Genomic DNA, 116,985 nt, shown 5'->3' with positions numbered 1-116,985 from the left:
ACTCTTCCCTGATTCAGCTGCACAGGGAGAATATTGTTCTTTGGCTGCTGAAGTCTTGTCATTGCCTTTAGTGGTGTTTGATTATCAACAGCAGTTTTCAGCTTAGGAGAGCCATTGTTAGACAGGTGGTATTGGATACACAATGGAGTCTCTGTAGTAATACATACACACACATGTAATTATTGTTTAAGGAGTATCTGCCACCATCCTGCCTTGCATTGATAGGAACCCTGACTGCCAAGTAAAAGAAGCAAGGTTCACACCTGCTCCTTTTTGTGAAGGCTACAAGAAAATTGTACAGATACCATCATTTAGGAATCAGCAAGCAAATTATCCCTCTCTGGAAACGGACATATGGCTTGGGCTCTAGAAATGGTGAAGGTCTGGAGCACAAGCCCTATGAGGAACAGCTAAGGGAGCTGTGGTTGTTCAGCATGCAGAAGAGGAAGCTCAGGGGAGACCTTATTGCTCTCTACAACTACCTGAAAGGAGACTGTAGCCAGTTGGGGGTCAGCCTCTTCTCCCAGGCAACCAGTGACAGGAAGAGAGGACATAATGTTAAGCTGCACCAGAGGAGGTTCAAATCGGACATTAGGAGGAATTTCTTCACAGACAGGGTGACAAGATATTGCAATGGGCTGCCCAGGGAGGTGGTGGAGTCACTGTCCCTGGAAGTCTTTTAAGGAAAGACCGGACCTGGTGCTTAGTGCCATGGTCTAGTTGAGAGGATGATGTTCGGTCATAGGATAGACACGATGATCTCAGAGGTCTTTTCCAACATAACTGATTCTGTAATGGGTATAATTTGATACAAAGGCAAGGAGCTGGCCCGGCTTCGGAGGGCCAAAAGCCAGCCCTCCTCCCCCGACCGCCTCCTTGCTTGCCAGGACTGCCACCGGCACCGCCGTGAGCGAGGATGGCCTTGGCCTTGCTCCCGCCCCGGGGCCCGGGCGCTCCCACCAGCGGCTGAGAAGGCGCGGGCAGGGCGGGCCTGCCGAGCCCCTGTGCAGCTGTGGGGCCGGGGCGGGGATGACCGGGGCCGCCCCCGTTGCCCCGCGGCGCCTTAATAGCGGCCCCGGCGACCCCCGCGCTGCCCGCCGCGATGCTGCCCGCCCACCGCCGAGGCCGCCCGGGGCCCGCGGGCCGCGCCCTGCGGGGCGGCCTCGCCTTCTACGTGCTGTGGGCTCTGCGGGAGCCGCCGCGGCGCCTCGGCAGGTACGGCCCGGCTGCGGGGTCTGCGCGGCAGCGGTGGGGCCAACGCGGCCCAGTCCCTGCCAGGGTTGGGCTCCCCCGAGGCCGGGGGCACCCGCACGCCTGGCCTTGGTCCTGGTCTCTGGAGCCACTGCCCGCACGGCTGCACTGCCCCAGCTCGTGGCGGCGCTCCCTGCCCAGTCTACCTGTTATTTTCATCATCACACCCTTGCATAGTTTCATCTTCAAATGACACAAGCCCTCTCCTTTCACCGTTTCCTGGCATGTGTGATTTTAGGCCTGTTAATGTATTTTTATTATTTTTTTTTAACATTCATTTTGCTCCTTGATGATTATATGTGGTGTTTTTCTTTCCTCGCAGCCAGTCCAGCAAGATGGGTTTCCAGGCTTGGCTGCCCCTGCCTTTGCCAAAGCAGCTGGTGGTGTTCAGCCTGGGAGACTGGAGCTGTTACTCTCCAGACACGAGCATCGCAGTGGAAGTGCTGGTGTCCCCAGGCGTCGCACCACAGCGCATTGGCACGCTGGAGCCCACACGCAGGTTATGGCAGGAGCTGCTAGGATGTCAGGAAGGGCATACTGGAAAAGCTTTCTGATCTCTGGTGCTGCCTGCTTCTACTGGTGTAGTCCCAAAGCTGTTCAGGCCTGCTGGTCCTCCACCGTAGTATTTCTCTCTAATGATGCTTTCAGCTTCCTTTTGGCTGCTTTCAGGGCTGGATCTTTTTTGGCTTTGGGCTCTTACTGTCTAGGGTAGGAGCAGGAATTATGCCCTGGTCAGTGTCAGTTGTGGTCTGAAAACCCATGGCGGTCCCTTGGGCAGGTCTCTGGTGTGGGAAGATGACTGGAGAATGGATATTTTCATGGCCTCATTGAAAGAGATGGACAAAGGCAACCCTGTGAGGCTTGTCCTGACTGTCAATGGACAGGTAAAACAACTGACATTCTCCTCTCCTTCTGCCTGGGATCCCAAATGTTATAGTTTTTGAGCCACAGAATTTCCTCTCCTATCCTCTCCTTTTCCTTTTCTTTGCTACTCCAAGGTAGAGCTGACAAATGTGGATCTGAGCGCAAGCCCTCTGTGATGCTCCAGGTGTACCCTCTAAACACAGCTTTGTCAGAACACCTATGCTGCAGGAAGACTGGCAGCAGAGAGCAGTTCACTTCCAGTTCCACTCTCTTCTGAGTCTTACAGAGTTGTTTTACCTTGTACTGAAGCCCTTGGATTTAACATATTGCAGTGCCTGGCTTTCCTTTTCCTTGTTTATTCTGTTGGTGCGGGAGATGAAATGTGGGCTATACCACTGCAGGGAATCTGTCCCTTGCAAGACATCTTTTTGCCCACCCTTTGTGGCTGGGGGCTGGCACAGTTGCTATGTCCTTTTATTTTGTCACTTTTTCTGCCACAGCTGCTCCGAGGGGTCTCCAGCAGTACACCTGCCCACCCCTTCCTTGTCCCAGAGACTACTCACTCACCAGTGTTTCCAGCAGATGATAGACCTGTTGGCCAGGATCTGGAGGATCCTATTGAGGTATGTGTATCCTGGAACCTTCCTCTTGTTATTTCACCCTCTCCTTAGTAACTTTCCCCCTCGCCAGTGGCCATTCACTTGATGTCTAGCAGAGACATTTGTTGCCACTCTTTTGATTAGACATTGCTAAGAAAGTTTTGGAGCCAAAGATTTTCTTGTGCTAGAGAAAGATGTATTCTTCGTTGAAATGCCTTTGGAAAGGTTGAATTTAACGGTGCTTGGTGGGATGATTGTACAAACTGTTTACTACTGGCACAGAGGGCCTTTTTGCCCTTCCAGTTGCCTTGTTCAGCTGTGCCCAGCAGCCAGAAGTGGACTGCAGCAGACAGCAGCAGTTAGCTGCATTGCTCAGCATCTCTTTGGCAGCTGATACTGTTGGCATGCTGGCCCTTAGGACTCAATGGGAAGATGAGCCTGAAAACAAGCACCATGTGAAACTAATCTCTGGCCCAGTAACAGACAATTCACAGTAGCCTCAGGTCTTCAGAGCTGATTTCATTGGGACTCTTGTCACAGGTTAAGAGCCAGAGCTCAGAGGTGGCTGCTAGAGGATCCAGGCCTGGGAGGAAGGATGTCCATGCACCACTGAGGGCCCTGGTAGTACCCTATGCCCTGAAGCCACCATCTGGCAAGGTGAAATCCAATGAGACCTGGAGGAATAGTCCTGTCCAAGGACCACCAAGAGTCCACTCCAAGAAGCCCAGGAAAGTTTTATTTGAACCCACAGCATCTGAGAGAGGTCTTGATGAAGAAGGTAATTCTGGTAGCTTCCAGCTTTATTTTACAGGTCTTGTCTGAATGATCAGTCAATGCTGCTGGGCTGCAACTTCCCACTCCATTTCTCTTTATACCTCCAAGGCATGAGGAGCTTGTCTGTGTTGGCTTGCAAATGCTGAAAATGCTTTTTATTCCTGGATCAACTGCTTGATGAATTTTTGCCTGTCAGGAAAAGGCCAGAAATAAAACATGGGATATTCCTAGCATCAGCACTTTGTACCATGACACAATATGCCTATCGCTTCATACAAGTAAAAAAGTTTTATAAATGAAGGCGAATATCATTAGCCTTGTGTTACAAAAGAGTAAATTGAGGCACAGGAAAGTTACCTGATATGACATCCTGTAACATCTCCATTAGTCTGTTTGTTCCCCTACTAACAGCATGCCACTTGGTCCATAGAAGACATTGCTTATTACTACAGTATAGAGAATATGAAAAGGAATATATATATAATTAGCATAAGTGTACTGACTTTTCCGTAGTGAGCAGGTAACTGCCAAAGGATTTGGAAAAAAACCCTTAGGCTTCTGGAGTGTGAATTCCAAGTCAGCTCTAGGGTGTGACCAAGTTTACATGTAAAAATTGGACAATTACTCAGTGGTACCTGTGTGAAATGACTTACTGGGACTTGGCTTGCTTCTCACAAAAGCAAATATAGCTCCATCCTTATGCTGCAGGCAGTATGAGAAGGGGGAAATGAGTTTCCATCAGAGGGATAAAATGCAATGGTGACAGCATGATGGCAGTTGAAGGAAGTGTGCCCTACTGTTACCTGTTTTGGGGATTTCTTCTGATGAGACTTTCTTCATGATTCTTGATTTTGCACATTGTTGCAGTGAGGTAGTTTTGTGCTGGGGGTTGGAGAAAGGAAGATCAAAGGGCTCTTGAACTGTGAAGATTTTATGATATGTCTACTGTCTGCTTTCTTTATGAGGCCATCTCTGTGTTCCCTCTGCAGATCTGGCTGTGAAGGAGTTGCAAGGTGAGGATTTGGTTCCTGTTGCAGCTTGTCTCAGTCACTCGGTGATGCTAGTCCTTCCCTTTAACGTCAAAAGCCTCTCATGCTTTGCCCTGTATCTCCCCAGTGATCAAGGGCAATAAGTACATTGTGTGTATATACTGTTCCTCTCTGTGCAGCTGCCATCAGTATAGGTGCTTCCAGTACTGTCAGGCTCTCCAATATGCTTCTGTAGCCCCTCTGAATCTCAGGAACACCTCTGGGTGCATAGCCCTTTGAGGAAAAGGGTAAGATGTGGAATAGACTTTGATTTAGCTTGCTCAGCCAACTGCAGGAGCCTGGGAGAGCAAAGGAGGACGAACAGAGCAGGACGAGGAATATCTCTGGAAGCAGCTCCAGGCTTCTGATTGTTCTATCTTGGGCACTAACAAGCTGTCCCTGGGTAGCCTTCCATCGCTAGGAGTAACACAAAGGATAGCACAACTGGGATATCACTTCTGGGGATGGATAATCAATGGACATCCAAGCCTGTCTGAAGTGGAAGCCTTGTATGCATCCTACATCCAGCTACTCTGCTCACAACGTCTCTCTTAGTACAGCAGTTATTCCCCTGAGCCAACTGAAAAGGTTCCTCAGGGAGCTATGTCTTTTGCCATTGCAGATGAAGGGACTGGGGCCCTTGCCTTCCCACTTCTTCCCTCTAAGCATTCAGCTGTCTTGTTCTCTCCAGCAGGGAAGGCAGCTGAGGGTGTCTTATGTCACTCTGCTCACAGCCCTGTGCTCTCCTCTCCTCAGGCAGTCCCAGCCCTCGGTGGTGCCATGCCATGTGCCTCAGTGACCTGGGGACAGCTGTTCTGATTGGTGGAGAAGGTGTCGATCAGCAGTCCTGCAAGGATGTGCTCTGGAAGCTGGAAATTGGTGGGGACTTGAGGGCTGTCAAAGTCAATGAGGGCAGTGGGGCTCAAGGACAACTCATGAAAATGGGAGGGGGCACTTGGGGGTCTGTGCATATGGAGGGGACAGCAAAGGTGTTACATCTTCTAGTGTGGTCACCAGGCTGAGCTGACAGCATGGAGTGCCATGTGAGGCTCTGGGGTTGTATGTGAGAGACCTCTAGGAGCTAAGGTATAAGTTCCAGAAAGAGTTAGGGGAATTTTAAAGGGTAAAAGCAGTTTGCAGTCTGTGCGTGGTAACTAGTGAAGTTGAGATACGACTCCAGTGCGTTGTGTCTTTCTGCACCTCACTGGTCCTCTCTTTCACCTTGCTATTCCCCTTCATTCCTTATACAGGAGGAATTCTGTAAGAGTTCCCTCTAGCCCTGAATCAAAGGAGAGGAGGAGACAAAGGGAGCAAAGGTTTTGAGTAAAGATTTTAGAGCATATTTTTAAAATCTAGATAAATCAAGAGCATCACTGAACTCCCACACCATCTCTCTGATGTTGCTCCCACAGACAGCGATTTGTGGCTTCCAGTGGGTTTCCAGCTACAAAACACCATGCCATCATGCTTGCATGGTCACACAGCTACCTATGACCCTGACACCAAGCGTATCTACATCTTTGGGGGCATAAGGGAGGACAAAGACTACAGCAGCATTTACATTCTGGACACGGTCACCTGGAAATGGCTCCTCGTGGCTGTGAGTACTGCATCTCTTCCCAGACAAAAGCACGGGAAGGGTGGCAGGTTCTGCCTGAATGTGGCAATCAATGTGCCTGTGTCCTTATTCCAGTAGCCTTGGTCCACTGTTGTTGCAGGTTATCTGAGATGCTTAGTTGGGTTTGACAGATAAAAGAAGGCTATGTTGAAAAGCCGCAAGCTTGACAGAAATCAGGAGCTGTGCCTACAATGAGTGAAGCAAGGTGAAAAAATGGTTCTTGCAGGGAGCTGTGTCTGGCCAGGCTCACGGGTGGGAGGTACAAGCAGTAGAGGGAAATGGCCTCTCGTTTTATATGGTGCCATTGAGAGCAGCACCAGATGCTGAGGTGAAGAGCTGGTCTTCTCAAACCAGGGACTGCTCTGAGCACAGCAGAACTCTGAGAAGAACCTGTTGGCAAGGGACTATCTGTCCTTTTCTGGGCTAAGGTACAAGATGGCTTTTACAGAGTAAGCCTGGATGAGATCTTTCTGTTCCATGTCATCTTCTGAGGAAGGTGGTGTGGGAGATTGACTTGCTTCTCTTATCAGAGCATTCTGGTGGTGCAGAGTATGCAAAGAATGTACTGTCTACTTGTGCAGCAAAGATCTGGCTGGGGAGCCAACAAAGTGGAAGCTGAGACTTGTCAAACTCACTGCATGATGTGGGCCCCTTTCCTATGGGTCATGCAGCAGATAATGTGCTTCTTGTAATAAGCATATGTTGAACTTTTTCCAGGCTAAAGGGAGGATACCAGTGCTTACCTACCACAGTGCAACTATCTACCAAAAGGAGCTCTTTGTTTTTGGAGGAACTTTCCCCAAAAAGGCATCACTGGCAGTTGGACCCTGCAGCAATGTACTCTATGTCTTCAATCCAGAGCATGAAATTTGGTATCAGCCCATCTCAGAAGGGGAGAAGCCTCTGCCTAGGTTTGGGTGAGAGTGCTCTAATTCTAGCCCTCAGAAAAAGAGCAGGAAACCTCTGCTCACTTTTCCTCCCCCATCAGTGTTATTCCCTAAATATTAGGTGATTGTTCTCCATCATTTAGTCCTTAAAATAGGGCTATGTTTTGAGCAATGTGACTCTCAGTACCATCTGTCATAAATCCTGATGAGATTTTGTCCTTGGGCTGCAGTGGCTATGGGTAGAGGCAAGTGTAGACTGAAGCTATGGCACCTCAATAGAAGAAGCCAAGGCTAAAATGGAAGTTTTGGGAACTTGCTAAATATGTTTTATTCACTTGCTTCCCCTCTGCCCAGGCATTCAGCTACTCTACTGAAAAACAAGCTGCTGATTTTTGGGGGTCGGAGGACTTCTCTTTACCTCAGTGACATGCACATTCTGGATCTGGGTAAGAAAGTCTTGGCTGCCTTGGGAAGGTCTGTCCTAAGACAGGGACTGGGGGGGTGAGGCATGCTCAGTAGGAAGGTAGCAATAACAGTATAAAAACTCCTGACTAGACAATGGAGATGGAAGAACTATGGTGTTAAAAAAAAGAAGGGGGGAAAAAACCCACAACAACACCCCCCCCCCCTGCAAACAACAACAAACCAAAAAAACCTCCCACCAAAACAAACCCCCACCTTTCTGGGGTAATAGAGGAGGGAGTAGAGAAAAACAAGACTGCTTTTTTTGAAGCAGCTGGGTAATAGAGAAAGCAGGTTGCTGATGTGGCAAAGCATTGAAGTTTTTGTCTAGTTATGAGGCTGAGCTTTTTGGACATTTCACCTGCCTTTTCCCTGGCTGTCAGGTTTCATGGAGTACACACCAGTCCCCCTACTCGCAGGACAGCCTTCTGCACGTTGGTAAGATCCTATTGCAGACCAGAATCTATCTTCTTACTCTGTCCTTTCTCCTTGAAGCCAGGTTTAAACAGTGCTGGTGATCAGACTCAGTTGCATATCTCTGTCCCAGTAGTCAAAATACAGTGGCTCCTCTGCTGTGGGACTAGGAATTCCTATCCTTGTTGGTGCCCCTATGGTGCTGGGGTGTACAGACCCCTTAGTCTCCCTGGAAATTTGCCTTTCAGGCTAGGGTAACCTTTCTGCTGTGTGCTAGTGCACTGTATTGTTTGGTCTCCTCAGTACTTGGAGAGGTATCGTGGCACACAGAGAGGAAGAACCTCCTGTACCAGGACTATGCTGGACCTAATGGGACACAATTGCCCATTAGAACAATTTCCTAAATCAGGGCAAAGCCCGTCTAGCCTGCTATCTCCGCCCACTAGAGCAAAACACAGGACTTTTGATAGGTCCTTCTGAAAGAATGAGGTGTTCTTCAGGCCTGATCATGGCCTGATCTGCAGAGGCAGCTCTTTTAGGGTTATTCAGCAAGTCAGGGTAGAAGAGAAGCAGAATTTAACTTTCTTTCTGCAGCTTAAGCCCCCAGCCTTCTACTGAAGTCTGCCCATCTCTGCCCATTGCTCTGACTGAGGCTACCCCTGCAGGTGCTGCTGTAGTCACCTTTGCTTTGCTTTGGTTGCAGTTTCCATGCAGCTCTGGCTGTGTCAGACCAGAAGGTTCTGATCAGTGGAGGCTGCAATGCCATGGGAGCCCTGCATGATGCCTTTGTCTTCCACCTAGGTAAGTGACTCTCCTGCCCTGTTTCCATAGCTGAAGGTGACTGTGGGGCTGCAGTGGCATTTCAGAACACCTAGTCTGGTCCATTTGTTTCATCCCTTGCACTAGGAGTGGGTTTGTCAGTACTGATAGCCCCTTTCTACTTCAGATACTCTTTCATGGAGCACAGTGATCCACCATGACCTCTGTTCTGTGCCTCGAGCTGGCCACACATTGCTTGACCTGACTCCCACCCACCTGATAGATGTGGACAAGGAGAAGACAGAGGAGCACAGCCTGCACACGGTGTTGGTCTTTGGGGGCTCCAACTGTGCAGGAACCTTCTACAACAGCACAGTCAAGATCAAGCTGGACCTAGGATAATGCAGAATACTCAGAATGAGCCTGACAGCAAGGGCTTTTCACCAGCCTAAATGCAGACATGGATGGCAATAAATGAGCCCAAGCAATGTTGTGGTCCAAGTATCTGTATGTAGGTGAATGCCACATTGGCACAAGAGACTGGAGGTTTGTAACATCTTTCGGAAGGCTGTAGGTATTGTTATCTTAGGGTAGCTGATATACAGTATCAGACTGGCAGAAATTCCATCCCCTATGGATGTCTTGGTACTTGGGCTCAAGTGCCAAAACATTCAGTGAGATCTGATCTAAGCCTCCACAGGAACACAGACACAAAGATCTGGTTTTCCCTTCTTGCCCTACAGGTTTTTGGGCTGGAGTTCCTGGAGTGCTTTCAACTCTGAAGGTGACTGAGGTGTTTTGTTTCATTTGGGATGAGTGGAATGGGATTTACTCCTGCCACTTGGAAAGTCCTCATAGTGAAAGTATGATTCTGGTTTTGAGGGAACCTGAATGGGATTCCCTTAGGAAATAGTCTGCAGCTGAAAACTAGGAAAACACCTGGAACAGTGTTTGAGGGAAAAGGAATGTAATTTTCAGTGTATGGGAGAAAGTTGTTTGTGCCTTGCTGACTATGGCACAATCATTTAGTGTTGCTCTAGACAGACCTTTATGATAAATTCTGTGTGACTGCTGCTACATAAGGAATAGGTACAAGTCCTCTGTCCCAGGTAGTAATTCTCTTATTTGCAAGGGGTGGCAGAGTTGCTGACTTAGCTCTTTCAAGATCCATGAGACCAAACAAAGGTTAGAATTAAGCTGTCTTCCCTCAGAGACTAACTCTTACTGTTTATATCCATGGCACTGATGACTATGCCATAGGTCTGAGGCAGCTCCAAGGACAAGCACAGTGTATACACTGATTCCTTGATGCTCTTTCTGTAGATGGTAGAAAGAAGCTGCACCCATGGGGAGTCCAGAATTGGCTCAATGCCTCACAGTTGTTTGTGGCCAAGTTCCCCAACCCAAAGCCATACAAAGGGAACTTATGATAATTACGGATGCTTCTGCTTTAATCTGCTTCATGGAGATAGATTAGATAGAACAAACTAGTAGCTGTAAGCATTCCAGCACAGGCATACTCCTCTTAGTTATCCAGGCTCCTTGGAGGTCCTCTCCTTCTTCCCACCCAGATGAATGGGAGACAATAGTACTAGGGCTTCCCGCTGGCACTGAAGTCCTACTCAGACTGTAGGTGTTGTCTTCTTTGTCACTCCAGCTGACTAGATTTAATGAGTAGAAGGGCTTCAAGCTCGCAGCTCTGCAGGAGTATCTGGCTGCTGGCATGGATGGCTTACTTTGAAGGCCTCTAACTCCAAGAGAGCTTTATTTATTCTGGTTATTGTGGGATATGGACCCATGTCCACTTTGAATCTGCAAAAGGAAAAGAACTGATGAAGTACTAAGAGTTGGACAGCCAGTACAGCAGTGAGCAGGAGAACAGAGCAGTATGCTATGCCTGCCCAGTATGGGAGAATCTCACAGTCATTTACAATAACAAAAAAATATTTGTCCTCGTAGGTTTAAAATGCTAGAAAGGTTAATTAGTTCCTGGAGAGGCTGTGAAGTCTCCTTCTCTAGAGATAGTCAAAACCTACCTGGATGCAATCTTGTGCCACTTGCTCTAGGTGAACTTGCTTTAGCAGGTGAGTTGTTGGACTAGATGACCTCCAGAATTCCCTTCCAACCTCACCGATTCTGTGATTCTGTGATCTTTACCAGGCTTTTATATAATGTGCAGCACAGGTAAGGAGGCACTCTGCTTTTCCTGGGAATCATGCAGCCATTACTTGTATGTGTTTAATGCTTTAAATAAATATAGATGAATCTTTTCCTCCTCTGTGCTGTCTAAATATAAGGCAAACAGGGAGAGAGAACGTGGAGTGTGGGCAACCTGAGCTTTTCTAAGGTCATAGATCAGGTTTCCCCCCAGGATCCTCTGAGAAGAGAGCACTGCTCCTTATTTCTAAGAGCTTCAAAAAGAGACAATATTTATTACATAGGATAATTCATGGAGAGAAGAACCAAAACTGGATAGGGCAGGCAGAATGGATACTTTCTAACAGACAAAAGGAGCAGCAGAAGGCAAGGTTTGACAGCCCAGCACAAAGAGTAGGTGCCTTTGAAGAACGCCTCAAATTTATCCTTAATTACCTTTCAGCATTGGCAACTTGAGGCACCAAGCACAGATCAGCCATGGAAACCTACAAATGTAGCAGAAAAAAGGGGTTACAGTAACTCAGAGCCTGTTCCATCACACTTCACAGTGGTGGCAGGCTTCAAGAGCAGGATAGACATTATTTTATCAGCCAGTACAGAGGAGTTGTCATGGCAATCTAATTATTTAATCCAGCATTAAATAATGCAACAACAGTACAAGGAAAAGAACTTCATAGCAGTCACTAGTAGAAGAAGCCATCAGCCTTTAGGGGTTTTTGGTGGTTTTTGTTTGTTTGTTTGTTTTTGTTTGTTTGTTTGTTTTAATTACCAGCCGATCATGCTAGCCTGAAGGACACTGCTTCTATGGCAACTGCCTCTGAGCAAACAGGTCTGCTGGCAAGCTGCAGAGGGACGTGATGGAGGGAGAGTGGCATTTGCACGGCTGGGAAAAGATGAGTAAATATATCTTGTTTGCACTGCAGGAGTATCAAGCAGCTCCTGCCAATGTCAAGACTTGATATGTGATAGGGCCTCTGCACACAGGCTCAGAGACTTGCAACCTGAAAAGAAGACTCAAGGACAAGACTGCCTGCTGCTTACCTGCAGAGGCAGCTTCCCCCACCCCACTTCTCAGGTCACAAGGTCCTGGGTCCTTCTCAGAGAATACATTATTCTCCAAGATTAGATCTCCTAAGTAGCCTTTGCCCTCCAAGGGCTCCATAAGGCTGCTACTAGACAATTCTCTGCATCACAGGATATTGCAGGAGCCTTCCTTTTTCCCTCAGCTTTTATAGGAAAGATCCATTTGCCTGCCAAGCAGAACTACTAAATGGAAGAAGCCTGAGCTGCCTCTAGTTTGGTAAGGGTCAGAACAACTTGTATGTGAGCTCTGTGAAATCTGTCAATGTCAAAACTGGAGAATCAGAGCAGAAAAATACAAGTTGCTTAAAGATTTCACAGAACAGAGGTAAGAACTGAACCCATGTTTCTTAAGCCAAGATTTGCCCCTGTAAATACACTTTTAACTGCAGATCTCTTAAAGATGAAATATATATCATCTGTTTCCACATTGTCTACTAACAGCCTGATCCTAGATACAGCTGCAGAATCTGGCCATCAGCAGGTTATAGGCAGGGACAAGTAAATATCTCCATAACTCTTTGTCACTCAGTAATGGCCTAAGTAGGATCCATGCAGCTGTTTTTTCTTATGGTGAAGGCACTGCATGTAACTTCAGGCACAGGATGGGGTTGTGCTCTGTCTCCTCAACTAATTTTCTTTCCTATTTTAGGGAAGATACTGGCATTTTCAATTCTGTAATGGTACACAACACTCTCTCAGATACTTACTTCATCCCCCACACAGTAGCGTCCAGCAGTGTGCTGTAGAATCTGCTCCAGTGCTGTCAAGAGAGGTGGTACACTGGAGTGAGGCATTGGAAATTCACTTGAAGAGGACACCAAAGACATTTTAGACTGATAATTATGAACGAGGGCATTTTGACCATGAACAGAGTATGAAAAAGGATCAATTTGGGACAGAAACTAGAAGGAACAGGAATCTTACAACAGCTTAGTTATGGGAGTCTTTAGGGTCCTTCAGGTTTTTTGGACCCAGGGTGATTTCAGTTGCTTCAGACAAGGCAGCTGAAATACTAAGAGGATAATGTAGAAATATGTGAAAGGAGAGGGGAGAAATGCAAAGGTTCAGTCAGTCTGTGTCTGTCCAGAAGTGAAGATGGGCCTGTCATTGCAGCACATGGGGGAAATGGTTTTGAAGAAACAAAAAGCACCTTACCTCTAAAGAGGTAAAAAAATACTCTGCTACTTGCTAGATATTGTCGGAGTTTGCCATCAGATATCTGTTGTCTGATTACAAAAGCAAATACATATCTATATATATGTATAGATAGATAGATAGATAGAACTTTAAAGCAAAAGGCACTAGTTTGGGAGCAGCTGGATGGAAAGAATTGCTGTGAGCCCTCATGCTTCAGAGTGAATCAACTGCTGCAGTGTGCAGGATGGCCCCAGACTTCCCTTCTTCCATGTGCAGCAGTGGTAGTGCCCTATGGGCAGCATCTTTCCTCTGAGACCCTGGAAAACTACCAGTCCTGGGCAAGGGACTCTGGGCAGGAAGAGCACTGTCTCTGTGGCAGGGCAGGACCACAGCACACCAACCTAGAAGCTTCTGTTGTTCTGCTTGAAAAATCAAGTAGGATGCCAGTGGTGCAGCAGTTTGTAAGGTCAGTCAAAATGCTGATAATTTTAGATGTGGGATGTACCTTGAAAGCCAGACGCAATACAATTCTGAGCCCATTCCATTTTTCTTTCCCCTATTTGTTTCAGGATACCCAGGTTCTGCAAAGGCAAAGCAACCTCTAGGTTAGATGACTGCTGCTGGATGGATCTTGCCCACTGTGTCATCTGGGGGAGGAGAGGGAAGAGTTGCCAAGCCTGAACCCCTAGCCTGAGTTCAGTGGATTGGGTCAGCCCTGACCTCACCGTCATTGAATCATGCACCTCGCTGTATCTTTTTCTTGGCACTGTCCTTCCGTAACAGATCCCAGGGAATCCCTTTGCCTCTGCCTTTGGATTGCTCAGTTCTCTTCTTCTTCTAATGTCCTAGACCCAGCAGTAAAACCACATGGGTTCAGCTGTTTCTGGAAAGAGCCCTGGGGTGTTATAGGATTTTCTGTGTTGGAAATACTGTACTGTTGTTGCCACTGGCAGATCAGGCACGGGCTAAGCACAGATATCATCTGCTAACTCAGAAGTCTGAAGTTCTGCCACCTTGTTGGCTGGCAACAATTTAAACAGACTGAGAATTTCAGAGATGGAAATCCTTTCTGATTTTTTCATTTGCATAGATCTGACAAGGCAGTACCTGGAGTGGTTGAATGCCTGAGGCAATGTGATCAGCAATCATTCTGACTTGGGCTCTCTTCTTTGGATCTTGGGGCAGGAGTCTGGGGTTAGGCCGTGTCTCTTCGAGGTAATGAATTACAGCTAGCTGTAGTGAACAAAGAGATAATGGGAGGTTATTGGAGAGCCAAGGAAAAGTTCACCTGAACACCTGGAAAGAGGAGCTGATCCAAGAGGATACAACAGTTTTTGAATGAAATTTGTAACCAGCACAGGGAACAGAATATCCCCTCTGATGTCTGCTTGTGACCTGTTGTCATTTAGTCTAGCTGTAATTTCCGGTAAATCCTGGCACAGCCATCTAAGTCAGACTACAAATTGCTCAGTGAAAGGTAGAGTTATGAACCAAACCGTAACTGAACTCAAATCCTTGACAGCAGCTTCCCAGCAAAGACTATGTGCTACTTCTGTTCCCAAGTGGGATTGTTTATCATAAATGCCATCTCTTTTTCAATGCGCAGATGAGAGCTTTGGGGGAAAAGATAAGGCAAAGCCATCCCCTCCACATGGGGCAGCAGGCAGGAGTGAATGGTTAACAGGGATGGGGCTGGTAACTCACCGACTGAGAAAGGGTGATGCCATCAATTTTCAAGACTGGAACTTGCTTCATTGGATTCAGTGCCTTGAATTCAGTGGAAAACTGTGGAAACAAACCTGAACTTACTTTACAGCAATAAGAAATCCTTTTTCTTTTTTCTTGCCCTAGAACTCAGTTACTAAACATTTTTTTACCTGTTTTTTCTCTCTACGGCAATATTAATATTTTCAGTAAGTTATGCTGTACTATTAGCCTCTCTGGGGCTCAGGGATAACTGCATCCAGGGCCAGACTGCCTTATCGCTTGATAAGCCATCACTGCAATGCCCAGGATGGGTGGTCCTGCATCAGTGTTGGCATTACTGTTCTAGTTCTCCAACTCCACCATAGCCCATACTGGCACACTGAGCTGGTGGTATTACTAGGGCACAACTCCCTCCTACGGACCCCCAAGCAAGTTCTCAGTGAAGAGTTCTTCTACCAACCCACCCCTTCCTTTGGCAGGCCCTTTGCAGCCTCCTGCAATATCATTTAGCATCTTTTGGACACATGCACCCTGACACACCACACACCGCTTTCTGGTGCTAACTGAATGAGGTTGTGTCTGTGTTTAAAGTGCAGTGCAGCTTCTCAGAAGTCTATGCACCAGATATGTTCAGTCATATCGTAAGCAAGAGCAAAAGATCGTCAGCATTCTGAATTCAGTCACAGATGTTTAAGAGAGGAAAAAGCCTCTATCTAATCCCAAGCCTCCTCAGGATCCCCAAGTTCAGTACCCTTGCAGACAGCAATGGTATCTCTATCCTTACCTGCTGTCCTCCATCCTTCACGAGGTTCACTGGCACCAGGTCATAGGAAATCCCTTTCAGAGCCAGTGCTAGGGAGAGCAGAGTGTACAGCTTCAGACAGGTAGAGTGGGGACTATTTCACTGGTAATGGATTCAGGGAAATGTTACTGTGGAAGGCGCAAAGGAGAAAGCCAGATCCACAACTTCGTGGGTGAAAAGGCTAGAAGGCTTTATTGAAGAGGAACTGAACTGAACAGGCAAGGATTGTAAGCAAAAAAGCTCCAACATAAAATGGCTTCCGCCTTATATACGGTAGGGTAGGGAAGGTTCTGGAACAAAAGGTGGAGTTAAGGTGGGGCGTGTAAATTATGACTATAAAGGAAAACATAACCATACATGGTAATAGCACCGAAATCAACCAGTAAGAACACAGGTTTTACATACATCACAAATAAGGCATAATACATGAAAAGATAATATAATACATTATAAACAAGACACAAATTCACAATTTCCCAATCCCACATATCTTCCTTTTTGTTTTTTAATAAAGATAGAACTGATTATATAAATTATTTGTAATTTAGAGGGATTTCAGCAATAAAGAGCTTCAAGCTAAACATGGGATAAAATGTTAATTTGTAATAAGGAAGGAGATAAAAGAATTTTTGTTGAACTTTTAAGAGAGAATAAGTAACTTTGAAATAGATGATATTAATCAAATAATATGTTAAGCTCTATATAAAAATTATAAAAAGAGAAACCTCTAAAATAAAGTTTACCTGAGCTTTTTGGGTAGCTCAACCCAAAGGCATAAGGGTTGCCTTCGCCCCGAGGACCAGCGTCTCCCGCTCTACCCAGCTAAGCTAGTCCTAACCAGGTCACGAGACCGTTCACTTGCTTGTCCACTCCAGCTTACGGTTGTATGGTGGGTAATGCACTGTTGGAGGACTTTTCAGTACCTTGCCTAGCCCTTACCTCACCTCTCTCTCAACTTGGGCTAGGGAACTGTTATGGGGGGGTTCAAGCCCTGAGCCTTCCCCTTGAGCTCTCTGGCCAAAGAATACTTGCCCTGAACTTCTCATTATACTAACCACGAAGTTCAGTACAGTGCAAAACTAAGTTTGTGGAGATTTCCAACTTAATGATAAAGGCACAAAATGTAAATTTGTTAACTTTTAACCTTAGCCCGAGCTTATAAATGGATAAGAAAGAACTTTATCATTTTGAGGTTTTTTCAAGTTTCCACACATTCATTCTCTCACACAACATTCACGGAGGCCTCCTTCATTCACACAAACACACTCTTGCATTCACCTCAAGATGTTATTATTTGTGGAGTTTAACCAACTATAAACATTTGTATAAACTGAAAAATAAACCATATGTTTAAACCATATAATTAGTTTCAGTGTATAAGTTCAAGTATGTACGTAATTATTCCTGTAAGTTGACATTTTTTCTATATTTCAAAGTAAATATATACTTATAATAAAAAAGTAATTAATATATGAAACCAAAAATCGTCAGGAATGAAAAAACATTTTTTGTTATAAAACTATTACTCAGGTGTCATTTATCTTTATTATCTCTATTCCCCCTTTTTTCTTTTTACTGACAAGGTATACATTATCAACTACTACATTAATGTTAAACCTTGTAAAAGTCAGATCCGTGGACTACTTTCAGTTCCGTGGACTATGTTTTTTGTCAGACTTCTTACAAGGGATTTTGATGTGCATGACCTGTTTCTTTTGTGTTTCTTACTTCTTGTATTTTTTGTATGTTGTTTGTTTCAATTGCTGTAGAAACTTGAATAATAAACTTAATAAAGGTGTTAACAATAACATTTCAGTATAAATCAGGTAATCAATTATCAAAATATTAAAACAATATATAAAATTATATAAGAAATATCCATTAAAATGCATGAGAACACAGTCATTCTTAAGGTTAAATGGTTGTTTTCAGTTACGTAACTTGTTCTAGTTGTTACAGAAATTTGTAGGCAGTCCTTGTTTTCTTAAGTTGTTATATTCTTCGTTATGATGTTGTTCTTTTTTCTTTAATAATAAAACTCAATACATATATTAATAATAAAGTAAATCATTATTAAACATAAAAATAACACATGAAGGTACATAAGAAATACTTACTAAAATATATGAGAACATATTCATTTTCAAAATCAAACTAAAAAAGCAGCTGCTACACTCAGACTTCATTCATAAATGTTTTTGTTTGATTCGTTTGTAGAGATTTCCATAATCATCATGATATGACATTTCTTCTACATATAACAGTCCTTGATTGTCGGGGACTGTGCTTGTAATTATAACAATTTGTTCAGTCTTTTGGTTTTTGGGTCTTTGAGATCTTGCGTAAGGGGAACGCTGTGGATTTTTAAAGCTTTTAGAGGGAGAAGGAGCATTTGCCTTTGGAGGAGTTCTCTTGCATGTTCTTCCCTTTTGACAGGCAACTGGTTTGGCAATGTCTTTGGCGGTGTCATCTATGATGGCTTTGAGGATAACAGTGCCATTCTTATAAGAATAAACTTGGACAACTTCAGGCATGTGTGTCACCAGCTCTAGGGTGGACTGGAAGCCTAGGTCTTCGAGGGGCAGTGGTTTGTGGATCATGGTTATGTACTGCTCTTCCAGCTCTGCTGGCGTTAAGCCCTCCTTGGCAGTTATCAGTATGGCTCTCACCTCCTTCTTCAATACTTCTATGAGTTGTGCTTGCTTCACTGTGTCTGTGGATGTTATTGTTTCCTTTGGTTGGAGGTTTGAGTCTTGTATGCCCTGTGTATTGTATGTTGTTGTTACTATACCTTGATTCTTTTCTTTTGTATCAGATTCATTTTTTCCCAGTGCATATGTTTTAAACTCTGACTTGAAGATGGTTGCTATTTCCTGATTATAAAATTCACTACTTTCTACTAGTGAACATACATTAGAAATATAAAACATTTTATCTTCTAACACACTGGTAGATGTATTTTCTGATTCTATAATAGTTTGTTTATCTTCACGATGTTTTACACTTTTTTTGAAGAACTGATGAGAAGAATTGCTGATGGCTAGGTTGGATTCTGCATGCTGCTTATTGGTTTTTATCATAGGGGTTAAAGTAGTAATATGATTTTCATGGACGCTGCTATCTTGGTGGGTGTTTATTTTTAGCAGGCCGGAAGTGCCATGGGTGTTGCCACCTTGACTGATGTTTATGTCAGTCACCCCAGAAGATGATGTCACCGGAGGGTGGCCAAAAATGGGCGTCGTTAGGGTGTTACTAGGGACAGGCGTTGCCATGGTGTTAGGTGATGTTTGTGTAGTTAAAATGCCATCTTGGGAGTTAGCAGGGGTGCCATTTTGCGAAGGGTTACATGCAGTAGTGATCTTAATGCTATTTTGAGAACTAGTGTCAAGCTCGTCATCTTGTGTGTCTGTAAAAAGCCCGCCTTTTCGTGAGGGGCTAAAGATGACTCCATTTTGATTTTTACTTTGTGAGTCATCTGGGAAAGCATTACATGGACTTGGATTTTTATTTTCCATTATTTCAAATTGCGATTCTTGTTTTTCTTCCTGGTTTTTTAGTTGTAATATGTTAAGGATTAATGTCTATATTATCAGAGATTTTGAAGCTTTCTTATCTCCATTATTACTTGCCATCCACAAAATTTTGCCAATTTTGTCCCACTCTTGACAGTTTAATGTTTCTGGGACTGGGTCTATATTTTTACTAATCCATTTCGTCAGCGCTTTTAAGGATTTTTTGATTTGAGAATGTCCATGATTCTTGATTAAATTTTTAGATAATAATATAACTCCGATTCGTCTTTAGAAAGCTGGGATTCCATTTTGATATTAATTTTCTAGGATGAGTAAAAGGGGGTACTTAAGGTAAAAGATAATTTCGTTGTTGCTCACCTCTCCGAGTTAGGTGTTCTGATCTGATTTGCTGTTCAGCTGTGGCGAGTGTTGGAGTTCACAGTCTCGTTGCAGTTTTTCTTCAAGGGGAGCAGGCGAGTTCTCTGAATTTCAGAGACCTTCTAGTTGTGCCCTGTGCTTGAGCGCCATTTGTGGAAGGCACAAAGGAGAAAGCCAGATCCACAACTTCATGGGTGAAAAGGCTAGAAGGCTTTATTGAAGAGGAACTGAACTGAACAGGCAAGGATTGTAAGCAAAAAAGCTCCAACATAAAATGGCTTCCGCCTTATATACGGTAGGGTAGGGAAGGTTCTGGAACAAAAGGTGGAGTTAAGGTGGGGCGTGTAAATTATGACTATAAAGGAAAACAACCATACATGGTAATGCACCGAAAATCAACCAGTAAGAACACAGGTTTTACATACATCACAAATAAGGCATAATACATGAAAAGATAATATAACACACTATAAACAAGACATAAAATTCATGATTTCCCACTCCCAACATGTTACCATCTCCATTTTAAAAAAAGACCACATCCCTCAAGGAGGGTGGTCTGAGTCCACTGAGAAGACAGTGCTCTTGCAAGTGATGGATCAAAGCACTAAAGATCAGCCCTGGCAAAACCACTGCATTTTTCAAAACAAGTTTTGCCACTCTTTGCAGCACAGCCCTTCCTGACTTGTCTTACAGAGGGCAAGGGACCATGTGCTCACCTGCAAAACATTGCTGTCTCAGTACAAGTAGGGGCTGTTCCCAGCCCTGCTTAGCTCTCAAGACCTGGGCATACCAGAGTTTGAGGCAATATCATGAAGGCCTCTTATCTGTTCCCCTCCATCCCACTTGCTCCAGGTAAGCTGTGGTATTCCCTTCCCTCCCCCTGGGAAAATGCCTCACTGTTCCAGTTCACGTTTGCTGACCTCTCACTTAATAAGTGATTGATTGATCGAGTTGGTGAAGGGGAGGATACTGCAATACCACTGAGAGGAAAAAAAAAAAAGAGATCTCAGCACTGAATCTTACCAATTCGCACTCTCCAAGAGCAGGAACTTCGGAAATAGCTATAAAGTATCGGCTGAGAAGAGAAGAACAGATAAAATGGTTATATGCTCGGAACACCAGAGTACTGTAAGGAGAAGAATGCATGAGCAGAAGGTATTTCAGGAACTGTAAGACAGGGAAGAACAATGTTTGGGGAAGAGAGGACTCCTTTCTGAAAGTGGTTATTCCTGATTTGGGCATCACTGTCTTTCATGACAAATACATGAAAAAGACATGATAAAGACTCTAATAATTTAGTTGCACCTGATATTTCCAGCAATGCACAAGTGACCTTAAAATTATTCCCTTTGAAGTTTCCCTCTTTGATGTCCCTATCCGATGTTGGTAACTTCTATACCATCTTAGATTTCTGAAACCAATTCCACTGATTGTGCCAACCACCTGCACTGGATATTTGCATGGCATGAAACAGCTTTTTCAGCCTCACGGGGAAGGGCATGGCCTCTTTCCAAACAAGAAGAGCTTCTGCTGTTTGAGATAAAGGCCATGAGGACAGACAATTCATCTCTACCTGAACTATAGCACCAAGGCACCCTGCCCGAATGCTTCCACCCTGTTCAAGCTCTCACCTTTTCAGATGCCATGGTCAGTGTGTGCAGTCTACTCCAGGAAATAAAAAAAAAACCCTTTGTTTTCCCTTTTAACTCAGCTGGGATGGGGGAAGGCTTTTCTGCTAAAATCAATGAGGAAAGGACTATGCCCCCAAGTCTGTGCCAAGGACACAAAAAGCAGCCAGTCAGATTTCATTCTGAGTCACTGCACTCACCTCCTCCCAGCCCCGATACCAGAACTATTAACCAGATTTAAGCTTGGAAGCACATTTAGGAACTATCCTTATTTCCCTAGCATTTCATCCAGACATAAATAAGATATCTAGAGAGCCTCTCAGGCTGTCAGCAGCTGCCAATGCAGAAATATGTCTCTGGGGAACAGAACAAGGAAAGAAAAGCCACATGCAGAATTTCCATTTCATTAGGGAATGACTGCAAGCTCTGGGAACACTGCAAGCTCTGGGAACAGGGGCTGCCTTTGTGGGGAGGTCCCTTAGGATGCTCCTGGAGCCCTCCTGCTGTCAGTGCCAGCCAGTGCAGAGGGTTTTCTACATTGCAGGACTAGGAGAAGCTGCTATTCTGCTCCCAGATCAACTCTGTGCGAAATACAAAGATTGCTTTTTTGTGTAATGGTCTTTTCTTTCCACACAGGAAAGTGGTACTCATGTAGGTCTCTAAATAAACCTGTAATCATGTCTCTCCTTCCTTCCATAGATCTCATGGCATTCCAGGAATCTCTCTGCATCTCTACTCTCCCAGAATGCATAGAAATTATTCCAGAGACTGGTAGTAAGGCAGAAGAAAGCAGGGATTTGCCCAATGACAGTCTGTCAACAGACAACCAGAGAGACACTGAAGATCCAGTCCTCTTTGTAACCCTGATGCTTCGCTTACAGTTTAGATTGGTTCAAATAAGTTTAAATGAGGTATGCCATTGATTAAATTACTCTAGCCAAATTTACTGGAAAATGGTTTATAAGTGAGGAGGGAAATGATGGCAGTATTGGCAACATTTTAGTGGACAGAGTATTTCCTGATTTTCTTAAATTCTCTGCTTCTGGGATTAGGGTATTAGAAATCTCAGCTATGCTTTTTTTTTTCCCCCCAAATGTCTAGCCTGCTGGGTTGCAGGGAAAGAAACAGAAACTGTGGCTTCAGAAGAGAAACATACAGCATTCATGACATAGTATTTTTAGTTGTTTTTCCTGAGGACCTTGCAAATGATTTTTTGGCTCAGAAATTTATGTCCTTCATCACATCTATTTTGGACTCTGGCCTCTCAGCTGGTAGAGACATTTCTCCTGATCCTCTCTACAGTTCTTTTTTGTTTTTGCAGCCTGTGCTATCATTTGGAATAAAGTGTACTAGCCTAATTGCCTTGCTTTATAATTTCAAGGCTCTTGGGGGATTTCACCAAAAGGAAGGTGGAAAACAACCTGTCATTCAGCTAATAACTGTGTGTCCAGAGGCTGGGGTCTGGACTGGTCTCTTGAGTTCATGCTGCTTTGCTCTCAGCAGCAGGGCAGATCACAGGCAAAAACAATCATCTAAGTAAAGATCAGAGACAGCAGGAGTGTTTTGTCCTCAGTGGACAGGTCCCACAGTGACACTGTATCGTTCTCAGAGGAAAAGCTGAGCACAGGCCAGGGAAGTATCAAAAAAGAAGTGCCTGGGGTACCCCATGGGGTACAAGCCCCATAAGCTGCACATTAGACTGGCTGGAACTGGGATGGTAGAAGGAGAACAGCATTTGCTTGATGTCTACTGAGATTTCTGTTTTGGTTCTGTTTTCATTTCCAGCATCGGTGAGGAAAGTTTGGGCTTAAATACCCATTGAGAGTTAAAGTTTGGGAAATGCATTTCACTGTTGTGGAAGTTGGAAGAAACACCCCAAACTGTGTGTGAGTTCTCAGGTTTCCATGCCTGTCTACTTCAGCATGGTCTGCTCTGGATACCACCTCTTTCTAGGCTATATTCGGGGTGCACTTGGGAAGGAAAAGTCTTTCACCTCTTTCCTGAGACCCATGACAACAAGCAGGCTGCACACATACACTGCTCCTCGGGGGCTGGTGTAGGGAAACCTCGGTATCTGAAAGGCACCCCTTGTATTCTGCTGGGTTCAAATGTAAAGGTACAAGCAGAAACAACAGCTTTGCTCCTAAACTCTCAGTATCTCTGCGGCAGGCCTTGGTGTTAACAGCGCACGTGGATAAACTACGATAAGTAAACACCAATACTGCTTTGAGAAGCATTAGTTTTATTCAGCATAGGGGCAAATTCCTTGCTCTCCACTGAGACAGAGACACCGGGGCAGCAGTCCTCCCGGGAATCGCCATGGCGGCCTTTCCGGGGAGCCAGGGCACCAGAAGCCGATCGCGGCCGCGATCCCTGCCAGCGAACCAAGCCCCAAGCCCCGCTCCCTCCAGCTCTGGCGCCGCCATCGCCCCCGCTCCCCTCCCGCCCGGCGGGGACGCTCCGCTCAGCAGGGAAAGCGCGGAGCCAGAGCCGCGTACCTTGGCGACGGCGCTCATTCCCGTCCCGGCCTCAGCTCAGAGCTCGGCGACAGCCTGGGACTGCATTCCCGGGACTACATCCCCCGGCGTGCCCCACGGATGCCCCGCCCTGCAGTCCGTGCCCAGGATGCGCCGCTCCCGGCGCGGTGCCGCGCGCGGCGGATCCCTGTGGATGCCGCCGCGCCAGAGGGAGCCCCGCCGGGGGCCGGGCGTGCCGGGCCGCCCCACCGCTCCGTCGCCCGCCGCCCGCCCGGCCGCGCTGGCTCTCGTCACCCTCCTCAGCTTCGCCTCCCGCTTCCACCGCCTGCCGGAGCCGCCGCACGTGTGGTACGGGCCGGACGGGGCGTGCGCCCCTCCGTTCGGGCAGTGCCCGAGCCCCGGGGTGCGGGGGTGCGTGTCCGTGTCTGCCTCCTCCCGGGAGCAGCCGGCGGATTGCGGGCGGGTTGCTCCCTGACGCCCAGCCTGCGCCCCGGCCTTGCCCGGCTTGGGAGGGCCCCGTGTTTATCCCAGACAGATGGAGGGACGGGACCCTGGCAGGGAGGGCCCCAGGGAAGCACTGCTCTCTCTGGCCAGCCCGCTCCTCGCCGCCGCTCTCGGGACGTGCTGCAGAGGGTCCTGGAGAGGCGGTTTTGTGGGACTGTGGGCGTCAGACTGACTTCTTAACATCTCTGAGGTCAGCCTGGAGTCAGAAGGGCAGACTAGAGATTTTGGAGTGCTGATATCAAACTTTAAAAAAAGGGCCCATCCTAGAATGACTGAAGTATTTCCCAGTAGATGTAATGCGTCATCTATATTGAATGTGTGGCAGTAACCCTCTATATGATGAAAAGATGAAAAGACTTTCCTGGTTTTTTTTTTTTACTGTCTTCAGCATTATAGAATATTGGTTATTGTTAAGTTTTGTTTTGTTTGTGTTTTGTTGTTTTTTTTTTTTTTCCAGTTGGGATGAAACTCATTTTGGGAAAATGGGAAGTTACTACATTAATCGGACTTTCTTCTTTGATGTCCACCCTCCTTTGGGGAAGGTAAACTGCTTTTCTGTTACATATTTTAGAAGCCACAGGAGTGGGCCAATAAAAGTCTATTCTTGCCTTCTGGACAAAGGTTGTGATAAACTCCATTATCTTTCCTGTTGTTGGGCATCATGATAATTTGCATTCTCTATCCACAATCTCAACTTGCAACTTTTTGTCTTTACAAAAATACTTCAAATAAGGGAAAACTACGGTATTGCACGTTGGGTATTTGAAAGGCTTGAAATTAAAAAAATCAGTGTAGTACTTATGGATTGGAGGGGTTATGTCATAACAGCCTACATTTGAAAGGAAACAAACAATTTGTGATAACCTGTGTGCAAGTGAGATGCCTACCACAAAGGACCCTGAGAGCACTGATTTTCTATTCTGACTTGTTTTAGCAACAGTGTGTAGTGCTGATGAAGATGCACTCCTACTGCCTCGACAAGGTTATCTTCCTTTCAGACTGAGTCTTCTGAACCTAAAGGGATAGGGAGCTATGGGAAATTCTAGAGAGACAGAATTGTCCCTGCTCAATCCCACACCTGCTATTTCTCTTTAGCTTGCAGTCATAGTCCATAGCCAAAATTGTCCTGATTTTGCCTTTAGACAAAGAGCAATGTGTTTGCACATGTTATCTATACATAAACTCTTGTTTGGATGATATATCTGAATGAAGTAGTTGTCCTCTGGATCAGTCTTGGCTTCTATAAAAATTTTACCTGCTGCTGGCTTTGGTGCTTTTTCCTATAGTGCAAATTCCCTGACCAGTTTTTTTTTTTACCTTTCCTCTTCAGATGCTGATTGGACTTGCTGGCTACCTTAGTGGATATGATGGTACGTTTCCTTTTCAAAAGCCAGGGGACCGATATGAGCAGCACAACTACATGGGAATGAGAGGGGTAAGGTTCTGCAGGCTAGTATTGAGCTGGTTAGCTTTCCTGTGCTTTTCAATACAGAGGTTTATGTCATAAGAACAGCTCTCCTGGATCGAGTCAGAAGTCTCTTTAGCCTGGAGACCTGTCTTTAAGCTCCTTAGAAAAGTGTCAGTGGTTCTTTTGTGAATAAGTCTTAATGCCTGGCTGTGAGAGTTCGGGTAAGAAATTAAGGTGATTATTGAGGCCAACTCTTGCTGCTAGTTAGTGAGACTACACTTCTGTGTGGGACAGATATCTTGCCTGTTCTGCCAAGCAAATGTTGCTGAACTTGGGGTTCTGTCACTTCATTGTGCCTGGCTGCTCTGCTGGGGAGCCAAGGATGTCAAAAAGCCAGGATCATCCACTGTCACCTGCAGTTTGGCACCACCAGGGAGCTGAGTAAACCAATGGAGCCTGCAGCAGGGGAGCAGAATTTAGACTTGTATTCATCTGAAACCCTGGCTGTACTGCTATCTAGGAAGACCAAGAGCCATATAACTGACAGCAGATAAGACAAGCCAAAAGAAGAAACAGCGTTCAATTGTTAGTACCTAGAAAGAAGAGTAAATCTTGGTTTCGTTTCCAGCAATTTGTGCTGCTTGCTTTTCTTTTGATTTCTGTTCATTCTCCTTCAACTATCCTTGGTCTCATTTGTGTAAGGGAGGTGAATCTGGTCTGGTAAACACATAAGGTGCAGGTGTATTTTGTTCTTAGATTTCATATTCTAGTATCTTTTTAAAATAAGTGGAGTATGGTTGAATGTGTAGTACATCTACTTGACCAATCTTTTTATGAATATCTAACGTAGTCTAGCAAGAGAGTGACTGACTGTTGTTCCTGACACCTCAACAAGCAGAGTAAGTGTCTGTCCTCTGAACAGTGTCTTTGTTCAGTTGGCTTTTGTCCAATGTTCTTAGTGACTCAGTTCAGTGACTGTGACATCTCCTGTTGTTGGTAGGTGTGGAAGATGAAGGAAAGGAAGGGGTGTGAGCACTTGTTCATCTTATGGAGGGTTATAACTTCTCCCATGATCTTCTTTTCCTGCAGTTTTGTGCATTCCTTGGCTCCTGCCTGGTTCCCTTTGCCTACCTCACAGTGTTGGAACTGTCAAAGTCACTGCCAGCAGCCTTACTCACAGCTTTCATCCTTATTTTTGGTAGGTGTTTCTGCTACAGGAAAATTGAGTAACCTGACTGTTCAGATAACTTAATTTCTGGATTATCATGTGTTACCTAACCAGTGGATATTTGGGTTAATGAGAGACCTTCTCAAAGGCAAAGTAATTTCACTTTATATATGCATATATGAGGCTTTTTAATTGGTGATCCTCTTGAGAATATTACAGTCTTGTTTAGTTCATAGCTACTTCTGTTATTTGCATGACCACAGCATTAGACTACATTTCACTTTGATTTTAAGAATTTTTGTAAGATGTATGGTCAGGAATGATTTTGCGCACTAGTGATGTCTCCCATATGAATTATATGAATTATATTATATTTAACAGCCTCTGCATTACTACAGAAGAGTTCACAGTAAGAAATGGATAAAGTTCCTTGTTGAATTGACCCAAATGGAGAAATTAACATTGCAAACAGAGTTACCTAAATTGGGGGTTTGTGGGGGCACACAGATATTAAGGCATGGAGACTTAAAATACCCAAGTTATACTCATTTCTTATAGGTACAATTTGAAAGATGACTTCTCCTGTAGCATGCTCTGGCACAATGCTGGTGCCCTCGGTAGATCGTTGCTGTCTGTAATGGTCTCCATTTGAATATGTTATCAGCACTTTCCAAATGGTGTTTCACAGATATTGTTGTACTGCCTGTTTTTTGGTTCTGTTGGGTTTTTTTCTATTTTTTTCACAAGTAAAAGTTGAATTTTTCTTATCTCCTTCTGTTTCTAGAATTTCTCTCCTTCTCCTTGTCTTGACTACGCTCAGGAAACTCACTTCCCACAATCTTAGATTCGCTTTGGAACTACAAGCCTTTTTGACATTGTTGTGTGTCTCTCTGCAGATACAGGCTGTATTACTTTGTCACAATATATTCTGCTGGATCCCATTCTGATGTTCTTCCTCATGGGAGCTGTTCTGAGTATGGTAAAATGTAACAGCTGTGCAGATAGGTAAGATAAAGATGATAATTTTGTAAAACTATAGGTATTCAACTTTCACACAGATAAAGTACTAGAACATGTCCACCATTGGTAGTCCGGGTGAATGGCTGAAATTTGATTATTTCAGGAAATTTGGAGGTGAAAATGGCTGTTGGTAGAGGAGAGAAATTTTTAGTATAAGTTTTTTTTGTAACTAGGGAGAAAGTATTGTGACTGGGGTACACCAAGAGAGAGGCTTAACCAGATTAAGGGACCTGGGAGTTTGGATTGACAAGAAGCTGAGCATGAGCCAGCAGTGTGCCCAGGTGGCCAAGAAGGCCAATGACATCCTGGCCTGGATCAGGAAGAGTGTGGCCAGCAGGTCCAGAGAAGTGATTCTTCCCCTGTACTCAGCGCTGGTGAGGCCTTACCTGGAGTACTGTGTCCAGTTCTGGGCCCCTCAGTTCAGGAAGGATATTGAGGTGCTGGAGCAGGTCCAGAGAAGAGCAACAAGGCTGGTGAAGGGACTCGAGCGCAAGTCCTATGAGGAGAGGCTGAGGGAGCTGGGGTTGTTCAGCCTGGAGAAGAGGAGGCTCAAGGGAGACCTCATCACTCTCTACAACTACCTGTGAGGAGGTTGTAGCCAGGTGGGGGTTGGTCTCTTCTCCCAGGCAGCTATCAGCAAGACAAGAGGGCATGCTCTTAAGCTGTGCCAGGGGAGGTTTAGGTTAGATATTAGGAAGAAATTCTTTACAGAGAGGGTAGTCAGGCATTGGAATGGGCTGCCCAGGGAGGTGGTGGATTCTCCGTCCCTGGAGGTTTTTAAGATGAGACTGGATGTGGCACTTAGTGCCATGGTCTAGTAACCACAGTGGTAGTGGATTAAGGGTTGGACTTGATGATCTCGGAGGTCCCTTCCAACCCGGTTGATTCTATTATTCTGTGATTTCAACAAAAATAGTTTATGTAGTTTTTGGAACTGCAAATCTTGAACATGAAGGTTAAACATTTTAAAACTTACAGGAAAGAAAGCTAATAAAAGATGCTGTAGGTCAGAAAAGGATGGTTGTAGCTTATTCAAGGTTTTGGTCCTTAATGGAAAAAATATTGTTATTTTGAACCAATTACTTTGATTCCAGGCTAGAGAAACACAGTTTATCTGTGACTGTAGTCCTGTAAACACTTATAAAAATCCTACTGTCTGAGGTAAATAGTATAATTTGTTTAGTTTAGAGAAATTGTTATAAAAACTTTGAGGGAAATAGAGCCAGGATGTTTCTGAATAAAGTAGTCAAGTTGCTGAGGATATTTGCCATAGACCCATCCAGAGGGGGATGGTGATTTCTAGGTATTGGTATATACCAAAAGGCTTCTTCATGGCTGGGCTACACAGAGTAGTTTCCCCACAATGCATCCAGAATTCAAAGAAACAAAACCTCAGAATACTCTGTTATATGTGAGCAATTTTTATTTCATGAAGCATTCCAAGAACTGATCATATCAATCTTAGTGTGACTACAGTACACATGGCTAAAATGCAGCCCCTAGCGTCATGTAGGCCAAGGCCATCCTCATCTACAATACATACCCCAGGGAGTGCAAGCACTAAGTTACAGGGTAGCCCTTGATCAGCTCTGTGGGCTTTGACCTGAACTTATTTTTCATATGTTACAGCTAATCCTCTTGTCGAAGTAGTTGATATCATGCAAATTAAACGCCGGCTCTAGCTATTGTTTTGCTTAGCAGGTCATGGGGATTCAAAATGCAAACATCAAGGCATTAGGAGCTGGTAGGAAAAAAAGGTTTTAAATTCTGCTGTCATCCCTTCTCATCTCTTCTCAGTGGTTCAATTTTATTTCAGTTTCTAATTTGTTTGCTTTTTGCTGCAGCTTTTGTTTGTGCTTCAGATAGATGTTTTCTACTATGGCCTTCCTGCTTTAGTAATGGTACTCTTTTTCTCCTGTTCTCCCCTGTGTCCCTAGCTTTTTGTCAGAAGTAAGTTTATGGAGCAAAAGTCTTGTTTCTTTTTTCATAACTTCCGTGTTGTCAGACTTTCTTCACACTAGCATTTTAGTTTATACCTGGTGTCTATGTTTCCGTCCTCAAAGGGGAGATCTAGGAATGTCCCAGTTTAAGTGTTGGACCCTTCTGAAGCCTGTATAAAGGTTTCACAAGCCTGTATCTGAAGACAGTATCCTTGCATGATTCTAGAATTAATGAAAAACTGTTTTTTCTATTCCTCCTGAGAAGATGGAGTGTAATTTTGCAGGATAATTTATTTGCTGTTTGTTTTCGTAATCGCAGATGCCCGTTCCTGTAGCCGTCATTTTGTTTACTGACTTTCTGCACTGGTCCTGCAGGCCGTTTTCTGCCTCCTGGTGGTTCTGGCTGAGTCTGACTGGCGTGAACCTTGCTGGAGCTATGGGGGTAAAGTTTGTTGGCCTTTTTGTAGTCCTCTTGGTAGGCCTGAACACAATCTATGACCTATGGGACTTACTGGGGAACCTTAGTCTGTCACTGGTGAGTTTCAAAGGCTTTTCTATACTTTAAGTGTTTCTTTGTTTTGTTTGCTTTGTAATTCTCCCAGTCTTTGACAACCCTGTAACTACTCAGACAGTGATGCTCTGTGCAGCAAAAAGGGGCTTCTGATGTGGATGATGATAAATAAAGATTAAGGTTATAATGAAAAAACTATTGACAGACTTCTGAAAACAAACAAACAAACAAACTTACATTAGCGGGATGTAGTGTCATAAGAGCACAGCAAAAAGAATGTTCCTTTTTCCTTAGAGAAACTGTTACCTTTCCAGTTGGATGATTTTTCAGTCTAAGCTAAAAATGCTCATTGGGAATGGCTTTAAAATGGCCCAAAGCAAGATGTTGTCCAACACTGTTACATGAGCTTCTGAGGAGTATGTGCTACCTGGCAGACAGGCATGTCTTGCAGCACTTGGTTTGCATAAGCAGCGTGAGCTCAAGTTCTGCTTTGTGAGAGTTAAGGGGGCATAGGCTGCAGAGCAGGAGCATGCTATCCCATCAGGAGTCATAGAAATGCTCTGCAACTTACAATATCCATAGCCAGTCCAGAGGATGAAGGCAGCCATACCCTCCTTGATTTCACACACATTCAGTTCCTAGAAGCTTTAAAAATTTGCTAGTGAGTTTGAGCGCCTTGTCCTAATATATTGTATTTTACATTTGTGGACTGTGAAATCTGCTTTTTTGGAGAAATACCTTGATGTACCATTTGCTGTCTTGCAATCAGCAGGAAAACAAATTGTTCAGTCACGTCTTTTAAAAGGTGTTCAGTTCTCCTCTTGTCTCAGCCTCTTCTGAAGCTTGAAAATTCTACTTTTTTCACTTACTGTTTTTGTCTTGTTTGTCTCATGCAGTGAGGGTTTTGAGGGACTTTTTCTATTCCCACTGTGTGATTTGTTTTTCTTTGATTAGTGTGAATCAATATGGGCTGCAAAGATGCAATGTTCCAACTCTGGAGAAGCACTTCTTGAGCAAAGTCACTTAATTGCATTTGAAACGGAACAAATCCATCATGTCTATGCCTTCTGCCAGCAGACGGCTGCACAGTGATTTCATTTGTGTTGCTGGAAGCAAAGGCAGCAAACCCCTGAGTGTTACAATATATAAAGAAATTTACTCCAAAAGGTAGATGCTTTCTGAATAGCTATTTGTCAACCTTGGTGCTTGATGAGAGAGGAAAAAAAAAAGTGAGGATTAAACTCCTGAAAGGCTGGATAACTTAATCTCTGCATTTGTTAGGAAGCTACTCATAATTATTTACAAGCAATGTTTTTGGGACTAATTTGATTTCTAGAATTCTCAGCTTTTCTTGGTCTACTCTTCTGGTTTGCTCAATGCTGTCTTGCACGTGCATTTTCTTTTTGACTTTACATTGAAGTCTATAGTTAAAGAAAACTACAGACTTCAGTGCAAAGTCAAAAAAGAAAAATGCAATGTCAGAAAATTTTCATGAAGACTGAAGCGTATTGAGGCTGTTTTAAGCAGGCAATTGCAGATGAGTTCATGTGCCTCTCCAGTACATAAACGTGGCTATGTACCATCAGTCAGCATTTTTGGAAGCGTCCAGTGGTTATTAAGTGTTCTACTGGAGTACATGAGCTTAAGAACTCTTTCCTTTGTTGACTTCAGTGAGTTTTTAGTTTTGTAATATGTTTAGTGCCTTTTCCATTACTTCTGAATTTGTTGGATCTGGTATTGAGGGATGGAGAATGAATAGCTTAATGATTGGTTGTGTGATAGCTATCATGTAAAAAAATATGGAGAATAGCAAGTATATCTGCTTTCATCCACTTTGAAGTTAGTGTGGACATTTAGCAAGCAATTTTTGCTATTTTACTTGTTTTTTTTCTCCTGCAGCTATTTATTAGCCACCCTGTGTTTTATGTTATTTACTCTACTACAGGTAGTGTTAGTGGGATGTGAATAAATAATGCTTGGGCATCTGTGTAAAAACCATCTTTTTAAATGATTAAAATAAAATACTCTGCTTTTGTGTTGAGGCAGCTGAAACAGATTTTGCTGATGACTTTTCTGTAGCTTCTGGCTAAGCAGCAACAGAAGTTGCAGTGTGAGAACATCCTTGCTAAGCGAGGTGATTTCTGTGACTGAAGCATATCTAAGTCCCCAAGAAGTCCTGTTTACATTCACATTTGCATAGAGAAACTTTCTTGGAGAACAAGTTTTCATTTTCCCTTTTGCTTAGCTTTGACAATTACTATTTTGGAAGCCATCTCTTTCCTGTGATTTTGTGTCAAGATGTGTACCACTGATAAACAAGTTAAGGTCCTTGTTTTCAAAGTATTTTCAATGAGAGCTGCCCAAGCTCATTTGCCAAAGTTAGGGATGCTCAGCACTTTGCGACGTTAAACTCTCCTATTGCCTGTTTTTGTCTTTTTTCCCAAGACCCTGAAATTTCAAGGTACCATAAGTCCAGCTTTGGGAGATATATAGCAAGGTCTGCCTCAGCTTTTACTTCTCTCTAGGCCTTGTTGAGGTAATTCTGCAGCCTCCTGAGCTTGCTTGCATGTCAAGCTCCAGCTTTAGGACCACTACTCAGAGTCCTGTGAAGTAAGGAGAGGAATTGTTCCTGCAGTTGCACTGTTTGATCCAAGTTGTGTTTGTTACAGGTGATGTTTGGAAAACATTTACTGGCTCGAGTACTTTGCCTCATCGTGCTCCCACTTGCTCTCTACACGGCTATGTTTGCTGTTCATTTTGCAGTATTAAATAAAAGGTATTTCACAATGTTTTCTGCAGAAGAAGAGTCACTTGTTTTTGCTTTTAATTAAAGGCTATTGATTATATATTTCTCCACTTTCAGTGTCAGAAGCACGACCACAAGCTGTGTCTTTGTTTAATTCCCTTCCCAGACTTCTGCATTGTTCTTACAGAAAGGCTCTGGCCAAGCTGGCAGTGAAACTGAATTTTAATTTGACACTTTCTGAAATGCCAAGCAAGTAACCTAACCAAACTCTCTGTCTTCTTTTTTTTCCCCTTCTCTTTCCTGGACCTGAAAATGTCTCAGCTTCATTCTTTGTCACTTTGTAATTAAAAAAAAGTCATTGCATTCCTGAAAAATGCTTTGGCTGTGATGACAAAAGTAAGGCTGAGTGTGCCCAAAGGGAAGGCTCTTCTCTGAGTGCCTGCAACCAAGGGATGCTTTTTATATGCAAAGAGCACAACAGCTAGTAAAATGGCCAAGTTATGTTTTCCATATGCCAGCATTAAGAAATGAGGTGAATATGCATTTCACTATAAAAAAATAATTTAAAATTAAATCTGTTATTTTTCAGTTAAAGTCAACTGATCTTACCATTAACCTCTTAGCAGAAATAAGACTAAAAGAGCTACAGAGAGAGGCTTTGTTTTATGTATCCTGGCAGTTGGTCAGTTTATTTGTTGTAAGAACACTCAAAGATCGGTATCGTGCTTTTATGCAGTGCCAGCAGCTACATTTTTGTGACCTCAAGTCCTTGCAGCTCTGGACAATTTCCTGCAGGGCTGTCTCTCTGCTATGATTCACAACATTAGAGGTGCATCTAAGAGAACTGCATTCATTCTTCTTCTGATGTCCTGTCTGCTTTTGTTGTTTTTCCTCTATAAAAACAATTTCGTAATGCATGACAGATTTGTGTGCTTGTTTATCTGCATTCTAAATTGTCACATTCTTTGCTATCTTTTGTAGTGGCCCTGGGGATGGTTTCTTCAGTTCAGCATTTCAGTCCCAGCTGATCGGGAACAATCTTCATAATGTCTCCATTCCAGAGCGTGAGTGTCCAAACGAATAAACCAGTCTGAATGTTGTCAATATACATGGGGGTTTAAATAAAATGGCATCTCCTGTGACTCAGTGCAGGACAGTGCAGATTATGCCTTCATGGTTGTGCTTAGATCTATGCTGTTCCTCTGGGCAGTTTTACGTATTGACAGAAAAGAAGAAGGCTGTGTCCAGTGCATGGTCACTAGCTGTTTCATCGTATTCCTTCAAGAGGGAAAGATGACATTTTGAGGGATTTGACTGTTTTGTGTGCATGCATCTTGTTATTTTTTGGCCTTAATATTGCTTGAGACAACAAAAATATATTTGTCCTATTCACCATAAGTTTGTAAGGTATTCAGATGTGGGATTTGTTTTCAAAACATGTGCAAATGAAAACTATCAGGTTCTTTGTGACCCAGTGTGCCCCTGGTCCGGTTGTGTTCTATTCAGCATGCATGTGAACTTATGGGAAAGATGGCTCTGTGATTGTTCCCTAATCCTCAGCTTGCCTAGGGACTACTGAGCCTTTAATCTGGTTTAACTGTTTGACATTTTGTCTTTTCTCTGGCTGTTCCCTGCTCCAGAACTGCTACTGGGAGAGCATCAGGTCCGCTCTCCAAGGCAAGAGTTCTCTCACTTGTGTTGGGAGGCTATGAAGGAAGGTGTCTTAAGCCAGGGTATCAACTCTGCTATCTGATAGCTCAGCTTGCCTTCCTTCCCTCTTGTATTGCTGTAGGGGTCAGCGATGGAGTGCTTCGAAGTAGTCATGTGCTTTTCAAACTTGATCATGTTTTAATTTCATCATATACTCTTGGAAAGCCATCTCAAGCCTCCCATTATTGAAATTACATACAAAAGAACTAGCACGTCTGCTTATGTTAAAACTCAGTGGGAGAGTTTTAAGTGTTTAAGCCAATTGTTATATAACAGCTTCACTGAACTGTGGTTGGGATGGAAGGTAAGCTTGCAATGAGCCCTTTGGAGTAACGCGTCAAACAGGAAACGAGCTTCATCAAAGCAGACAGGACAATGTACGTCTGATTGGAGCACTGTAGACTAGCTCGGGGAGATGCTTAGAGGAGAGCTGCCTTATGCCTTTTTTCCTCCTTCCTTCTCGTGCAGACTTGGCATATGGGTCTGTGGTCACAATGAAGAACCTTCGGATGGCAGGGGGATACCTTCACTCTCACTGGCACCTCTACCCAGAGGGCATTGGGGCCCGCCAGCAGCAGGTCAGTGTGCTGTGTTCGTATTGCCTGTGACTGCAACCATTGGCTCACTCCCTTTGCATTTAGCATTAGGGGCCAGTGTGACAGGAGCTGTGTGTTTATTTAGCATGTTACCCCCTCAGTGCCACAGCTGTGTGCTTGGCCTGGAAGTCTGACTAAAAAGGAGGCTTGAAGAGAGCCTACCACATTGCACCAGAGAGGTGACTTATAGTAATAAGGCCTTGCTGTAATGCAAGACCACCGTCCATAAATGGAGGCCAAGAGGACTTCAGAATAGTCTTCCATATGAAAGTTACCTCAAGGAAGGCTGTAAAACTTATGTTTAAAACAAATACATTATGTTATAGATTTTGTTGCTTTATATTAAAAACAAGGGACTAGAACTGTTGTGTATTGACTTTCTAGGGGGCACAATCATAAAAGTAATCCCAGGATTTCTGTGTTATTGGTCCATTCATTTGGGCCTTCAATTTGCTGGTGAATGTGTGTCTGCTATCACCAGCTTTTTTCTTGTTTCGTAAAATAATGATTGCTGTCCTTTCAGGTCACTGCCTACTTACATAAAGATTTGAATAACCTGTGGATTATAAAGAAACATGATTCAGATACAGGTAACAAATACCAGTGAAGTGCCTTTTATAACTACTGCTTCAGTTTTTCGCATAAATATTCTGAGTTCCCTCCAGGACAGAGTATCCTTCATGGATGTGAGAGGGAGAGGAGGAAGAACAGGGGGAAGCTGGCTCCATCTTGATTTATGTTGCGTGTGTCTACTGTGTTTTTGGTTCTTCTCTAGATTGTACAGTTGAAATAAATAAGCTTTTCTCAGCTTAAGGTTGCATTGACAATTTTTCAGCTGGGTAGGGCCGCAAATAACAGCAGAGAGGAAATTAGTCTGAACTCAGTATTTTTTGCAATCTGTTATTGTGGCAGAGAGTCCTGTGGAAGTTGGGTCCTGGTACATTCTCGTACACTGTACTTAACAGATTTTTGGGAATGATTGCTTGGGACAAGATAAGAGTACTGAACGTGACAATCTATGGTTTGTACATACATCTGTTTTAGAATATTACCTAGTGTAGCTAAGGCATGTTTTCCCTGTCAGTTTCCTTTTTTTTTACCCACCGCCAGTGTATCCACACAAAGTTGTTTGCTTGTATTGTCTGCTTCAGGCATGAGCATTAACAAGAAACTTTCTAAGACCCTGATATGTTTGTCAGTACATTGATATAATTAGTTTGCCTTCCTTCAGCAGATCTGTCAGACCCCTTGAGCCCTGTGGAGTTTGTGAGGCACGGAGATATTATTCGTCTGGAACATAAAGAGTAAGGATGATTTCTGGGATTCAGAAATTACATGATTGAATAGAATTGGTGGGAGATTTGTCCTGCTGGAGACAATGTGTTTAGACCAGCACAAGCAGGCTGTGTGACAGAGGTATCTGTATATCTGCATTTCCAGTGTGAAGTTTGTAGAGGTTTTTTTCTATGGTTAATGTTTGAAGGTGTTTTAAATAGGAAACTTTTAACGGAACAACACAACTTTATTAGAAATACCTGTGTAAGCAGCAGAGAGATTTGTTCTGCTCTGTGAGGTGTGATACTCAGGGGTAACTTTTGCAGAGAAGCAATTTTGAAACCCTCATTGGATGTGGGCTTGTGCCCACTCTCTGAGTTTTCTAGGCAAATAAAGAGTGAGGTGGTTTTTTTTTTTTTTGGTGTACTGCAAGTGTCCTGTTCCTACATGCATAGGCAGTATCCACCCGATGAAGTTCTGAGATCACAGCAGTGAAACACTGAATGAAAATGTCAGCTTGGTGCCTTCTCTCTCTGCAAGGAATACCTAAGAGGAACCAAGTCACCCTAGTGACTTGATATATGGTTTTTGTCTAGTCTAACATCACTGTGCCAAAATATCTTGTGCTTTCACAGCTTTGATTTCATAACAGGACCTCAAAACTTGTGAGCCAGGAAATCACGTCATGTTGTATTCAGTATGGCATCTGCACAAATAATTGCTTAGGTTTCCGAAATTATTATAAGACCATTTTTTTAAATTCCTTGAATTTGGGCGTTTACTATCAAGTATACGATAATGAGTATGATAAAAATCGATTAGGCAAAATTGGTTAAGTCGTGGTGAGGTCTCCAGAGCAGGAGGTGAAGCAGCAGTGCTGCGGAAGAGATGCAGCAGGTGGCGCTCGTGTTTAGGACTGACCGGGATATGGCCAGGTTTCTCTGGTTGCCTCAGTCACCAGTCTGCCGGGGGGGGAGGCTGGCTACCTGCACCGTGCTGGTGCTAATGGTGGCCACTGATTCCCCCTAAATGGTACAGTCTTTCTCCTCAAAAGCAAAACTGATCACAGAAGGTCAGGATCTTGCTTTTCTTCTTACAAGAGCAAGTCTGTTTGTCCCACCTTTACTGTTAAAAAAAAAAAATCCACAGCAAAACAAAATCCCAACAATGTCTTCTCCACTTGGAGGTGATAGATTGTAGCTTGAAGGTTCTATTTATTCATGCTGTCATCCTTTTCCACACTGCCTAGTGTGGCATAAGCTCAGAGTTACATGGTGGGAAGTGTCCCCCATCCTGTTTAGGCTGAATCCTGCCTGCCCTCAGCTGGAATTCGGTGGTTAGAGCACCGATCTCTGAATGACTCAGACCAATGTTCTAATTACAAACTGACAAGGTTCAAAAGTTTTAATTTCATTTCAGAACTTCTAGAAATCTGCACAGTCACCAGCATGAAGCTCCCCTGACGAGGAAGCATTTTCAGGTCACTGGCTATGGAATAGTAAGTGAAGGCAAGATAGAGGAAAAGCTCCTTTTAGGGAGAGTTCGTATCATGCCAAGGGGATTTATTGTTGGTTTTTTTAGTTTGTTAGCCAAGGTGATAGATGGGCATCTGCCATCCTGAAGGAAAAACTGATTTAGTGTGAAATGGCTTATCTCATATTTAAGGTCTATTTAATGTGAACACAGATAAAAAAATAATTTAAACTTTTACTGGCAGTCTAGCTTTGGCAGCATTCAACTCCAGAAATGACAAACTGAGCAACCTTGAAGTTGCTCTGACAAGTATTATTTTATGTATTTGGCCTTGTCACATAGACAAGTGCCTTTTTGAAAGAATGATGACAGAATTTTGAATCATGAAAATGAAATCTGCTTTGCGGGTTGAATTTCTAAATGCAAGGATCTGTTGGCTAAACCCCTTTTATGAAGCAGCCAGGTTACCCCTGTTTATGCTGTAGTTCTGAGCCACAGTCAAGCATGAATTGGAAGAAAAAAAATTAAAGTTGGCAAGATAAAGATGTATTTGTGAATGCTTGCTCATGTCTAGAATGATGTCCTCCTGATGGGGAATCTCTTCTGTGAAGTCTTGAGTGAGAGTAGTCTGGGCTCATTTGTTTAACTTTGCCACCATTACAGTTTCTGAATTTCTTATTTGCAGTGCTTCAATTCTGTATGTTTTCTAGTTTGGGGGGGTAGTTGTTTGGTTTTCTGTTTTTGTGATTTTTTTTTTATGCAATGCTATGTTTGCATGATAGAATGGAACAGGAGACTCCAATGATTTCTGGCGGATTGAAGTGGTGGGCAGAAAGACTGGGAAGCTCATCAAAGTCCTACGGAGTCAGATCCGGTTAATCCATGTGGCCACAGGGTGTATATTGGGCTCTTCTGGAAAGACTCTGCCAAAATGGTAAATAGTTTGTAATCCCCCTCCACCCCTGCAAGGCCTTGAGCTGACATGTTCCTTTACTCAATAATAATTTTAAACTAAGCAATAACTGCATTTCCTCCATTTTTTTTAAAAGAATAAAAATGGAACTAGCAGGTACTAAAAATATAATCAGAGGGGAAGATCTGGGTTAGGGTTATGCAGTCTGTTACAGTGAAAGTATCATCATGGCTTGGCTTCACGAATGAAGATTTGGGAAGGACTCTATCCACATTTGCTGCAAGTGTGCTGGTGGCTAAAGAGGCCAATGCGAGACAGACAAGTCCGGTTGCAAAAGGCACAGCAGAAAGACTCCTTGGATGGTATTGGCAAGACACGATTCTTTCTGCGTTGTCTTTTCTCCTCAAGAGTGATCCTGCATGTGTTCTCAAAAGAAGCAGCAGTGTTATGGGCAGTGTGTCTCCAGACCTCCCGACTGGAGGCCAGAGTAGACCAGTTATGTTGATCAATGTGGCCAAGGCTGAGATGTTTCAGGGAGTCCTTGTATCTTCTCTTCGGGGCTCCTCTCTTGGGGCAGCCAGTGGCAAGTTCACCATAAAGCAGGATCTTAGGGAGGTGATGGTCCTTCATCCTTGAGATGTGCCCTGCCCAACGCAGCTGTGTCCTCAGCAACATGGCCTCAATACTTGTGACTGCTCCTTGTTCTAGAACAGATGTATTGGTCACATAATCTGACCAGTGGATGTTTAGGATTGTACGGAGACAGTGTTGATGGAAGCGTTCTAGGAGTCGCAGGTGGTGGCGGTAGATGACCCATGATTCAGATCCATATAAGAGAGTAGACAGCACAATGGCTCTGTAAACACTGATCTTTGTACTTTTCTTCAGGTGTTTATTTCGCCAAACTCTTTTATGAAGCTTTCCGAAAGCACTCTGTACCTTTGCTAATCTGTTGTCTGTCTCTCCGTCAATCTTACCATCCGAGGAGATGAGGCTACCTAGGTAATTAAACTGCTGGACTGATTTGAGCTCTGATTGGCCAATGGTGATATGGGGATGATAGAAGACTTCCTGAGGTGCAGGTTGATAGAGAACTTCTGTCTTCTTCAAGCTGACTTCCAGCCCAAAGAGCTCAGCCCCTTTAGCAAAGCAGGATGTTAAACACTGCAGAGCTGCTTCTGTGTGGGCGACAAGGGTGACATTGTCAGCATAAAGCAGCTCCTGGACAAGATGGTTTAAGGTCTTGGTGTGGGCCTTCAGTCGCCTGAGGTTGAAAAGGCTTCCATCGGTACAGTATCGAATGTAGATACCATCTTCTTCATTGAGGTCTGCCGTGGCCCTTTGGAGCATCATGCTGAAAAAGATTGTGAATAGGATTGGTGCAAGAACACAACCTTGTTTCACACCATTGGTTATTAGAAAGGGCTCAGAAAGTGCATTGCCATATCTGACTTGGCTGTGCTGATCCTCATGAAGTAAGATGATCATTTTAAGGAACTTGGGGGGACAACCTAAATGTTCCAAAATCTGCCATAGACCTTTTCTGCTCACAGTATTGAAAGCCTTGGTGAGGTCAACAAAGGTTACATAGAGACCTTTGTTCTGTTCCCTACACTTCTCTTGCAGTTGCCTGGGAACAAATACCATGTCTGTGGTGCTCCTGTTGGCTCTGAAACCACACTGGCTTTCAGGTAGAAGTTCTTCTTCTATAGCGGGTATTAGTCTGTTCAAAAGTATTCTTGCCAGGATTTTGCCAGCAATGGAAAGCAGAGTAATACCATGGTAATTTGAGCAGTCTGATTTAGTACCTTTCTTCTTATACAAGGTGATGATGACTGCATCACGAAGGCCTGATGGTAGTTCACCTTGTTCCCAACAACGCACCACAAACTCGTGAAATTTAACCTGGAGTGCAAGGCCCCCATGTTTCCAGACTTCGTGTGGAATTCCATCGACCCCAGCTGCTTTGCCAATTTTCACCTGCTGTATGGCCTTAAGAGTTTCTTCCATAGTAGGGGCAATGTCCAATTCATTCTTCACCGGTTGCTGTGTGATGGACTGAATTGCTGAGTCTTGCACTACACGGTTGGTACTGAAAAGAGTCTGAAAGTGTTCAGACCAAAGATTCAGAATGGAGATTTTATCTGTGAGAAGCACCTGACCATATGTGCTGAGTAGAGGGCTTTGGACCTGGTATGTAGGCCCACATACCAGGGGCCTCGTAGAATCCTCTGTAATCACCCGTATCTGCGCATAATTGAGTTTTTCCTGCTAGATTGATCCACCACTTGTTCTGGATGTCACAAAGTTTCTGTTGGAGCTTGCTGCATGCAAGACGAAAGGCTGCTTTTCTTACATGGCAAGATGGCTGAGCAAGGTGTGTTGGCGAGCAGTTCTCTTCTTCCTGAACAATTCCTGGATCTCTTGATTGTTTTCATCAAACCAGTCCTTGTTCTTCTTGAAGGAGAACCCTAAGGACTCTTCAGAGGACTGCAGGATGCTATTTTTAATATGTTGCCAAAGTGTTTCAGGAGAGGGATCTATGGAATGATTTTCGAGCCTAGTTTGAAGGTTTGCCTGAAAGCTGTCTCTCACTTTAGCTGATTGAAGATCGTTAACTTGGAGTCTCCTCCTTGGAATACTGCCCCTTTTAGGTTTGAACTTAAGGTTGAAGTTTACAGTTCACAGTCAATGGTCTGTTTGGCATTCTGCACTGGGCATCACACGGGTATGGTGAACATCGCGAACATCTCTCTGTCGCACCAAGACATAATCAATGAGGTGCCAATGCTTGGATCTAGCATGCATCCAGGTTGTCTCTAAAAAATAATATGCCTTACTAAGAGATCCAGGAATGGCATGGACATAGATCTTGTCATCTGATAAGTCCAGGAGGGGATGACAGACCTGTTCTTTAAGTCCCATTTTATCCTTAGGGTTCACAAAAATTGCTAGAAACTGGGGTAGTTCATGCTGTTCCATACCATAATCATCAAAATTTTATTGGTATTAATTTGTGTTGTCTTTGGAAGACCTTATACCATTTTTGCATGCAGCATCTGAAGGAAGGGCAATGGTTACAAGTTGCTATTAGCAGGAGTCAGGATTTTCTGTCCTAGAATTATATATCTTCATCATTAAAATAACATGTATGCAGAGACACCAAGACTAATGACAAGCAAGCTGCCGTATCTGCAAAGCTGTTCTGTGTGGGATGCTACCATGAATCTGGAAGCAGCAGGCTGTGTAGTCATGTTGCTACTGTTTCCAGAGCTGCCTCTGTTTCTGCTAGCTCGGATTTCCCTTCACTGTGTTATGGTTAAACCAGATTATAAGGAATCCTGTGGATGCTGAATCCTAGTGAGTGCAGGCAGGTACCTACGGTGACTGCCTGGTCAGGAATGCAAGTGCCAGTTAGACTTCACCATAAAACTGGGCTCATATGTAAATAATGTGTTTGGTTAAAAAGAAAAAAAAGACAGTCTCTGTCAAGAGCATTCAAAAAAGATTGTGATTTGGGGTTTTTTCCAACAAAAACTTACTCTGTGAGTGGAAGTTACTGCTACAAAATATTGATGATACTAAGAGCTAAGGGGAAAAAAATACTTTTTAACTGCAAATAGGGATGATTCAGAGTATGTTGGGTTTTTATATTTCTTTTTAATTTAAAGGGTAGTAATCACTGTTCTTCCAGGTAAGGTAATTAATTAATGGATTAATTAATTAGTGGTGGTTGATAGAAAATTCCTTATTAATCTGTCACATTAGTGGTAGGGTTTGATGCACTTCCTCCCAAAGTCTTTGATGTGACCTGCTAGAAATAGGGTGACAGACTAAAGAACACTTATTGGTATCTCCTAAGGTAATTCTTTTATTTCTGTAATACAGTTGTTGTAGGCATGGATCCATTTAAATTAATGATGGTGATTTTCTTCTGGAGGGACTATAAAGGTTGAACTGACGTAGTTGCTAGTTGTGAATGTGCATCATTTTCAAAAATCCCACCTATGGACCTAGGCTTTTTTAGATGTCCAAAGTTAGAAATGTGGTTCAAATACTCAGTAGAATTTTGATTTGCCTTGCAAATCTGCTTTGGTTTCTACATGGTTCTTAGAGCATGTAAGAATGCAACTGCTGAGGTTACATGATATGATAGGTGTTGTGGAGAAGTATAAAGCTAAATGGGGAAAAATCAGACATGAACTGGAAATATTGAGTGTTCTTGTGGGGTGGTGGTTAACTGTTCTGCTGTTCCTCAGGGGTTGGGAACAAGTGGAAGTCACCTGCACACCATACCTGAAGGAGACTCCCAATTCTCTCTGGAACTTTGAAGATCATATTAACCCTAAGTGTAAGTAATTTATTTTCTTTCAGTTTGAGAGTGCATCTTGGCTTGCTGTTAAAGGAAGGGATGAGGTATCAGATGGCAATAACTGGCATTCAGCATTTGGAATATCTGTGTTCTTTCCCAGTTTAAGTGCAAACTTGCTGAACTTGGGCCATTGCAGAGTTGCGGAGCCTTTTTCTGTTTCACTGTTTGTACTGCAAGCTGGTGATAATGCTTGAAGTGTAGTGGAAGTATAAAGACTTTTTTAAGGATTTTGAGATCTTCACGGGCAGCACTGCAGTACAGCCTGTTACTTTTAACGTTTTTTGTTTAATTGGGAATTATTGTCATTGATGTACGTCATACATATTGCAATGATTTTTAAAAAAATCTAGGATCCACCTATTCTGGTGTATTTTTTTCCCCTCACTTACTGGGGGCATGCTAAATAATCACTTTGCAGTACCATCAAGAAATTAATAGTGTGTGACAGAGATATGAATTTGCCAATAATGACAGATGGGCCTTGCAGCCTCATCCAGGAGTTACATGTTTCACAGCCTCATCTGACCCGAGTTATTCAACACAATTTTCATCCCATGAATTGCAGGTGACTTGGGCTGAGTTCTGAGTTATTAAAATACTTACTGTTCTTCATCCTTTGAGAGCAGCTGTATGCAAACCAAAGGAGAGAAATCCTGGGCTCTTGACTCGGTAGAATTTCTTGTTCTGTTGTAATGCACTCCCACACGTATGGCTCATTTACAGGTAAACAGCAGCCTGTGAAGAGCATGTCTCTAATTTTAGCCAGAAATACAAATCTGTTAATTTCATGGAGTTCTGTCTCTTTCTCTTGCTCCTGAAAGTAAAGGAGGAAATCTAGGAGTACATCAGTTGTAAAATTCACTGGGGGATACTTTTAACTGCAAGCCTCTGTGTTTAGAATATGAATGAATTGCGTAGAGAATTCAAAGAGATTCTGGAAGCAGGTTTGTTGCAGAAGGAGAGAATGTAGTTTTTTATGAAAGATGCAAATAAATGTAAACCATACAGACGTCTAATCTGTTTTTCTCTCTTTTTCCCGCAGTGCCCAATATCAGCCTGGATGTTTTGAAGCCTTCTTTTGCAGAAATTCTGCTAGAATCCCACATGGTTATGATCCGGGTAGGATATCATTAATTCTAAATTATCATTTTCTTTCTCCTCTCTCTTGCATCAAAAAGAAATAGCACTTTCTGAGAGATCTGGGTGATGGCTGCAAGCTAGGGCAGAATTTACATACCTGAGCAACCTACTTGAATTTATACTTAGAAAAAGGAATGGAGCTAATTCATCCAAGTTTGGAAGCCTTGGACGTAGTGCCTGGCTCTGCTGTTGGTGTGATCTGGCTACAGCCTAGTTATGTCATACTTTACTTACCTTCCTTGAAGGTTTTAAAGTTAAATTAGTATTTGTTAGGGAAGAGGATGTTACTGTGGTCAAAGTCAAGAAAATAAGCTAAACAGACATTTAGGAGAACAGTAAGTGTTTGGATTGAAAATGGAAAACTTCTGATTTTTTTTTAAGTTCATCAAGGTGCTGTGATTTCTGGTTTCTTCTTTATCTCTGAATATAAAAAAAAATAGAGCAGATTAAATATTTTCAAGGTGAACTGCTCTTGCAGTCTTTTCTCCATGATTGTTTTTTGTACTCTTGGCCACAGCCCTTCTGCTTCCAGCTCCTCAATCCTTCAGCTGAAGAATGAGAAGTTAGTATTTTGAGAATGGAGTCCAAGGTTTTCTTTGCTATTGTTTGTAAAGGTCTTCTCAGATTTTTAAGAGAAAGAAAGTAGTCAAGGAAATTATTGTTAATGCTTTTAAAGTGTTATTGTAAAGCATTTCCATGGCAATCAGTGATAATGTATCTCAGGTAAGGAAGCACCTGCATGAGTTTCCATGGAAATAATCTTTCTGAAGCTTGGGGTTTTTTCATAGTGAGGGAAACTTGTCACAGTAGTCTCTTAATGAACAAAGGTCTTGCTTATGCAACATGTGTCCTCAGTAACAGAAAGGCTGGAGAAGAGAAATGAGAGAATACTGCCTCTTATGGTACCTAAAGAACATTTTCACTTGCACAGTAATAAGAAAACATTAATTTTCCTCATTGCATTCCCTTCTGTGGAAGATGATGTGTTCATGTAAGTCAGAAAAGAGCTTTCACTCAGGAAGAGTGAAAGATGTATGTTTGCGTACACAGACATTTCTGGACAGGTGTTGCAGCATAACTGCCTGCTCATGTAAATTTTATGTTGACTTATCTGTAGGGAAACAGCGGCCTCAAACCAAAGGACAATGAAGTTACATCCAAACCTTGGCACTGGCCCATCAACTACCAGGTATATTGATTAGTCCACCTTCTTTTCTGTTTTCAAGTGCTTTTGCAGTGCCTCTAGAAGCATAGCACCTCTTCATTGTGCTGAAGATGCAATTGGACTGATGAATATCCATTTTACTTCCTTCTGATCTCTTTCTTCAGGGCCTGCGTTTTTCTGGTGTCAATGAGACGGATTATCGTGTCTATTTGCTGGGAAACCCAGTAAGTTGGAGTGGGAGGTTCCAAGTCAATGTCTTTAGCAAATTTTAGCTTAGTCTTGCTTCTTCCATTGACAGTGTTTCTCTTCCTTCTCCTCCTTTTGGATAGTCTCTCTTATTGTACTCTTAATGTTTGCATGTAACTTTTCATTTCCTCTCACATGCACGTATCCACCATAAAGTCCCAAATCTTTATTTTTTCCCCTGTAGGTGATTTGGTGGCTAAATCTGGTCACTATGGGGTTATATTTTCTGATAACAATTTGCACTGCCGTGGCACTGAAGAGAGGTGTCCAACTGACGTATGAACTCAAAGGTAAGGTCAGTCTTCCTTTTCATAAATGCCTTTTGCAGACACCTGAAAAGTGTATGGATGGCGGGACTTTGTGCATCAAGGGTGGGAAACGACTGAGCTTGAATTATTGAGCAGTGTCCACAAGGAAAAGAATGGGATCTTCATATGTTAAATAGTTTAATGGTGAACAGCACAGATCTTCGACAGAAATGCTACACGGGATACAGGCCAGTTGGATCAAAGTCCTGCTGTGAAGGTCTGCATGTTCTCTATACTACTGTAGTATGCACAGTGTTTTAAAATGAGAAATGTTTCCCGATCTTTTTGCAAAGCAAATGGCAAATGCAAGAGATACAATGGTCCTTTTTTGAATCATTTTAGAGGTAGAGCTATTCACAAACCCTAATAAGTCATATTTTGACCATTCCAGTTTACTTCAATGGTTGCTTCATTTTGTAGCTCTCCTTGTGGGAAGTGAATTCTAAAACGTGATGGGAAACTACTCAATTATAGAATAAGTTATTGGCTAAGCTGTATGCAGACGCCAGAGCTCTCACTCTCTTCCCCAGGCTCTGAAAGCTAGGCAACATTTCTTTCCAGGCAGAGTGATCATCTGGATGGCTCACAGTCTCATTGCAGAGAGAATAAAAAACATCAGTAACTGGAGTGACCTGATTAGTCTGATATATGCCCTGAGGAACTGCACGTTTGGTCTTAACATACAGCGTAATCAACTTCCTGCCAGTCCCTTGAGATTTATGTCTCTATATTTTTTCTCTTTACTGTTCTCCTGACAAGTGTTTGTAGTGTAGGGATAGGTGCAATTGCGCAAGACTTTGTAACAGAAAGCTAGAACTTGTTTCACTTAGAAAAACTGCAAAATGCCTTTTCAAATGGGTTAGATGGTTTTTTTCCTTCCTTCTGCATTTCAGAGAATGTTACAGGAAAAAGCTGTGAGCAAGATATCTCTCTCTGTAGTATGCAGACAGATAACATGTTTGCAGACATGTACAAGGCCTCCTTGGGAAGGCAGCAGAGAATCAGAGAGGATAAAGGGGGCTTTGAGGGGGCGGGAACTCGCCTTTTGCCCCTGAAGATCCGATGCATGCTGCATCATAAAAAAGTGGTCCTTGCACCTGAAATAAACCTTTTTTATAATCCTTCCACTGCCTTGGCATTCTTGGGAAGAATACCTGCATATGTTTACCTTACAGTATGTTTATAAAGAATGCAGCCAGGATGTTGCAGAGGCTTGAAGCAATTTCAGACCAATACATGACTGCCTGCAAAGATTTTTCCTGTTGAGTTTATTTAGTGTGTTAAGGTTTGCAAATACGAACTGTAGCTGAGTTTTTCTCTGTCTGTATACTTGTGTTCCAGAACTATCCAGAGTCGTGCTACGTGGTGGAGGGCAGATCACACTGGGTTGGCTCCTTCATTACCTTCCTTTTTTTATGATGGGACGAGTTCTCTACTTTCACCACTACTTTCCTGCCATGCTTTTTTCCAGCATGTTGACAGGTAAATACTAGGTAAAGTCTAGGAGAAGACAAGGTGGAAAAACAGGTGAAATTCCATTAAATTTAATGTTTTCAGATTAAAAAGTTTATTAATTTGAATAGGCTTTCTGCTTGCTTGTGCAAAGTGCTTGAAAAACATTGACTAATTCAAAATGTTTTTCACAAAGCACCTTGCTGGGCCAAATTGTCTTTTTTTTTTTTTTTTTGTTGCTACCCTGAAAAGGCAGTCATGTCTAGTGTTTAGGGCATTTAAATTTAGAGATGGGATTCGTATTCTCTGCTGTTTCACTGTTTATATATGCTTTTGTACAAGTTGCTTCTCTTTGTTTGCTTTCCCGACTTTTCTGTCATGTGTGTTTATAATTTGGTCTTGGTAGTTTTTCCTGTGATTTTGTAACAACTTAGGATCTTAGGCCCAGATCTCATTTGCATTTATTCAAATGGAAAGGTAGGGGAAAAAAGAACCTTCTGCTGATACAAAACAATCTCTATAGTTTTGAAGGTTACCACGGTAAATGAATTTAAAATTTGAATGGTCTTCTGGTGTTAACAGAGCTTTATCAGCCCAGTCAGTGAACATAGTGGCTCTGTTCTTCCCCTGATTCCTCCCTCTTCCTTCTCCTAGGAATCACCTGGGACTCACTACTGAAGTTTTGTACTGGGTTCTTGTCACCCAGCACTACAGCTAGAAAAGTATATGGAGGGGGTTTCCTGGCGCTGGTTCTGCTTATCCTGTACAGGTGAGTGCTGAAAGCTTAACTTTTCATGAATGTGTGATAGCTGCCATCTCAATGGAAACTTTAATGCCTGTTAATTTTCCTTAGCCTTGAGTCTCTGTCTCTCTTCTCTCCTGAATTTGTCAGACATCCTCAAGCCCAGTCCTAAACTCTCAATTTTTATTAGATTCAGCATCTGTGTCCCAGTAATGCTTTACAGAACATTTTTCCATTGCAGGGAATCTTTCTTTTGTCCCAGCACGCAGTGTGAACACTCTATTTTCCTCCAATCCCAAAATCCAGTGATTTCTGGTTCTAGTCCCAATGATGGTGCCATATTCCTCAAATATAGGCAGATTTTTTATTGCTGTAGGTTTTATCAGCTGGCTTTTCTCCAAAACTTTTGGTTTCTAAGAGAAAATACCATGTGTTATAAAACTGTTTGCTATGTATATATTGTGTTCAGCAGAGATTAGAAGGTCCCCAGTGGAGCTTAGTGCAACCCAAAGACAAAGATTCTATAGGACATCTCTATGGACTAATCTGCTGCAAAGTTCTTGAAACAGAAAACCGTGCAGTCCTTGATGGGCTTTTGATTTCTTTCCACAGCTTCTACCTCTTCCATCCTCTGTCCTATGGGATGATAGGACCTATGGCCTCAGACCCTAGCAGCCCCATGGCAGGGCTCCGGTGGATGGACTCCTGGGAGTTCTAGAGCCAACAAGGGAAGCCTGGGAACAGCAGATGAGAAGCATGAGATCTGCTGCAATGTCAGGCTGATTCTGGTGCTTTGAAGACATGCCCTCTCTGGAGAACTCTGGGTATAGGTAGCCCTGTTGCTTCGGCATTTGTTTGCACTGCCTGCATTGGAAGATGCAGAGGATGAGAAGGTCCCCTTAAATTAAAAGACTCATGTCCTGAATCCTTAGGTTATGTTCATGGACAACTGGCTGCTTAGATGTCAATTCTTTTGAGCAATATATACCAGTCAAACAGCAGTGGCATTCCAGCACTCAGAGCAGTAGAAGCTGGAGGCTGTCTGTGATTGCATGTACACCTGTGTGTGTCTTCCTTCTTGTAATCTAAGCACCATTATAGTTGGAAAGCCGGACAGTGTCTGAGACCTTAGGACTTCTATCATGATTAACAGTCTTTCTTTTGGTGAGGTTTTTGAAAGCATCCTGTAAGTATATGGGGACCTCCGTTCCACCCTACCCTGTCTATCTGCAGTTCTTTTGTTCTGACCCTGAATTTTTAGAATTTGACTGAAAGGAGTCTGCTTGAAATCTCTTGAGCCACCGTGCCTTGCCTGCTTCCCAGGCCTTCTGCATACAGAGATGAAATTGTTTAGCCCTATATACTGCCTTGCTTTCTGATCACCTTTAATCATTTGTAACAGTTACCTAGCAGGCCTGTTTCCTGAGCCAGACTGTTCCAACTCAGCACTTTGTAGCTTCTTTGCAGTTCTGTCTGAAACTGCCAAGAAAATGACAGTGGAAATGACAGGTGATTTGTTTTCAGCCCCAGTATGCTGTGGAGACCAGCATGAGGATGTACTAGAGACTGAAATGATAGCTTGGAAATTTTACAGACGGCTGTCATTCACCTTTGATCCTAGCTATTTCATTTCCAGTACCTGTGCTTTTAGAGGAAGGCTTCATCTTAAGGAATGAAAAACTGGCCGCTGGCTGCTGGTGCCAAGGTATCTGCTCACTGTATTCCCATACGGAAAAAGTTCCCTCTCATAGATTGCTGGACATCAAATTACTGTATTGAAGGAAATGTGAGGCCAAGCAAAAATTCTTTGTCTCTTAAGTGTCAAAAGCCATTGAATGTTGAATCCACCCCTTCCAAGAAATCAGAATTCAGTTTATCAGGTGCCTTTGTCCTGTGTTAGGTCTATTTTTGTAGATGTCCCTTTTATTCCATCTCCTACTCTTCAAACAGTTTCAATTTCTTGTCACAGTTCAAGTTGCTACCTTGTAGCATCCAACGTGAATGACACTTAGACCCCACCTGTATTCCTATATCAAGAAGTAATATTTGAAACTCTTTTGTGTACGTTTCAATGCACTCAAGCCTTTCATTTCAGAGTTCTTGTTCTGCTCCACAGCCTTTCATCAAAATTACAGGTGAGCGTATCTCCCTTTAAACATGAATTGTACATTTATTTCTCTTACCAAATCTTGAATTCTAATGTATTTCCTACCACACAGAAGGGCTGCATTAGCATAGTTGTTCTGTGGGGGGTACTAGACTCCAGTCAGACTTGCTTTCATTCCCCTTCAATAGAGATCCGTAGCATTGTTCAGTTAGGCAGCTGCTTGCTGTTGAAAGGCTCTGGCTTGGTATGTCACATCTCTCCAGAAGTTGGCTCCTATAGATACTAAGTCAAATGGGATGGACATGTGCTTTTGATTCTAAAGGTTTTGAGTTAATCACCTGCTGGTCATATATGGTGGAAAGTCATTGCACTAATTAGCTACTGGCTTTGATGATTCTTTTCCACTTGTTATTGCAGGAAGTGCTCTTACCTGCATGAGCCAGGGGCTCACTGTGGTGATATATAGGCAAGAAGGATGAGAGAGAAGGCTGCAAACTTCTTCAGATCCTGCTTGATCTGACAGCAGCTGCGAGTTGTTAACTGTTGGCAATGTGAGTGGCTGACAGTGCAGTGCTGCCTTTGTACCAATGGGATTCAGCATCTTCTACTCTTGGTGAGATTATTAACTTAATATTTTGCTAAGCTGAATCTGAGCTTTCCCTAGGGTAGTCCCATTTTCACGAGGAGGATTTGCCAAAAGAGCTAATAAAAGCTATGATTTAAAGTGCAGAGTTTTTTTGCAGCACGTATAATCCCACGCTTGCTCTTAGCATTAGCAACAAAAAAACCCTAAGAAAGGTGAACATTTTGGAATGACAGTTTCTAAAACTCTTTATTTATCAGATTAAACCTGTGGGAATGCAAATATTGAGTCAGTAACCTTGATTTCTTCAGTTATTATGAAGGGGTCGGCTTTGTAGAAGTTGCCTGAAGATGATGAACCACTCTGTTCCTTGACCAGGATCCCTCCATCCTTTATCACTAACAATCTTTTGGATGTGGATTGGCAGCTGAGTGCTAAAGGTGGCAAATGTCATGCTCCCATCCCACCTTCCTATGTACAAGCCCAACTTCTGTTTCAATACACACAAAGGTTTATTTTTCTTTAGGACTGTCATTTCAGAAATTCTCTGAGAGCATTAGGTTGACATTGAGACTAATCTGTTTCTTAGGTCTTGTATGCTGATAAGGGGATGGAGCCATACAGTGAAAAAAAATCTTGCTATTCCACAAGAGGGAGCAACTTCCAGCAGAACTTTTTTAAATTTTTTAATCTGGAGGTAAAAAGATTGAAAGATCTATATTGAAGTCTAGAGAACAGATGTTTCCTCTGTACCCTGTGGACTCCAAGGTTTGGGTATTCAAGTAAGTGTAGACTGGTGTAGGTCTGTCTTCTTTCGGGAGAAGAGTACTGATTTTTTTTTTATTTCATTTTTTATTTTAGAATTTGACCTTCAATATTTGCTTCTTAAAACCTGTCAGGCCACAGCTGGAACATAATAGTAACTGATATTTTGTGAGGTCAATAAAATAAAATAATTGGGATTCCATTACTGACTCTGTCTTAAAATGTCTGAGTAGTACAAACATGAGGCAATGGGTGTAGGGCACTCTTTGCTTTCTGGATGGAATTTGGGCTGCTTCAGTTCAGCTTTTCCAGTTGTGCTTGTGGAATGAGTTCAGGGTTTTTTTGAGGACTGCTTGTTAGTCTTCTTCCCCAGTCATGTGGAAAATGGCTCACAGTGCTTTCTGAGGCCAGAAGATGCAGTTCTCTGGAGCAGCTGCTCTCTTTGAACTTTGCCAGACAGGGCTCCCTTTATCACTGACAAAGTATTTCATCAAATTGTATCCATGGATTCAAATCACAAAAAGCTGCAGGCTGCCACATTCCCTGGTTCACATTCTTTTTTGTGTGTAAAATATCTTCAACTCTTCAGTCTTTGAAGGATAGGTAGAGGGCCCCTAGGCTCATCTAGCTTTATCCTAGACAATCCATCCATCTTAAAAGGTTTCTGTTAACAGCCACTTCAGGACATCAATACACACATATCTACTGCAGCAGCAGGGACCGGCTTATTTCCAGGAACTGGACTACTCATTCTATGAGACAGGGATGTGACCCTGAGGAGGATTTGAATGGAGATTTCTGTGTCAAGGTTGCTCTTGGTCCAGGTAGAGGACTTTGTGTCATCACTGCTCACCACCATTGTTTGCAGCCCGGTGGGTATGAGAGCCACCACCCCTTTCCTTTCTGTGTAGGGTTTTCTTTTTGCGTCTCGATTGGAAAGGCTGATTGATGCACAAAGGGCATTGACAGGATCTACCTTTTTATATCTTCCTCCTTTCTTCTACTTCTTCAACTATACCCAAAGTACAGGACATGTCTTTGCTTTCCCCAGTTTTTGGGCTGTGCATCCGTTTCATACAGGTGCCTGAACAAGGGGTAGAACAGGACATCTTGTAGTATCCTGAGTAAATGAATACCTGTAATCTGAGAACAAAACCAGAACCTTGTTATGGAAAGGTAAACAAATGCACTACTTGACAATTCCCTCCTGTTCCTCCTGAATCCCTCTGAGAATTATTTTCAAGGGACCAACTCTTAACACAGAAAAACAGGCATTTACCTGAAATTCTCCATTGCCACACTTAGCAGCTTCCCTTCCATGCTGTGCCTGAGTGATTTACCCTCTCGACTGGCACTCTGTGCACAAGCCCTGTTTCATCCTCTCGGGATCCTACTGACAGTGTGAAAATCTCCTTAGCCCTATGTCTCTGCCAGCTCGGGAATGTAGGTAAGATTATTTTTTTTTACCCCTTTACAGCAAGTGACCCCACACATGGGCAAGTGTGTCATGAAAGCAAAAGTGTGTGGACTGTTAGAACATAAGGCTCTTTCCTGCTGGGAAAGGAAGGCTGAGGATAAGAACACCACTTCCATAGCATACTTGTTGTTTTCAGCGGGGGACTGTGAACTGTAAGCAGTCAGGACTGAAAATTGTCTCTGTCTTCTTTAAAGTACTAAGACCTTGGTTGCCTGGTGGGTTGTGAGTTGCTTCACTTTTTAAACTTTTTTATGCTCTTTACTTGAATGTCAAGGGCTATGATTATCACAAATAATATCTGAGGTGGTGATATATTAGCACGGATACCACTGCTGTTGAATTTGTAATTGTTCCTAAAACGTTGCCAAGTGAGGTTATTGTGTTTTACAAGAGTCACTGTTTGGAGCCATCCTTGGAGAACTTGCCCCTGGATGAGCAAGAGTTTGTAGCAGCAGTGAGAGGGCTTCCTTTGTAATTCTGTCCTGTATCCTGAACCTTTCTTACTAATGCTGTCTGTGTGTGCGTGCGTCCATCTGTCCACGAACTGAATGTCTTCTAACCACAGTGCAATTACTGTATCCTACAGTGTGGATGGGAGAATGTTCCCTTGAGCTATAAATGTATTTTGTACAGGTGATAATGGAAAATGAGGTAGAATTTGGAATTTAATTTTGTAATAAATACGTCTTCTTGGAAGCATTCTCTTTGTGCCTAGATCTTGGGGTGGATTTTTTCCCCCTTTCCTCTCTTCCTCACATACTTGAAGTAGCAACACGAACTTTAAACGGACCCATTGAAGAGTTTGATCTAGGATAGTGATGATCTACATCAGCTTTTAGCACACAAGTGTTGTTGGACTACAATTCAAGGAGGTCAGATTTTACTGCAATCCAGGCAATTGCTGGTAAGCACAGCAGGAAGTGAAACTGGTTTATTTGGATGAGAATAAAGTATGTGTGTTGAAGCAGGTTTACTTCTCCCTATTAAAGATGTGTTAAATTGTAAATATGTATAATGTGTCAGGTTTAATGGGTATTTTCATCAAGCTTCTGGTAGATTACCTGTGAACACTTCGTTTTACAGATCAAGCACTTTATTCAGGAATCCAACATTCTTCTATAAGTCATTCTTGTTTTCAATCCGTAGCATCCATAACACCAGACTGGTGCACTGTTTTGTACAAATGAGGCCCTTGCTGTGAAGTAAATGCAAGAATCTGTAATAAAACTGAAATGCTGAAAATCAGAATCTATCTCTGCACCAGGCTGTAGTGAGAGGCCAGCATATGCTTTTGAGTACAATATAATTGGGGATTGCTTGGGGTGGAACTAGATGGGGAAAACCGAAGTACAGCTGCCTTATCTGGGGCTACACATTGATGCCCAGATCAGTGCTGGAGAAGAGCCAACCAGTCTGTTTAGACATGTTCCAAGGGCTGCTAAAGTAAAGCCAGGACAGCTGGGAACTGTACTATGTCCTGTACGGAGTGATACAATAGGCTATTAAACGGCTTCTGAAAAGCCTATTGACATCTTGTACTGCTTCACACAGTGCAAGTTGGTCTTTGGATATTGTCTGATCAGGGCTGTTGTTCTGGAAGGAAGGAGTGCTGATACAGAAGCTGTGCTAGAATGTAGGGAGACAACTGAAAGGAAAAAGAATGAAGTATTGTTCAGAAAATGCTGATAATATCTGGAGTAAAACTTTACTTCTCACTGCCCTCTAAAGGAAGAATGGCTTCTTTCTGTAGGTAAGTAATCTCACGTGGGCGTACACTGGTGAGCGATTCCAATTTATATTTGATTTGAACCTGCCAGATTTCTAGGCTGCTAGATTCCAGCCATCACCCTGTTACATGTTCCTCAACAAGAATGAGGCTTTACAACCTGGTGTTTTAGTATAGATTTTGTGCTCTGTCTTCAAGCTGCTTTCTTAATCTTCTGTTTTCTAACAAAATAGAAACTTTCAATGCAGGTTACTTCCTCTGGCCCTTGATTTCCCATGCCCCTTCTCATTTTCTTCAGTTTACTCATATGATTTCCCAAACTGCACACTGTCTTCCAGCATCAGTCTCTCCAGTTCGATATGCTGAAATAAATCTTCACTACACTTACCACTGCTACCTGGTTTACATCCAAGAATGTGGTTGTACACTTTGGATTTGTTTTCTAATGCACCATCACTAACTCTGTAACTCTGGCCCATGTAATGCATGCTCTAGAAATAGAAAGTTTGTGCTTTATCAGAATGGGTGTAGTCTAAGTGTCGCAATTGCTGTAAATTGCTTTGTCCATTTTTACCCTTCTTGTCCATTTTTACCCTTCTTTATCTCTAGATTTCATCCAAAGCCAGTCATCCTGCTGTCATGCAGCTGACAAAAGGTAGTCTTCAGGCTTCATTCACCTGATACGGTTTTTTTTACCGTGTATTTTAGGATTAGGTAGTTATGAAGTACCTGGGCTTCTCCATTGACCAGAAAGGGAGTTTAGATTACTTGTCCATATGAAAGCATCTGTGTTGGATCAGCTGAGTCCCACCCTGGCGGTGTGCTGATCCCTTGCAATGCTTTAGGGACACTAACTATTTGGTTTTGAGGTGGAGAATGAAACTAGCTGAGAAGTGGGGAGACTTGGTTAAGATGAGAATGTGAACATGTATAAGATGGTACATCTTGTATTAGAAACAGTGTGGCCAGCAGGACCAGGGCAGTGGTTGTCCCCCTTGTACTCAGCACTGCTGAGGTTGTACCTTGAATCCCGTGTTCAATTTTGGGGTCCCTCACTACAATAAAGACACTGAGGTGCTGGACTGTGTCCAGAGAAGGGCAACAGAGCTGGTGAAGGGTCTGGAGCACAGTCTTAGGAGGAGTAGCTCAGGGAGCTGGGGTTGTTTAGCCTGGAGAAGAGGAGGCTCAAGGGAGACATTATCACTCTCTACAACTACCTGAAAGGAGGTTGTAGACAGGTGGGAGTTGGTCTCTTCTCTTAAGTAACAAGTGACAGGACAAGAGGAAATGGCCTGGTACAAGGCCATTTCTTCACTGAGAGAGTGGTCAGGCATTGGAACAGGTTGGCCAGAGAAGTGGTGGAATTACCAGCCCTTGAAGTGTTCAATAAATGTGTAGATGTGACACCTGGAGACATGGTTTAGTGGCGAACCTGGCAGTGGACAGTTAATGGTTAACAGTTGGATTCAATGATCTTGGAGGTCTTTTCCAACCTTAACAATTCTATGATTCTACAATCTTTATTTAAGATTTACGAACTGTGTGAAAAGAGGCAAATGAGTGCAGCCTAAGTGCAGCTTCAGTGCAGCTGAAGAAAGTGAGTTTAAACAATTCAATAACTTCCAGGAAAAACCCCATTGGAAACAAGTCTGAGAAGCAATATTTAAATAAAAGTCAACAAGAGCACCAGCACCAACTATCCCAGTGTAAGGCAAGGCCAGGAATAGCCAAAGAAGCCAAACATAAGAAGCTGAGTAAGAAGTTATTAATTAACTTCAAATATGAGAGAGAAGCGTCCAGAAAGTGAGAATGCAGGTTACTGAGGGCTGCTATGAGAGAGTCATGTGGAGGGGGAAAGCAAAAAGGTTGCTTCTCAAAATGAAGGCATAAAGAGCAATATCGAAGTTAATGAAAAACTGTCAGGACATAGGTAGTAAGAGAAGCATCAAGAGTTAGATTGCTACTTGGCAGAGATGAAAAGGCATGAACTGATGGGTCACTCTGAAAAGTTGTGACCCACACAGCTTCAAACACTTTTATAATAAACGCCCTACTGGGTTATTTTTCTTGTATGCCGATTTTTATCAGGCTAGTTAGTTTTTTCCTTAATAATTCTGTTTGGTCTTTCTGAGTATTACCACATTTTATACTCCAAGTCTTCTGAAATACCTTTGTTTTGAGCATTATTAAAAAGATAAAATTAACAACAAGTAGGTTGGAGATACCCTCAGGCACCTCTTGTAGGACTGCATCTGTGCCTGCTGATTTTAAGTCTCTACTGCTAACAGTTGCTGTTTAACATCCTATTTGGTTACTAATGGATTGGGAAGTGCTTTGTGATATGACATGGTACATCATTCTCCTTAAGACAGAAACTTAGTATTTATTCAACTTAGGCTTCTTTGACTCTAGAGTTTGCAGGTGCAAAATTCCTCACTGAACTGGAAAATCATTTTTGACAAAGCCCCAAAACTAGAATGGCTTAGATAGGTGAGGAGGAGAAGACCTCAAGCAGGAAAGGATCCTGCACATAGAAGGAATAACACATGGGGTTTGCTATGAGACCAGATGGCTGAGTGCAAAGCTGAAAGGTGGGAATGCTGGCACAGCCCTGCCATGAAGAAATGGGTGCAATGAAATATAAAATCTTTATTTTAAAAGATCGTGTAAAAAATGCTATTCCTGTAGACAACCACTGTACGTCAAATGTTTGTAGGAGATGGCCTAATCAATAGTGTCAATTTAAAGTGCACAAAGGAGGGAGAGAACAGACGGAGTGGAGATCAGAGAGAAGACGATCAATGACGAATCAGAGATCAGCACCCGCAGCGCTTCTGAAACAAGTCAAACTCAGCAGGGAAACTACAGAGGAGGGTCCACAGGGAGTAAAGCATCCTTTCACCAAGCTTTTACCATGATGTTTCAGCAGCTGAAGGATGATCCAGTCCAGAAGCATAAAGACAATCAGAGGAAGACCCAAGACCATGTGCACCATTCCTAGGTAGGACAGAAGCCAGGTAACTGTGCTAACATAATGTTGTCAGGCATATTAGCTAGAGCACCATGCTAAGCAAATGAGGCTGGAGAGCTTTGGGACCACAGGTGCTTGCATCCCACCAGCTTGGAATGCGCGCACATCTGTAGTTGTGTCTTATGACCAAATTCATCTTGTGTGTCAAGACTGACATGGTTGATACACTCTGTGAACTCACTTTGGTAGAGTGACTTACAAAAGGCAGAGGTTGCTTCTTGGAAGATCAGCCTGGTGGTGATGGATTATCACTGTGCTAGAGAGCACAAGGTGAGTAACACTGGGATAAGGTCTGAGCATCTTTTAAGTGCCAGACCTGGTCCAACAACTTTGTGTGGTCACCTTTGGCTTCTCTCACCACTTCATGCCCTCTCATCCTTGTAATGTTTTCACCTGCCTGTACAAATGTTCCCTAGCTGGCCACAGGAGATTCAAGATAAACCTGGCAATGTCTAGTAGCAAGTTGAAGTCAAAAGGAGTTTTCATTTTATTCTGCTACTGAATCCTCTTCCACACATTGCTCCTTCTCCCTCTGCCTATCCCTCTTCTCTTAGCCCAGATCCCCAAGGTTGGTAGTGCTACCCTGTTTTCTCCACAGTCGTGGTGGCAGCCAGCAAGCTCTGCAGCTTGCTTTAATCATTTTATGGACAAGATTATTCCCTCCTGCATTGCTTTTGATTCTTGTTATGTAACTGTATTTCGTGACTTGCTTTGCTACTGAGCTGTGCCACACCATGGCCTGAGGGGATAGCTTGAGAAGACTGCTGGGAGCATTGCATGAGTTCTGATCCCACCTGAGGATGGGGATGGGAGTCTGGGAAAAACAGGAGTTGTCATGGTCTGAGATTTTCAGACTGGGGACAAGGGGAAAGAAGGGGATTAGGCAAGCCCAGGAGTCTGTATAAAAAGTGAGCAGGGAGCCTGAGGCAGCTAGATCAGAGTGTCATTATGCATGAAGACTCACAGGTGTAGAATTGGAAATGAGCACAAATTCAAGGGGGGATATGGGTTTGTTAGTGCAGCGGCTGGGATGAGAATTGATGGTGCCACAGCAGCACATGCAAAGCAGTTGTTCCTGGGTCAGGCAGATAGGGCCTCTCTGGGCAGGAAGGATTTTTCTCCAGGTGCTGTGAACCCTGACTTCAGTGCTGGGGACTGGCGTTTGTGAGCTTATTCTTAGTTCTGTCACACGGTTTTATGAGATCGGGCAAGTTTCTTTCCATGTGGGTAAACTGAGACAGAGAACAAGTGAAGCTGACACTTGGCAAGGGCAGTTAGGAGTGTTGGTACTGTAACTTGAAGGGGCTATAGATTACAATAACGAGACTCACTGCAAACTAAAAACATAAATTTGTGTTCTCCTAAAGCACAAAAGAGTGTTACCATCCTTGTTGCATGTCAGTGAGTTTCTCCAGAAACTCCCCTTTCTCCAAGTAGTCTACAGATGATTTTGGAGCAGTCTGTGCTGCTGACTCAGTAGTTTTTCACTCATGAGAGTTCTAGGGATGGTCTTGTAGAAATCCAAGAACAGCTCAGAAAAGAGCTGAGCTGCCAGGTTAGGTGCATGAAGCCAAGGGAGCTGGAAAGCATTGCAGGAAACCCTCCCACCATGGAAACATTTGCAGTGGTCAACCTCTTGCTGAGATTCTCATGCTTGAAGGCTCACAAAACATTTGGAACAAGAAGGGAGGTTTCCTTGTTTGTTTTTCCTTGTACTTTAAATCCTCTCTGGACTCCACTTGTGCTCTCAGAACCTCAGTGCTCTGATAGCAGGAGAAACTCCAGACAGCCACGTAGCTGCAAGGGAGAAGCTGCTTTGTGCACAGGGAAGAACACCGTGTCTCCCAAACCCTTGCTCTTTCAAGTCATGTGAATGGTGGTTCATATGTTTCTTACCCCTGTCTCCCACATCAAGTCCCTCCTTGCAGCTCCTTCCTCCTGTGCTGGAAGACCTGTGCTGTACAGGTTAAAAAATCCTGGTTTTATTAAGGGAGGGAACATGTACCAGTGCCAAAAGGCAGCAAAGGGATGGATTCATTGTTCAGAGAGTCAGGGAAGGTGGGGAAACTGCTCCTGAATGTATCCAGCCCAGAAGGAGCTGTTGCTGGGGGAGGCAGGGAAGAAATTAAGAGTTCTTAGACTCTGCTGAGTTTCATACCAGCATGAGGTTTGTGTGCCAACAGGCGAGTATGGCCAGCACATTGCCCCTTTCATTAGCTGGGGTACCTGTATTTCTCATGAAAGGAAGGCATGTCATGCTGAGCACTCTCATTGCTGCCGTTATGTCTGGGGTGTTCTGACACTTGAGCCTTGTCTGCGTGCGCTCAGCATGCAGCCACCATCTGCAGCACAGAGGGAAGGTGCGGGGGGAAGGCTTGGGACAAGATTCACCATTTTCTCTTGCTGTCGTGGCTTCCCTGCTATTGTCTGAGACACCCTTGCCATCAGGAACAATGGCTGAACCTGTACTTTGTTGTTGCCCTGGGGCAGGGTAGCTGATATGGTGCCTATGTGGATGCGAGGAAAGGTGTCCTACATCCCAACTAATCTTCAGGAGCTGATTGCTCTTAACTGCAACAACTTGTTTTTGTGGTATTTCTCTTCCTCCACTATCAGCCAGGTCTGAATGTACTCAAAATGTTGCTAGGCAAATACTCAGCCTTGTTTGTTGCTCTGACTTCACATATGTGCGTCAACTCTGCTCCTCAGTATCCTGTGGCCTGGGATGACTCTCCAGGATGGAGATGAAAGGATGGGGCACTGGAAAGGATGACTCCTTTCCAGTGCCCCAGCAGCACACCACTGCCCATCTGTTCTTCTACCCTTTCTTGTTAGCAGGGCCAGGCTGTACTGTCCAACCAGGCTCTGGTGAAGCTCCACAGCTGTGTGGTTGACAACTGGCTGAAATGTCAGAGTACCTTGTGCAGATGACACAAGATGACACTTCATGCTCTTTGCTGGCGTGCTCGATCAGCTGCAAGATAGATAAAGGTTAATGTTTGTGTTGGCACTACTGGGCCAGCATTTGCCCTGCTCAGATTAACCCGGTATTTCCCGCTGCTTTCCTAGCTGCCCTTTCAGGCTCCTTGCAGTTTCAGTGGTTATCGTCACAGTGATTTATCATCACTGCCCAGTGGGAATGTTCCCTTTGCAACCACACAGCTAAGATGCTGTTTTTAGTGGGAACTTGTCCTGGACCAGAAGATGGTGGCCAGCAGCAGGAAGCACTGCAGGCTGGCAGGTTGTGTATTTTGACTCCCCAGCTATGAGATGGCCCTTCATCTTGTACCTTTTCTTTATTATTGAATGCTTTCAATTTATCCCCTGTTCTCTAAGAATATAGACGTGTAGAGATGGTATGCTTTTGGGGGTTTTCTTAGTATGAAAGGTAAAATGCTGTATTTCTAAGAGGAGTAATGATTTAGCAGAAGCCATTTGCATTTTCCCAGGACTTGGAACCTTTGACATTAATTAGTCTTTTCTAGCAGTGGCATTTAACACACAGTATACTTGTGACATCATTTGTTTTCTGGCTCAGTGATCTGACAGTTCAATGTTTTTGTGAGCTTGTTGGACTCTTCCTTCAAGAGCCCAGCTTTAGGACAGGGTTCTTCAGCCTCCTCTAACCCTTGTGGAGCTTTTCCTATGCAGCATCTTGTCTGGTCTGCACTGAGAATGTGAGGTCTCAAAATCCTGAGGAAACAGGTAATTTATTCTGGCACTTGCAGAGCCATCTCGGGTGGCTTACTGCCGTCACTGCAGTCAGTGCTGTCACTCTAGCTCTATAGGAGAAAGGCCCCTGGGAGACAAGCTGGGGTTGATAATGTACCATTGTGCCTTTGAATTTGTCTCCTCCCAGGGATTATTTTCAGTACTCCTTTATGCCTACACTGAGTCAATATTTTCTTGGGTTGTGTTAGAGGCTTTTGTCTTCTCTCTTGATTACAAGAAATAAGTCTGATGTACAGAACCAGAACTTGTAACAAGATCAGCACAATTGTTATTTTTGTGCAGACTGCAATGGTTTCAGTAATATTTGTGCTTCTGTATTGCTTGCATCCTTATGAAAACCTTAACTTTCCTGATTTCTGTTGTGCTGCTTGAGACCTCATTTGCCCCTTCTTGCTTTGTTTCCTATGTGCTGCCTACATCCTGGGGCCAAATTAAGCAGTGTCTGAACGAGAAAGAGAATCTGTGCATCCTGAACGCAATTGACAAAGATGATATGTCTTCCGATCTGTTATTAACAACTTTGTCTGGTTTAGCTGTCTTAATTAGCCTCAAATTAAATTCGTACTTTGCAGTGTCTAGACTGCGTCTGCCTATGGAAATAGCAGGTGGCTGCGTGGCATCCAGAGTCTCAGTGGAAGTGGCCAAGAGCAAGAGGATGGCAGAGCATCGCTGAGGCCCTCCCAGGCAAAGTTACACTCAGAAGGAGCTGTGCTGAATGGTGAGGGAAAGTGTCCGGGTCCCGGTGGTTCCCTCGCTGGCACGGCTCTGCGGTGCTGCTTCGCTCGTAAAATCAGGTCGACGGGAAATGTCAACCGTGAATGAGCCGAACTTTCTGCTCTGCCCTGCGGACCCGGGATAAGGAGGTTTGGGGATATTGAATTTCGTTTTTCTTCCTTCCCCCGAATGGGAAATACTCGGTGAACTCTTCCTTCCCCGGCCGGGACAGCCGCGGGTGCAGCAGAGGGGCCGCGGGGCAGAGCAGGGCAGGGACTGCGGGCGGGGAGCGGATGCCGCCGGGGCGGGGGGCGCGGGGGCAGGGGCCCCCCCGGCGGAGCGAGGGGCGGGCGGCTGCCTCTCGCCGGCCCCTCCGCCCGCGGAGCCCGCGGTACCAGCGCCTCGCCTCGGGCGGCGAGAGGCAGGGCCCCCGCCATGGAGAGCGGGATGCCGCTGACGGGCGGGCAGCGAGCGCTGATCCGGGAGAGCTGGGGGCGGGTGAGCGGCAGCCCCGAGCAGCACGGCCTCGTCCTCTTCACCAGGTGAGCGCGGCGGCGCGATGCGGACGCCGGCACCCCGGACCGACCCGGGCGGGAGGGATGGACGGGCTCCGCTTCTTGGAGAGAAACGCTTCCCTGTGCTTGGCGATGGCTCCCAGACAGCTCCCTTCCTCTGGCCTCTCTGCGCTCCCGAGAGCAACCGGGGCCGAAGCCCCTCCGTCGCCCAGCCGCGGGTGCCGTGGGGCAGCGGCGTGGGGCAGTGCTGGGCTCCGCTCCGCTCCCCCGCCTTTCCCACCCTCTGCCAGTGAGAACTTTGTTACGCGGAGACGGAGGGTGAGAGAGAAGCGGCGGGCAGGGTTTGTGCTTTTCTGCCCACTGATCCCCTGCCTTGTCACCACGACTTCTGCTGTTTGAAGGGCTGCTTGTACCCTCGGCTCTGGGAAGCGTATGCAAGGGTCCGCCTGACTGTTCCCTGATCAGGGAACTGCTGCGCAGCCCCAGGCACAGATCTGGCCGCCGAGGAGGGATTCAGTGTCAGGGCAGAGGAAGCGGTGTACCGGGGGTAATGACTGATACCCAGCTTCTTGCCTGTGCTAAGCAGATTAATATATCAATTATGTGAAGAGAAAAAGGAAAAAAATCAATGAAAAGTCATTTTAAAAGAACAGTTGGAGAGTTGATGAGCAGCTTCCGGAACAAGTGAGATCCTCCCAGAGCAGGACTAGAGCAGTGACAGCAATGTGGGGGGAGAGGGATGCAGTAGTTTAATGTGCAGGATGATGAGAAGAGAGACTGTCTTGCCTGAATTCCCTGTGGCCTGTTAGATCTATCTGGATGGCTTCTATTGAGGCCTATGTGTGCCTGACATGCGGGGGCAGGGAAGATGGGGCAGGGGCAGGGAAGATGGGGCAGGGGCAGGGGGGGCGGGATGGGAGGTGGTGAAGGTGTCGGAGACTGTCTGAGTTTGTGCACGCCCCCTTGCTCCAGACAGCTGCTGGAGCTTGGAGACCTTCCCTGATTTGTGAGCTTTTGGGTTCAAGGGGATCAAGAAGTGGGAATGGGAAGAGTCGAGCCAACAACCAAAACTCTGGGGAGAAGGGCTAGGCTGGGAGGAACTCCAGTGAGCTGGGACGAACTCCAGTGAGCTGGGACTGGTCCTCATGTGCCATAGACACATATCTGAGTGCTGGGGTTGTAGGCCAGGGAAGTAGAGAGGTTTTTGCCTATAGCTAATCTGGATTGCCCAAACCCAAAACTTTTCAGAACTTTTGAATCCTTTACAGGTGAGAGAGTTCAGTAGGTGGGAAGGGAAGTAAAAGGGGGCTGTGGCTGTGCTGCTGTTGGGATTGTTCCTGGGGTGAGTAGGACTTTAAATAAAGCTGAGGAAGTGAGAAGATGGGATTTCTTTCTTGCTTTTCCAGGTTGTTTGACTTGGATCCTGACCTGTTGCCCCTTTTCCAGTACAACTGCAAGCAGTTTGCCAGCCCTCAGGAGTGCCTCTCTGCCCCTGAGTTCCTGGATCACATCAGGAAGGTGAGAGAGGTGTTATGGCATGGCTGGAGCACAGTCTCCACGGAGGAAGAAGCCCTTAGGCAATGACTCAAGACTGTGGTGTGTCTTACCAGGGAATGCACGGGAAGTTTCCCCCTGAGACAATAACTGCAGGGGTTACTCTTGCTAGCAGAAGGCACTACTGCCAGGACAAAGTGTCCTACAATAGTGGGGAGGGAATGAGGATACGGGTTGTGGTAGCTAAGAAGCACCATGCTGATTTTCATGCCCTTGTCTGAGAGTGAATTGCCTCTTGTGAAAGCTGGAAGCCTCCTTCTCCTACCTGAGTGAGATGCCTCAAGGAGCTCACTTCTGTCCAGACAAGGACTGAAGCCCTCTGCTTGGCCACATGCTGACCAGGAGTTGGCACAGAGCTGGGCAGTGGGCCAGGCTTGCATGGACCCATTAATGTGGAGAGGCTCTTGGTGCAGCTGCAGAGCCAGAAGGCCCACAGCATCTCTCAGAGAGCCTCTGAGCACAGCCTTGGCTTGCAGATGCCTTCATAAACTGCCTGGCTCCATCTTAAACCAGTTTGGTGCCTTGCTTGCCTGTCTTTATTCCTCGTAAGAGGCTGTTTCAGGACTGTGCTCCTCTGATAGCTGCAAGCTTTTTATTGCTTTCCAGCCTCTGTTTGTTGGCAAAGTTAAGTCCATTTTTACTTCTATTATTGCTTTGAGCCGACATAGCTATTTGCTCTTGTTGGAGATAAATTCCCTGCTGAAATTATAGGGCACAATTCTATTACCCCTTGGCTTTGCCAAGATAACCATGCCCTGGCTTTAATCTCTTCTAATTTTGTATGTCTGTTCCCTTCATCCTTCATTAAATTTCTCTGTCCTGTTTCCATTTGGTTCTTGATGCTCCTGGGAGACCATGTGGTATGTGCTTTACCAGCCCAGGTCAAGAGACCTGGCTGTACTATCCACCCCATCTCTTCAAATACCTTGGCTGATCTTAGAATCAGAGTGGCCTTATTCACAATTGCACTATCTTGGCAACTCCTAGTTGGAAACTCCAGTCCTAGCAACTTCCAGTCTTCCCATACAGTTGTCCTGGGGTCCTAGCAGTTGTAATGACTGCATCAGCATTAGGTCTTAGCCTGTAGCTATAGGGCTCTTTACCCTCTCTAGGACAGGGTGGTTAGCTGTGCTGCTTGCTGTGCACCTCTGGCAGTGTCCCATGGCAGGATGTGGTGTGTGCTGCTGCCAGCATGCCTCACTGATTTGACACACGGATCACAGCAGAGCAAAGGAAAGCTCAGAGGGCATCTGCTGGGCTGGGAGCAGGTCAGGCTGACAAGGGTGAAGTAGAAGAGTCAGACTCTTTGTTCCTCTTGCTGTTAATGCCATTCTGCCTTTCTGCTCCTGCACCAGGTGATGCTGGTGATTGATGCTGCTGTGAGCCACCTGGAGAACTTGTCTTGCCTGGAAGAGTATCTCTGCAACCTTGGCAAGAAGCACCAGGCAGTTGGTGTGAAGACCGAGTCTTTCTCGGTGAGGTGTCCTCTCTTGTTCTGTTGCAGATGTGTTTGTGCACCCCTGCCTGCAGCCCTTGGCTGTCCCCATCCTTATCCTGGGTTCAACTGGCTGGAGAGAAAGCTGGTGGCTCAGGGCGTCCTGCCCAAGGTGCTGATAACTATGTAGTGATATTTGCCCTTGAGGTTCCCTCGTTTTCTGTCCTTCCCCAGTAAGCCCAGGGAGAAAGGACAGATGGGTGCAAGGCATTTCCACTGTTTGAAGAGGACCATGGTTTGGGGCGCTGCAGTCTCTCTCCTGTGACACAGGGCTTCAGGCTCAGCCTTTGCCCTGGATCTCTGCATCAAATGCTCTGGGCAAACCTTGCCACATCTGGAAAAGGGAACATCCACTTCTCTATGTCTGCACTGAGAGGGGTTGCTGCACCCCAGTCCCTTCTTCCTTCATGGCAGTAAGACCTGAGCATCTTACATATTAAACCCTTGTTTACTTCTCTCCTGCCAGCAAACATGGACAGAAATGCTGGATAATTCAGCAGGGAACGGCAGGTTGAAGAAAAGGTTTCTAACCAACACATGGCTCACTCCTGATACTGCCACTTTTTGTCCTCTTCAGAGGGAGCAGGGTGCCTTTTATTTGTGGTAGTGATCCTCACCAGCCCTGCCCTCAGTGTGTGGGTGCCCCTGCATGGGGTTGCTCATAGCTCTGTGAGGAGCAGTGCCCTGTGGAGAAGCCTGAGAGGCATCAAGGCAGGCCCTAAGCATCCAGCCTGGGATCTGACCCGCTCTCCTGACATCAGGACATGGCTCAGCTCTGCTGCTTCACTGCTATGCCAAGGGGTGGGGCCAACTACTTGCATGTGGGAGCCGTGGAGGATGGATGTGTCTCTCTCCCCTGGTGTTGCATGTGTTGCTTGCTCCCTGCCTTGCCCTCCCCAGTCACCCAGTGTGTGGGATGAGGGCCTGCATAGGACGGGGAAGGGGATGACATGGGCTGGCTCTGGGTCCCCTTTGAGCTGCCAGGGATGGGAGGCCTGGTACTGCTAGTGGAGGAGGAGCAGGTGCACTGCAGTGGGAGAAGTCAAAAAAGGTGGTGAAGTGAGACAAGGGACTGCATGTCATCCTCTGCTGCTGAGCTTGACACCTCCCTCTTTGGTTTTCAGACTGTTGGCGAGTCCTTGCTGTACATGCTGGAGAAATGCCTTGGCACTGCCTTCAGCCCAGAGGTGCAGGAGGCTTGGAGCAAACTCTACAGTGCTGTGGTGAAAGCCATGCAGCGTGGCTGGGACACCCACCCAGAAGGGGACTAGATCTTGCCAGCCATCCCCGTCCCTGACCATGCAGCAGTCCTGAGCACAGGGAGCACTCACGCCACACTCTCTGCCTCTCCCCACTGTCTCTCTCTGTGCACCAGCCCATTGCTGTCTCCACTAGTCACATGTGCTTTGGGGCTCTCACAGTGATTCAACCTTGCTTCAACACATCTCTGCCTTTGCTAAGGGCTGGCAGGATACGTCCCTGAAGTGAAGCCTGGATGTGCAGCAGCACAGGTATGCCACCCTGCCCCAAGTTCCTCTGGGCTAGTTGGAGCACCAACACCCACCCCTACTCTGGTTTTTAGCTGGCTCATCTTCCTTCCTCTGACTACCCACCCTAGTTAGGTGACAGCTGGCATAGGCCTCTTGGGCTTATTTGCCTGAGGTCCTATTTGCTGTGCCTGTACTTGCCAGGTCTGGCACCGCTCGCTCCTCCTGCGCTGCTGTGTCTGGTCCAGCTGTGGCAATGATGGATTTGGCTGCCTCCAGGGGCAGGGGCAGGGGCAGGGGCAGGGGCAGGGGCAGGGGCGGGGGCAGCAGAGGTGAGGGCTGGTCACACCATGAGGCTTTTCCCCCTTTCCCTTCACCAACACATCACTAACAGATGGTTAATCCTGGTGCTCTCTTCAGTCTTGCCTCTGCCCTAGATGGGATCCACAGTTTTCCCTGTGTCAGGTTGGCCACAACTCAGTAGGTTTCCTAGGGATGATTCAAGTAGTGGTGTCACATTAGTCTGGGCTGCCAGCTGAAAGGCTTTGTGTTGGTTTGGCCAGTTGGTTTAACCTTAGAGCCACCTGAAATGCAGCAGCAGTGTCTGTTTACTGCTTTGTGATGAGGAGAATAAAATAAATACAAGGCAATGGTGTCTTAAAATAAAAATGAAGGTTGCAATCATGTCATGGCAACAGCTTCCAGAAATTCTGGCTCTTGGCCAGAGGAAGCATAGCTGGAATCTTTCTGCTGATGCTGTCAGAACCTGGAGTGCTTCCCAGCTGCACACAGTATCCATGTGCAGAGTTCCTCTCCCTCACAGGAATGAGAAGATAGCATCTGCCAGAAGAAATCCCAGAAAATGGCTGAGAAGCAGTACCTGAGGACTCTGGGGGCAGCTGAGCTTAAGCACTTTAAGGAAGTGTTCATCTTTTTATGGAAGTCACTGTGGAACAGGCAGAACCATGTTTCTAGCCATCACTAGCCCCAGAGCAAGTACATGGAGCAATTTTTTGGTTACAGGGGGATGGACAGGAGGAGTCTGGTGTTGAGGGCTGAGATGGTCCTGTTCTGAAGACACATTCCTCCAATACTCAGATGTCCTCCAGGCTGGGGCAGGAGAAGGCTCCCAAGCCCATGCCATGGAGGTAATGATGGGTCTCTGATTTCCTGATACCAGGCCTGATGGTAGCCATGGGCTTCCAGCAAGCAAAGAGCATTCCAGCTGTGTTTGGTAGGCAAACTGAGAGGTGTTGTAGATCAGGCAGTGAACATCCCCATGTTCATTGTTCTCCCCATGGTACCATGTTCTGCCTCTGCAGTGCTACAATGTGGTGCTATGCATTCTGGCCTCTGGCTCTCTCCATCTGCTGGATGAGGCGAAGTCCTCCCCATTCTTGCACCCAGCAATGAGGGATGGAGGACCCAGGCCTGGAGGGAGGCACTAGCTGTGATGGCATGATATGGAGCAGGAGGGTTTGGGAATGCGAATGTCCTCTTTGCAACCCTGTTCTGGGGCATCAGCCTTCAGCATCATGGGAGTGTGACACCTTCTGGCTCTGTGTGACACGTAGGCAGCTGTGTGATGGGTGGGATGTGGGTGTTACTGCCCCAAAACATCCCTGCTCCCTCTAGCTTTCCCAACTCATTGACTTCTCTTTTTCTGTGTCACATTTTGTGTAACTCCCAAGAGAACTGAACTAGTCTGTGTGCCTCTTATACCCAGCTGTACTGTTTAATAAAGAACAAGAGTGAATCTTAGCCCTTTCTGATGCCTTATGTTTATTTTAATATAAAAGGCCCAAGCAGGCCAGAAAAGGAGTATGACAGAGGGGTTTACTGGTTTCTTGTTGGCTCTAGCTTTGGAGATACTAGTCACTGGGAACACTTGTGTAGTGCAGCTAAACTGACGTGAGAAGGCATCCAGCAGCAAATGCCTGTTGGAAGTTTTTGTGCATGGTAATTGAATGGGTGGGCAGCAGAGGGGCTAGCAGAGACATCCTGCTACTGATTACTCATTGCCCTTCAAATATAACTGTCTCTAATGGAATTAGAATCTTAAGCAATCAGCCTAAAAATCCCTTTTCCGTTGTTCAGCTGCTGCTTTTGTTTTTTGGCATAGCATCGGCTCACCTGGTGTTGGTCACTGGCTGCTGGTTGCCAACAGCAGCAGAGCATGGCCTCACAGTGAATTCCTGCCTTCTCTGTGCAGCGTCCACCCCGCCAGCTGGATTGCAGAGCCACCCCATCAGCCTTGCCCAGGAAGCAGCTGGTGAGGATGCAGGAGGTCCTGTCTCCTCCTTCTTGGGCATGTTCTAGCTTTGACATGGTGGGTTTCCAGCCCTGGGAGAGTTGGGCACTTGATGCTGAAGAACAGTGCCTAGACTGGGGAAGCCAGCTCAGGGTCTGTAATAGCATCTCGTAAAGGCTGGAAATCCCAGCCCTGGCACAGGAAACAAGGGTGAACAACCTGGGAAAGCCATGCTGCTCTGCCTTGGGGAATGTTTAGGACGGGGCTTGTTCCACGGGACAATGTGTGAGGGGCTGTGAAGGGCAAGGAGAACAGCAGAGATCTTAACACAAAGAAATCCCCCCTTTGGGTCACTGCTAAAATAAGTTTTCCAGCTCTTTCTGGCCTTGGAGCACAGCTGCCAGCCTCAGGGCTGGTGGTGGGACCCCAACTCCGGTGCTACAGGGAAGGGCCAGGGCAGCAGCCTCCAGCAGCACCCTCATCTTTGACTGCCTGCAGCAGCATAGCCGTTTGCCACAGCTCCCACAGACTGCCCCTTTGCTTTGGCTGCTGCCTGGTGGGGATGCTCCTGTCACTGCCCACCACCGGCTGGCACAGTGGGAGACTCCATGCAATTGATTGGCCCTGGTTGTGAGGGACTTCTGAGTGTGCAGGCTGCAATCAGGGAGTGGGTTTCTGAGGGCCGGCATGGCGGAGGTGCAGCGTGATGGGGCTCGCACAGCCTCCTTAGGCTGTGATGAGCTTCCCCAGCACAAGGGCCGGGAAAGCCATAAGCCAGAGGCAATTGCAGCCCTTGCTCACAGCCAGAGCTCCTGCCCCAGTGTTTAGCCCTGTTTACCACTCATTATAAACAAGGGGGGGCCTCTGTAGGGGTGTGTGAAGCAGGACTGGGATTTTAAATTTTCCAGGTTTTCACCTGAAGGAAAGCCCTAACCATGCCTTCTGCCCTTCTGCCTTCTGCCCTGTGCCATAAGCCAGAGTGGCCAGGCAGGGCTCACCTCGGCAGAGCTGTGGAGGAGCCAGTAGGAGGGACCTGCTGAAACCAGAGGTGAGTCATTCAAGCAGGAATTCAGGTATAAAGAGCGAGTTTTGGGAGGGATGAGGGGAGTAAAAGAGTACTGTCTGCTCAAAATCTAGGGAAGGACTCCAAAAATGTTGTTCACTCCCTTCCATGGGACTTGCTGGTGGGCAGTTCACCTTTGGGATCATCTGACCCGAATGGGATGGGTCCCTGCTGCTCCTGCTCCTTGATGTGGTCCCAGAGGGGCTCCAGGCCATCCTCCTGCTACCTTCAGCCAATATCTGCACCTTTGCTGGTGTTCTGAGCCAGCCCTGCCAATGGGAAGAGTGCTGACAGAAGGTGTGCAGGAAATGCACATGACTGTCCCAGGGCTGTACCCCATCCCCAATGTAGGGATGCTGCCAAGGGCTGTGCCAGTCCATCTGATAGGGTACAGTGAGGTGCTCTCCTTCTCCTGTGACTTTGCTGTTTCTGTCCACTTGTTGGGGTTTGTTTCTGTGGGGGCTGTGGTGAGTGGCAAGGTATCTCAAGGTGGGGTGTCCAAGCAGTTTCCTTGCCACTGAACCCTCTGCAGAACATCCCCAGGCAAGGTCAAAAGCAGTCCACAGGTGGGAAAAGGGGATGGAGTACTTCTGCAGGCTCCACTGGCGAGGGTTCCCCCTATACTGGTGCCAGAAAAGACAGGTTGGGGTGACAACGCCAGGCAGCAGCTGGGTGAAGTCGTTTTATTCAAGGCACGGTCATAGCAATAAATCACAAGAAGGTACAGACCTCTGGCACATTCCTACAGTGGGGCAACCAAGGGCAATCAGACCAGCAGCCTGAGCTCCTGAGGACACAGTGCCACTCACAGGCACTTCCTTCCACCCTCAGAGAGGCCACCAGCATCCCCCTGCCCTGTTTGGGGCTGCCCCTGGAGTGGGCAGTGGCTGAGCTGTGGACAGCCATGGGGGCATGTGGGCAGGAAGCCACCAAACCCTGGGATACTTTTTGGGGTTGGGAGGGAGCAGCTGAGCTCAAGACTCACCCGAGGCAACTGCTTGGGTAGATAGTGTGCTGCAGCTGCTGCCCTAGCATGCAGGAGCGTGGGTGGGACTGGGGCCATGGGGTTGCCAGCTGGCTGGGCCAAGACCCACCAGCATCACAGGAACGTCCCAGGGTCCACTTGAGTCCAACTGAGACCCACAACTCGCTGCTGGGCTGTCTTTCAAATCCCCCCCCCCCCGCCCAGATCTGGCACACTATGCCCCCCCTACCAGTGGCACCACTAATGCTGAGCAGTGCCATAGCTGAGCACCTGCCTTTGCACAGCAGCACTCACCATTCCAGCAGCCCTGGTGCCGGTAGAGCTGCGCTATCCTCCCTTCCCCACTCCAGGATGGTGGCAACTTGAGTTGCTCTGAAGCTAGCAGAAGAATGAAGGACAGGAAAATCAGCCCTGAGGCCTAAGAAGGGCTGAGCAAGGAGCCAGCATGCCCAGGTGGGCTATGGTGGGAGAGGGGCTGAGCAGGCTGAGGATAAGCCCTCGTCCCCAGCGGCCACCACAGGTACTCTGGTCGAGCTGGAAAACTCCAGGGATGCTGTCTGGGCAGGAACTGGTGCTTACACTAACCACAGCAGGACTCACACTCGAGAGGCAGTGTGGCTGCTGGGGGAGCATCCCACAGCTGCGGCTTGTGGGTGAGGGCAGGCAGGATGTGGTGGACCAGGAGGACCTGAAGTCTGGGTCCTGCTAACCCTCACCCTGGTTTTCTGTTGCAACAGGATAGAGCCATGCTGGGTGTCATGGGCAGCCCCAGAGAGAGCATGAGCATGAGGGGGATACTGCCAGGGGAGAGGAATGACAAGGAGCTGCTCTTGTAGCCATTAAACAGACTTGTCCCTTGACCTCCCACTTCTCCCCAAGAGCCCAAGGGTGTAGGCATAGTGTAGCGAGATGAAAGGATGGGGTGAGAAGTTGAGGAAGAGCTGGGCTTGCATTTGATGCCTGCCTTGGGGCAGGGCCACTGGTGCTCAGGCAGATGTGGGAGCTGCCCTGGGCACTCACCTCCTCCACCAATGCACACGCACGTCAGCAGTCCCTGCTTTAATGGGCAAAACAGGGACAGGCAGCAGCCTGGATGGCCAGCAGCAGGGGAGGTAGTGAGATGGCTGCCTGAGCAGTGGGTGGGTGCGGTGGGATGCAAGGGTTAGAGGTGGCCATCCCCTGCCACTGAGGACCCACAGGACCGTGTGGTGGTGGGCACATTCATCTGTGCTGTCTGGGCTGCTTCCTTCTCAAAGAGGGGCAAAGGCCTTCCTCCTGCCCCCAAAAGCATGGCCTCTCAGAGGGACGCTCTCCCTATACTGCTGCACTCCCCCTTCCCCACTGTGGGCTGGAAGAGGCAGGTGGGGACAGGGGGACATTAGGGGGCTCAGCCAGTCCAGGCAGCAGGAAGGACCAGCAGAGCCTCCTGCCACCTCCCATGCAATAGGTCTCCCCCTCACATCAGTCCTATCACCCGCTGTGCCATCAGAGATGGCTCCCACCAGTGCTGGGAAGGCTCCTTCCTGTCCCATGGCACATCCTCCACTCTCAGCACGGTTGGTCCTCAGCTGGCAGCATGGATGTTCACTGGTAGCGAGCCTGGCTCTCCATCACGGGGCCGCTTCTGTACTCGCCCTCCACTGTCTCCAGCTCTGTCTCGAAGCTCTGCAGCCCCCCATCCTCCCCATCCTCTCCTGGTTCCAGATGGTTGCCCATGGTGCCATAGGACTGGTGTGCCGGAGAGGCCGCTGGCGTCAGGCTCAGCTCAGGCTCCTGCAGGACAGTGGCCACAAAAAGCTGCCCCCGGGGGGCAGTGGGCCATCAGGATGCAGGGGAGCAAAGGCAGGAGCCAAAGCAGGGCTGGGGAGGGGTACTCACATTGGAGTTAGGGGTGGAGGAAACACTGCTCCGCTCCACGTCATTGAAGCTGCCCTCGGACTGGTCGGACATCTGAGGAGAGGGAGGCCAGGAGGAAATGGTGCTTTGGGAGTCCCAGCTTTGGCTGGGGACAGCCAAGTGCCGCCTCAGACTCCCCATGGCAAATGCACCCCGGAGATGCAAGGAGAGGATGCAGTGGGGTGAAGGAACAACGTGGGCAGCTGCCTGTGCTCACCTGGTAGCTGGAGGGTTTCCGTGGCTGCAGCTTCTTCAGGCAGAGGCCAAAGAAGGAGAAGATGATGCAGGAGAGGAGGACCACAAAAGTAAAGAGGGTGACAGGCCGGGTGGGACCTGGAGCACAGAGACACTGGGGCAGCACACGAGCCTCCAAGAACCTGCCACATGTCCAGCTGAGCCCCCGGCTGATGCCTGCTTTGTGTCTTACAATCTCTCTGCCCCCTACCCAAAACACTAGCTGACACCTCCCTCAGATGCCAGGTCTCCACACCACCATTCCCCTTCCCATCCTCCATGCCATGCCAAACTCAGGGGTGACACCAGTGGCTTGCCATCCCCAAGCATGACCCTCAGCAGTGGCAGGGTGCAGCCCCGAACTCTCCCTACCGAGGCGCAGGACAGAGAAGAAGAGCAGCCAGAACATGCAGAGGATGGGGGCCACCACAACCTGGCTGATGGCGGCCACGTGGAGGCGCTGGTTCAGCTTGGTGGGGATGTACACGTAGTAAATGTTGTACCGGTCAACCATGTGCTTGAGCAGCATGTAGAGCAACCCTGGTGGGACAAGAGGGGCCATTTGGGAGGAAGGAAATGGGGACAGCCAGGTCACAGGGAGAGCAGGCAGGCCCTGGGGATGATGCCCAAGAGTGCCCTCCTGTACCAGGCAGGAAGCTTGCACTCAAATGCGCCTGCTGGTGGTTGGGACAGGTTGTTCTTGGTGCGGCTGGGACCATGGGCATGGGATCACACTCACCGAAGGGGACGATGATAGGGCAGGTGATGCTGTAGGTCATGACAACAGAGAAGATACAGCAGGTCCAGGCGTACTCTAGTCCAAACTGGAACTGGTAGGCTTGGCTCTGGGGCACAACCAACAGTCATTACTGCCTCTGCAAAGGCTTCACCTGCCTTTGTACCCTGGCTTACAGGATTGCCTCATCCCCATTAGCCCCCAAAGGGAATCCTGAAGAAGTCCCCACAAGCATCTCCACAGGACCATGACAGCCTGAGTTTGCAGCAGCGTGTCTTGCTGTGCTGGGGGTTGTGCAGGCTCAGATGTGACCAGAACCACATACCCGTTTGACATGGAGCCGTTCGGGCTCAGACTTGGCAAAGCAGAGGCGGGCAGTGTAGACAAGAAGGCCTGGGATGCGCAGCAGCTCCATGGCTGTCCCAATTAGGCTGGAGGTGACCACATAGTTTACAAAGAAAGCGCCGTTGTCTGGGAGGAAAACACACCTGTCCCAGGGACAGACAGCGTGAGAGAATGCTCAGGCAGGCAGCCAGGAGAGCTGCTGGGGGCTGACAACAGGTGCTCCCGCTTGCCTGGGAAGTTTGGGAGCTTCCTGCTACTCACTGGAACTTGATTTCGGCTTCATCCAGAAAGTGGGTGTCAAAGAGCCAGCGGAAAAACAGGTCCAAGCTGGAGTGGAGAGAAGAGGAGCAGCTCAGAAAGAGGGGCAGCTGCAGAGCAATGTAGGGGACACACAGTGGGCATGTGCTTTCCCCTGCCCTGAAGGGCAAGACCCTACACTACCAGAACTCTGCCACACAAAACCACTGTGGAGTGGGTGCTTGCCTCCTGGACAGCCAGGATTGCTGTAGCTGGGGCTATGCAAATACCTGACCAGGTCCTTTCAGGGTCTGCTGAAGGGCTGGCCCCTAGCAGCAGCTCACCACCACCAGCACCCTTGGGTCAGCCGTGGCAAACTGGCATACTCTATGCCACTCCTCCACAGGGAAGCTCTGTCTGTGACCAGCTATGATCAGCTTGGCATTGCTAAAAGGTGTTTTTCTCCCCAGAGACTGCTGTGTCCCAGTGGCAGTGGGACAATAGCCCTTTGGGGCTGGCTTGCAGGGCTGAGGGGCCTGGATGTGATCCTGGCAGCTAGGGAGCAGGGAAAGCAGCATGGCAGGGTGGCCTGTACCTGCTCAGACCCAGCGAGGGCAGGATGATAACCATGAACACCAGGAAGAAGAAGCACTTGTGCATGGTAATCTGATTTTCACTTGACCTGCAGAGAGGGGAGAGAAGAACATTGTACTTTTCTGAGGAAAAGCAGCTGGTGGGGCAAGGGGCTGGGCTGGGTCTTGCTCTTCACCAAGGAGCTACTCCCAGCCCCAGAAAGGCATGTACACTTGTTCTGTGCATCTACTGGGTCCTTGAAAAGTATCTCCCAGGTCAGGGGGTGTCACCATGAGGAATCTGCTGTAGCGAAAGCTTTTGTATTCCAGCCTCTCACCTCCTTCATCCTTGCCCTCTCCTACCATTCCTGCTAGGGTAGACACCCGATAAGAGGCAGATGGGTGTATAGAATGGGTCCAGAAGCCCCCATTTCCCACAGGAAAAGGAAGGGAGCTGGTGACAAAGCACCTGCAAGGACTTTTTAGACCAGGCACAAAGGTTGGGGCCAGTAGGGGGTCAAGACAGAAGAGAGCACATGGTAGGAGCTGAGCAGTTTCCTCTACTAGGAGACTTTCAGCATTCTGAAGTCTTGGAAGGTTGGAAGCATGCCTGGGATGTGGCAAACAAGTCAGGATCATGGCCCTGCTGCTGCCAGTCCACCATCACATCACACCTTTCACAAACTTCTTCAGACCCATCTTAAAACCATCTGCCTTTGAGAGTAGCCTGGAAGCGTTCAGGACTATGGGAAGGAAATGGCTCCTTTGGGCATGGACTTGGGTCTTTTTCCATGGAGAGAAACACCTATGGAGCTCTGATGGGGTCTGTTGCTCCACTGCCTGCCTCCCTGCAGGTTGGGTCCCCCTTCCACTGAGGTTCCTCCCATCTGTGGCAGGACTGGGAACCGTGGGGGCCAGCCCCCTTACCTTGTCCAGTGAGACTCGAAGAATGCTGAGTAGTAGACAAGGAAGGGCAGGAAGACAGAGAAAGCCCAGAGCAGCAGCGTGGGGAAGAACTGGGTGATGATGGGGTTCTGTAGGAGGAGAGATGCCAGACACCCCTCAGGAGTCCACCAGAGCACAGCCATGCTGGAGATAGCTCCGTGGGCCTCCTGGCACAGGATGGTGTGTGCAGCAGGCAGGCCCCCCCTGAGCAGGGGCATTTGTTCCAGGAGAGAAGAGCTTGAGGCCAGCCAAAGGCACCACCATGTCAGGGGCCATGCTCTGAGCCCCAGTGCCCACCCAAAAGCTCATAGGTCAATGAGCAAGAAGGAGATGTGCTGCTGGCAGCTCCTAACATCTCCTAGAATTCTTCTCAGACCTTTCCTCATGCATGGACAGCAACCTGCCCACCCTCATGGACACCAGTACCAAAACAGGTTTGCACAGGTTCCCCAAGGCTCTGCCACTGGAAACACAAGGAGGGGATGGATGGCAACCAGAGGCATGACCACTCCTTGTCTCTCATCAATGCCCATCCCAGTGATGGCTTGTCTTCTTGGACCAGTGTAGAGCTGGTACCCTATCCCTCTCACAGACAAGCCTGGAAATGGTGACCCTTTAGGAAAATTGGCATGGGGTGCCAGGGACTACCTTGAGGCTCTCCACAGGGTGTGTGACATTGAACATGTCCATAGTGTTGACAATGATGGCTGGCGTGGTGAGGAAGAAGAGAAGGACGAACAGGCAGATATTAAGGAGGATGAATCGCACCCACCAGGATGTGCCACGGACTGACAAATTCTCCCTGTGAGAGGAAAACACGAACTGGACATGATGTAGAAGAAAAGCCACATGTCCTGGGCCTCCCAACATAGCTTCACAAAGCTCTGCCTCCTGCTATCCACACCAGCCATTCTGGCAGACACTGTTCTGAGCTCACCCTCTTCCTCTCCCAATGCTGCTGTGCTGTCACTTGTAGAGCCCCCTGGACCAGAGAATAGCCACAGAGGAGGTCTGTACCACCAGGGGGCTTTGGAGTCAACCTGGAGAAATTGGAGTCTGGCCATCACCCCAAACTTCAGCTGGCTGAGCCCTGCCTTGGGGTGATGACCCCTGTCACTCCTGCTGACTTCTGCTATGGCAACAGGAGGGACTGTCAGCTCCTGCCACCCTGGGAAAGTGTTCTGTAGATATGGACACATATCTATATTCTTTCTTACAGCTATATGGGCTCCCTATAGCTATGGGCACGGGCTCCTTATAGCTATGGGCGTGGGTCCCCACCACATCTGCTCGCTCCCGCTTCCTCCCTCCCTCCAGCCACGGGGGTTCACCAGATGATATCGCTGGGTGCAGGGGCATAGCGAACGCCCCAGTGGTGAGACTTGACCACGGTGGTGACAGAGGATTGCTGGGGGTGCTTGCGGCAGTGGATGCGGCTGTAGTCCTTCAAAATCCTGCAGGAGCAGGGAGCCAGGGGTCAGGTCTCAGTTCTTGTGAGACCCTTCCCGCAGTCCCAACAGGGCGGCTGTCTGTAGATGGCAGAGGTACAGACGAGACAGACCCACTGCCTGGCTTTGGCTGGAAAAGCCAGCAAGGTGCCCCAGTTTCCTAGCAGTGGTGGCCACCAGACTGCGGGATATCCCCGCATCTGTTGCATGAGGGGCACTCACACAGCTGTCATCCGCTCATCCTGGAAGGTGACGAAGGCCATGTCCAGCCGCTTGAGCGTGATGCGGTTGCGTTCAGCATTGAACTCATCTGTGAGCTTCTCCTCCAGCTCCCCATAGTACTGCTCAGCATCCACCTGCAGGAGCAGCCGGAGTTCTGCTGTGCTTGCTGAGTTGGGGCACAGGCAAGCTGCCATGCTCTGCCTTGCCTGTGGTACGTGTGTGCTGCTTGCAGCCCTGCCCGTACCCTCCTACCTGCTCAAAGCCACAGAAGCGGCAGCAGAAGATGTGGGCACAGGGGTGGGTTTTGATCATGATCTTCCCCTCTTTCTGCGCCTTGGTGGTGAAGTAAAGCCGCCCCTTCATTGCCTTGCGCCTGCCAGGAAGCCAGTAGGGGTGAAGGTCATGTGGGGAGTGGTGGGGAGTGGCAGACATACAAAGAGAAACACAGCCTGGGGCCCCTGACATGGTGGGTGGGAGTGGTACACCCACCCACAGAGGCAATGTGGACGTGCAAGCACTCACCTCTCTGCATCCAGCTTCATCAGCTTGCGCACGTCAAAGCAAAACTGGACGTTGGTGATGGTGCAGCTGGGATAAGCCTCACTGAAAGCACAGGGACATGTTGGCACCAGGAGCCAGGGCATGGAGATAGCCCTTGCCACCTGCCTGCCACTCACGCAGCGAGGCTGTGGCACACCGCTACTCACTGGAAATGCTTGATGATAAGGGAAGGGTCTGTGATCTCCTTGGGGATGTGGGTAACCATCAGTGTCCGGGCGACCTGGGTGAGGAGAAGGGGCAGAGGGGGTGGGTGTACAGGGGATCTGTGGGACACATCACTGCTATTCTGCTCATCCAGCAGTGAGCTGGGGCACCGACTGTCACCCCCAGGTCAGTCAGCACAGGATTCCTCAATGCCTCATCCCAAACCCTAGGGGCATAGCCAGACAATGTCATACCCCAGATGGATGGAGACAGCATAGCTTCAGTCTCAAGAGACAAGACAGCAAGAGAGAGAGAGAGATCTGTCCCCAGGCTGTCAGACTTTCTCCAGAAGATGGCAAAAACCAGCTACATCTTTTCCTGCCTGCCCAGTCCCAGGCTGTTTCTAAAGCTCTCCCTACCTACTGGGACCAGCATTTGTGCAATGCAAAAAGTTGTCCATTAGCGCTGAAAAAGGCAAGGCTGGAAGAGGGGTGGTTGCTCACCTTCTCGTTCTCTCTGTATTCTAGGTGGACAGAGTGGTGAGCCATGCAAAGAATGGTGAGGATGAAATAGATGAGGGCGAAAATGCTGTGCAGCCACAGGAGACGGTCTCTGGAAGAGGGAAAGAGGGGATCAGAGAGAGCTGTGGTGAGCACATGGCATGGGACAAGCCTGGCACCCGGCACCTCACCCATGGCCCACCCCTTTCACCCAGCAGGACCTCCCTGTGCCAGTTGTCAGACCCCCAACCCCAGGGATTAGAGGGGCAGCACCCAGGGTATAGGCTGAGATACTAGAGAAATGAGGCCATGCAGCCCCGAGAGCACTTCTACCACCAGTGGAGTGCAATGAGCAGAACCAGTGTGTTGGCTGCAGTGGCTGTGCTTGTGCATGGCGCAGAGAGACACAGGTGCTACTGTGAGCGGCGTGCTGTTCACATGGACCTCTGCCTGTCCCCAGCACGGGGTTGTGGTAAGTGCTGTGCCTGTGTGCTCCCAGCAATGCCCACCACAGCACCAGAACACACAGCTCCCCTGCATGTGGGAGCACCTACTGTGTTGGGATGTTGGCGATGGTTGTCCGGCCAAAGTGGGTGGGATTGTGTCCTGCCGAGGAAGAGGAGAAGCAGAAGGTTAAGGGAAATCAGTACAACGTGCATGTCCGTGTTTGCAGTTAGTGGCTCTGGTCTTTGCTCCCTCCTTTTCCATCTCCCAGGTCCCCGCCAAGTCCTCACTGCCCTGAACTTCCCTGTCTCTTGTGTTCCTCTGTCCCCCAGCTGATGGTGGGTTCCTGCTCCCTTGAGGGCTTCTGACAGAGGGGTTCTTCTGCCTTTTGTCCCAGAGGCACAGTGCTTGCCCCAAGTCTGGGAAGCTTGTACAACACTCCTTCCGTAACTAGGGAAGCACCTACCAAGGAGATCCCCTGAGAAGTTGACGGGCAGGATGACAGCCACGGAGAGCACACAGACCAGCATCAGCAGGACCAGGAGGTGCCGCTGGAAGGAGAGGTAGGTGGTGGCATCGATTCCACACTTGCTCTGAATCTCCTCGTCCCTGGGGAGAGGCAGGTGGGGATGAGTGCTGGTGGTTCCTCCCCACCACCTCCCACCACAGGAACTCTGACTGCTCCAGTCTCCAACAGCCCATACCAACTCATGGCATCCTGCCTATGGCACAAACGATTTAGGTACAGAAGGAATGAGGGACAGAAGCAGCACTTTGGCTGCCATCTCATTACAGGACTGGTTCCTACCACAAGAGGTTGAAGCCCTTTTCTTTGGGATAGGATCTAGAGGCCAGGGGAAACGCGGAGGTGAACCCTCTGCTCTCTCTTCAGCGTGGATGTTTTAAGAGGGCTCTCCTCTGCTGCTGGTCCCAGCAGCTCCGGGTGATGGGCTACCACCTGTGGACACCAGCTTCCCAGGGGTGGGTAGCAGTGGGGCATGGCCATAATGCCAAGGACACACACTTACTTCATTTGGTAGATAGAAATGAGCCAGGAGCAGAATCCCTAGAAGGAAAAATAGTCAGGATGAGATGAAGGCAACCAACCCCACCTCTCCAGCAAGGAGCTGGGGCACAACATATGCTGAAGATACAGAGCTGGTGCAGTGCCTATGGCCAGGGAGATAAGCAAATGGAGGCAGTGCCCAAGGCAGCTCAGTGATGCTCAGCTCAGTGGCAAAGGCAGCTGCCTTGGGAAGAGCAGGAAAAACACAGCCCAAAGAGCTGGTGGGAAGCTGAGCACAACCTCTCTTGAAGGTGATGAGAGTCCTGAGGGACCATGCAACCTTCCTGAAAGTGGTGATAAGAGAATTCCTGTGAGTGGGAGCTGGGGGTCTGCTGGGGCAGGAGTGTAGATGGACAAGGAAGTCTCCCTGCAAACATCAACCAAAGGTTATGGCTGTCAGGTGCATATTTCTGGCTGCAGAAGGATTTGCAGAGAAAGCTGAAGTCAAGCACTAACCCATTGTCCCAGGGGTGACTTCCTGGACCTCAGTTTCCTCTGAATATTACGGAGCATCTCTGTAACAGGCTCCTGGCTCCCAGCAGCTCCCTCCTCTGCCCCTTTCCTGACAGTCCCTAACATGCAAGCACTTTTTTGACCACTACCAAGCGCTGAGCCAGCACTGCTATAAAGTGATACTGGACAACCTAAGTTCTTGTGTAATAGCTTATTCCCTGTCACCATGTATGCAATATTAGGGGGTTTTCTCCCCTACACATTATTTTCCATTGTACAAACACTAGCGTTCATGCAAGTTCAAGGTGCCTCTGCAGTCCTCCTGGTCATGGCCGTACCAAATAGCACTCAGCCATCTGGCCTCTTCACTTCACCACTTTCTGAAGGATTTACAGAATCACAGAATTGTAAGACTGGAAAAGACCCCTAAAATCATTGAACTATTAACCCAGCACTGCCAAGTTCACCACTAAACCATGGCCCTAAGTGCAGCCTTTAAAATACCTCTAGGAATGGTGATTTCACTACTTCCCTGGGCAACCTGCTCCAGTATCAACCTTTCAGTGAAGAATTTTTTACTAATATCCAATCTTAATGTACCCTGGTACAACTTGAAGCCATTTAGTTCTGTCTCTTGCTACCTGGGAGAAGAGATCGTCCCCCACCTGTGCGGGTGAGCTTGCACTGGAACAGGTTGCCCAGAGAGGTTGTGGAGTCTCTTTTACTGGAGTTATTCAAGAACCATCTTGATACAATCCTGTGCCATGTGCTCTAGGATGACCCTGCTTGAGTAGGGAGGTTGGACCAGATGGCTCACTTTGGTCCCTTCCAGCCTTACCCATTCTGTGATTTTGTGATTCTGTACTTGCTTTCATGCTCTCTACAAACTTCTCCACAAAACTGCTCTTCTTCCCTCTTAGTGTACTTTACATCTAACCTGGCAGAGATGAGATTTTTCCTCATTTGTGAACAGTTCAACTTTTTAAAGGATGTCTTCTTACTTCTAATAATCTCCCTTAATCTGCTCTTCAGAGTAATGGCTTTCCCTGTGATCTTTCTCACTTATTTTTTGATGAGCAATATACATTTGCCTAGAGCATCTGTTACAGAGGCTTTAAACAGGTCTCCTGCCACCTGCAAGGGTCTTGCTTGTTTTGCTCCTTTCCTGCCTAGTTTTTTTTAATAAGTCATGTCATTTTTTTCATAGTCACACCAGTGACTGACTTTTGAGCTTTTGCTCAAAAAAGAAAGAGGCAGTAAAATGTGTCCATCTGTGTTTGTTTCCAGCAAAGCCTGGTATGCCCCTGGTGTGATAGAGAAACAAAAGGTTGCTTTAAAGCCCCAGCATTCAACTGTGCTGGCAGAGGAGGAAATGTGGTGCAGGGGACTCTGTCCTGATGGTTGAGAAAGATCCCTGCAGGCATGCAGCACGGCTTTGGCCATGCATCCAATTAGGTTCCCACAGGTGCAAGGACAGCCATGCAACTAGGAGATGCTTGCCCTGATGGGAGCATCCCCTCAGAACTGCCATTCAAGATATATGCCTCAAAAGAATCCAGGACAAAGAAACCCTTCAGGTTCAATTTCTCCTATTTAACTTCTGACCTGGGTTTCTGATAAAGAACAGGACAGCCTGGGCCAGGACAAGCCCAGTCCAAGCTCCCACTGCCACAGCCACTGGCACTCACCACATCCTTGTTGTCGGCATCCAGGGGGCTGCTTTCTGACGGGGACTTCTCCTTCTCGCTCTGCTCTCCATAGAAAAGCGAGGTCAGACTTTGCAGTGAGGGGGGAAGAGGAGCGGTGAGGCAGAAGAGAAGCAACAGAGAGAAGAAAATAAGTACCCTTGGAGAAGTTCTCTCCTAGGAGAGCAGCGCAGGAAATGCCTCCCCCCCTCCCTGCATCCTGCACTGGGGCTGGACCAGTGACTACAACTGGGCTTGGGACAGAGGGGTTGCATCTTGCTGCCTCTGTGCTGACAAGTCTCCACAGCTTCTCCGTGGCCCTGATCCATGATGGGGTGGCTCACAGAGAATTAGCCTTAGCTCCAGCATAAGGGCCTGCTAAAACAGATATTTTCTATTCCACTGTTTTCTGACATCTCAAACGGTTTTACAGTAAAAAGAAATGTAATCAAAACTTGCATTTTAAGTCTTGATTGCCCTTGATCTCCCCAGTGAAGGGAAACATCACCTGTCCATCGCCTGACTCAGCTCCAGAGTCCAAGGCCAAGAGGAGCTGGAGAAGTGAGAAGGCAGGAGTGGGCTGGTGTTTGTTCTTGCGGGCTGCCCAGCCTTAGAGACCCCACCTGTGTGCACCTGCCTGTGCAAAGGAAGATGCTTTGCTGCCCAGGGTGAGCCGTGCTCTGGCAGGCAGGCAGTTGTGGGAAGCACAGCCCACCTGGAAATCTCGTCTGGCCTCTACTTTTACTAGAACACTGCTAATTTTTGTGGGATTCTGCAACTGGCCCAAATGACAGGCCAGGCAAGTTGTGTAGGTATGTGAGGAACAGTATTATAGCTGTGTGTCTCCCTCTGCCCCCTCCACCAGCCTGTCTTGCTCATCCCAAGAGAGTGGCAGGAGAAGAGGCAGTGGCTCAGTCCCCACTCAGTAGCAGCTGTTGGGCTTCTGTCCTTCCCAGGACAGTGCCCTCAATGGCACCCAGAGCACTGTCACCAAATGCTACCAGCAAGAGCGAATGAAAGCTCGTCCAGGCTTTCCCTATCCCTGCAGCAGATGGTGCCTGTGTCTCCATGGGCAAGGACAGCCAGGCCATTCCCAGTGGGGAGGAGGGACAGGAACGCCTGCTGAACTTCTCTGTGTGCCATCCTGCAGTGCTGGCCTTCCTTCCAGCCCTCTTGAAGAGAATGGAGCCATCACCCACACTGGCTTTGCATCCTCCTCACCTATCATTGTCCATCAGCAGCGCCAGGCGCCCGTAGTCCCAAGCTGCTTTCCGAAGACAGGAGAAGATCAGAAGGAGAAGCTGAAAGAAGAAAGAGGAGACCCCATGAGACCTTCTCACATCCCTCCTTTCTGCTTTCTCACCCATGAGCCCAAGCTCGTGCAAACTCTTGCCTCAAGCCGAACTGTTCCTGCTCTGTGATCTCACCACTGCTGCCCAAGTGCTCCCTGCTGCCCATCAATGATGTGGGCAAAGCCTTTGGTCCCTTGCACTCACTCCCATTCCCCCAGTCAGCTGTATGCACTGGTGCATGGGCTGCACTTGTGTGTGGTTGTCAGAGCACCCAGGAGCTGCAGTGCTGGTAGAAATGGTACCCTCCTGGCCCACTCACCAGCCAGAGGATGAAGTTGATGGCAAGCACAGTGGGCACTCCCCCGAAGGGCAGCCCTTCCAGGACAGTGCTGCGGGAGCGGGCACTGAAGCATTGCTCCTCTGTGCTGTTCACCGGGGCATCCAAGAAGATGAGCACATCCAGCGAGGTGGGGGCGACACCATCAGGTGCCGGCTCCACTGAGTACACGCTCTCCATCAGCGCCATTGTGGGGTCTCACCCTGCAACACAGAGGCAGGGGTATGGATGGAGAAGCTTTTGCTTGAAAAGGGGCCATGGCTCTTCCAGGTCTCCTCCATCAAAGTCTGAGGAGTTCACTAAGAGTAGGGCAGGGAGAGGACTGGCTGGTGACCTTGGAGCATCCCCAGTCCCAGTATCTCCCAGGCAGTGGCCGTGGGACACAGGGCAGGAGGTGTTGCTGAAGAAATCTCACAGCTACTTCCTGCCCTTTCCCCACCCCATGAAACCCCATGCTATTTGGTTGTCTTTGTCATACCTGAGACAGGTCTCTCACCACCTCTGCCCCTCAGTCCTGGAAGCTGGGCTGAGTCATGGCCACCCCAGTGCAGTCAACAGGCAGGAATGAGAAGCTGAAGCATCTGCTTGAATTTCTGAGAAAAAGAGCAATGATGATGTTAACAACTCAGCTGCTGGGCTGCACTTGCTTCTCTCCCCATAGCCAGATATCTACTGCCTATGGAATATCCCTAAGCCTTCTGTCCTCCTCTAGCATCACAACCGCCCTTTCAGCTTTCCACCTGAGCAGAACTGCTCCTTCCAAGGTATCATCTTCAGAAGAATTAGTTTCTCAAAACCCTAAATGCTAAGCTTCCCCCCCCACCTTCCCCAGGAGCTGATATCACAGGCTACAGTCCTCACTGATAGAAGACACTTCAAGGCCATTAATGGCCAAGACTGTGGCTTGTTTCCAAAACCTTTCCTACTACCATGCTTTAGGTAGGCAAGGATCCTCTCCAAACATGTGGTACCTGGGAACCCTGGGAACAAGCACCCTACAGCAGCCAACATGGCTGTTACTCATGGGGATGCCACAGACCTGTGTGCCAGGACACTGATGAACAGCCGCTGCACTCACCAGAAGGACGACAGAAGAGGGAAGCAGCACAGCAAACACTAACAAACATGGGGTGGGGACAAGGGGGCCAGAGTCTCTTTTCCTCATATGCCTGTTGTGCCTCTGTGCCTTAGAGCCCCCCTGGGCACCTTCAGACAGCTGCTTCTGGTGCCTGGAGAGCTGTGCAGCCTTCAGAGGAGAACAACTATGTCTATGGTGAGACCAAGCACAGTCTTTGGAGGCCTTGAGCTGCCAAATACAATTTTGAAGTTGTCCTGGTCCTGAGCAAGGGCTTTTATTGGATTACCTCCAAGGGGGTCCTTCTAACCACAATTATTCTATATCCCTATTCTCAGGAACTTGTACTCCTGACAAGAACATCTTATGCCTTGCCTTGCAGACATGCTGGGCACAGTATATTATGGCCAATATATTGTGACCGGGGCAAAGGCCACATGAAAACTCAGAATGGTGTATTAACATGTACTCCTGTGAGCTTTGCATTCAAGTCACTGGGTATTCATTCCTCTCCTTCCTTTGTATCTATATTCCAGCCACAACTGGGACCCTGCTGCAGCCCCCGCAGTCACACAGACATCGGTGATCCCTGCTGGAAGATGCTTAAAGCCCACAAGGACAGGATTAAGAAATGGAGAACAATGCAAACAAAGACAGCTGGCACCTCCAGGGATCTGAAGATGTGAAGTGTTTATGGCAGTTTTTTCCACCAAGACCAAACAGGATCAACTCTTCTTCAACACCAAAGAAAACCTAATTGAGAGGTCCTTGGGGAGCACAGAGATAGCACACACAAAATGTCTTGGCTTAGAAAGGGGATCTTCCTGAGCTCTACACAGATTTGCTTTTGTTGGGAAACATTTACTTCTGCTGCGTCAGTGTGACAGATGGGAGACTACAGTAGCACGTGATTTTATATACACTGCTGTAACCTCAGCCTCTCTCTCTTAGACCATACAGTTTGCTGCTTGAGGAGATTAGTCCTGTCCTAAAGCTCCTGAGAAACCCAGACACCCCCACCCCACAGCTGAGCAGAGCAGGCAGGCTGAGTGTGCTGAGGCAGGAGCTGACACAGGTTATATGCCTAAGAGACTGACTCTCTTTGATCTCCTCATCCAGGGAAAGAAAAGGCTGAGGAAGAAGGAGGTTTTCAAACACAAGAGTTGACAAAAAAAAGGGTTCTGACAGTCTGGACACTGGGGATTCCCTAGGGATTCTCAACCCAAGCTCTCAAGAGGGCTGAAGAATTTAAGAACTACTCTTGGTGCCTGCAGTTTCCAAATTAAACACAAAAAAGATGATGACTTCTTTATTTTTTATTTTATTTTCTTAACTTCTGAAGTATAAATTTCATCCCAAAGAAAAATCTCCATTGGAAGTCTACAAGTGGCTGGGATGATTGGACCAAGGCTATGAGCCTAGAAGAGCCTGAGGCTCACCTCGTTCCAGGGTTAGGTTGGCATCTGATTATCTGCAGTACCCCCTACCGTGCATACGGTGCAGTGTCACCTGAGTCTTGGGCTTCAGTGTCTGCTACAGATCTGCCCATCCTGCCTACAGCATCTTCAGCTCTCCTCAGAGGTCCCTGGCCATATACACATTGATCTGGCCAGTCCATGGTATCTGGAGACATCACAGCCCACACTGGGACAGCTGAACATTAGTGTGACTCTCAAAAGAACTGCCAAGTCACCTGAGATATGCTGATACTTCTCTAAATACTTCTCTAGTCCCCAGTAGACGACTTGGGGCTGAAATACCATCACTGCATCCAGGTGTGAAGTGATGAATGGGCTGGCAAAGCCTCCCTGTGGTGCCCTCATTCATGGCCTGCCTCCCAGCCAAGGTTGGGAGTCCTGTACTTCAAGGGCCAGCATGGCTCCATCAGGATACAACCCCTGACAAGGGATCTCCAACAAGAGGAGACCTGTGGGAAATGAGTGGGCTACTCTGGCAAGTGGCAGCTGGCTTGCCTGCCTCCTGCTTGCCATCAGGCAACCACCTGGGCCACCAGGACTTCTGGCCAGGGTCTGCTCTTTGCTATGGAAATGCTCTCAATCTGTTCCTCGCAATGTGCATATCTCCCTTCCTCTCTCCCCTCCTCCTGTAAGCAGCAGAGCCATTGCCATCTGGCATTTTCAGCTGCTAAATAATTCACTGCCTTTTTGTTAACAAGGAGAGTGTGTCTTTGACCGACAGAGCTGTTAGACCTTCAGCAAATAAACAAAGAGACTCCTAGCAACTTCCAAGTCCCTTCTCTGCCACCACTGCTCCACCACCCAGCGGTAAGATCCTGAAGCTTGTTTCTAGGCACCGTTTTCACGCTTGTAGGAGGAACATCCTGTTGGAGGATGGCAGGGTGAGGGGGATTTTCACAGAGATCTGTACAAGTTGTCTTTCCCTATCAAGTCCTTGTTGCTATCCCCTTCCCCCAGTAGCAGATATTTTGCTCCTGGTGGCCAAAAGCAATGGGTTTCTCCTGGAGATGGTACGAGTATCTCCTGTTCCAAGCTCTCCCACCTCGAAATTTCCCAAATGCAAGCCTTCACCCTCCCAGCCCAACCAGTTCATCTCTCCACCTAGCACTGCTGTTTCAATATCAGACTGCAGAGAGAAATTTCTGCGGCAATGGATTTGTCATATACAGGATGGAAGAAGTCCTGTCAGAGATGGACTAGTGAAGAAAATGAAAACAGTTCAAATGTTATAGAAACCAAAGTTTTTAAGGTGGTTTAAACAGGTTTTAAAATGGCTTTTTACCTTTTTGCAGAGTCACTGTCTCCCTCTTCCCGACACCCCCTGTGAAGCTATTGTCTCCCATACAGAGTGTCCTGGGAAGGTGTCCTGAGGTGTTTCTCATTGGTCCTTTGTTAACCCCTTCCTATTGGCTGTTGACCCTTTACCTGATGGTTTTTTCTGTGTGACCCTGAACTTGTGATTGGTCCCCTTTTGACCCTCCTGAAAGCTTTATAAACCCCTACCCCACAATAAACTTCCTCTTTCGTCCGTCCCTCCCTGGTGGTCTGTGTGCTCCTTGCGGGGTCGCAGGGCCACGTGCTGGGGGGCAGGGGGAAGAGCATTCACCTCGCAGGTAATGGGCTAGCAGCCTAAGGCCTGGAGGTCTCCCCCATCCCACTAATCCGTCGTAAATTTCAGGAACAGAAGGTACCTGAAGACCCAGTCCAGCTCTTTCCCCTCTCTCTTAGGCACCTCCAAAGGAGCTCAAAGGAGCCATCATGTCATGCTCAGGCCTGTAACACAGTGTATCTCAGCTCCTCTGAGGCTGATGTTGAGATCACTCTCCTGCCCTTTCCCTGGTCCCTTCAACCCCAGATAACCAGAGAAACTTACCTCCAAATACCCAAACAAGTACTTTTCTAGACCATTTGTTACAGCTAAACTCACCTTTTATGGTGCTGCTCTTAGAAAAGTTTATACAAATTATATAGCTGCAGCATTACCATTAAAATAACTATTGGGAGCAACCAGCTCTAAAAGTAAATCATGTAGCTGCTCTAGATTCAACACATGCAGCAGAAACAGTGAGAGCAGATTTCTGCTCATGCGCACCAAGAACAGCTTGAGCTCAGACCTGCAGGACATGTTCAACCTCCCTCTGGTTGGACAGGTACATTTTTTGGTATACAGACCACAGCAACACTGCAGGTCACACTTGAAGTCACTGCTGAAACCACTAAGCTAAATTTTCACACCACACATTTTGCAGTATGCAGGTGACAACACTCTGTGATAGTATCTGAAAGGTTCAACCAAACTCACATCATTGCCAAAACAGTTCCTGTTCCCAGCTATGCCACTGCCATTGTGCTTTTCCCGATCTTAAGGGCCAAAGGAGGAAATACTGTTGCGAATAACAGAGCTGAGTGGGTACCTTCACCTCCAGAAGGCGTTGGGACAGCTTCCCGGTAGCTGTGTATGAGGCAGTGCCTCTAGATGCCAACCACAGACAGGTGTCCCTCATCAACCCTGTTCCGGAGAGCAACAGCAATGGACTAGTCAAGAAACACAAGAGTGGACAGGGTTGCAGTTGGGAAAATGAAGCAATAACATAAAGGCAGAAATTGCAATATATGATCTATCCATTATAGGTCTTAATTAGAGGAAAGATGCTAAAATAGGGTTAGCAAACATACAGAGCAATAGAGATAGGCACTCCTTTCTTCTCTTCTTGATGGCTGTGAATGGACAATGAGTGTACAAGATTTGTCATCAAAACCGATTTGCTGGATAATTTCTATGACGCATTTTCAGTGTATAAGGTTTGCTTTGAATATTCAGTGCCCTCTTTGTTTTGTTGATATACCAGCATATGTTTATTCTCTCTGGTTGGGTGGGCACTAATCCAGAGAATCAGATTTCCAATTAAAAATAAGGCATGTCTTAATTGCGAATACAATTTTTCAAGATTTGTCTTTCCCTTGAAGCATCCTGCCAGCAAACTCATTTGCTAGGGGATTCACGGACAGCTGGAGTAGCAAAACATCAAAACAAAGTCTTAGGAGCACTGAGATGACTAAGCTGAGCTTTCCAGCATGCCTACACACACCCAGCCTCAGTGTCCCACTCTGGCAGGGATAGGGTTAATGATTTTGGCTGGTGGGTGGGCAGCCAGAGCACAGGGCTGCTGATGGAGCAATCGGTGGCTGAACAAAACCAGCAGAAAAGCCAGGCTGAGGACCTAGACCATGCCTCCTAGAAAACAAGTGTCTGTGCTACCCGACTGCCTCTGCATCCTTCTTCCATCACAAGTCGATTTTGGCCAGGCTGCAGGAGGGGAAAACAAGGACCACTGTAACAGGGAGATCAGGTTCACGCCTTGGTGTGCACAGAACCAGGCAGGGAGGCAAACCTCCAGTGTCCCACCCTGCGGGACTGCAGTGACTGACCTTGCAGGACTGCAGCGAGAGGGCAGGACACCTGAGCCACTGCCACTGACTCAGCACGGCTAACCAAGTATCTCAGGATGGGAAAAGGCTCATCAACACCCTGCACTGAGCTCAGCACACACCCCAGCAAAGACAAATATGGAGCATGGTGACCTCTTATTTCTGTAGCTCAGTGCATGGCAGAACAGGCCACATTTGTCCCTAAGAGAGATGAGCTCAGAGGGGATGGGACCACAGACAGAGCCCTCCAAAAACCCACAGAAGTCCAAGGCTCCCTGACTCTCCCTTCACCCTTTCCTCTTAGATTCATGGCCTCCAGGTCCAAAAGGCAAAGAGAGGTTCTGGCTGCTCATGGCCTGTGAAGTGAGCACATGTGGGAAAGCAGCATCCCTGGGCACAGCTCTTTGCACCTGCTTCAGTATCCCCAGGAAAGGCACCTGTACAGGAGACCAACACCACTGTGACAGCGCTTTACCTCCCCTGGGGCTGTGACCACAGAGACTGGAGCCAGACCCTGCTGGGGAGCCAAGGTGCTGGATGCAGAGAGATTGATGGCACAGACTATTGGGGTGTCCTGTGCAGGGCCAGGAGTTGGACTCAATGATCCTTGTGGATCCCTTCCAGCTCAGCATATTCTATGATTCTACGACACCAACACTGGTGTGAATGCTGTGCCCACACCCTGCGAGGCCATGGCATAGGCAACCCACCAGCAGAAGACCCCATCCCATCACCAGTAGGACATGGGACATACACCAGCCTGTTCTGTTAGCCTGCTGGAAACCAGAATCATCTTCCAAACAAGGAGAACCAAGAGCAGCAACATGGCTGGTGGGTAATAGAGGCTGGGGTTAGTAGGGTTTGGAGGCAAAGGACCACTCTGCAGCAACAGATGACTCCTAACAGGTACAAAACACCTGCTCAAAGACTACTTTTGTCATTGCCAATGAAGATATGATACTCAGAGAGGCCAGGAGGACTCATGTTCTCATTGATCCCACTCCCTCCCCACCCATACCCACCACTCAATGAGTTCAATGAGTGTGAGTGCATGGCTGAGTGCATAAATCTGCTTAAAAATGGTGTAGATAAACTTCACCTCCACCAGAAAGCTCTGGCACTGCTCTCCCACTGAGAAGCACAAATGCCTGCCAGGCTCACTGCCAGCCAGGGCAGGAATGCAGGGGGAACAGCCAGCCCATGAGCCCACTCAGACCCTGGGGATGCAAAGTCCATGGCGAGGTTCTTCCCCTCAGTGGTGAGCCTGCCTTCGGCACTGCCACTCCTATCCCCAGTGCTTCACCATTCCCAACCTGTCCTGCCAACACTGTCCATATAAATAATGTAACCCATCAGGAGGCTGAGACTGATCCCATTTTGGGGAGCCAAGCAAGTTTTTCTCTGCTCAGGAGTCGTAGGTTGCCACTACCTTCAGGAAACCCTGTGCAGGGTCATGCTGCCCCAGGGACTCACCTGAAACCAATACAGCATTTGAGAGCCAAACCCTCCCCTGCCACGTCCCCCTGCAGTGGCTGCCACATCACCTCCAGCTATCTGTCCTTCCCTTCTTGCCCGGCACCACCATGTAGAGTGGGGTTTTGGCACTTGGACAGATGAAGCTCCATGAAGTTTTTGAAGGAGAAGACATTCCAGTCCCCAGCCTCCCTTGAGACTCTGTAGGACAAAATTCTGGCCTTCCTCTGTGGTACCAAACAGCCACCTACATAAGCCCCTTCTCCTCTGGGCCAAGCTGATTTGCTGCAGCGCTCCTCAGCACAAGTGTAAAGCCAAATCCCAGGCAACCGAGAGCAAATAGTGCTTACAGTGAGATCTACAGCCAGAGAGATTTGTTTAGGCCAGTGCGTGGGAGATGCTGTGCACAGAGCAGCTCTTCTCCAGCGCCTCCTCCACACATGTGCTAGCCAGCGGCTGCTGAAGCCAGCGCACTGAGATGGGGAAGGAAGAATCGGAGCGGAATTTATTCGTTCCACCCCCAGCCATTTTTGCCACAATTGACTAAGCTGCCACTGCAGGCTGGCTCTAACCTATGTTTGGTTTGCATTTCCATCTCCTGCTGTGCACACAGTGTGCTGAGCCCCTCACACCACACTTTGTGTGTGCAAGGCACCAAGCAAACATGAGCTGATGGGGCTGCAAGCTCCTAGGGCAGGCGCCCGTCACTCATTCTGTATCGTGCACCCTTGTCCTCTGATAACACTTAAATCAACACTCTTCAGCACAAAGGATTACGTGGGCCAAGTGCAGCCCAAGCAGAGGGTGGGGAGCTGCTGGGCTGCTAATAAGCAATGACTGGGAGCAGAAAGCCAGAAACAGCGGCCTTACAACAAAGATGGGACAGACTTTTAAATAGGGTCTGTAGTGATATGGTTTTAAACTAAAAGAGGGTAGATTCAGACTAGACATAAGAAAGAAATTTTCTGTGATGAGAATGGTGAAACACAGGCACAAATTGCACACAGAGGTGGTAGATACTCCATCCCTGGAAACATTCAAGGTCAGGCTGGACAGGGCTGCGAGCAACCTGGTCTAGTTGAAGATGTCCCTGCTCATTGCAGGGGGGTTGGACAACATGACACTTAAAGGTCCCTTCCATCCTAAACCTTTGTATGATACTATGAAAAAGCCAGGGCTGACGGTGGGGGATGGAGACCCAGGTAGCTCACAAGTGGGAAAGGGGCAGGGTATCATCCTGGGGTTTCCAGTTAGCATATACACATGCACATGCACTTCTGTTCAGAAAAACAGTACTTCAGGAAAACACTAACCCTGGTACCACCATATTCCTGCTCCAAGCTGGGACGCTGCATGCTCTTCATAGTCCTTAGAGCAACCTCTGCTCTTGTAGTTAATTAATGATGATACATGCAGATGAGGACACCTCCCAGCCCCTGCTGCCTTTGTGACTGAGGGCCATGGCAGCTGGCCCTAGGGAAGGGTTTGAGTTTCCCTGCAAAGGGTATCTCTGGGCTGCTTATTGCTTGTCAGCTCCAAGACCACAGTATGTGCCCACATACAGCCAGTCTCACAGAGGTAGCTCACATTTGGCCTTGAAGACTAGAGGAAGGCATCTCTCAGTATGGTTTCAACAGTGGTGGGATGGCTTCTTCTGCCACCCAGGTAACTGTTCTCACACAGAGGAGGATTTTAAGGCCTTTGTGAAGGAAAGTGCCACCTCCACTGGGAAAAACACTCCCTTGTGGAAACCTATATACAAACCAGGAGCAGCTGTGCCTTGGTCAGGGCCTGAAGCTGTCACTGTGAGTCACAGGCATCTTTCACAGTGCCACAAGATGCTAGGAGCACTGTGGTCCCTGGAGATGGGGGAAAAGACAGGATGAGATAATGAAAAAGCAGCTCTTTCCTGCCCAAGTCCCTTCCATTGTTTGGGGAGCAGGGAGCTGTGGAAGGTAGAAAGGAGAGTGGGAGGGTCATATTCTGCCTTTTATAAAGCCACCCGCTACAGAGATTGCCAGCTGCAGGAGCAGCCAGCACAGCTATAGCCATCACTAGTGAGCAGAGGGAACGTCACCCGAGGGCAGAGGGAAGGAAATGGCAAGGAGGGGACTTGGACTGTGCATGAAAGGGACACAGATCGAGAAGCCCAATATCACACTGCTTGGGCCAGGCAATTCTGGTGGCTGTCCTGCCTGGCCAGGATGGTAAGGGCCACTTGAGGATGGCAGGGACCTCACCACTGAGCTGGTGGAGAAAGCAGGTGCATTTCAAGCCCTTGCACAGCCACTCTCAGTTGCTGAGCTCCAGCCAGCCCTCCTCACAGCTCATGGCCACAAGCCTGCTGTGCCATGTGGGGTGAGCATGGGCACATGGTGGGCTACCAGGGGTCTGGCACTCATGCTGCTGGGCCCAGCTCTGCTCCACTCCAGCCTGCTGCTCCCTGACAGTACTGGGACCTGGGAGTACTCTCCCACTGAGCACCCTCATCCCACAGCCTCCTAGGAGTCAGTGGGCAGTGTTATGTTGATCTGTCGATCCCCTTCTCCTGGGGCCAGCCATGTACCTTTCTCCACACTGCTCTGGGGGATGCCTTGGTGCCCAGCTGCCACCAGCCTCTCCACCCTTTGCTCCTCCCCAGCTTCAAGCAGCCACAACATCCCCCACAGCTGATTCTGCTGCAGGAGCAAAAAAACACTCCTGCCCTGCCCAGCTCCCCTCTCTGCAAGCACAAAAGCTTCTTCCTGAGAGCAGTGCATTACAATGCTATACACACACACACACACAAAATACAATTTTAGAGCATCTGCAGAGCTAGAACATTTCTATTGCCTGTGCTTGGTGCCAGGAGAAGAGTGAGGTTTGGGCTGCAGCAGGAGACCATGAGTACACCACACACCAATCCTGGCCTTCACAAGGCTTTCCTCCCACCTCTGCCCAGCTTCCGAGCAGATTTGGGTAACACCATATGACTGGGATGAATCACACCACCCTGGGAGCACGGGAGCTGGCAGCTCAGTGAAGGCTCTGGCACCAGCGAGTTGCACAAGCAGGGATGGCCCCAGAAGATGCTGTGTAAGTCACATCCAGCCGTGCCAGAGGGATTAGCTCTCAGCACACTGGTTTGAGTCAGTAATGCATCAAAGGGAATGGAAAGCCTTTGATGGTGTACACAGGTGCCTGCAACAGGAGGACAAGGGGAGAAGGTACTCCCCAAGGCCTGGCTTGGCCACCTTCTTCCCCTGGGGATTCATCCATAGGGGAACAATCAAATCACCACCTATCTCCCAGAGTGTAAGCAAATTTGGTCCTTTCAAAGAAGGAGAGAAGAGACTGAACCCATCTCATAGTCTCAACACCAGACTGCAGTGCCTTTGCCTGAGCCACGGGCCAGCTGCCTGCCCTCCCACCAGATCCTGCCCCCATGCAGACCAATCCCGGTGCTGCTTTTCACTGGGGCAGCAGAGGGAGCAGGCAGTCACTCTCCTCTGGTCACTGGGACACACATCCAGCCGTCTTTGCAGCCTACACAGCCTTTGGGGGAGACGAAAGCTGTTGCTGCTGCAGCCAGAGGAAGGTGGCTCTCTCAGGCACATGTGGAGCTGCAGACACGTGGCTCTGCAAAGCACTGGCCGTTTCAGCCTCCTCCCAGTGCGACACATAAGGTGACAAGACAACTTGTTCCCATCATTTCCATCACCCCTGGGGAATTCCCCTCGCTCCAGTCACGTACCTGCTGCAGGGCACAGCAGAGCCAAGCAGAACAGAGCAGACAGCCCATCACACCCACCAGCTTACTCCCATCTCCTCCATGGAGAGGACCTGGAGAGATAGCCCTGGAGCATCAGAGATAAGGGGGAAATCACAGGATTTTTGGGGCAAAGACTGGGGTTCAGGATCCCCCCCCATACACACGTATCACAGGCAGGTGGCCCAGAACACAAGATGAGTGGGACACAGATGGTCAGGAGGCAGACTCTGTTGTGCTAGTGCTGCAGGCTGGCCCTGCCCGCACCTACCACGCTGCCTTCCTGCCCGGCTCCGGCTATGCCCACTGGCCAGCAGCTGCCCACAGCCAGTGCAAGGGGTGTTGGGAGTAACAGATGTGATGAAGAAAAACACAAGAAATGGTTTCTTTCCCTTCAGGCAGAGAAGGAAGTGTCACATCTGGACATGTACAGCAGCCAGGCTGGGAAAGGGACAAGGCATTGGGAGGAGAGAAGCTGTGGGCTGGGAGGCACAGCATCGCCCAGAGGATGTGAGACAGATGGCAGATTTGGCAGCAGGGTGGTCACTGAGAGACCTGCAAGCTCTTTCTGCTGCAAGAGCAAGCAGAAACACAACACTGTGTGAGGGCTGTCAGCCCAGCCTGGCAGGTTTGCTGGGGGGTCACATCCTGTCAAACAAGCCACATCCAACAGGCAGCATCAGAGACACTTCATGGGCAAGTCAACCTTGGAAAAAGGCTACCTAGGGGGGCTATTGGGGGGAAATGGGAGGGAAGGCAGAGAGATTGTCCTTGATTTCTCTTCACAAGCCTGCCTTCCCTGTACACAGGGTACACAGCCAGGTCAGCGCTCAGGGAAGGGCTGGAAGCCCCTGTGCTGCTTTGCCCACTTGGCCAGCAGTGCAGGGTCCCCAGGCAGCCAGCCCCTGCCCTCCACATCATCACTGCTCACATGGAACAGAAAAGAAAGGGAAATCAGACATGAGGCACTGCAGCAGACAGCTGCAAAAGGAGCTTCCCCAAGTTCATGCCCCCTTCTCCTTCCAGGGCACTTCAGGCATAGCAGAGCCAGCACCAGGAATGCAGCCGACTGAAGAGACTTGGGGACCCAGAAGGGATCAGTGTCCCAGAAACAGCCACTGCAAGCCTCTTCACAGCCCAGCAGCTATTGAGACCTCGTCACAATTAGCAGGAATCAGACAGGCTCTATGTCCATTTCAGCAGAGATGCTTGGGGATGGAGCATTGATATGGAGGTGTTTGCAGAGTGGTTGGGTGTCCTGGCCCCGTCCCACTCAAGGCTCTGCTCAGTGAGGGAGAGAGATACCATCCCGCTGACACAAACACTCTCCCCGCTTTCCATGTCTTGAACAAGGTGGGCCCTGAGGAGCAGAGAGTGTTCCCCAGCATGTTCAGGGAACATGCAGCCAGCCTCCAGCACTGAGAGCAGGACTGGACCTGAGGGTCGGCAGATCCCATCACACGCCTGTGCAGCTCTTCTGCCCCAGGGGATGGGGAGGATGCAGCACTGGGACAGAGGGCTCCCATGAGCAGTTGGGCAGGTGGAGGGATACCCCCAGGCATTGCTCCCAGCTTGGACTTTAAAGGCTACACACATACAGAAACTTATGCTGCCTCCAGGATATTTTCCACCGAAAAACCCCCATGAAGCCCAAAGAAATGTGGAGTGAAATCCCTTCTCTGCTGAAACAAACTGCATCATGCCTTTCACGAGGGCTAAAAATTCACCTTCTCATTCTGGAGGGAAAGAAACCCCTGAAGTTTTACTTTGTGCAGGGGCTGTCCAAAGAAACAGCCAGCCCTTCAGATGTACCTGCCAGGATGAAGTAATCCTGAAACCTAGTAACTACCCTGGAACACACATAAAAAGTCATCATAGTGTACGTATGTACCCAAGACAAGACTTTGTGTATGGTCATAGTTTCTATAAGTCCAATTACTAAAGTTTTGCATAGCGAGCTTTATCCAGCCTAATCAGAGAACAGTATTTGCAAAAACATCCATCCCCTGACTTTCCTGAAACAACTGAATGAAATCTGAAAGTCTTTAAAATGTACCATTCTCAGGAGATGACACAGCCACTGCAGCTCTTATTATCAGTATTTGCTTTGTTGGGGCTTTTTTCTTGTTTTTAAAGAAGGAAGAGTTTGATGAAATTTCATGAAAGAAAACATAAGAAATTAAAAACTCAGATAAAATAATACTAAACTTGATGAAAATCTCCCAACAGAAAAATCCAATGAAGCTACCTGATGAAAAGATTAGCAGCAGTAATATGAAAGGAAAAAGCAATAAAGACTTGGAACCAGAACAAATAAAAGAATTATGACTCTTGGAAACACACATCTGACTTAAAAGTAATCAGATTTTGTCTGAACTAAAAACTTTTTAAATTAAAACACAGCCAATTTAAAACTGGAAGTTCTTACAACCTACATGCTAAGACCTTAGATCCCTCTCACCAGTGAAAAATAAATCAGTAGAAATTCATGTAGTATGTCCTTGGTGCCAGAACTGCTCAGTGGGAGCTAAAGCCTGATGAACTGCAAAAATGGCTCTGACAGCATCAATCTTTTTTGAAAGCAGAGGGAAAAAATGTTTCAATTAACTTAGTACATGGATTAGTTTAGTCAAAGTTCTGAAAAATTACTGCAGGTTAATGCAGGAGGGCTTGGTTCCCTTTCAAAGCCCAATGAAGATGAAGTATGAGAGGATAACCTCTACTAGTTCTGAATTCCTAAATGCCAGAAATAATCAGGATATATCACTGACTATATTTTACATCTCCTCGAATAAAATTCTCTTCCTATGATATGGTATTATAGTAATACAATACAGTATAGCAGTATAGTATTGTTAAATTCATTATATATATAAATAATGTTTTCATAAACTTATTCTCTTTTGTTTTAAGCAGTTTTATTTAACCAATTAGAAACCACTTTTTAAGTGCTCCCTTTCTGCAATTTGAATTGGACTTCATTTTCCACTGAAATACAGCTGGACCAAATTTATAATAATGATGTGATATCTAATAAGAAATACAGCACTCACCATTTTGTAATGCAAGTAGTATAGACATTAAATATCTAAATAACCATATATTATGCTGTAAACCCACTCACATAAGCATGGTGCAGCCTCCTGCTTAGCCCTAAGTACCACATCATACTCATCAGTGAGAATCAACTTATCCTTAGGAAAAGAGCAAAAGCGTACAAGCATAGCGAGATTAAAAATAGGTATTTAGGTTTTGGCTTTCTGATCATTAATTTAAATTGTGACTTTAATCCATCCATCCTACTCAGCAGAAGGTCAAGAGCCAAACGAGGCACAGATCAAACTTATTCTGAAGTCTACGAAGTTTGGTTTGTTTTTCTGCCCTCTTTGCCATTACACTTCCACATAGTTCTGCCCTCCCTGAGAAAAGTAGCCCAGAAACACAATGAATAGTGCATGTCTCTAGCCTGGAGCCTGCAAACCCTGGGAGTCTCCTGCTTCTGTAGCTTGCGTACTCAGGGGAGCAAGGCAAACCTCAACTTCTGGTCATTTCTCCAATGCTGCCTTGGTGACTGAATTTGTCAGAAGACAGAACAAATAAGCACAGAAGTGTTGAGGCTGAACAGAGATCGTCTAGTCCAGCCTTCCTTCTCAAAGCAGGGTCGGCTAGAGGAAGTTCCGCAGGGCCACGTCAAGGTAGGTTTTGAATATCTCCCAAGGATGGACACTCTGCTCCAAACCACAGCAATGCCAAGAAGACCATCCCAACCTGCTGTTGGAACCAGATCCACCAGCCAGGTGTGTCCTAAGCCCTATGTTACTAGGGGCTGTCCCAGTGCCAGCTGGGATCCCAGCCACTTAGGTGCCCTGTGGCCACAGCCAGCCACTTCCATGCCTCACAAGTCACCCTTCAGCTTCCCAGCCCTCACACAACCTCAGCACCTCAGCCTGTGCCACTTTCCTGATGTGTCATCCTAGTGTGGGTAACCTTGCTGCATGGGTAGCAGAGCAAGAGGATTCCTCCACCAGGGTCACCGTGGCTTGGCCAGTGCAAGGTCCCCAGTCCTTGTGTCAGGATACCACAGGCTTATTTTGGGGAACAGCTGGGAGCCACTCCCCAGCTACCCTTCCAAATCTGAGCTTTGCCCTAACTCGCCCCACGCAGCTCCTCTGAATTTTAGTCTCTCCTTGTCCATCCAACACAGTACATTAAGGGTCTCATTGTCTCAATTTCCATCACCTGTGCCCCAGCTGCCTCCTGCCACCAATTCCCAGCTAACAATAAAGTGCTCACCAGTGAAGCAGGTTCCCTTCCTTTCTGTCAGGAGGAATTCAAAATTACATGATGATGTATTTTTCCACCTTTCACAGCCTGCTTTTCAGCACTTGGGGATACAGTGGAGCTTGGCTTGTTCAGATCCTACCTTCCTCTCAACTCACCCACAAATCTGCAGATGACAAGACTTTGGTGCTGGGGATAGGGGAATCGGGTCACCCAAAGCTTCTGTATACTCCCACTGAACAGGAGCACTGAACCTTTCTGCTCTGGGATTCCATTTTAAACACATCTTTATCTGAGGTCAAACTACCACTATGAGAAGCCCCTCCTTGGTCAAAATGGTACCCACAGCTTCTCACGGGGATGCTGCTGGGAACTGCACAACTGATTCCTGTGTTGAAATGCTTCTATGCCAGGGTGTTCATGCTCTCCAGAGGCTGGGCAACATTACAGCAATTTCAATTAGGAAGTCAATTTCTCAGGCAAAAAGGTTTTCTCTGCAGCCCTTAGCATGGCTGCAGCTCTTAAGCTAACACAGCTATCACCCAACAGAGGGCTATATAGGACAGACAAGGCAGGACAGCACTGGGGCTTAGGTAACTATCAAAATAAGTCATAAAAAGCAAACCTGTTGAGGAGGTGCGAGATCGAGCCATGGCTGAACTGCCAGAGAGTTGAGGGTGACACACGGACCAGGGCAGAAGGCTGGGAGAGAGTAGCCTATGTCCCCTGTCAGGCTACTCTACCTCACCTTCCTCTGCTTCTGCACAGACTCGCTGTGCCCTTTCTCACCCATTAACCAGCAACAATAGTAGACTGGACGATGGGAAGGGCTGCGCACCTCCCTGGACTGCTGTCCCATTGTTCCTGTAACGGTGTGAGCAAATTGCTGCCATTGTCCCCACCTAATAACAAGGTGTGATCACAGCCTAATTACCGTCTCAGACATATTTCAAGTAGTAACTTCAAGCCAGCTTTGGAGAGGTGTTTAGGCACCTTAAAGTGCAGGTAGATGCCAAGTGGGATCTTCTAAAGCTCTAAGACTTCTTGTGTTTGAGGTTGATACCTGGTTAGGGACTGAATGTGATCAAGTCATAGCTGAAGGAAATTGGGACTGGAGTTGCTTCTCCTGAAATAATCTCAAAGCAAACCTGCTCTTACTCTGAGCACAGTGCATCAGTAATGCAATATTTTCTTCAAACTTGGAGCTAGGTACACAAAATATACTTACAGCAACTAAAGTAGGTAAGAAATGCATAAGTGACAACAGTAGAAGGCTTTGGTGTTTGTAGGACTCATGGAGGAGTCAGCATTTGCACAGCACACTGATATTTGCCTAAGAGTTTAGGTGATTGATTAGTTTAATATCAATTGAATTCACTTGTGGGTGTTAGAAACATTTCTCCCTCTCCTTGCTGCTTTGGGAAAGCTCTCACAGTCTGTTAAGAGAGGAGTATTTCCTGTGAGAAATATTTTAAAGCAGTGACACTCCTTCTTTTACAACTCTACAGATGTAGGCTCTGAAGCTGTGCTGAAATCTGCCTTACATTCCCTTGGGCCAGAAGTCTCTGCATGGAAGGAGGGCAAGTATTTACCTCTGAGGGCCTATGCACATCCCTGATCAGCATCCCCAGAAAGCACTGCTATTTCTGTTCCGGTTTGCAGGACCACCCTATGCTTTCCATTGTCAGCAGCCAGCAAACCAGAGATAAAATAGTTAACTTCAGGGAGAGCTTTAAAGAGGGGAGCAGTTACAGAGCGATTCAAGTGTTATCATGTAAAAAAAAAAAAAAGAGCTCTAGGCATTCGAATAGAGTTTCAGAAGCCAGGAGCCAGGATGGAGCCATGGGAAGGAAGAAAGCAGAGGTTTAAGCTCGAAGGGAAGCCGGAAAAGCCCATATGTGCTATGGAGTCAGAGGCTGCAGGGGTGCCGGCTGCCTCCCTGCTTTTATTTATTACTTATTTGTTTGCCAGTGGCTGTTTGCCAGGATACTTAAGACAAATCCTTCCTGAAGGAGCTGTTTCTGCTTCCCTCTCCATCTGTTGCCCAGCCTTGACCACCACTTTGCAGGGCAGCAGGGAAGGCAGTGAGGCCAAGGCTCTGATCTGTTATCAGGATCATTCTTTCTGCTTTCTATTTTTTCCACTTTCTCCCCTCTGAACAAATACTGCAAACCACTACAACAACACCTTTATCCCAAATGGCATATTTTGCTGTCTCTCTGCTGCTCAGACAGGCAGCCTGACAGTCATACAGCATCATAAATCCCCAACATGGGGCAAAGTGCTTTCTCATATCTTGTTTGCCCACCTGGTTTTCCCACCACACCCTGCTCCCCCCTGAACTCTCTGAAAGAGGAGAAGGCAGGTATGTGCAACAGTCCTGGGGATGGTGGCTAAACAGTTAAAAGGAAAAAGATGTTCACGCAGAAATAATATCTGCCAGCCAGACAAAGGTCTCTCTCTCTTTCTCCTGGATAACACTCCTTCTATTCAGGAGGTTTCTGAATAGCAAACCTACTGTGCTAGAGAGGATGGGGAAGCAAGTGAGAGAGAAGGCAGGGCCTTGATCCATGAACAGATCTGGATGAAGTTGTAAACTGGGGGAGAGCAGCTTGGCCAGAGCATTAGATCATCCCGATCCAATAGCTCTCTCACAGAGTCATCAGTATCACAAAGCTGGAGGGAGAAATGGGGAGAGGTTCCCCCTCCTCTCTCCTGCCAGTACAAAGCAGATCTAGCACCATCAGGTGTGGCTCCCAGAAGGAGGATTCTGTGGCCAGGATGACGTGGGGACCAAGCATAAGCCATGACATGACACAGCGGCAGAGTGACATTTTATCTCGCATCACAGGACAGTGGTGCAAGTCAGCATGTGTGCACTGGGAAAGGACACTGAGGGGCTGAGGCTCACTCCCTGCTTCTGCCACCAACTTGCTCCAGCAGCCCAGGGAAGCCACTGCACCTTGATGGGCCTCAGCCACCCATCAGGCGGGCAGACACAAGCATTAATTAAAACCACTTTGCTACGCGGTCCAGAATGAAGGCAGGCAAACGGTGTCTAAACAGAGCCAAGTACCCAGATATCTTCCATAAAACCAACTCGTTTCTGACTCCCGGACCCGCAGAACGGCCCTCGTGCGCTGTCCCGGGGCTGCCCGAGGCGATGCTGGCTTACCCCCACGGTGAGCATCCCTCGCCGCAGTCCCACGCGGCAGGCGCAGCTCGGCGCGGGCGGACCAGGCTCAGCCCCAAGCACGCTTCCCCCCCCCCCAACCACCCTACAGCCAGGTCGCGCCCCCCCGGCCCGTCCTGCATCCCAGGAGCGCCCCAGTCCCCACTCGCCGGAGCCCCGCCGCCCGCCGAGACCCCGCCCGCTGCCGCGGCGCCGCCGGCCGAGCCCCGCCGGCTGAGCCCCACCGGCCGAGCCCCGCAGCCCGACTGCAGCTCCCGCCCTGCCGCCGCCTCCCGCCCCGGACTCACCTGCTTGGCGGGCCCTGGCCCCGCTTACTCCGGGCTCGGCGCTCGCCGTCCCCCTGGGCTGCCCAGCAGCGGCCCCGGCCCGGCACCGGCAGGGGAAGGGGAAGGGGCCGGGGCCGGAGCCGGGGCCGCCGCCCCGCCTCCCCGCCCGCCCCGCTGCGGCGGAGAGGCCGCGGTTCCCGGGCTGCTCTCGCCGCCTCGGCGGTGCTGGGGCCGGGGCCTGCGGTGCCGGAGCTCTGAGCCCCGCGGGGGAGCCGCCTCCCGGCCCGAGCCCCCGCCGCGCTCCCTCACCGTGTGTTCCGCGGCATCCGAGCGAGGGGAGAGGCGGCGGCCCCGGCGCTCGGCGCGGGGAGCTGCCGGCGGAACGCCTGGGTGCGGGGTCTGCGCGTCTCAGGCTATTTCTGGGTCTGAGGCTGTGCCCGCCGCATCCGCCGCTTCGATCACCTTCCGCGGCGCTCGGGCTCCTCGGGATGGCTGCCCGGCGTGTGCCACGGGGGAGAGCGGAACGGGCCTCCGGGACCGACAGCCAGCGCGGTGGGGGTACACGGGGGGTCAGCCTCCAACACAGCGGCAGGGGCAGGTGGGTGGGTGCATATGAGACCTCAGCAGCGTTTGCAAAACCTCTCCCCTTGATGCAGCATTGCTCAGCTGCTTGGCATGGGTGGCGGCAGGGATGGTAGCAAAGAAACTTGCTAGGGGTTTTGTTCCTGCAGAGGGTCCGTGCCTTCCTGTCATCAGGAGTGACCGGCAGGAGGGACAGGGACCTGACCCCACCAAGGTGCAAAGGGGCTTTGAGAGCCTCGTTTTCCTTAGGCATCCCACCCTGCTTCCCATTTCTCCAATCTGTGAGGATGCAGGCAGTGCACTTTATGCTGGAGAAATGGACAGCAGCACATCCAGGGTTGCAGTACTGGATGTCTCGCATGGCTACCAGTGTTCCCAAGTGATGGTCAGAGACACCACCTGTAAGTGAGCTACCAGGCTACAGTCACCAGAATGTGACTGCAGGGAAGTCTCACTGATATCTCAGTTGCTTCATTGCTCCCGCCTCCTATGGGTGGCTTGGGGTCCCACATCTGTGGCTTCTCCAGATGCCGAGTAAACAGTGTTGTTCTGCAGCATCCTCTGAAGGCTTGTTTGGGCTCATTTCATCTCTTTATGGTCTAAGAAGCACAGTTCAGTGATTAAGCTCCAGCCATTTAAAGAACCTTCCAGTCTCACAAGCACAGCCATGAAAACCATGAGGAGAAGCATCAAGAAATGAATGGAAGATAATAAGCTGCCAGCCAAGAACCTTCCTTCATACTGCAAGTGGAAATAGGCTGGCACAGCTCATGGACCATGAGGAACCAAGGGGTGAAAGCAAAGTGGCCCCCATAGAGTCTTTCTTTTTTCAGGCTACTGAAAGCCAAGGTAGCACTCAGCTGATTTCTGGTCTGCTGACGTATGGTAAAGAGAACAGGTGGGCTACAGTGCCTTTTGATAAAACTTCACTATAAAGGAGACCTTTATCTCCAGCCAGTGACTTCTAGGAGCTACTATAGCCAAAGCAAAATATGCCTGAAACTAGGGAACAGCCAAATAAAAAAAAAAGACCTCCAAATCACTTTCACTGCCATCTTCTTCAGCCATGGTATGATGTGAATAATCCACACAGCTTGCCCTCTCACTCCAGACAAGCCAGTGTCAGTCCTACAGCATCACCAAGGCTTGGAGACCTTGACTGCTGCCTTACATCAGGGGACACTCAGGAGAGAGCAGACATGACTGTGCCAGCTTAGTGCAACATGTGCTCTGCAAACACTGAGCAACAGGGGCTTGTGGGAGAAACAAATCTGGGGGGATTTTCTAAAATGTCTCGTGGCTGTGATCTGCCACTGGGTCCCCAGTATTTGATACCCTACTTCTCAGAAAGTGAAGATTGTGTTTTTCATAAGCCATGGCTTCTCTGACCTACTGAATGGAAACCAACATCCTCCATCACTTAAACTGGCAAATGCTGCTGGGAAATCTTGACTGCCAAGCAGAGCTGGTAACCTTGCTGCTGATATGCTGCCCCAGTCCCAAAAGAGTGAACACCTGCTCCCCTCCTTTGGCCTACCAAGACATCAGAGATCAGACAAAGCTGGACAAATCTAGCCTGTGCATAAGCCATTCCCTAGGGATATTTGTTCTTCCTGCTTCTGGCCCAGATTATGCCTAGTTAATAGAATAGAATAGAATAGAATAGAATAGAATAGAATAGAATAGAATAGAATAGAATAGAATAATAACCCAAAAGGGAAACATAGAGGAGCTCAAACAAGGAGAAAAACTCCTTTGTTTTCTGTGTCAGTGGCCATGATTTTGGCCCAAGAAGAGCCTTACAGATGTGGTCTCACAAGGGCTCAGCATCCCATGGTTTTTAAGTCTCTCCATACACCTGGGAAGCACAAGCAGTGTGTGGCTCAGCCTCCAGCTGTGTGTGTGTAGGAGCTGATTACCTCCTTCCCACATTGTTTCTAACCCTGCAGTAGTGCGGGAGAGACATGGAGCTGCAGCCAGGGGCAGCAGGGGGATGAGGCACAAGGAGCAATGCTTTGCAGCTGGGACTGTAGCACTGCATCCTGCTTGTCTGTGTGATGCTCCCAATCATAATTCCTCTTTTCCATCATTTGTGGCTTTAATATTTAAGCTGAATTTCTCCAGGAAGCTCAGGGACTCCAGCTGAATTTGTCTAGACACATTTCAGGCAAGATAGTGCAACTGTTCCTGAGAATAACATCTGGAGAAAATGTGTCTATGTTTTTTAAAAAAGCTGTTGGTTTCCCCTTGGGCAGCACCAGTGTCTCTGAGGTTTGGAGCCAAATACTGGCAAAGGTGTGGCCTTTAGCTGGGGATGTGTCTTTGAATACCCCTGTGGAGCTGGTGCATGTGGAGCTGGAAAACTGCAGCTTGCACAGACTAGGGGCAGACTTGAAGGGTCCGTGAATGAAAATACCCTTTAGTCCCTGATCCCTGCACCCAGCCAGACTGTGTGTCTGTGTCCCTGGCTGACAGCCCAGATTGGTATGGCATGGCACTGCTGGGATGTCCCCATGCTGGCTGCACCCCACAAGGATGCGTGGGCCAGCTGCAGTGCAGCAAGCGTGGCCTGCAAGCCCTTGACTGGTGTTTGCCTTTAGGCAACCATCAAAGAGAGCCCTGACCTCCCTAGTGCAGGGGTGGGAGCCAGCACGGGGCTTCGTGGGGCTCTGTGGTGTGGGCAGGCCTGGACACAGCACCTGGGAAGCAGGGCTTGGAATAGACAAAAGCAAAATGGCTGATGCTGGCATAGCACAGCCCTGGATGTGGTCCCAGACTTTCTTACCTGCAAACTGCTTCCAGGACAGAATAGTTTGTTTCCTTGGAGGGCTCATGGAATAATTACATTTTGTTCATGCTTCAAAAGCAGGAATGAATTTGTTCTCATCCCTGGAACAAGTGGGGTATTACCTTCTGTGTAGAGTTGAAAGCTCACACCTGAGGAGGTCGGAGCTGCGCCCACCCTGCGGTTCTGGGTGGCTTCCCCCTGGCAAGGGTTTCCTCTCCCCAGACCTGCCGGCCTTTCCCAGCGCTGCCTGCCTCTTTCCCGAAATACCTCCTGCCTGCCGTAACTAAGGAAACGGGGCTCCTGTCGGCAGCAGCTCCTCGTAGTGCGGACATTACCAAGTCTCGGAGCGCGGGGGAGCTGCGGGTACACTCCGGGCTGAGGCAGTGCCAGCCCCAGCCCGGCTGGGGCCCCCGGGCTGCCCCACAGCCCGCTCCCAGAGCCCGAGTGCGGGGCAGCGCCTCCCGCGTACACAGAACCGCAACCCCCTGCGCAGGGGAGGGCTCTGTGCCCTTCACTGGGCCTGCCTGGCGGGGACCTCCGACCTCAGGGAAATGCTTCTCCCTTCCCACAGGAGACCATGGGACTCACGCTTTGCAAAAGGAGAGGCTGGCAGAGCTGCAGCAGAGGCTGAGCCACCATCACACCAGCCACCTCAGTTCCGTTAATTAAAAAAGTTAATTTCTTAATTTTCAAGTGCTCACCCTGGACCTTCTCAGGGCTCTTCGAAGGCAGCTTGCCTTTGGGAATCGCTGAGAAACTGGGACCATAGCTGCTACGCTGGGAAATCATCTCTCCCCCATGCCGGCTCCCTCGTGGTTTGGTGTCTGCGTGCTTATAATTTCAAATCTGTTTCAAAAATCACCCACCACCTAGGCTGCATGACCACGCACTAATCAGTTACATTAAATATGCTAATTGGCTCTTCCCAATTGCCAGTCAGTTGGGACAGTGTGGTTCAGTGCTTGCAGGCTCAAGATTTCTCTGTGGCTCCAGATCTCAGTTTTTTGGCTGACCTGGGTAAGCAGGTATTCCCATGATGCTGCCCAAACACGAAGACATCTGCCCTGCTCCAGAAGACACCCTGGCTGGGCCCTCAGCACAGGCAGCTCAAGTTGTCCAAGTGTCTGATGCAGCTTAAACCCAACATGCCCATCTAAACAATTACCATTCCCAGCCCTCCCGGCTACTGCCTGCAGCAGTGTCTCTGTGGATACTCCCACCTGCTCCTGTAAAACCACAAGCCACTGATGCAGCTTCTTGCTTGGGGCTTTCCTCTCTTCACCTCAACATCCTGCCACTAACCAAATGTTCATCCACTTTTCCCTCCCCAGGTCCTGCCTCTAGCAACATGGAGCACTTTGCTCACCTTTTTTGAAGAAGGACCCATTGGAGAACTTCTCCTAGACATTCAGGTTTGCACTTGGTAGCACCAATCCAGCTTTTGTTCATCGAACATCCTTTGTATTACTCTGCAAATAACTAGTCTACACTTCCCCAGAGGTCAGACCAGCTGCTCATCTACCCTGTCAATGCTATTCTGACCTAGCCCCATGTTTACTTTGAAAGCCTAGGGAGTGCCATGTTGCTTCCTTGTGGTCTGGAAACAGATGCAGAAAGGAACATGGGTCCATTTACTCTGTGGAAAATACATCTCCCTCTCTTAGACATATGTCTGTTAGAGAGAAACAAATTAATACGTTGTTATATGGAGCTTGAAGTGGAAGTCATGGGTCAGAGCAAAACATTTTCTGGAAATCTCAGGGAAATGACCCCTCTGCTTCAAGAGGTGCAACTGGCAATTCCTGACAGAGTTAAAAAAGATCTAGGCTGAGCACCTGACCTTCTGAAGGTCAGAAAATGGCATTTCCTGAAGCAGAAAATGGCATTTGTGATGATGTCTAGAGCAATGAAAGATTGATTGCAGATATACCAGGGAAAAGTGATGGTAGTTTTAATGAGAATATCAGTGGATTATAGATAGGGGAAAGATGCAAGCTAGCAGGCTGAGCTGGGAGAGGCAGTGAGGAAGATGCACATCAGGTAATGAACCATACTGTTCTGGCCAAATGCAAGGGCTCTGCATGCAGGCTGTGTCTCTGCCCACATGCCAGCCTTCCTGGGAGAAAACACTCAGTGCACTGATGTCTTCCCTGGCTAAAACAGTTGCCAGCAGCACAGCTAGCTAATGCATGGGGGCACAGTCCTTTGTGAAAGTCATTAACACTAAATAGGCTGTCTCATATACTAAATATTCAACAAAACCATCTTTGCTGAGTAGCTCATTGTCCTTTCCTTTATGTACAGAATAGCATCAGAATGAAAATAAAAATACCGAAAGAAAAGAAAAAGAAAGGGCTGTTCTAGGTCAGAGAAGGGATTTATATAGGCTAGTATTTTGTTTCTGAAAGTGGCTGACAGCGAACACCTTGAGAAGAGCATAAGAACAGAGCAGAAGGATGATGCTCCTGTAGTGTCCTCTCCCACTCACCAGCAAATGCATCATTCTTGAAAGAGGTTCAGAAGCATATAGAAGGTGGGCATCCACAGCACCTTGCAGCAAGGTGTTCCCTGGTTAAGCCACATATTGTATGAAAGGCACAGTGTCTCTTGTGGCTCTTCTGATCTGAGGAGCTACTTTCACCCACTTCTCAGCCTGGATCGAGCAGTCAACATTTGAGCCTAATTGTCAACAAATTATTATTAATTAATTTCCCTGTTCATGCTGCTGGCTTTACCTGTGGTTTTACTGTGTGTATAATTTATCATCTTCAACTAATTTCATCTTTTATGAAGACAGGCTGAGAGAACTGGGGTTATTCAGACTGGAGAAGAGAAGACTTGGGGGAGACCTTACAACAGCCTTCCGGTACCTAAAGGTGACCTACAAGAAGGGTGAAGAGGGACTTCTTACAAGAGCATGTAGTGACAGGACAAGGGGGAATGGCTTCAAACGGAGAGTAAGTTTAGATTAGATGTTAGGAAGAAATTCTTTATTGTGAGGGCGATGAGGCACTGGAACAGGTGGGTCAGACAAATTGTGGCTGTCTCATCTCTGGAAGAGTTCAAGGCTAAGGCTGGATGGGGATTTGACCAACCTGGCCAAGAAAAGGTGCCCATGCTCATGGCACGGGGTTGGAACTAGATGATTTAGAAGGTTCCTTCCAACCCAAACCATGCTATGATTCTATCGTTCTATCCTTTGCAACACTTTTCTCCTTCCCCTCCTTTCCACGTGCACTGAAATGAAGGCATCACTCAGGTGGAGATAATGTGGGGTTTATCAGGATGGAGTTACACTGGGGGGGAGCTGGGAATGCTCAACTGAACTGAAACCAGAAGGGAAATGTGAATGAATGACATGCAATTAATGGCTAATACTGCCACCCCATGACAAGTGGAGTTCTGAAACACTGGTGATCACTGCTGATCGCAGCCTTGTTTCTGGTCCCTCATCCACCTTCCCACTGCAGCTCCCGAGCAAAAGCTTGGAGGACTCCTGGGGCACATTTAGCCATGTTGCAACAGAGCATGAACCACTGCAGCCGGTAAGATTCACATCAGATGCATCTTTTATCCTTCTGCACTGTGGACTGCAGTTCTCACCAGTGGCAATTTGGGGAGCTGTGGGTGGGGGCTGCTTTTCAGGTGGATCCTGTTCTGGGAGAAAGCGCTGCCCTCCCGAGGGACATCACAGCTGCAGGGCTGGGGACTCCCCAGCAGAACTGGAGAGGGCAGAGATCTCTATTGTGCTGTGATGCTTGGCTTCCATCCCAGGGCCACAAATGACCTCCATCTGCGAGACCGTGGGCAGGCCAGCACTCCTGTCCCGTCCCCTCCCTCCTCCGGCCTCTTCCCTCTCGCCCTCCTCCCGGAGCTCCCGGCGGGCTCCCAGCGCCATCTGCCGGCTCGGCCCGGCACCCCCGCCACGCCCGCGGCCCGTGCGGTGCGAAGGACTATCCTTTCCCATGTGCCAACCCATCCCCAGCATCCCGCGGGCCGTTCCTCAAGAGGCGACAGACTCACAGTCACACGTGGACCTGCAGCTCTTGGATGCAAACATGTCGGAGAGAGGCCAGCGGCAGCCCTGGAAAACCGGGCAGGGGGCGGTAGCTGGGTGCTCTGGGAGGTCCGACGGAGAAGGGTTGGGGCTGAGAGGGTGCCTGCAAAGCCAGTGCCCCCTGCTCAGAGCCCCTCTCATCCCAGCGATCACCCCAGTCTGCTGGCTCTTTCTGGCCCCGACAACCCTCGTACTCTCCAGCTTTCACACCACACCAAAGTTCTCTCCATCCCAGCATATTCACCTCTTTCACTCCTGTTTCCCAGCTCCTTCCCATTCTGCCCTCCACACCCTGGCAAGACTCCTCCTGCCTGAGCTTTCCACAGGGCTCGCCTTGGCCCTGGTCCCCTTGAACTCCCAAAGAGACTGTGCCCCTGCTGTGCAGCCCTTGCTCCCTCTGCTCCCTGGGTGCAACGTGCCTGCTACCCCCTTCAGCTTTAAGGGGCAGCCCCCTTTCCCAAGCTGTGAGTTAAATAGATCCTGGCTTCTCCTTCTGGCAGGCATTTTGGAGACCTAGGTGCTGGCTGTGCTTACCCCATATCCACCAGGAATCTGAGAGAAGCAAGTGAAAACAAGTCTGGAGAAAGTCCAAGTCTCACTGCTGTGCAACTTCTCCCTTATATTTTTTCCTCATTTTTCTCTTTCCTCCCCTAACTCCTCAGTGAGTCTTCAGAGGGGAATAATTCATCCTTCTTCTTGCTGTTTACACTGTGGTCTTCAGCAGTCATCCCCTGCAGTCATCCCCTGAGGAGAACCACTGCTTCTTCAGTGTGGTCCTCTGTTTGATTTTCTCACTCAGTCGCTGTTCCTGCAGGGAGGGAGAGTATGGCCAGAGGTGCCATCCCCACAGCAGACACCACAGTGACTCTGTAGGCCTTGAACTACCATTGTTCTTTGGAGATGTCCAGAAGCGTGGGGATAAGGGAAATTTCAATCTGATAGATGCATGCTCTTTCTTCAGGCAAACTGATGTGTAGTTGCCATTGACACAGTGCCATCAGCCTAACCTTGGTCTTACTCAAAGCAATGCTATGGTCTTCATTTGTTTGATATTAAATACATCAGGTGGTTCCTGGAAACTGGCAAATAGCTACCCATGATCAAATTATGGCTTTCTTTTCCTACAGCTGAGAAAAGAAAGCAGCATCTCAATTATTTTTCCTTCGCTCATCTAGGGACATAATATTACTGGAACAAGGCTTACCCTTCAGCCCTGCCCAGCCCAGAGGTGGAATTGGCCTCAGGGGTCTGGGGTTTGCTCCCAGTATTTGTAGGGATAACTTGTCCACCCAGAGCCCCATCCTCCTGGCACAAGAAAAGAGTTGCCTCCTCTGGAAGTCCAGATGACCTGGGGGCTGGGAAAATGTGAATGCGGGGCTGCCTTCAGCCTCCTGAGAAGAGGACCTGGTTCTGCCTCTCATCCTCTTCCTAGACAAGGCTTTGAATTTCTTCTGTTAAAGCAAGCCAGATTTGCTGCAGGAAAAGATGCTATTTCTCACCACTAGGGACAGAGAGCTGCCCAGAGGGTGCCCTGGCTAGTGATGGAACTGGACAGGTGTCTAGTTCAGAGCTGCACAGAATGCACCTCCACCCACTCATGCGTCAGCGTGGGAATCTCTTTCATGTGGGCACCTGGCTGGCAGAGATAATGGCCCTTCTTCTGCACCAAATCCAGGGCTTAAACATGTACTTGGAAAGTGAAGTACCTGGACTCCATCTCCTCCTGAATCTCCCACAGTTTGAGCCCAGTGTCTTTTATACCAAGTTGCTTGATGGGATGGGATGGGACCATCTCCTTCAGTGGAGCTTGTCAAGCTTGGGTATGGGCATATGGGAACAGAGAAAGGCAAGCTGGTGTTTGACTTGGCATTGGGTGGCTGAAGGCATGGTCTCTCTTCCCAGTGCTGTGAGTGTATCTAACATAATAGATCATAAATGGAAACTGCACCCACTGGTGCAGGTGGAAATGAAGCAGGCAAGAGTCTGGCCCTCCATATAGTAATCAAGTAGTCAGCTAAAATCATTGGCACTTGGAGTGTGGCCGGGGTGGTGGTTGTGTGCAGTGCATGTCGTGCCCTAGCTGATAGCTAGCATTTTCGCAGAGTAAAAGTCATTTAGAAACTGCTCTTACAGATCCACTGGAGGAGCATCTTGATAGCAGGAGCAGCAGCCATGTGACAGTGGGGAGAGAGATCGCTTCTCCCAGAGCGCTGCTGCAGCAGGCAGGAGGATTAATCCAAGTCTATTTTCTGGAGTTGGTTTAACACTGTGTTCATTTATCTGCAGCTTCTGCAGATATGAAACATTTCATATTTCAGGTCTGATTTCACTGTTTCCAAGGCTGAAAGGCTTTTTTCTCTAGGGAGCAGCAGTTCTACAAGAGAACAACAAATAGGAGCCCTAGGGAAGCAGCAGAGGGAAGGAATATTTTATCTTTAGTAACTGGTCATTTCCATTTTGGAGGCAGTGAAAGAAGAACCATCTGGTGCGTGCTGAATATTCACAATGTAAACAATTACTTGGTTATGAATATATGCATGTGTTATTGTTATTTATTATTTATAGGATTCCCTAGGTGTGCATGACACTTCACAAGCAGAAAGGAAGACTAGGGCTCCTGCACCCTGATGTGGCCAGCATAAATTTGACACAATGTTCAACAGCATCAAAAGACTGCAGACGAGGATTGGGCAGCTGGCTGGGAGTGAGAAGAAAGATGCCAGCCCTGTGAAAAAGGGCAGTGCACAATTTCTGGAGCAGTAGCTGCTTCTGCTGGCAGAAGATTGCTTCAGGTGACCATCCTCACATAATCATGCCTGTTAGTTTGGGATTTAATCCTCCCCTGCAATAAACACCATTTACATTTATTATTTTAATTTTCTACTCCTTAAGAGCTCTTTCCTGAAGTGTCCTGCCTGGAAATGATGCAGAATGTCAGGAACCTCGGTCCAATACCTTTCCTTGTTGTGGTAGTCACTTGGGAGTAATGGGACTGCTCAGTTGGCTTGAGCTTTTTGCCTCAGGATCTTCAAATCAGTCAGCTGAAACAAATGTTTTTAGAGATGTCTTATTGCGTACTTTTCCTAATAGTCAAAGTATCTTGAAAGCAAGGAGAAGAGTCCAATCAAGTCCCAGGAGGACACCTTGTTGTCAGGGTGTAATATCTGATACTGAAGCCTGCTGGGTATGATGGGAATTAGAGAGCACCCAGATAACTGCAGAGGGTGTTCAGAGGAAGGAAGAAATGCCTGTAGTACTTCCCCCTTCTCATCCTTCCTTTTCTTCTCGCTTCCTGAACTTTTTTATAGGGGTTTTTGCCCCAGCATTCAGCCATTCCTCTGGTGCTGAGCTAGTATTGTGGGCAGGGTTTGATGAAGGGGGCAGTTGTAGGCACTTGAAGGGAATCTTGAGTCTCTTTGGGGAAGACTTCCCACACTATTATGGGGACAGAGCTCAGGGGCATTTGCAGGGCCAGGAGAATAGAGGAGTGAGTGGACCACAGTGAGGGACAACAACCCCAGCTTGGGCTCAGGGCCATAAGTGCCTTACCTCCCATAACGGGCCCTTCCCACCTATCATCAAAATTTTCTCTTCCTGCTGTTACGCTCTGATACACTGAACTTTACTTGACTGCAAAACTTTGTTTCCTGTCACCACCAGCAAGCAGCAAATGAGTCAAATGTTGATTTTTGCAACAGCTTTCCTGACACAGCAGGGTGCACCATAAATTGTGACTTAGTGCACTTGTTTCGAACAGACCTGGTACCCCCTTGCATGGGCCAGCTAGAATGGACTACAGCATCATGAGCAACCCGATATCCCAACTTTTTGGAAACATGTTGGCCATTTGGTCTTTCTCCTCTGCTCCCCCAAAAATATTTAGATGTTTATATGACTCCAAGAATGAGGGAGATAAGTTAGGATGGACAATGAAACATGTAAGGACTTTCACACAAGACAAGATAATGTTAGTAACTGCTCTGATTTTTTGTGGCCAGAGCTCTGTATTCCTGTTGATCACCTGTAAACAGCTGGCATCTCACAATCATGGGACTCCTCCTGTTAGTCACCACCAACATCAGAGGAATGTAGCCATTGTGACAGCTCCATGGTTTCAGAAGGAGAAGCAGTCCATGCAGCCAGCACCAGCTGAGGTAGAACATAGCAAAGCAAAGTCAGCTAATGTTTTGAAGGATGGTCTTGCTTGTACCCTGGGCATCAAGTCCTGTTTAAAAATAAATGCTGTAAGTTAGAAGATCACTAAGATCATCTTAGAAACCAATTAATTTTTTCCTTGTCTAAATATACCCTCGGTGCTCACTGTACTGGGGACATCTGAGTCTTGGACATTTTGGCAGAAATGACAACAACCTGGTCTGTGGGGAGGCATTGCTATTCAGATGTTCAAAAGCTGGGTTTAGTTTGATAGGCATAAAACGTCTTTTACAGACTACTCAACAACTCATGCTTCATTGGAGGCAATTGACCCTTTGCCAATAAACATTTCACTTTGTCTTCTGAAGTGCTAGAAATCCATTCACTAAAGAACATTTTTACAGGGAAAGGTGGAGAACAAGCCCTTTTGAAGAGTTGAGTTCTAGATGTATTCCCTCTCCCATTCCATTTCTCTTCTTCATTCACATGACTTCTTGACTTGAAAATGTCTCTCAAATACAAAGGTACAGTAAACCACAGATATGTCGTCAGGTGGCAGATTATTTACTCATTTACTTTTGGAATTTCTGGATTGGTTCTCAATGAATGCCACTATCTTGAATCATTACATGTCTCTGCATAAAGACCTTATACACCAAGCATTACCTCCTAGCTTAGTTCTACACTGAATGATAGGCTGGGAGATTTGTAATGAGAAAACAGCAACTGCATCAGTCTGGGGAAGGTTCAACACATTGAGGCAGGAAGTTTGGCTGCATAAATCCTCTCTCTTTCTCAACACTGTCCTTGAAGGAAGAAGAAGGGGAGGGCAGTTTGGAGATTGGCCAGGTGGGAGCTGAAAAAGAGGTTCAGTAGTTTAAGTCATAAATTGAGATACAGCGCATATTGACAGTGTGCTAAAGTCATGACCTCAGGTCAACCATTTAGTTACCATCTCTTCCCTTGTTAATAAACATCTTCCTCATAGAACACCCCAGCACAACTGGCAATCTACATCAAAATAATTAAACCCCAGCTACCTAAAACCATTGCATCAGTCTGCCTGACCTCAGTGCTGGGTGCCCCTCAGCTCTCAGGTATTTGTATAACAGGAGAAATACTCCAAGATATTCTCTCTTTCTTTCAGAGGTTTTCAAAACACAAACCAAGAAGTATTGAGGGAATTGGGTGGCTTCATCTAGAGAAGACATGGTAGCCACTTTTAAGTGTGTTAAGGACCGCAGTGAGGAAAGGATTAATCTTTCTCTGAATCCACTAGGATAAGGATTAAGACCTTAGACTGCTGCAAGGGAGTGTCAAGCTATGTATGAAATACTCTGAATGAATAACAATGAATTGAATGGATTGCTCGGGAGTGGTGGAGAATCTGCATCACCTGAGATCTTCGGGACCTGATCAGACTCTTGTCAGCAAGGGACAGGTAAACTTGGAGCAAGGATATGGAGAAACTGGGAAAGATGTTTAAGTTGGCCTCTGAAGGTCATTTCTCACTGTGAGTAGAACCTTAGCATTAGATTTCTGTTTCAAGAAGATCAGGTCCTTCCTGGCAACCTAAGTAGAATAACGGAGAACTGAGCGAGGAAAGGGCTGAGCTCCCTTTTGCTTCAT

At 47.4% G+C, this 116,985-nt stretch overlaps 6 protein-coding genes and 1 long non-coding RNA gene across 20 annotated transcripts; 3 read left to right on the top strand and 4 right to left on the bottom strand.

Annotated features, from left to right (window-relative positions):
• The first annotated feature begins 1,018 nt into the window (after window positions 1-1,018).
• LOC116788480 (protein GLUTELIN PRECURSOR ACCUMULATION 3-like) lies at window positions 1,019-10,179 on the top strand. 5 transcript variants are annotated; one of them, XM_032691356.1, is made up of 13 exons: window positions 1,019-1,215; window positions 1,574-1,750; window positions 2,030-2,135; window positions 2,616-2,738; window positions 3,255-3,492; window positions 4,454-4,501; window positions 5,273-5,395; window positions 5,929-6,116; window positions 6,852-7,051; window positions 7,376-7,467; window positions 7,867-7,921; window positions 8,601-8,698; window positions 8,844-10,179. In XM_032691356.1, the coding sequence occupies exons 1-13, from the start codon at window positions 1,103-1,105 to the stop codon at window positions 9,056-9,058; spliced, it is 1,776 nt and encodes a 591-aa protein (XP_032547247.1). In that variant the 5' UTR covers window positions 1,019-1,102; the 3' UTR covers window positions 9,059-10,179. The 5 variants fall into 5 exon arrangements, with proteins under 5 accessions (XP_032547247.1, XP_032547245.1, XP_032547244.1 ...); XM_032691354.1 differs by having other exon boundaries at window positions 1,574-1,830; window positions 4,478-4,501; XM_032691353.1 differs by having other exon boundaries at window positions 1,574-1,830.
• On the bottom strand, window positions 1,512-5,744 carry LOC116788485. The gene is made up of 2 exons (XR_004357647.1): window positions 4,292-5,744; window positions 1,512-3,677 (listed from the first exon to the last, which is right to left on the bottom strand). It is a non-coding gene; the product is annotated as an uncharacterized LOC116788485 (long non-coding RNA).
• On the bottom strand, window positions 10,081-23,673 carry GSTZ1 (glutathione S-transferase zeta 1). Of its 5 annotated transcripts, none has more exons than XM_032691362.1 (9): window positions 23,562-23,668; window positions 20,459-20,510; window positions 15,525-15,592; window positions 14,738-14,818; window positions 14,141-14,266; window positions 13,539-13,680; window positions 12,604-12,656; window positions 11,249-11,298; window positions 10,081-10,468 (listed from the first exon to the last, which is right to left on the bottom strand). In XM_032691362.1, exons 1-9 carry the CDS (start codon window positions 23,577-23,579, stop codon window positions 10,342-10,344), a joined length of 717 nt encoding a protein of 238 aa, XP_032547253.1. In that variant the 5' UTR covers window positions 23,580-23,668; the 3' UTR covers window positions 10,081-10,341. The 5 variants fall into 5 exon arrangements, with proteins under 5 accessions (XP_032547253.1, XP_032547255.1, XP_032547256.1 ...); XM_032691364.1 differs by having other exon boundaries at window positions 13,539-13,614; window positions 23,562-23,663; XM_032691365.1 differs by lacking the exon at window positions 23,562-23,668 and adding an exon at window positions 21,067-21,202 and having other exon boundaries at window positions 13,539-13,614.
• LOC116788482 lies at window positions 15,653-19,426 on the bottom strand. Its single transcript, XM_032691361.1, has 2 exons — window positions 17,484-19,426; window positions 15,653-15,670 (listed from the first exon to the last, which is right to left on the bottom strand). The coding sequence occupies exon 1, from the start codon at window positions 19,055-19,057 to the stop codon at window positions 17,729-17,731; it is 1,329 nt and encodes a 442-aa protein (XP_032547252.1). The 5' UTR covers window positions 19,058-19,426; the 3' UTR covers window positions 15,653-15,670; window positions 17,484-17,728.
• A 94-nt stretch (window positions 23,674-23,767) lies between the features above and the next one.
• Window positions 23,768-54,167, top strand: POMT2 (protein O-mannosyltransferase 2). Of its 2 annotated transcripts, XM_032691360.1 has the most exons (21): window positions 23,768-23,888; window positions 24,502-24,586; window positions 25,375-25,479; window positions 26,542-26,650; window positions 27,517-27,625; window positions 29,956-30,115; window positions 32,761-32,867; window positions 33,819-33,901; window positions 35,016-35,125; window positions 35,667-35,733; window positions 36,375-36,447; window positions 37,838-37,916; window positions 38,674-38,825; window positions 43,064-43,155; window positions 44,219-44,295; window positions 45,434-45,505; window positions 45,646-45,705; window positions 45,912-46,017; window positions 47,377-47,517; window positions 48,142-48,256; window positions 48,842-54,167. In XM_032691360.1, the coding sequence occupies exons 2-21, from the start codon at window positions 24,527-24,529 to the stop codon at window positions 48,945-48,947; spliced, it is 1,983 nt and encodes a 660-aa protein (XP_032547251.1). In that variant the 5' UTR covers window positions 23,768-23,888; window positions 24,502-24,526; the 3' UTR covers window positions 48,948-54,167. The 2 variants fall into 2 exon arrangements, with proteins under 2 accessions (XP_032547251.1, XP_032547250.1); XM_032691359.1 differs by lacking the exons at window positions 23,768-23,888; window positions 24,502-24,586; window positions 25,375-25,479; window positions 26,542-26,650 and having other exon boundaries at window positions 27,516-27,625; window positions 29,900-30,115.
• Window positions 54,168-59,388: 5,221 nt separating this feature from the next.
• On the top strand, window positions 59,389-67,704 carry NGB (neuroglobin). 2 transcript variants are annotated; one of them, XM_032691369.1, is made up of 4 exons: window positions 59,389-62,505; window positions 64,286-64,397; window positions 65,789-65,908; window positions 67,053-67,704. In XM_032691369.1, the coding sequence occupies exons 1-4, from the start codon at window positions 62,366-62,368 to the stop codon at window positions 67,197-67,199; spliced, it is 519 nt and encodes a 172-aa protein (XP_032547260.1). In that variant the 5' UTR covers window positions 59,389-62,365; the 3' UTR covers window positions 67,200-67,704. The 2 variants fall into 2 exon arrangements, with proteins under 2 accessions (XP_032547260.1, XP_032547261.1); XM_032691370.1 differs by lacking the exon at window positions 59,389-62,505 and adding an exon at window positions 62,732-62,906.
• A 3,694-nt stretch (window positions 67,705-71,398) lies between these two features.
• TMEM63C (transmembrane protein 63C) lies at window positions 71,399-104,290 on the bottom strand. Of its 4 annotated transcripts, XM_032691350.1 has the most exons (25): window positions 103,796-104,053; window positions 89,799-89,893; window positions 85,310-85,424; window positions 84,814-85,034; window positions 84,424-84,503; window positions 83,206-83,293; window positions 81,027-81,064; window positions 80,465-80,607; window positions 80,109-80,160; window positions 79,558-79,666; window positions 79,057-79,130; window positions 78,872-78,952; window positions 78,602-78,722; window positions 78,350-78,483; window positions 78,011-78,133; window positions 77,328-77,481; window positions 76,662-76,768; window positions 75,758-75,844; window positions 75,187-75,252; window positions 74,906-75,068; window positions 74,584-74,689; window positions 74,217-74,384; window positions 73,828-73,943; window positions 73,593-73,664; window positions 71,399-73,511 (listed from the first exon to the last, which is right to left on the bottom strand). In XM_032691350.1, exons 4-25 carry the CDS (start codon window positions 85,018-85,020, stop codon window positions 73,299-73,301), a joined length of 2,502 nt encoding a protein of 833 aa, XP_032547241.1. In that variant the 5' UTR covers window positions 85,021-85,034; window positions 85,310-85,424; window positions 89,799-89,893; window positions 103,796-104,053; the 3' UTR covers window positions 71,399-73,298. The 4 variants fall into 4 exon arrangements, with proteins under 4 accessions (XP_032547241.1, XP_032547243.1, XP_032547240.1 ...); XM_032691352.1 differs by lacking the exons at window positions 89,799-89,893; window positions 103,796-104,053 and adding an exon at window positions 104,084-104,290; XM_032691349.1 differs by lacking the exon at window positions 89,799-89,893.
• Window positions 104,291-116,985: the final 12,695 nt, after the last annotated feature.

The sequence above is a fragment of the Chiroxiphia lanceolata genome, chromosome 6 (genome assembly GCF_009829145.1).
Source record: "Chiroxiphia lanceolata isolate bChiLan1 chromosome 6, bChiLan1.pri, whole genome shotgun sequence".
NCBI lineage: Eukaryota > Metazoa > Chordata > Aves > Passeriformes > Pipridae > Chiroxiphia > Chiroxiphia lanceolata.
Note: the sequence above shows the minus strand (reverse complement) of the source record. Positions and strands in the feature narration are given on the sequence as shown.

Excerpts from the sequence above, each read along its gene's own strand:
- LOC116788480 (XM_032691353.1), top strand. The coding sequence starts at position 1,030 with ATGACCGGGGCCGCCCCCGTTGCCCCGCGGCGCCTTAATAGCGGCCCC. Across the intron at positions 4,502-5,272 it reads GGCTGTGAAGGAGTTGCAAG|GCAGTCCCAGCCCTCGGTGG; the intron begins GTGAGGATTTGG and ends TCCTCTCCTCAG. Across the intron at positions 7,922-8,600 it reads GGACAGCCTTCTGCACGTTG|TTTCCATGCAGCTCTGGCTG; the intron begins GTAAGATCCTAT and ends CTTTGGTTGCAG.
- LOC116788482 (XM_032691361.1), bottom strand. The coding sequence starts at position 19,057 with ATGGAAAATAAAAATCCAAGTCCATGTAATGCTTTCCCAGATGACTCA.
- GSTZ1 (XM_032691362.1), bottom strand. Across the intron at positions 14,267-14,737 it reads GCATCACCCTTTCTCAGTCG|CTAGCTGTAATTCATTACCT; the intron begins GTGAGTTACCAG and ends TGTTCACTACAG. Across the intron at positions 11,299-12,603 it reads GCTACTGTGTGGGGGATGAA|GTTTCCATGGCTGATCTGTG; the intron begins GTAAGTATCTGA and ends CTACATTTGTAG.
- POMT2 (XM_032691360.1), top strand. The coding sequence starts at position 24,527 with ATGGGAAGTTACTACATTAATCGGACTTTCTTCTTTGATGTCCACCCT. Across the intron at positions 27,626-29,955 it reads TGTAACAGCTGTGCAGATAG|GCCGTTTTCTGCCTCCTGGT; the intron begins GTAAGATAAAGA and ends CTGGTCCTGCAG. Across the intron at positions 38,826-43,063 it reads GGAAAGACTCTGCCAAAATG|GGGTTGGGAACAAGTGGAAG; the intron begins GTAAATAGTTTG and ends GCTGTTCCTCAG.
- NGB (XM_032691369.1), top strand. The coding sequence starts at position 62,366 with ATGGTGAGGGAAAGTGTCCGGGTCCCGGTGGTTCCCTCGCTGGCACGG. Across the intron at positions 64,398-65,788 it reads TCCTGGATCACATCAGGAAG|GTGATGCTGGTGATTGATGC; the intron begins GTGAGAGAGGTG and ends CTCCTGCACCAG. Across the intron at positions 65,909-67,052 it reads TGAAGACCGAGTCTTTCTCG|ACTGTTGGCGAGTCCTTGCT; the intron begins GTGAGGTGTCCT and ends TTTGGTTTTCAG.
- TMEM63C (XM_032691352.1), bottom strand. The coding sequence starts at position 85,020 with ATGGCGCTGATGGAGAGCGTGTACTCAGTGGAGCCGGCACCTGATGGT. Across the intron at positions 80,161-80,464 it reads CTTCTCAGGGGATCTCCTTG|GACACAATCCCACCCACTTT; the intron begins GTAGGTGCTTCC and ends CTTCCTCGGCAG. Across the intron at positions 75,069-75,186 it reads GAAGCCGAAATCAAGTTCCA|GTGTGTTTTCCTCCCAGACA; the intron begins GTGAGTAGCAGG and ends TCCCTGGGACAG.